Source organism: Ruditapes philippinarum, unplaced genomic scaffold, assembly GCF_026571515.1.
Source record: "Ruditapes philippinarum isolate M1 unplaced genomic scaffold, ASM2657151v2 ctg2351_1_1_1_1, whole genome shotgun sequence".
Classification (NCBI taxonomy): Eukaryota; Metazoa; Mollusca; class Bivalvia; order Venerida; family Veneridae; genus Ruditapes; species Ruditapes philippinarum.
In genome coordinates, this window is record NW_026854825.1 from 1 (window position 1) to 144,179 (window position 144,179).

Genomic DNA, 144,179 nt, shown 5'->3' on the forward strand with positions numbered 1-144,179 from the left:
TTTACATCAAAGTCAGTTGCAAGTAAATGAAGATTTTACATAATACCTGTACTAAGAAAATGTAATGAGAACTATTAATGAAAAAAAATACAACAAAAAAACAATCAACTTTATCATTTTTAAAATCATCTAAATGTTAAGTTTGTCAACATTCCTCTCAATCATTAAAATGACCTGATGCTTGCAACACAAATTGCAACACAAATTTGACAATAAATTTTCCAAGTGTATAGCCGTTGCAAGTGGTTTTATTCAAGTGAAAATACTCATAACTGTAAAATACCTGCATTTAATGACCTGAGGTTGAAATTTTGCGGCTGATTGTGTTGTGGTGGACAGACGAATAGTTAAAGCACACAGCTGTTCTAGAGGGGGTGGGGTAGCAAATAATATCAGTGGTTTGGTATTACCATCATACATTGTGTGAAATTTATGATACAGCCCTCTTCATTGTGAAAATTCTGAAATAGCCATAAATAAATTGTTAAAATTGTTAATTACAAATGTCATAATATTATAATGTTCATATCTTGTACCCTTCGGGAGGGGGGGGGGGGGGGAACACGAGTCTTTCAATTTCAATGCACTTGACAGTAATTCCAGCCCTTTTGAATAGACTTCTAATCAGAGGAAATGCATTGGGGGAGGGGAGGGGGCGTAATATCTTGAAATGTTTTGTTGTAAAACATTTTAATCATTCTTTTCTTACATCAGATCTAAGTTTTAGAATTCAAAATTAATTCTTGCCTACAATTTCATGTATGAAATATTTTGAATACAGTTAAACGCACATAATAGGAACAGCCACACAAATTAACATGTAGGGTTAATATTGAATTCATTTGGGTCAAACGATGAGTCAATATGGCAGAAAAGTGATGAATTTAAGACACGTTAGAACGTCATGCTTGTTTTTCATGACATGTCTCGGTCTAACCATTTCATTCTAGCTAAGATGAATATCCATATATTTGCCTGGTGTTAAGTTATAAGATTAAAAAGGTTTCTAGTCACTAGTAATTTACGATCACTTCAGTGATTTTTTTACAAACTCGTCATTGTGGGTCCTAGGACTCGCTGGGCTATGAATCTATGAGTCCCAAAATTTAGCCGACAAATCCTAGTTACAAGCTTAATATTGCTTTAGTGATATAAAAGGTATATTAACAATGGAATGAAGAAAAAATGAATTTTATTTCTACATTAATTACAATGCTTCTGATACTGAAATTATTTAAAACTGTCAAATAAATTTAATAAGTTTATTTCCATTTATTTATTTTGAGATTAATCAAAACTTCATTTTCCGTAACATTTTATGCTTATCTATAGTATAGCACATTATTATTTTTTATCTGTAGAAGATTTGCAGACATAACTTGAACACAATTTGGTATTTATTAACAAATTCCTGTCAGACAGGACTCCCTACTCAGAAAAAGTATGCATCCAAAAGATGCACATTATTTGAAACTTTGCATCCACAGCAAATTCAATGAGTCCTGGACTCAGGATGCAGAGGTAAAAAAATCACTGTCACTTATGATTTCTGAACTGAAAAACAAAAAACTTCCACTCACCGCACAAATTGTTTTATTTTCGTCTGCGCGTGCAAATGGCGTTTTTCATTTAAAGGGACGTAACCCCTGTTCGACGATATGCCCATAATGCGATACAGAGTGACTCTGACATGACTTGACATTCTTGATATCGATTAATATATTAAGAACAAGAAGGTTAGGAATCAATATATGCAAAACTATGCTTTAAATGATGTTATAGTGATCCTGACAGCATAATGTAAAATCGCCGTAAACTCCTTTATTTCAAGTTGAAGTTGGCATACAGCCGTTCTGGAAATAAAATCAGACTTATAGACTTTTTAGCACTGCAATCCGGATAGAGACCCTTGGAAGTTTGAAACCAAAAACATCCCTGTGTGGGGGAGTTGTATTTGGGTGAAAATTCTCCATCAAAAGTAAAATCTTTACATTGAATGATGGATTCTTGTGCATCTTTAACACATGCATAAGGCTTACATTTATCTACTTTTTTGTATTTTCTTCAATAAGATTGATAAAAATGCATAGACTTAAAAAAAATAAAACGTAGCTTTTCAGATTTCAACAAAATTGTTTATTCCGTATGATTTTTCATCGCGAGAACGTACGTAATCAGAGATTTTTTTTCCATATAAATGATGAACGCATCAAGATTATTATAACTTAATATAACTTTAAAATTTTATATACTGTCTATATTATATGAACGTATATTTGTATGGATTTAATCTTATTCATATATTTTGAATAAGAACGTATATCAATCAATTACCATATTCATCAGTGTGTCTATAGAAAGGTCAAGCAGCACTTGTTACCTTGATAATCCACCTTTTCACATTTATTGCCGAAGTTTTTTTCAACCCATTGCTCGTATCGTGTTTGCTTAATTAGCATAAGCAATCGTTAGTTCTTAGATTAACGAAATCGTATCAAGTTGAACGAACTTTTGACAGCGGGTGTATGTTTTTTTCAAGTTTTGTAAAGTACTTTTTTTCTCCTAATTTACATAAATCATAAGAAAGGGCTTTCGTTAAGAATTTGAACCTTTGACATTTTTATGCATGCATGACAGAGAGTATATATGTGATAAACAAGAAATGCGAAAAATCACGTGTCGTCACAAACCCACATTTAGAATACATGTCATAGATAGGTTTAATTGTCTTTACAGAAATAAATAATTACCCATGGAGACGAGCACATATAAATCTTACACCCAACCTTTAAAATTAGATGCAGATAACACATTTTCTATCTTAGGGAATGACTATATGTTCCGGTACTTATATGTTACAGGCCTCTACATTGGAACTGAGAAAAAGATTTAATCATACAAGGAACTGATCTACATCATGTTTCACTCAAAGAGGGAAATAAGGTGTGATTAAAGCGGCTTGCTTTCAGATGACTATTATAAGTCTTTAATTTTCATGAAAAACATAGTGATACTATGAATATATAAATACTCACAATGAATGTGAACATTTAATTGATTTAAAGCTGCATGCCCCCAGATGAGTAAAAATATTTCAAGAAAACTAAACTAGAGTTATTTTTTATTTCAATTTTGTTATTGGTATAACTTAGCGGACTAAAATGTATAGTATATAAATGCTGTTGTATATTAATGAAAAAACGATTATTCACTTACGTGCATTTTCTATATGCGAAAAAGGGATCGCCTGAATATTGCGATTGAATAAATAACTCATTACATTTCATTTTTATTTATTTTTTCATGCATGTTTAGTTTTTTTATGAGTATCAACGGGGGGCTTATCAAAGAAACCATTTAATCCGTAGATCTCCTGTTAAACGTGTTTACTTTTTTCCTTTTCATTAGTTTCGATTCCTTTTCGGTCTACTTTGACACGATTGGGTTCATTTACCGTTTCAAAAATTACATATTCATAAACTGATGACGCCAATTTAAAAACTCAATCATTAAAATGCTCCAATAGTGAATCGAACACTTTCAAAATATTTTTTGAACTGAAATATTTGTGGAAATACGTTACCGCAGCCATGTTCATGTTTATTTGAAAATTGTTGTTTATCTATGTTTTAAAAAAGAATAAGGGGAAAACTTTGATAGTGTAACTACAAATAAATTTAGAAATTTAGTTAAGTAAAAACGGTCTTAATAAAGTGTGCTGTGATTTTTTTTCTTATAAAAAGAAACAAACATTAAAAAAAAACAACATAAAGGATATTATTGTTCAATCGAAAAGGAATAAGTTGATAAGGGGTAAAGTGGCAAAAAGTAGGCCCACCGCGGATGGATACACAAGTGTTGTTAGTATGGATGATAAAGATGCTGACCACTTTACAAGGAGGCTGGAGAGTTCTCGGTATGTTAAACAGTCTCGAACATTTTTATTTTTATTGAAAAAGTGATAAATCAGGCTAAAAATAAAATGATGCACTACTTTTGATTATCACAAACTTAAAAAGCTTCTGGGATACTGAGGTGAGGGGGCTTGATTTTTTTTAGATTTCCATACCATTCAATGAATTTCTATATCAACAACTTATGTGCTAAGTTTCAGATATCATTCGCTCCGTTTTCCAGAATAATCATTAATAAAGTGAAAATAACAAAAAATGTAAAGCGTTTAAACTCAAATCGGGATGCAAATTACAGGGACTACAGATTTTTTTTTATATAATTCTGGATGAACTTCTCTATTGTTTTTTTTTTTTCATGTTTTTTTCTTTTATAAGTGATCCATTTGATATTATGTAAGGTTTTCAAATTTTATGTTTTTAAAACTTTTTATGTTTTAGGTTATCTAAATACATTGTATACATGTAAAATACTATTGTGTTCATCTTTAAAACGATATTATTTAAACAATAAAGCAATTATTTGTTGAAAAATTATTTTTTGAAATAACCACGCAAGTATATGCACACGTTGTCGTTGCGACAAAACGCAAACAAATACCCTGTATAGGCTCTATCTCGTTCTTTCATCAAGCCGCACCTAGAATCTAAATAAGTTATTTAATCAATTCATTTGCATTTAAGTATATAAATAAACAGTATTTTATATATAAATATTTATTTACATGATAACTACCACAAAAACGTCCACAACATAACTACCACAAAAACGTCTACCACATAACTACCACAAAAACGTCCACAGCAACAAATCTCCCAGTAATATTGGTTTATTGCACGTTCCAATATGTCTAATATATATACATGTAAAAGTGATACAAATAAAAAGAGCATTCTTTTTACTGCAGCTGTCCAGTCAGATATATGTTGGGATGGGATAAATGCCGCGGACTATAACGGAACCATTGCCACAACGACAAGTGGTGTGACGTGTCAGGCGTGGGCAGACGACACTCCACACTCGCACGTTTTCCACGGGAGCTCGTACTTTCCGTACGACGGAGATGACGTAGCGGCTTCAAATTTTTGCCGTGACCCAGACGGAATGTCCGGAACTCTTGGCCCTTACTGCCTAACGATGAACCCTAGCGTCAGATATGAATTTTGCACTATACCAATATGTTATAGTAAGTGAGGCATTTAAATATATGAATCATTTTGTAGAACACTATAAACATACGACGACCGAACTTCTCCCCAGTAGCGGATTAAACGAAAGACCGGTGGTGACTTTTCAATTTCTTGAGTTTTTGTGTTCATCTTCATGAATTCACAATTTCATCTTTATGAATTCACAATTTCAACATACATAATTATTGAAGTTAAAATTTCAACTTCATGATTTCAAGATTTAAACTTCAACATGAATTCATGAAGTTGAATCTATAAAGTTGAAATCGTGAATTCACGAAGCTGAAATCGTGAATTCCAAAACATGAATTCGCAAAGTTGAAATCGTGAATTCGTTAAGTTTAAATCCTGAATTCAAGAAGTTGAAATCTTGAATTCGTGAATTCCGTATGCTGAAAACGTGAATTCACGAAGTTAAAATTGTGAATTCACGAAGATGAAATCGGGAATTGTTTTGTAGTATTTAATTTTGCAGAGCTATTCGATTCTCGACAGCAGAGCGTTTGAAATGAAAACATAAAAACGATCATCTTTAAATGCAATGTTCGCATGAAATCTTGGTATTTTCTTTTAAAGATTTGCCGTGTTCTGGTGGTGACGTAATTGGACAAAATGATCCTTCCAGCTTCACTGCTAATATAGACGCATTTTCAGGTAATAAGTATGATTTTTTTCTCTCAAGAATACCTTTTAATTTGATCATTTGATAAATAAAGTAAATTGAAATGCTATGACTGGTGACTATAGTTGGAGCAAATAAAACCATTGAAATAATGCATAACACAGTTTTGTCTTAGTTTATAACCCACTCTACTCTGATTAAAACCACTTTTAGTACAGATTTTTAAAATTTTATAGAATGTATGCACAAGGTAACATATTATTGAATCACTTTAAAATACACTACGAAAAGAAATATCAAATATGCCGTTTATTTACAGCCTTCATGGAGCAATTCTTGCATTGTCTGGGTTTAACGCCGGTTTTAACACATTTTTGTCAAATGCCATTAGAATCAATTTCCGAGATCAATTTTTGTTACGGAGAACGTTTGAATCGCCCGTGGATCGAACCAGCGACTACCGGACTACTTATCCGGTGCTCATCCTAAAGAGCTAAGAGCAATCGCAACTTTTCGGCTCTTTCCGTCAGTCTTCGGATAAGGATTATAAATAATAGCCGAGGAGCTAAGAGTTCGGACAAATCATACTTATATTTCTGTTTGTGTTCAGCTTCTGAGTTACGCCGACAGATCTATATTCTTTTTTATTTTGGCATTATATTCCTTTCTGTTTGCAGACGTCAATTATTTACTCAAAGACGCTTCTTCAGCATATGCGTTTTCTTGTTGTGGAACCGTTCAGCAATGGCGATTTTATATTAAAAACCCGGGAACCATTCGTTTCCAAGTATGGCGGCTGGATAGTGGGACCGGAAATTATATTTTGAAGGGAGAAAACGTTCACACGTATGGAGCGGGTAAAAACTATTTATGCCTTCAAGAAAAATCTTAACATTCGATTTTCTGTAATAAATTAATTTAAAACTTTATTTTTGAAACTGGTCTTTGCTTCAAAACTGAGCAGACGACAAACTGCCTGAGTATACACAATATATTCCCGCTGTAAAAACCTTATTGTGTCATTACGATGTTTACCCGGTACTCAGACGGTTAAAAATCATCACATAATGTTAAGCAGGAGAAATAATTTTGCCAAAAAAATCACTGTTCTTTTCGTTCTATAATGAAATCTATAGATTCTATGTTACTGTTATTGACATCTTGGTCAACTTGATATCTTAGACTGTTAGTTGCCATATAAGTTAATTCCTTTTCAGAGGAACTCCTTTTAGGTCTAAAAGCCTAAAATACATAACATTTGAAGTTCTTATATAGATTACCTGGGCATATAAATAGAAAGATATGCAAATAACAAGTATGAAATTTACTCAAAAATAAGTTACAAATCCTATATCTGTGCTATTCTTGGCTCGAGTTTAGTTTAAAAAACAACCTGTCTTTGCAACGCTTTTCAATTTCATTTTTTTTCATTTTTCAAAATTATGATAATTATTCTCGAATTCTGAAAAACGGAATGAGCGAATGATCTGAAATTTCGCACGCAAGTTATTGGTCTAGACCGACATCAAATGGAATATTAATGTTGAAAAATCATTTCCAGTCCCGTAGTGCCATGAGTCCCTTTATTCGTTTTTTTTCTTTTCACTCTGGATAATTTCAGCTGAAAGTCCTGGAGAACATAGCAAGACTGTACCACAGAATGAAAGAATATCGGTCCAGGAAGGAGATTTGATTGGCTGGTAGGTATTTGTCACGTGATGAAAAATAATACCGGTATATAATTGCAATCTTTAAATCAGATCTAGCAAATAAGCAAATGGATAGAATTTAATACAATGGAATATTATCAACTGTAATACTGCACCAAAATGATAAGATTTTGCCACCAGTATAGAGCCAGGCCAGCCTTCACTGACAAAGCTTTATATTGCAGGATGATTAACTTTATTTCTAGTACCATTTCAATATGATGTCTATATAATTGATAATGAGCAGTGCCAAAGGGAAAACGTGTTTGTATTTGAGTTTATTTATACTCGCCACCGGTTGTCCATATGGGCGAATTTTTCAGAAGAGTATTAGTCATAATAGTTTTTTGGAGGATAGTGCAAGATACAGATACAGAAGGATGCCCCAATTCCAGAACCTTCTCTTGGTTCTTAAGCGTGCCAAGTATTTAAGCACTCATATACTGGAGCTCGATTTAAAGTCTCATCCGAAAGACTGATTAGCAATTAGGGAATCGAACCCACAATATGTGCTATGCAGACAGGTCAAAGAGAAATCTGGTCACGATATACGTCTGTACATGAAACAAGTAGTGACTTGATTGCTAGTCTAACTTATTGCAATTGCTCAAATCAAATAATTGTGTCATAAATAGCCTATTTAATGCTGCAGCTCATATCCATGGAGTTATATAACTTTCGAAATTAAATACAAATTGTGTATTTAGTTTTTACTTATAGGTTTCTTTGAATTTAAAATAATTCAGGTACAACTCCGGGGTGGGCATGGTATCGTTCAGCATTGGATCGACACTACAAGTAGCGCTCAAGTCCGGCACATCATCTGTTGGCGACTCCGTGGACTGGTCGGGGGCTTTCGTACTTTCAAACCGCGACTACGCTATTGCTGCGGATCTGGCACCAAGTAGGTTCCGGCGAAACATAAATAAAATGTATAATTTAATAACCGAAAAACTAAAACAATATTCACCCGTGTTTAATATAAGAATTACTATCTTTCATTTCTTTTTAATATAAACGTCCCAATTATCCAATGAAAATCGAGTTTCAAAGGTGCAGTATAATTATGATATAAAGATATATATGATTGATATTAGATACAGAAAAAAAAACCCTATGACCATTTGTGAACGCACTAATGATTCAAACAGATATAATTGCGAATGAAAATGCGCAGACCAAATTGATTACTTTATGCTATATGACTTTCTTTGGTTTATACAGAATTTATTTAAGTTGGATTGTATAGGATGTTATGAGCTTATAGACACACTTTCGAATCCGTCCCTGGAACCAACCAGGACTGAGTAATGAGAGTGCTTAAGGAAACAACGACTTGTCCCTGACAGAGTTTGAACCCATGCGGATAGCTGTCATTAGATTACTAGTCCGACTCGTTAACCATTCGGCCATACCGCCCTCATATTACTTCTTTTTGCAGGTGTCGCACCATACTTTGATGCTACCGTGACGTCAGTCTCCGTGTCGGTATCAGAAGGCGTCGGCAACACTGTACATACCCTAACGGTTACCGACGACGACGTTGACGACAGAAGTTCATTATCAGCCTTGCTTGTTACAAATACATATTTTGATCTCATCGGTTTAGGTATAATAATTAACATTTGATACGATGACGTCATTTTTATATATAATTTTACGATCTGAAACCTAAATAAATTTAATAAACATTATTGAAAACTCTTGTTTTTGTTTTCGTGAGCCAAAAAGGAAAGATTTGTAAATATTGCTTGCCGGATCGTTTTTTTTTTAAAAATCCTGTAAAATAGACATTATGAAATGGACACTTACTCGTTTTAAAATTTTAAATTATCTACACTATTTTGTGTTTGATCCTATTCATATTTGATTCCTATAGAAATAAACGAATTTTGCGTTGCGTTATATATTTATATATAAATTGCTTTCGATAGATATCGTCGTGAAAGCCAGTTTGGTCATAGGGACAGAAATATTAGAACTTAAAGTCACAGACCAGTGCTCACAGTACAGCCGATTTAATCTAACAGTTATTATCACCCCGCTGGTAAGCCTTTATGATGATATGATAATAACATTTATTTTATCTAACCCGATACTAACATTATTTTTGGCAGGATACTTATTTCAACTGGACCAAAACTCATATTTGTTTGGCAAGATACTCATTCCATTGGCCCTTAACTCATAGCAAATTGCCAAGAACACATTTCATATGGCTCTATGCCCATTTCATCTGATCTGACACTAAGCAGTGTATTATCACCGTGGTATTATAATAATAATTATATCATAATACTTATTTCGCGCGGCACGAAATTTACTTCATAAAACCCAAGACTTATTTTACTTTGCACGATACACATTTCATTGGCCCGATTTTAATTTGGCCTGCTACTTATTTCGCGATTTACTGCCATTTCATTTGGCCCGTTTCACATTCCATTTGGACTGGTCTTTATTTTGTTTTTGCCCGATACTTGTTTCATTTGGCCTGATTCTATTATCATTTTGATCGGATCTCGTTTCATTGGCCTAGCTGACCGCTTGCTTAAATTAGAAATCTTTAATACAACGGACTTCGCATTTGCAAACTCAAGTCCTGGACGAACAATTAAAGAAAGTACACAATATATTTGAAAAATGCTACTTTTACCGATAACCTTAGAAAAATTGGAAAAATTAAGGAAAAAATAGAGATAAAAATCTGTACTCATTTTTTACCATGCAGAAAATGGCTCAGAAACTGTTTAAAAACTTGCACCTAACCAAACAAAAACTACTTTTGTTTCATACTTACACATTCGTTAATAATGTCTAAACTTTGGAATCAAACGTTTGTAATCCTCTATAAAACAAAGTTGTTTTTTTTGTGTATCAGGAATAGAAAAACATTAAAATTTGCTTTTTCAGCCGATCGTCATTTCAAGCTTGCCTGTGACAGAAAGTGTTTCCGAATCTTCAGTTAACGAGACTTTAGTGCATACTTTGACCTTTAACCCTGTTGGCACGTATTTATGTTCACTGGATGCGTACGATCCAATTCGAGCAGAGGGCAACCCTTTCCTTGTACAGAACACTCCGTCTTCAGGTAAGCATACTATATATATGTATACCATATAACTGCCTTATTTTGAGCTCCTTTTTAACATATTGAATTATTTTTTATTGTAATCAAGCTAAAATAAAACGGCAAAAAAAAAATGTTATTTTTTTATTTCACAAAAGTTTCTTTTTATTTTTTATGTATTTTGTACTTTCCAAAATATAACTCATTGGCCATGTGCCTGAAATATCTTTTTTCTTCTGTTGCTTTGGCGTTATAGTGATTAAGAATTTTGTATTGAAGTCAAAATACTACTTTTTTACCTGTTGCTATACTGTTGTGACTTTGTGCTACTTTCTTCTAGTAACAAGCATCTAACATGTAACATGTTCTTAAACCATTATTTATACGTAATAAACTCATGTTTGCCCTTTCTAAAGAAGTAAAAATTCATTCGTTTCTGAGGCATAATGTGGTTTTAATGTAACCACTACTGGTGTCCTAGATAGAGAAAACAAGCTGTAGTTGAAGCTACAGTCCCGAGGTTTGGAGGCTCATACATAAACTATTTGGGTCCCCTCACAAACTTGCGCGTGCCATATTTTAGTCGAATGACATATTCGATAATAATAATAATAATAATTATAATGATAATAATAATAATAATATTAATGATAATAACAATAAATTAATAATAAAAATAAAGCTTTTGAAGGAAAAGAATAACCGTCTTTTTCTTACATAATGTACCTACATTATAAAATGTAAACTACATTTTCCACAATAAAAAGTATGAACTCAAACAATAACAGATTCATTTTTCAATTCAGATATTGGCGTGTACCTCAAAGCTGCGTCTAATATTAGCTACAACGTTGCCACGAGCTACAACGTAACAGTCACGTGCTCTAACGCTGAAGGAGCCAGCGACACCAACTACATTATCATCGACATCGACCCAAACAGTCAGCCAGTGTTTACAAGCTTCCAGAGTAAGTATAAAATAACATGTACATAGGAGTTTGAACGATTTGTATTGTGTTATCTAGTATTGCCATTTTATTCTATGATTTTGCAATTCATTAAACAAATTTAAAGAATCTGCATTATTCGATTCTAAATATAGCAATACGAAATCGAAACCCTATCGAAAAGAAGCAACTAACTTTTTTCCATTATTCCATCTGATTTCAACCACGTATAAAACACAAATCCGTTGACATGTAAACATTGTTGTTTTTATGCTGGAAAATGGCAATGGTGCAGAAATATACTGCCATTTAATTCCCAGTATTGAGAAATAAGTCCGCTTGCATTTAGTGTTAATTTAAGTATTTAATCAATACGATTCAATTCCATAATTATCCTTTATTTTTCAATTAAGTCATCCGGTAAAAACTTGTAGTCATACTTAGGGTATTTATATAGATGATCAATTTTTAAAAGGACCAGCAAAGTATCGAAAGGTCTGTTGTCCTCTGTTGTCCTGCCATAGTTTCCGCGAATGTCAAAGACATAACATTCACTATAGGACCGCTTAAAATTTTCATGTACTTGTAGAGGTGAAGAGACCCAAATAACTCTATTGTTTTGTTGTGACCTTAAATACAAAAGCAAGATGAAATGTGAATTGTTAAATTAAAGCACTAGTGTGAATACTAGTATATAATCCACCCCCAACTGCAAACATAGCATGGCTGGCGGGTCAAGTGAGGCATTTTCGTCCGAGGCATGGCTGTCGGGTAAAATTTGTGGTGGTTTGCGTTTGCTGAACATTTTGAATAGAAGAGGATTGTTCTGATTCACAGCTTGGATTTTACCATCTAGCTGCCTGTGTACCTTTGCCGAGGAATTGATAATCCAAAACTTATAGCACCCGCTATTCACCGGGTTGGTGCAGCCATTGTTACAATTCACAGGGACATTATTATACTGAGTTAGCTTAATTTGCATACCGCCATTTTGTTTTTCAGCGTCTCTGGCAATAGATTCGGTTACAACAAACATCAACGATATAGTGTATACGGCCACAGTAACAGACGCCGAAGGTGACCCTATAACAATGTCCTTACTTTGTGACCCTACAGGCTGTCCATTTACCATCAATAACAGTGAGTGTTTTGTTAGGCCTTCAGTTTTAATACAATTTAATTTGAGGACAGACAAGCATTTTCTTTCATATACAGTACTTAATGTGTATATACCTATACTCGTTTTACTTCTTGCAGTTCGAAAAGATAAGTTTCTTCAGTTTTAATACAATTTAATTTAAGACAAAATGTATGCTTTTTTATATACAGTACTTACTCGTCTAACAAAATTTCCCGTTGTGTTTTCTTCAGTTCTAAAAGATAAGTTTCGTTTTGGACGAGGTAAAAGATTTTCAAATCAATTCAATGAAAATATTAATTACAGAAAGCATCCAATCATTTTGGAAATAACGACACCAACAGGCATAGATCTGACAACAATTCTTTAATTTATTTAATTTTTAGATTTTAAGCAAAACAATCATTATTGTGACATGTCATCGAGACTTTTATGATACATCTTTAAACTTCTCGTTTTTATTTTTCAGATGGTGAAATTAGGATAACAAGTGATCCTAGCCTTGCCACACAAAACACGTATACATTCATTTTATCAGCAGACGACACTTTCAATACGGTGACGTCATCAAATGTTTCCGTCACGATTACAAGTAGGATTTTAAATATTTCAAATATATGTAATCAAAATTTCTATTCATTTCTTTGCAAAGAGGCATTGAATATTGAAAAAAAGCTCAGATTTTATAACTCACGCGTTACAGTAAGCAAATAAATAAATAAAAAACATTGAAAAACTTTAGCACCATATTGAACAAGTTATATATACAATGTACATGTATTAAAGAATAAATGACTAAAACTCGCTAACAAAGTCCTTTTTTCATTAAAAGGGTAAACATGATTTTCAGATATAAATGTGAAGCCCGTTATTACAAATTTGCCGGCTCCGATGCAGACAATAGCAGAGAACCAGGTTGCAGGGACGCTTGTTTTTCAAGTGTCACAGTCTGATGCCAATGGTGACACGCCCACATTTCTTGCGGCATTCAACAGTACGGCATGCGCCAGCATGTATGACATTAATGCTACCGGTAAGTTAAATAATCGACTCAACGAATAGAAAAGATTCCCAGAAATCTGAATTCGCAGTAAAAATATTTTGCACAATTATATTTTGTAGGAAAACATTTCAAGTGAATAGGTTCATTTGTTTATTACTTTACATGTTGTCGGATACTGTAAGCGGTGCGTGTATTTAATTAAAACTTATTTTCAACCGCCCGAAGACGTGTTATGACGTATTATGGGATGACGTTGTCCGTCCGTCCGTCTGTTTGTACGTCTACCCGTAGACAATTGATTTCCGCATCATAATTTTCCTTTTTAAGGATTTCGGTGATTGTGCTTATATTTCAAAACTCATATCTTGGCGGCCATCTTGGATTCCCGGTGATTGTAAAAGAGAGGATTTTTTTGCTTTCAAATGAGACTATTTATTCTTTTGGAAACGAATATTTGAAATAAATGGCCCCTATCTCTGGTACTATCATCACTACAATAAACTCATGATTAATAGAGTTATGTCCCTTTTTAAGCAATTGTTAAAAAAGAAATTATTGGTTTCGCCAGAATTCTTTTTAATGGACTTTAATAATTCTGTTTATATTTGGCATGCAAGTACATGTATTTTATATGATATCACAACGCAAGTAATGTTCGTTTATTCAATGCAATCAACTCATTTTTTTGGAAAATAATGCCCCCTTGTCAGTAAATTTTCTGTGAAATTATGCCCCTTTTTCAGTTAATTTTCTGTGAAATTATAGGTGTTTATAGAATAACTTAAAGGGGACTCCATAAGATGTGTTTATATTTGGCATGCAAATATTCGTATGTAATATCAAAACATAGATCAAGCAATCAACTAATTGCAACCTTGATTTAATTGATTGCTTTTAATCAAAATGAAATCAAGTATTATATTCTATTATCTTCTATTACAGTACAAATATAACAACTTGTTACCTATAGAAAAAACTACATTTTTCTTTAATATAACTTTTGATGGAAACAGTCAAAATCTGAGCCATTTACAACAATAAATTTGTAATCTTTCTTTAAGGCACATTTTTGTCCATGATTCCTTCTTGTAAAACTGCTATCGGGCGTATATTGCCTCGCCTCAGCGGAGCTCTTGAAATGGAAATATTCTTGTACATTTGTTTCGATAATCTCATAATTTTAGCTTTATTTACAGACTTTTTCTTAATCTTCAGACGGCAGAATAACAACGCTAGCGTCATTTGATTACGAGTCCGCTAGTGCTACGTCATGTTTGCTTACCGTTACAGTGTCTGATGGTGCAGCCACGTCGGACCCTGAAACGCTCATTATTGACGTAGAGAATGTGGATGAACCGCCAGTCTTTTCAAGTAATGCTTACGTCATCAATACAGAGGAAGTTGCGGTATGTTGAATCAATTTGTTACTTTTGTAATTTAAAACATATTATTCCCTATATTTCAGAATAACTACAATATTCAAGCCATTTTCTCAACAAATTTCTTCGCAAATGTTAACAGTACTTGCTTTTATTAGGCATTTCTTGTCACGAACATGTGAATTTGTTTTAACTTTATAGCCTCAAATAGTAGCTATGGCAACAGATCAAAGAATGAAACAATAGTTTCAAGTGTTGAACTAAGTCTAACTTGATGTTGTGGAGAATAAAAATTCCAGTTAATTTCTACTTATTTCATGAACGTCTTTTATTATATTAGAACTATATAGATGATATTAAATGAGTGTAAGTTCAGTAGTGAATTAATTGCACGAGTTGAATAAAATTATGTTTTGCGATCCTCAGGCGAGCATAATGTTATTTTAACCAGCGAGTTCAATAAATTCAGTAATGAACTAACACGAATTTAATATTCTATTTATCACATACCCAAAATAAAGACCGTGAGTCATTTTTCATTGACGCGCTTACATTTAGCTCGTCTTTACACTATGTTTGTATAACGCTAGTGGCGTCACGTCAAAATATATGCACGTCCATGCAATACCTTTTCTACGGAGTCGCAACGGGTGTGTCCTAAAAATACATTAACGTTTTTATCACATTCAGGATGGGACGCCACTGCCAGACGTCGGGATATCTGCTATTGACCCGGAAGGAACTGCAGTTTCTTTATCTCTAAATTGCTCTTACGTTGACATTGACAGCGCTTCCGGTATTGTAACTATGACAACGAACTATGACATAGATACATCAGCAACGAATCCCTACACGATTGCATGTATGATAACGGCCACAGACGCTACGAGTCAAACTTCAACGGCGACGCTTGACGTCATAGTTAGTGACGGCAACGATAACGCACCAGTGTTTAGTCAGAATATTTATACTTCATATATCATTCAAGGTAAAATAATAGACAAAAAATTATTGCACAATTTTATTTATTACTCAAAGACCAATAAAAAGCAGAGAAAAGAGAAACAAACGAATGCAAAAGCATAAAATTAATCAAATTGAATATTTTTGGTCCCACAACAGGTTAATAAGATAGTTATTAACTTAAAGTATTTTTTAATAAATGCACTTTAATAGTGATCTGCATATCAGCAGATTTGTAAAAAAAGTATCCAATAATAGAAAATGATTTTATCCTGTACCACATGCTAATAAGGAAGGACAGTTTGTAGGTGTCTGAAAAGTTTACACGGTATGGTTATAAAAAGACTCAATGCTACTTAATTAGACTTATATAGTTTAAACTTATTCAACTTATTTAAATAGTTTTAAAATCTTCATGTTTGCACTTAGATTAAATTTTGATACTTTAAAAACATCAGGTGTGTTCTTTACCAGGTCATGCGGGGTACAGTATCATTGAAACTGTCACAGCAACTGATGCTGACAAGACGTCACCTAACAACGTCATAACGTATTCAATGACGCCGGCTACAAGTTTTAGTATCGGTGGTTCAGGGGATATTCAGAACATAGTGAGTAAAGCTGTACATGTTTTCTAGAGGCATCAAACATGTAATGAAGACAACTTTGTATCCTGATATGGGACAAGTTTTGGTCCATTGAAAAACTTAAAATGTAAATGACGTCGTCTGACGTCAGATTTATTAAATGACGACAGTAAATGACGTCAGTTGTTCCAATTGAAGATTTAGGCAATCATCAAAGGTGCTAGTCGCATTGATTTGATATAAAATATGTTAGTCTATAACAATATAACAAAAATCTTTTTTTTTTCTCACTTTTTTACGTTTTTTTTATAAATTGATATTGTATTACATGAATAACAACATTAAACATATTTTAGGTCAAATCAATGCGCCAAGCTCTTTTGGGTAATAATTGGTAATGCAGTCAGATAATTAATTTTTGTAATTGTAATATTTGTAAAATTCTTAAAAAGAATAATTCTTGCATAATTGTCTTCATTTCTCTTAAAGGTTGATCTATCAGGTGTTCCCGCAGGGACGACATATCCTTTAACGGTAACAGCCACGGACGGCGGAACTCCTCCCCAGTCAAGTACCTCTGTAGTTGTTATTTCTGTCCTATCGACTGCTCTGACAACAACAACTGCCACAACAACGGCAACCGGGTCTTCCGGTAGCAACGGATTCTTCTCGGATACCGGAAATATAGTGTTTCTCGCACTGGCTATATTCACGGCACTGCTGATGTCAGTTCTTGTTACTTTGCTTCTTTGGCGATATTGCTGCTCGCAATGGTACTCTGGTAAAAGGTGTGTTCTTTGTTTAATTTACTTTTTGTTTTGATTTTTTGTTTTGAGAAAAAAAACAACAACAAACAAACCAGAAGGTTGTCCTAATTTTAAAAAAGAAACTTCACTCCGACTAAGATTTTGCTGTTTTGAATAAAGTCTACATGGTTCAAGTAATCTCAAAGCTTTGTCTGTTTTGTATGCTAATGGAGAAACATTGGTTAAATTTTGAAAAAATGGTGTTAATACATATATTTTTATAGACATTTGTAATTTAAATTGTGCCCCTAAACTGTATCTAAACCAGATCTAAACTGCACCAGAAGCCCCTATTTTACATGCAGATTTCATTTCTCTTCGTTGGGGAGGACCCACAGACCCCGAAAATCACAGATGTTCTGTAAGCTAGCAAGATAGCTTCTTTACATAAAATAATTTATAAGTCTGTGCCAGGATTCGACCCAACAGCGGTGAGGAATGTAATGATTAGCAAAGAGTACCATAACGGTTTGATAATGACTGGTAAACTTAAGTTTATGTGAAAAGAGTTTATCTACGACCGAGAAAATTTAAATCGGTGTTTTCTGTTAAATATCCCTGAAATATAAACTATTAACTATATATATACAAAGATAGGTGACTAAGCAAAAAAAGGGAAGGAATTCGAAGCTGAAGTTTCTTTTTGAAAATGCATGTACAGTATGTCATTTACAATGTATTATGAAATTTATTTTCCAGATCTCGCGCCTCAAAAATCGGTCCAAAAGAAAATCACCAGCGAGGTACATCTTTATTCATTAATTCTAAATAATACTAGTACTTTTTTATTTTGACATCTTGCACACATAGATGTATTTTTTCACATTTTACACCTTTCTGTACAGTTCTTACATGGGATTTCCCCCGATTTGTTTGAGCAAGTTTTATGACAGCACACGATTTACCCCTTTACATGGGGTAAAGTAGATTTTTATTCTCTTTACAATTTCTTTCTCATGTTTTACCAGTAGAAATCTTTTAGAATCTAAAGAATGCACAGTTTTCTTTTTTATTTTTTTTTACCATTAATATTAGTTTGATTTCACAATAGCATAAAACTTACAATTAATTAACACGTGTTCTTTTTAAAGGTACATCAGAGAGTAGCGGCTATGATAAAACACCTATAAATGAAATATCGGATAATAGGAATAACAACAATTTACCGGTGGATTATCCGAGATACAAGGGAGACAATTATGTTATGACGCCAAGATGGCTTAAAAATCAAATGACAGTGTAATCAAATGATTGCGGCAGCAATTACCACTTACAAATACGGGTGAACTTATTTTTTTAAAATTTAAGCTATTTATAAATATATACGTGCCGATATATAAACATGTGATAAAATTTACTAAATTCAAGATGGCGTTCAAGATGGCGGCTGGAAAGGCGGGTCCGTCTTTCTAGATTGCGGAGGACTAGTAGCATTGTTAACTTGAATTGTACACTTTCAGTTTTGTCAAGGAATACATGTATTTATTATGTAAATTTTGTTTCATATTGAAATGTTATAACTGCACTAGTCTTTTTTAAACATTTTCTTTCTCAGTGGAATAATTATATCTATATTGTTCACCTTATTTTACAACAGTACTTCCTTTCACATTCACTTTTTGCACTTCAATCTTCAATAGAATGTACACCATTTTCTTTCATTATTTGTTATTAATTTTTAATTTACTTAAACAATTTTCTATGTTTGTACAAAATTTAGTAAAAGTGTTAAAAATAATTTACTTAATATTATAATTAAGTGATTTATCATATGTGTTTCTTAACCCGCCGAAAGTGATATACCTATTCTACCGATGTAAAGCCAGGTCAGCCCGCACGCCGTACAGACTGACCAGGCTCTACGTACGCTGTTGTTCCAATTTCATCTTTATCACCACTAAATTAAATATTAGAGACTTAAATTAAATTATAGCTCTGTATTAATAATGGACAATTTAAAAAAGGAAGTCGGACAAGTACATTTAAGAAAGTCAGCAGACTAAGGGTGAACTGTTGTGTGTAATTTATGAATATTGTTATGTTGTAAAGCTATTACCGGTGAAATATACTGTTTAACTTGTATCTAAATATTTTAATACTTGTAGAATCACATTTTGTTCATATTGTTGTTGTCATATCTGAAGTGCCTTAGCCCATTATTTCGCTGTAAAACGCTCTCTAAGAAATTATTGATGTGCTTTTTATAAAGTTGAGCGATGCATTTCTTCTTCTTTTTCTTCTTTTATTTTTAATTCAGTATTTTGGTAGATCTATGATTCTTTTGAATAAGATACAAACAAATATTAGACCGATTACAGACAGTTGGGTATAACTTAAATTGATGACAAATCGTTATTTTTGTTAATGTTCAATCATTTATTTACAACTTTGTTCTGAACGATTGATTTTATCAACCAACTCTTAAAACGACTGTTCAACCTATACTCTGGACACAATTTTACAGATTTTCAACGAAAACATAACGATGCCGGTACAAATGGCTCCTTCCGACCATTAAAAGAAGGCATAGTGAATCCAGTCGTACAACGGGAAGTGACGTCAAATCACGCGGCACCTGAAAGACTTTCTCCGATTGGTTGTGAAAGTAAGAATTCCGTTAAAAAGGCACCATCAATACCAAATCGAGAATCTGCTGTTCAGTCGATCAAACGGACAGCCTATCTGTCCGACTCGATTAATTCGCCAAGGTCTGTTAAAAAGGCAATTTCCGGTGACGATTTGGAAAATATTATATCAGAACGTAATAACCAGTTATCTGCAGTGCAGTCAATCAAGAGGACCAGTAACCTTTCGGAGACCTTTGACTCGCCAAGATCTGTTCCTTTTCAGAAAAACAACAACAGCAACGAAGACAACACCAATAACAACGTGACAACACAGCAACAATCTGCATTGGAATCAATTAAAAGGACAACTTTTATTTCCGATTCCGTGGACTCACCGAGATCTGTATCAAAACTTTCTTTTCATATGTAAAACCAGGCACATAATTTTATATGAAACACACAGTTATTTTCAAATTAAAATTGTGGCTTACTGCATACTTTTATCAGACGTGCATAATGTATATATTGTACTATACATAAGTAAAAAAGAAAGATTGAAGTATTTAATATACATACTGTACGTACTATACAAATGTTAATTAAAGACGAGTGAACGGGAGGGAGGGGGTATCGTCTATATTCTCGGTAAACAAAGGATTGAATGCGTTTGGAACACTTTTGACGAGTGTTGTAGTGTTTTCAAATGAAACGCGCAAAATTTTTAATCATTTCTATGAAATGGCACTTAGGAAATTGATTCATTATATATATATATTTCTGATTATTGTGATTTATTGATATGGCATCGAACAGCATCATAGTTTAGCATTGTATTGACGTCAAATTTTTAATTTTGTAAATAATCGGATGTGTTTCTCACATTCGCAAGTTCTTTAATAAAACATTATAATAATGCAGGCATCATTCATAACAAGGAAAATCATTTTCAAATTGATTTTAATCAATAATCTTTCTTTATATTATTTCAGGATACTGTAACATTTGTGTTTAATCAAATATATAGCAGCATATTTATATATGTCTGTGTCATTTTACGTTGCTTAATTTAAATCAACTTGTAGACCATCAAAAACAATATACATATATTTCAATGAAATTGAAGGGAATCTCAAATCAGAAGATTTGCTTTTAGACAGGGCGACTGGGAAGACACCCAGAAATGTACCAAAAAATCAAGTATCCAACGGCAAAACCGCAATTTTGCAACTTTTTATTTTTCACCTCTCAGCTGTTTACACCTAATCAAAGTTCTGATATTTTTCTTTCAATTAAATGTAAAACATCGTGTAATGTGTAGACAATATATTTTAGCAATGTTTTTATTTCAAATATGCCAATAATTTGCTGTAAAAATGTATACAAAATTTCCTTGAAACCAAGTGCACACTTTCTTTTGCAATTGAGTATATATCATTAATAAATCATCAAAATTAGCATAAAGTTTGTGATGACTGAAAAAAATTTCATACCATCAAACTAGAGATGGGGTAAAAAACAGAACAGCGAATCCAAACGCTATGTAAGAAATACATAGAGGATATTGAATGAGTGTAATTTAATACTAACTTTATTGAACGAGTTGAATAAAATCATATTATGCGAGCCTCTGGCGAGCATAATATTGTTTTATTCAACTCGTTCAATAAATTTAGTATTGAATCTACACGAATATAATATTCTTTTTATCACATATATAAAATAAAAACAGTGAACTGTTAAAATTAGTAAGTTTTAAATGACGCGCCCATAGTGTAACGCTAACATAGCGCGCTTTAACGCTATGTTTCTATATAGCGCAAATGACGTCACGTCAGTGTTATTACACTAGTGTAATATCGTTTTTATTAAATAACTTTATTACACTCATGCGCCGCGGTTTATGTAATAAATCGTATTTCCGGCCTATGTGTGATTATGATATAAGCTAGGTCTTTCAAAGAACGCTATCATGTCGATGTTTTCAACAAACAATGCTGACGTCAGCATTTTACGTTACGGAATTAACGTAAAATTTAAGACGTAAATTGCTTATGTGAATCTGAATGTAAAATATCTGTGTGCTAACATGAAGATGGCATAAAATATTCTGACATGCCTCTAAGATTTTGTAAATGATTTCATTAAAATAAACGTTTGACGTCACCTGAAATTTCATAGCCTGATTGTTGTTCACTCAAACCACGCACGCTTCTTTATTTGACAAATACCGCTTACTGTTAGGCAGAGTCCATCCGGTTAACGTTGGGACTGTGAATCAGGCGACTCGGGTTCGATTCCTGAACGGTACATGTCACTTTTGTTGTAACTGATCATAAAATCCTTTCTATGGTCATTCGCACTGTACCTCTGCTGAAGATACCAATTCCTTGCTAAAGTGAATGTAACTAGTACTGTTAATCTGCTTGACAGCCTGCCCAGGAACGATGCTGTGGCTGAACATGAACTTTACAATGGGCATAAAAACAAGAAAACATCTATAATTCTGTATTTCCTATATATTTGTCATTAGATCTTTGTTCAAAATACATTAATAATGTTCTAGATCACAAAACGTGATAAGACTATGTAAAAAAAATTAATATACATTAACATGTAAACTTGTTTAAACAAAACATTCACAATACAGGTACATTTGAGGTTCTATTAACTTATTACACAAAAATATGAGCTATGGAAAATTTATTAATGGAGTTTTATACATATTAATGTAACACTGGCTCAAAAAGAAATGGTATGATTAAATGATATGTGAAAAATGGGGATGTTTTTTACATGGACAATGAAGCTTTGATAGATATTCTAATAATTGTGGAATTTACAATGGAGTGAAATTTACAATGGTGCATTGATATACAAGTAATACATGGAGAATGAAGGCTTGAATGTAATATTTACAATGCTGTCCTTGAAATAATATTCATATCTAACATGTATATGAAACTGTAAATAAATAATGATATCAAATAAATATGCACCATTAGAAAATGATTGTAAAATATGTATATTTTATATTTACAAGTACATATATAAAACAATAAAGCTGACAAATATCTGTTTAAACACTGTTTTAAAGCAATCACAACACTGTGACACAACACAACTTAACACAACACAGTTACATGTTAATTGATTTGTCTACCTTTCATTTACTTTAGTTTCCCTCATAGTTAATGAACCACTATGACCTTTATCTAGAACTGCAAAATACAGTGTCAATTTATAGTTCGATTTCTCCCTCAGTCATGCACTCTTAAAGTTTTTAACAAGTGAAAGAACTATTCAGAATCAAATTCTTGTTGGTGTCTTTGATGTAAATAATGAAACTTTATGCTTCATATAGGTTAAAAACAAATCTTAACGTTAAAGCTGTTTAACATGAAGTATACATGTAGTTACAAATGTACAACTGTTTGTCTGAGGCTTTGGCTATCAAGGTCATGTGATCAAGGTTATGTGGATGGTCATGTGATCATGCAATTGCAATGATAGTATCTTTCATCACTGGTAATAAGATATTATATTTGTTCCAATTAAAGAGATTCGTAGAGTCTTTTATGATCATGTGACTTTAAATCTCCACTGCAGGTTTAAATCCTGCTTAGAAATCAGAAAAATCCTTCCATATGTGGGGGCTATCCAGCTAGCTTGCTGATGGTTGACAATTGACCTTGAGTAACAACTCACACCTAAAATAACACATGAGCGATATCTGGGGTCTCACCCAATTTGTAAAACACATGACCTTTAACAGTGACCCAACCTCCATAATAAAGAATTTGGGGAAAAGATGTACTAATTTGCAGAACTTGATGACACTCAGAATACAAACTAGATATTCTTGTAAACTCACCTCTTTTCAGTCTAAATAGGGTAATATTATAAAAAACTTTTATTCAAATTTTTTAACAATCTATATCATCATAGACTGACATAGAAATAAATATACATTAAATAATAAGATGTTAACATATTTCTTATTTTCCTCTGAAATGCAATAAATCTTTCAAATAAGGAATGAACCAAAATCATGTTTTAATATGGTACTAAAGTATTGCAAAAGTTTTATATTGCTAAAGTTGTTTCAACTTAAAAATTTAAAGAACATCCATATAATTATGCTGGATTTAAAAAAAAATATAAATCAATATAAAAGCAACACACAACAGTTTCCAAAATGGAATCAGTAATCTTTGACAAAAGGTCTAAAAGGGATTAAAATCCAATCTTGATTTATGAAAACTTGCATTGCAAATGATTTAATATCATAGAAAAATGTACATGTATCTAAAACCCTATTATTGCATCTTGTTCTATTAACACACACTGATTTCTTCAAAATAAAACAACAGTAACTAAAGTCAAGGAAAATAATTATGAAACCGCTATATTACAGAATATTTGAAATTTTCCAAATTAAATTACAAGGGAGACAATTCAATAATGCCATTAAAAACTATGTACCTCATGTGCTAGTTTATGAGGCTAGAATTTCACTCATAAAGCTCTCACAATGATGCTGTGTGAGATTTGAATTTCACTCACAAGGAGGTATGTTTATGAAGGTTTGATTATCAGTCATAAGGCTTTCAAATCAGGTTTGAATTTCATTCATGTGGCAATTAGAATGAAATCTATCACATTTGAGCTTCACTCATAACTTTATAAGGGTCTTAGAATAATATTTATCAGATTTGAACTTAACTCATGTGGCTCTTAGGATTTTTGTGAGGTTTAAACCTCAATCATGAGAATTGAAAAGTGATGCTTATTAGCCTTGAACTTAACTCATGAGAATCTCCGAATGACGTTTATTAGGTGGTCTGAACTTAACTCATATGAATATCTCAGAATGATGTTTATTAGGTTTGAACTTCAATCATAAGAATAATTTCTATGAGGTTATGAGAATCTCAGAATGTTGTTTATGATGTTTAAACTTCAATCATAAGCATCTTATAATGATGTTTATTAGGTTTATTCTTAAGTCATGAGAATCTCAGAACGATTCTTTTTATAGGTTTGGGTCTCATGCATTTGAATCTTACAATGGTGTTTATGAGACTTCTTGATTATGTAAGATTCTAAATATCTTTTTTCTTTTACTTACTACATGTGGTAATCATTGCCTCAAATAAAACAGATGTAAAAGTTTAAATATGCTTGTAAAACATTGCACAATAAATACCGCTGCACAAGTGAAATATAAGTACGTGCATGACGTAACTCGCCAAATATTCAGATAACAGAACAAAATCAAACAGACTGTACATTCATCATGGTCCGTCACTAAATTCATCATCAGTATCATCGTCTATTTCAAGCGCCTGAAGATCCGGACTATATGATCTGTGACCCGTGTGTGATCCCGAACTTGGCTGGGAACTTCTACGCAATCTATAATGGATAAAATAATATATAAGTATTAATTTTACTTAAAACTCATTTCACTTAAAGCCTAATTCTTTTATCTTGGGGAAATGATTGGTTGAAAAAGGTTTTATCGTAAGTGTATTAGATAATGTTGAAAAGAATTAACATTTGTTTCAATAATTTGGCAGTCTTATCTGATTTATTGATAATGTAAATGTATGAAACGGATGAAACCAACCTGCACAATGACTTATTCAAAGCAGGTATTACTGTATTATGCAGTGGCAACTGATAGAACTAAAAATTCAGATTATCAATATTATGATGTTATAAGTATACATTCTTGCAAGATACCCTTTGAGTTACATTTGTGTTAGTACTAAGTCAAATAATTTACAATATATTTTCATATTTATGAAGTATATTATTTTCACATAAAATAACTATGAGTATTCGATTGGTCTAATGTACAAGAGGTCAAAGTGGGCCATATATATCAATTAAGCAAATGGAAAATAAATTTACAAAGGGCAGCAGATAATACTACTAACTACAATGTATATCTAATTATGGGTGTTTTTTGGTCATAATTATTTTTTTTTTCCAAAAGGTATTACATGTACTTTTAGAGTTTCAGTCGCAGTAAAGTGAACTAATCATATGAAAGAAAGAGGCATGAATCAGAGCTTCCATTAAGTTCTAAAACTTGGAAGTCAAAGGCTGCAAAATTTTTAACATTGAAAGTCACAATTTATATGTAAAGAAGAAAAAGCAATATATTTTGGAAGTCATCAGCCAAAATCAAGCAGTAAATGATTCTCAAACTTCTCCTTACAAAAGCATTGACCAAATTTTGCAAAATAATTATAATTCTATTTTGTAACATGAACTTTCATAACTTGTAAGTAAAGACAAATGTAATAATATACCTGCTCTGTAGATGTTCAAGTTGTACCTGTAGATTCTCGGCTTGTTCCTGTAACTCATCATTAGTTCTCTGTACCTTCCGTACATTGTTTGCTTGTGTATCAACCTATAAAATATATTTATAAATATATCTCGCTTAAAGGCTTATTGAGTCAGTTGAAAACAATTCAACCAGAGGAAAATATGTCAAAATATCAAGACCTGTCAGTACAACAGCTTGCTTGACTCTTCTTGTTGCTTGATAGAGAAACAAGAACCTGGATAATACAAAAATTTTCTAAGTTAAAAAAAGGCCATAATTCTGTCAAAATCCATATAAGACTTAAGGAACTTTGACAGTGATCTCCTATTATTATGTGTAGTTTCAACTTATTCCTTTTAGTAGTTTTGGAGATACCAATTTGTACGCAAAAACTTAAAGTGTGGCGATGATGCTGAGACCTTGTTGAATACAATAGCTATCTTTAGTCTTTGAGTAGTTTGGCTAAAAATCGATATGAAATCTATTTTAAATAGGATTTTTCATGAAGTTTTGTCAAATACATCTGCAAGACTAGAATATCAAAACAACAACAACAATAAATACTTTTTTTGTGCCAATTAACTAGAATTCCAATCAAATGAAAGTTTCCAAAAGCTTTAATTATCAAGAATGACTTCAAAGCCTTTCAGAGCAGTACAAACATAGCAAAAGTCTGGTGAAGCAGGATATCCTATGTGCACTATTTTGGAGGCAATTATACACCTATATAGAACTTGGCACCTCCTGTATGATAATGAGCTAATGACATAAATTCTAAGCATCAAAGCAAAGTGTACCATGGGGCACTAGAAATTTTAATCCCAAAGATTATTTTAATAATACTTTATGTGCCAATAAAAAACCCAATCAGTCTAGCAATGATACCAAAATAGTAGAAGGTTGTGCAGTATGTGTTGTGATAATAATTTACCTCGTCTTCAGCTGTGGCAAGTTCACGTTTCAGCTCCTCTACTCTGGACCTTAGTTTTTTCACCTCCACTTCGAACTGGTCACAGCGACGCTTGCTATGCTCGAGGTCAGTCACACGCTCTTGTAACGTCTTCTTTAGTTTAGTGTGACCATGCTTCAAGTCAGCTAATTCCTAGTTTTTATAAAAAAATAATCCAAGTAAACACTCAGTGTTTGAAATAAAACATTTACTCCGTGCTACTGAATACTAATGTTCAGTTCAACAGAAATACAATTGAGAATAGTTATACAAGACTTTTATACAAAAACTTCAAAATGCTTAACAAAAAAATAAACTTGAATTTCTTTTGTCCACTTTAAGATAAAAATAAAAATCAGCAAAATCAGAAGCTTGTAACTAAACATTAATACTTTTGATGAATTTCATTTTTTTTTTTAATTTCTGTAATATACATCAGGGAGTCATTTACTCCTTAAATTTGGCTTGTGACTTCCAAAATGTCATTCTTATTTTTCTTTATCTATATAGTATGACTTCCAAATTTAGAGATTTTGTTGTCTCTGACTTCCAAATTTTGGAACTTAGCGGAAGCCCTGATACATGAGTAGTAATAATTGAAATATATTTTGAGGTGTAAAAATTGTATGATATTAGATGGAAACTTAAACTGCAAAGTCTTTGCCATCAGTATACAGCCAAATCAGCCTCCACATTACCTGTAAAGTCTTGATATACTCTGGTGGCTGATCAATAACAATACTTTCATTTTGTGATCCCTAAAACTACTAATGAACTGTTCATAATTCATAGCAAGGCAAATCCATTAGCTAAATGTAAATTTAGCAGTCTAAGGAGAAAAATAGAGTTTTGCAATATTATAATTATGTCTTAGTCATATACTTGGTACAAGATGAAGTATAATTGTATAATTTACTATAAACTCACTTTATTTTTCTCTGACACTTCCATCTGTAATGTTTTAATATCTTTATTAGTGACTGTGGAAGCATGAGTGCTTTTTCTCTCCAATTGTTCCTCAAGGTCGGATATCTGTGTATGTAATTTCTTATTGTCACGTTCTAGGGCCAGTTTCTCTGTCTCTAGTCGTTCTCTTTTACCCCATTCATCAGCGTTCTCTTTCTGAAGCCTCTCAAGCTGAATGGAAAATAATAACATCATGTTTTATAGCAACCATCGGATAATAATATCATGTTTAACAACAACCACCATATAATAATATCATGTTTTATAGCAACCACAAGAAAATAATATCATGTTTTATAGCAACCACCAGAAAATAATATCATGTTTTATACCACCCAACAGATAATAATATTATGTTTTATATATATCATGTTTTATAGCACCCAACGGATAATAATATCATGTTTTATAGCACCCATCAGCAAATAATATGTTTTATAGCAACCACCGTAAAATAATTTCATGTTTTACAGTTACCACTGGATAATAATGTTTCATAGCAACCACCAGAAAATAATATCATGTTTTATAGCAACCACCAGAAAATAATATCATGTTTTATAGCACCCACCAGAAAATAATATCATGTTTTATAGCAACCACCGGATAATAATATCATGTTTTATAGCACCCACCAGATAATATTATCATGTTTTATAGCAACCACCGGAAAATAATATCATGTTTTATAGCAACCACTGGATAATAATATCATGTTTTATAGCAACCACCAGATAATATTTTTATAGCACCCACCAGATAATATTATCATTTTTTTATAGCAACCACTGTAAAATAATCTCATGTTTTACAGTATCCACTGGATAATAATATGTTTTACAGCATCCACTGGAAAATAATATCATCATATTTTATAGCAACCACTGGAAAAATAATATTTTTTTTTTTTAATAGACCCACCGGGTTAAATAAATTGAATAGAAATTGAATTTTTTTTAATTTGGCAAGCTTCCCCCAAAAGAAAAAAATCTGTTTACGTTTTTCTATAAAACATGGGGCACATGAAAATTTCAACCACACTTTGTTCTTACCCCAAACCAACTGCCCTTCTTGTGCTTTTTTGCTATGTTTTTTCAAAAATTTCCCCCTAAAAAATCTTTTTTTCCAATTTAAAGCCTTAAAAAAAAAGTTTAAAATTAAATTTGAAGTTTTTTATTTTAAATTTCCAAAATTTTTTAAAATTTTCATATTGTTTTTTTAAATTTTTTCTGCAATTTTATGTTATCTTGTGCTAAAATTTGCCCTTATGCAGTTTCCTACTACATGTGTAATTCAGAAATCCCCCCATGAAAATTAATCTTCCATGTTGACCTTAAAGGCACATAAAGCCTAAGAAATGAATATGATTTTCCTATGAAGAGAGGTGGTGTTTGTACTTAACTCTCTGGATCATGGTAGTAAGCTATATTGAATTTACCAGAGCACAGTTGAGCCACTGCAATGTTCCTTGGCAAGCTGTCAAGCAGTTTACCAGTACTAGTTGTCTTCAATTAAAGGAAGGAACTGATAACTTCTGTACATGCCAGAGCAGAGGTACAGTGCCAATGACCGTAGAATTTAGGATTCTATGATCAATCAGGCGGTTGTGGAATATCAAAAATAATTAAGAGTCTTTCATTTCAGGCAAAAGCTGGCATTGTTGTGAGGACTTTGTGTCCTTTGGGGAACTCAAACCACCAATAGTGGGAATGCAAAAAAGAAAGGTTTTATACAAGTCATTAAAAGTGAATAAGTCTAAGAATAAGTTCTTGGGCCAAGAAGGCATAATTGAGATAACTAGAACTATCACTAAATGTGATTAATACCCCCAAAGACTGCTTTGGAAATAAGAAGTTAGTAGTAACAGAATACCTTGTAAAAGAATTGAAATAGAGTTATGGTTGTGGGCAAATAAAGAAAGTTGTGGTTCTTGTATACATGTTGCATTTCCTTTCAATGTGGTTGAAATTTTATTAAATTACTCTGTAATAAGTCCAGAAAGAGTTAAGCTTCTTGAGCACTGTACTTCCTCTCATTGCGCTTGACCATTGTATGAAGTTGCATTGAATTCTAAACATTAGTTTTCAAGTTATGCACTGGGCAAAAAAAAGTAACAAAGGGCAATAACTGTAATTAGTACAAACTGAGGTATGGTTCTTGTGCACTGCACTTCATCTCACTGCCCTTGACCATTGTATGAAGTTTCATTGAATTCCAACCATTAATTTTCAAGTTATGTACTGGACAATAAAAAGGAACAAAGGGCAAAAACTCTTAAATGAGTCAAGAAAGAGTTACGGTTTATGTGCACTGTGCTTCCTCTCAATTTACTTGACCATTGTATTTAATTGTATTGAATTCCAAGTAGTAGTTTTCAAGTTATGTCCAGACAAAAAAAAGCAATGGAAAAGTAACAAAGGGAAATAACTCTGTAATTACTTTAGATAGAGTTATGGTTCTTAAACAATGCACTTCCTCTTTTGTGCTTGAACACTGTATGAATTTGTTTTGAACTCCAACCAGTAGTTTTTAAGTTTTGCTCCGGACAAGGAAAAGTAACAAAGGGCAATAACTCTTTAATAAGTGAAGATAGAGTTATGGTTCTTGTGCATTGCACTTCCTCTCAATGTGCTTTATCATTGTATGAAGTTGTATTGAATTCCAACCATTAGTCTTCAAGTAATGCTCCGGACAAGGAAAATACAATGGACCGCTGGACCGACTGACCAGCGGGTGACTCCTATATACCCCCCAAACTTTGTTTCGGGGGTATAATGATCATTAATACTATGTTTGTAACACAAACCTCAAGTCTAAGTTCAGCTAGCCGCTTATCTACAGAACTCTTAGATGACTGTTCATCCTGAAGGTCATTAGACAGTCGACCTAACTCCTCCTCATGTAGGTCCTTCAACTTCCTCACCTGTAAAAACATTTTACTGTTATTTTAACCCTTACCATGCTAATCTCTAAAATGGACTTGCCCATCTTTCTATCTAGACAAAACTACTCATGGTTTTAGGAAATAAATTTTTCAATTAAGTACACTTTATTATAGTGAACAGTACAGACAAGATCAAATGGCACAGATCGTGATGTACTGGATAGTCTTGGTCTGCACTGTTCGCATGTGGAGAATCAGTTGCAATAAGCATGCTTAGAGTTAAACTTTAAAGTTTATTTGTAACAATAAATGCTTTTAAGCACTTTTAAAAGAATTTCAACATATTACAATATAGAGGAAATTGAATGAGTGTAGGTTTTATACTAAATTTATTGAACGAGTTGAATAAAATCATATTTTGCAAGCCTCTGGCGAGCATGATATTGTTTTATTCAGAGTTCAGGGCTCTCAGTAGGGTCAGAATTTCACGAGTCAAAGACTCTTTGGCCAAAATTTTCACGAGTCAAATCATTTTTTTCTAGTGTCATTTGACTACATGAATCATTTTTAAGTTACAAAAATTACTGTTATTGGAGTTATAAATGTCTATATATCACCCCCCCCCCCCCCCAAAAAAAAAAAAAACAACAACAAACTAGAACTGCCACTATCATGGCGTGAATACCCCCGCATACCACTTTGTCAGAATCAACAGTGGCCATTTAGAGCTCAAGGACAACCTCCCTGCCAAATCTGAGGTTACTAAGCCAGTGCATTGCTAAGTTATGTATTCTACATGCTTCAAATGTGAAAATGTCAAAATCAATACATTGCGGACAGGACATACTTTAGCAATTGAGAAAAAAAGCTTTTTTTGTCAAGATCCCTGTGACCTTGACCTTTGACCCAGTGACCTCAAAATCAATAGGGGTCACCTTATAGTCATGACTAACATCCATGCCAAATATGAAGACTGTCAGTCAAAGGAATCTAAAGTTATTGGGCAGACAAACTTTTTGAAGTCAAAGTCCCTGTGACCTTGACCTTTGACCTGGTGACCTCAAAATAAATAGGGGTCATCTACTAATCATGACTAACCTCAATGCCAAATATGAAGACTGTGGGTCAAAGGAATCTTAAGTTATTGGGCGGACAAGCTTTTTGAAGTCAAGGCCCCTGTGACCTTGACCTTTGACCTAGTGACCTCAAAATCAATAGGGGTCATCTACTAATCATGACTAACCTCCATGCCAAATATGAAGACTAAGGGTCAAAGGAATATTAAGTTATTGGGCGGACAAGCTTTTTGAAGTCAAGGCCCCTGTGACCTTGACCTTTGACCTAGTAACCTCAAAATCAATAGGGGTCATCTACTAATCATGACTAACCTCCATGCCAAATATGAAGACTGTGGGTCAAAGGAATCTTAAGTTATCGGGTGGACAAGCTTTTAGAAGTCAAGGCCCCTGTGACCTTGACCTTTGACCTAGTGACCTCAAAATCAATAGGGGTCATCTTCTAATCATGACTAACCTCCATGCCAAATATGAAGACTAAGGGTCAAAGGAATCTTAAGTTATTGGGCGGACAAGAAAAAACCGACGGACAGCCGGACGGACGGACGGCCGGACAAGCTGATTCCAGTATACCCCCCTTACAACTTTGTTGTGCGGGAGTATAAAAACAAACAAACAAATAAACAAAACAAAAATGACTTGCATCTTTACTGTGAAAGAATAAAAAAGCAGCAGCTTTTCTGATTAAATGTATAAAATATAAAAAAAATATTTTTACTGGTATGCTATATCATACTATATCATATTAATTTTAAATAACACAAGAGCTGTCTGTATGACAGCACGCTCGACTATTCTAAGTGCTTGATAGTAAAAGAGCATTGGTAATGTTAAATTTTTTAAGTTCACAAAAGGGCTAATTTTTTTTTATAAATTCATGTTATAGGCCTTAGAGAGAGTCTAATTATACAGTATTGGCTTGATTATTCGGAAGGTAATGTCACAAGGGTGTTTTATTGAGTATAATAATACTAATTAACTATGAATACATAAATTTGACAGAAAAAGGTACAAAGGCTTGTTATTAAGATGTTTTATCAAGTAAATCACTGCTTTATTATTATGAATGCATAAAATTGTCCCAAAAAAGGCACAAACCCTTCAGTAGTTATTGAGATAACAGCTTACAAGCAAAACTTTACCATGAATTTCTAAGTTGAAAAAGTGGAGAAAAAGCAGCCTAAATGCAAGATAGAATTATGGATCTTTGTTAGTGACCTACAATTATGACCCTTAATGCATATGTGAAGTTTTAAATAAATATCTTTAATAGTTATTGAGAAATGTAAAACTTGCATGTAAACATTAACCAAGAGACTAAGTAGAAAAGGGGATATGAATCAGCCTTAATGCAAGATAGAGTTATGGAACTTGGTCAGTGACATACAATTATGACCCTCCAATTATGACCCGAAGTGCATAAGTAAATATCTTTGAAGACCTTCAACCTTTAACCTTTAACCAAAATTTCTAAGTTTCAAAGGGGCAAATAATTCTGCAAATATTGCAGGCAGAGTTATGCAATTTTGCAAACTGATGTACATTGTTACTATAAAAAAGTATTTTAAATTTCAATTGAATATCTCAAACAGTAATTGAGATATTTGACTTTACAAAAAAACTTTAACCAAAATTTTTAAGTTCCAAAGGGGCATTATTCTGTCAATATTGTAGGCAGAGTTATCCAACTTGTCAATCTGATGAACCTCGTTATTATAAATAAGTATTGTAAATTTCAATTGAATATCTCAAGCAATAAGTGAGATATTTGACTTTACAAAAAACTTTAACCAAAATTTCTAAGTTAAAAAGGGGCATAATTCTGTCATTATTGTAGGCAGAGTTATGAAACTTGTCAATCTGATGTACCTTGTTACTATAAATAAGTATTATAAGTTTCAATTGAATATCTCAAGCAATAAGTGAGATATTTGACTTTACAAAAAACTTTAACCAAAATTTCTAAGTTAAAAAGGGGCATAATTCTGTCATTATTGTAGGCAGAGTTATCCAACTTGTCAATCTGATGTACCTTGTTACTATAAATAAGTATTGTAAGTTTCAATTGAATATCTCAAGTAATAAATGAGATATTTGACTTTACAAAAAACTTTAACCAACGCAGACGCCGACGCGGACGCCGACGCCGGGGCGACTACAATTGCTCTCATATTCTTCGAATAGTCGAGCTAAAAATGTACTAGGAATATTTAATGGAAAAAGAAATAAAAAATGTACAGGTACTCCAAGTAAATCAAAGACATATTATAAACCTTTAAAAGCAATCAATAATTGACACCTCAAGTTGTTGTGTGGAGCTATTTTTAGCGCTGTCAAATTGCAGCCACTGATTTCGCACTTCAGTGCACATGCTGTGTGTATAGCACTTTATACACGACTTATACAGCCTATTGACATTTTACTGAGTGTGATTTGAAGAGCTGTAGGATTTGATAGGTAATTAGAGGTGGATTTAAGGTAATTATTATTGCATAGCTTAAAATCCCATGTGGCAAATTGACTCTTGTGCAGATTTTATCACGTGTCAAATTTGTGCTTTTCCTGATTTTCACGAGTCAAAACCCAGATCCCCATGTTAATCGAGAGCCCTGAGAGTTCAATGAATTTAGTATTGAATCTACACAAATACAATTTCTATTTATCACATATTTAAAAAGAGACTGGTTTATAGTTAAAACAAGTCATTGGCGACGCCGGTGAGCGGCGTCGTCTTAAAGATCCTGTAACACATTTTTTTCATGGTTTTATTTCATAAATATGATGCTCAGATTAAGATTTGTCAATATTGTAAGTTCCAACAAGCATTATTTATAAAGATATTACCGAATTAAACATTTCATGTAAATAAAGGGAGGTAATTATAAATTTATTTTCAATAAATTTTAAGTCAAATTTTCCAATGAGAAAAGAATGCATGTAATTTATTGATTAAATATAATGTGCACAAATATTTGCAGTACTCATTTTACATATTCTTCGATGTTTGAAAATTGTTTTATTTGCATAATTATATACATATATAACTTTTTGCAAGTGTAGTATACATACAGTGACAATATCAATCAAAAAACATACAGGATCTTTAAATGGAATGCTTTTTATTTTTGCCTATGGAAGGAGCTGTTATTATTAGCAGTTAATTTCATGTTGAGTTAATTAGATTTATTTTGATTCGTAAAAATCATGTAAACAAATATGTTGTTATATTTGTATTTAATAACTTTATATAAAAAGCATGTGCATTGTGATATTATTTTCACGAAATTGCATGCTCAGTTTAACAGCTTGTCCCTTAGTTTTATTGACAATACTAAAACCCGGATTTCGAATATCGTTGTGGTCTACATTGATGCCGTAACCATTTCGTTCATTCATTTATATATTTTCAAAATTTTCTTACAAGAAGAAAGTTCACCTGCAAATGAGTATAAGGATAGGTAATGGACTGTTGTTAACGATTATCCTATTGATTTTATCCATATTACGTTGATCTGTTGCACAGAATGGTTGTTTTTACAAAGTGTACCAGTATCCGGATGTTGAAAGCTATCCGATTTTCTGCAATAACTGCTGTCACATGGTCATCTATTTTTTATGAATACTTTACCATTAATTTGCATGGCTTAATAAAACTGACTGAGCCTGCAACATTTCGTAATTTTAATGTTTAGGGTGTTCTTTTGGGTTTCAGGTTTTCAGTCTTTTAAGGGGAAGTAACTCATGTTTACTAAATTATTTGTTCTTTTCTGTCTACTCTATCTTTAGTATTACTTACTATTTTTTTTTCTATTTTTATAAAATTTACCAGTTGTAAGGTCATCAAAAGCAGAGAAGCCCTGATGAGTGAATATTGATATATATTTTTACTGGCTTGATATACCCTAGACCAGATTTTTCTAGTTTGTTCAGTTGGTACATACCTATAGGTATTCTGCTAGAGGCATTTTCTAATCACTATGTGAAATTATTATTTTCTATGTGTTTGTATATGAATTGTTACTAAAATAACCTTTGGTAAAAATGAAAAGTAGAATATTTAAGCTATACATATAGGTGCTCATTTTAAACACTTGATTACATTATATGCAGTTAGTTATACATTGTATAGTAAAGTCTAATGGAAGGTTAAAAGAGGGACAGTATTTGTTACTGTAAGAGATATGCATTTAATGTTTAGACACTAACACAACTTAATCTGTAACACATGATATAGACTATTTGAGATTTTTTTTTACTTTTATACTATACAATATCATGTATACATTATAGTTTTCTTTCTACAAGATTATGAATTCCTGTCAATAGGATGTTATATTTATTTTTAATGGAACCTGAGAATTATTAATGTAATGTGCATACAAGTGTATCATTGTATATGGATATAATGTGTATTTCTGTATTTAAAGACTTACAGTTATGATGGATGAGACTTGCATTTAAATTAATTAATGATAATACATATATTGATCAGTCTACAGGTTATAGTTGTTTATACCCAGTGTTAGCTGGCTAATAATAGTATCTATAACAGAGTTTATATATTCTACTAGATTTTGAATTCCATCCATTAGTACCAATGTTAATGTTAGGATTTCATATTTATTTAATAGAAACTGGGAATTATTAATGTTATGTGCATACATGTATATCTTAGTATATTGATATGATGAGACTTATAATATTTCTGAATTTAAAGAGTTACAGTTATGTCATTATTATTAAAGGGATGATACTTTCATTTAAAGTTATAAATGATAATACATGTATTGATTGAAAATGTCCTGAAACTTGGATCAAGCAATATAATTGATAAAGTCTCAAAAAATCATGTTTTGAATGGTTATTCTAATTTTTTTCTAACATGTGCATAGATTGAAAAGGACAGCTTCTGTCTTATCTATTTGTAATGGAGGGACACCGGTCTCAATTTCCAAGCTTCAGGTCTCCTGAGTCAACCCGACAACAGACTTTTCATAGAGTAGATTGTTACTTGCCCTTGAATAAATTTGTACACTTAATTTTATAGCAGGTGATTTTTGCCACATGAAAACCAACAAAGTACAAAAAAGTAACAAGGCGCCAGACACAAAGTGGTGTGTTTGTTGCATTTTCATGTTTTCGCCCAGTGCCCTTGATGCAAAATACAAATCAGCCTTCATAAAATTTCACAAAAATCATAGAAAAAGGGTTAGTTTTTTATCCGTACAAAAAATAGATATTGTACATGTATTAGCACAGTTATGTTCACTTTCAAATTGACCTGTTATAAATAATGGCACAACCAATAGTTTACTGTCTAAGCCCTTTTTAGTAAAAATAATTATACATAATATATAAATTGTTATTTTAATTTAGACTATGAGTATGTAAGGTTTTTATTTCTTATTTATTAATTAAGAATTAATTATCTGTTGATTTAAAAATCTAAATATCTGTCACGGTTTAGAACTGTTCACTATTTAGGCCAGAAAATGTGTAAGCGGCCAGATAGTTCAATCGCTTACAGCCGCGGTACATTATTCTGTGGGTCACAGGTTTGAGTTCTGGTCAAGCTGAAAAATTTCTCATCCAGTGACTGCATATAACCATGAGTTTAATTCACTATGCTCTGTAAACATCAGAAATTCAAGGACATAAACCAATAGAGTGGGGAAATATGTTGTGGTTTAGAACTATTTCATTATTAAAGAGAAAATGTGTAGCCGGCCGGATAGCTCAGTTGGTCTTCTGAAAGTCATGGGTTCGAGTCATGGTCAGGCAGTTTAAGTCAGGGTTTAGAAGTGGTTTTTCTCATTTAATAGATTGTACTTTATTTGAAATGGACAAAGGCAGTATTGCATGATACTTTTAGATCTACAAAGCATTTGATACAGTTGATCACACTATACTGCACATGAAGAAGTTATTTTTCTTCTTCTTCATGGAACTTGAAGTATCTGCCATATGTAATGACATTCTTACATGCTTCAAGTCTTATCTCTGATAGCAGCTGGTTGATGTGGCTGGTTCTCCTTCTACTACTGCTCTGAGTACCTATGGTGTCCCCCTGATGTTCATTTTAGGTCCTCTTTTATGTCTAATATATGTCAATGACATGTCTGCAACCTAAGCAATAAGCTTTTATTATATGCACAGGCACAAGTATCAGACATGGGAAGAAAAAATATGACAAGATTGATAAAAACGTGTGTTCATCTTAAAATTGTCACAAACCACAAAAACCTTTAAAAATATACTTTAAGTTAATAGTATATTTTTAAAGGGGGTCATTATTTACATTTTTTTTTTTTTTTGGTTTTTGACACTTTTAAGATGAACACAGTTTTTTTTATCAATCTGGTCATACTTTTTCTTCCCAGGTCCGATACTCGTGCATGTGATTATATGATGATGACAGGTATCCTTGTATTTGGTAAAATAAATAGTAAGATTAGTTAATTGACTATAAATTGTCTTTGCATCTTGGCAAGACAGAGTCTTTTCTTTTTGGTTTAAGTTTCAACTTAAACTGGGCCTATCCTCCAGGTCACATGAAATGGTACTTCTATCTTTTGTTAAGTATTTAGGTGCAAACCTGGATCAAATTCATTTGGCGTCGCCCTTTGATGCTTTGCATCAATGCTTTTCTTGTTTTTCATTGACCCACCCACACGCTAACATAAGCATGCTTTAACGCTATATTTATATATAGCGCAAATGATGTCATGTCAAAGTGTTATTACACCAGTGTAATATTGTTTTTATTACATGTCTTTATTACACTCCTCGGCCACTGTTTATGTGATAATATTCTGTAAAACATAGAAGTTAAAGCAAAAGCTATGATTATTTAACATGTAAGTAAAATAGTATTTCTTATACAGACAGTAGGATCCAACTACATTGTATACTGATAAGTGATTTGTTCACTTTATGTAGCAACTCACATAATCAGATTTATTGATTATAATGCAATTAAAAAAAGAAAATGTCTGTATGGCAACCTATTCATGCTTGAATCTTCGTGAAAAATTACTTAGTGCTATGTGTGTGACAAACTAATATACAAGCCATAGGCAAAAGCTTGTAAAATATGACTTTCAAACTTCTAAAAAAAAAGCTTTTTTAACCATAAACTGCCAAATTTGTTTGTAAGGAATTGTCATCATTTAAAATAAAATTTACAATACGAGGCCTTCAGGTAACTGTGTAAAAACCCAGTTGCCTATAGTAAAGTATCTGGTCTTCCTGGGTTGATGAAATCTGCAAGAAACAATTTTTGCTGCTGGGAAAGAGTTATTTTAATTCGATTAATTTACTCACCTGAACTTCTAGATCATGTTTAGTTTGATTCAATTCTTCATTTTTTGATTTCCAGCTGTGAATGTCATGTCTCAATGTCTCTATAGTTTTTGTCTGCTGAGTCTTCTCTCTGCATATGATAGATAAATCATTTGACTTTTGCCAAAAAAACATAAAAATTAATTTCATATTTAAGGTGAAACAAATATTTATTACATTTGCAGAAAAACAATAGAGGAGCTAATTGTCAATCTGAGTTGCTACAAAGTTGTTATTCATAAGACATACAAAGCTTAGTACTATAAAGTTGAATCGCAACCTTGACTTGCCTTCAAGACTTCAGTGTTTTTATTTTCTAATTTTTAAAAACCACCTATGGTTTTGCAATTGGTAAAATAAGCAACATGTGTCTAAATCTGGGGAAAAATATAAACTACATGTACAAGCTTTAATATGATAAGCCATATAAATGAACACATATTATAATTCTAAAAATATCTAGAGAAATTGAAATTCTTGTTACTTAATTTAGATCTTCGATTTTTTTAGAATTATCAACAATATTTATGTCAATTTATGATCTTAATTTTAGAAAATTGGTAACATACTCTCTTTCAACTATTATCGTCTTTTGAGACTCCTCCAATTTCAGTTGCAGCAGAGCAAGTTTATCTCCAGCCAACGACTCTGAACACTCTTGTAATTCAGCAACTTCAGTCTTAACACCAGTTGCTGATTTTTTATCAACTAGTATCTCTTCTGATTTGGAAGAACTTGGACTTACTAGATTAACCGGATCAGTCTGTACAGAGGTATTCTGTAGCTCACATTTTGATTGTACACTATCTAAACTATTACTTGAGGTAGTTTTGGACTCATCCGACAGCTCAACCTGTTTATCCATTAACTTACTCTTCTCAGAATCTTTACAAGTATTCACTAGACCTTCTCTTTCTCTTTTTAAACTGTTAATTTCTTTAATACACAAGTCAAGTTTGGCTCTAAGTTGTCTGTTTTCTTCTCTCGACTTATTTCTCTCATTTCGTACTTTACTCCATTTTTCCCGCCAGTTAGAGGTACAATCGGACCACCAGCGCATCGTCTTCTCCATCTGTGAGGCTCTCGCCCTTATCTCTTCAAGTTCTCTTTGTTGCAGCTCTAGCTTATCTTCAAGGTCACTATTGACATTGTGTTGCTGGGCAGCAACTGGCACATGATTTGATTCCATTGCAGGTAATGGAGATGGTGCTATCGGGAACTGAGGTCCAGGGGTAGCTCTTAGGTTAAACACATCCCCCTTTGGTACAGCCCCTTGAACTGGCTTTTGACTTGTCATTGCGATCTGAATAATTATTTCAAAAAGTTTTTCACAAACTTTCAGGAATCCTTTTTACCGCAACATCTACACAAATGTTCTAGAAAATAAAAAATAAAATGTTATGTTAGTTACATACATGAAATTATTCATCTCCTTTCATAACATTTACATCAAGCAATACAAAATGAAATAATTAGATTTCAATAATGTTACCAAGACTTGTCTTAAAAAATGTTGTTTTGTAGGATAATAGATGCAGAATGGAAAAAATGTTGTTTGACAGATGTATACTTAATAGAGCATTGAAAATAAGTCCTGATATTAATTACCTGATTCTAAAGTCAATCTACTACTTTAGAATATTAAATCCCATTAAAGGTGCTTTACCTGTAACTATGAGTCTATGACAATGGTGATATGTATATATTCTTGTAAGTAGAAAAACATTTTTTGTTTTCAAAAGGTTACAGTATGATTTTACAACTGGAGAGTATTTTATACATGTAAATTTATACTTAACATATGCATTATAACTAAACATTATAACATTTAGTAGTCTAAAATATTAGACATATGTAGGCTTTTACGAAAGTTTTTTTATGGGCAAACATATTGATAGATCCCTACTCTGACCTTTCATTTGAATAACAATAGATTTAACCAGAAACATTGACAACCATGTGCTATTTTGTTCACAAATATGTTCAGGGTGTTCACTAGCCATGAAATCCTGAGGGTCATTTTGACCAAGTTTTACCGACTACAAGGGGAAAACCCCCATGATTTTAACAAAATCTGACCCTCCAGTTAAAATCCTGAGGGTCAAATCAGGCCTTTTCGAAATTTGAAGGGTTAAAGAGTCATTTCAAGGGTCAAATGGACACCCTGATGTTGTAGTTAAATTCTTTTTGTATCTACTAATCTGTTAATTAGAATAAGACAGGTCAGCAATCAATGCATTACATGTAAATGAGATAAATGAAAGACACATATTAAAATAGAAATTTTAATAAAAGTCTAAAACTAATGTTTTTTTTAATCAATTGATAATCATAAATTTTGTACAATTGCATGCACAACCACCCCTTAACAATCTCAAACATACAAAACCAACATAATGGGTTTGCGACCAGCATGGATCCAGAGCAGCCTGCGCATCTGTGCAGTCTGATCAGGATCCATGCTTTGCTATCAGTTTCTCTACTTGTAATAGTTTGTAAGCAAACAGCATGGATCCTGATCAGACTGTGTGGATGCGCATGCTGGTCTGGATCCATGCTGGTCGTAAACCCATTATGTTGGTTTTGTCGTGACGCAGCTCAATTTTATCTAAAATGAAAATTAACAACAGTTCACCACTGCCTAACCTACCATGTTTGTGGTGTAGGCAGTTTACAGTTTGATTTCAGGTTTTTCAAACAGAATATATATTAATTAAGGCTGCCATTGCTTTAGCATAATCTTCCTGATGAAGAACCAGATAGGTTCCAAACCGACAGATCTCTATTAAAATTTTGTTCACATTTATCCGGTGTTGACATGCGGTTTCTTTGTATTCTTCCTTTTTATCTAGCAAAAATTTTGTTTAAAAAAAAACAAAACATATTTCTTCTTTTATGATTACTGATTTAAATGTGTAACCATTCAGATAACTTTTGTCTATGTCATTGTGGTAAAATGAAACAAAAGTAATGTCATTTAAGATTAAAAATTTAACTTAAAAAAAAAATTTAAACATAATTTTCAGATGTGACAGTTTTAAACTTTAATAATTTCTTTCACAGGTAAGTTCATGAACAACTAGGTTTCAAATCATTTTTATGCTGATTTAAATGTTAAAAGAAAAATCTTGCAGAAAGTGCTACATAGGGAATTTTACGAATCAGATTTATACGACTTTGCGTTCTCCAGAAGTAAAACTGTAAAAGTATCGCCAAGCAAATTCTTACCCAAGTTACCTTGGGACTAAACAAGGTTTTATTTTTAACCGAGACAAGATAAATGAGAGTGTTACATTATTCATCGCAACATTAATAATAATTAATGCATAAATAATAATGCCTTAAAATTGGCCGTCACATGACCTATGTCTGGCCTTTGAAAGAATATGTTTTTGTTTTCTTGTTTTATCTAGTAGAAAACACACAGAAATTACAGCTGATAACAATTATTTCTATTTTTTTCTTATTGACCTTTTCGAAAACCTAGCTAAATACTGTTTTCCGGTATGTTGCGGATTTAGCTCTGGGATCAATTACACCAAATGAAGTACTTAACACAGTTACATGATATTTCTATTTTTCTATCATTATTATACCAAGGTTGAAAAAATTGATGTTTTTGAAAATTATCAATATTCTTTTAATATCTATTGCAAATTTTTGAAAAAAATAAATTGTTTATAATGAAAATCAATAAAATTTAAACAGACGTTGTGGAATCTTCCATAATTAAATAAGGTTATTTTCTGCGTAAACTTGTGTATTTAGTTTATTTTTTGTATGGAGTTATTCATACAATGATATTCAATTATTTTCTTATAGAGAAATAACTGTTTTATTTCAATTCTATTTTTAAAAAGGCCGAAAACGTCGAGTTCGCTATTACACTCCATTAGGTGAATTCCCCAGAGCTATGTACAGAAAGTACCGGAAAACGGCATTTAGGTAGGTTTTCAAATTCGTGAATTATTTCTCGCCGTTAGGTAGGTTTTCGAATTCGTGAAATATTTCTTAGTGATTTATAACAGTGGCAAATTTTCAACTTCATAAAAATCATTGGGGTGTTCTGTGTAAATATGGAAGCAGTGCATGAAATACTGTATGGCACCTTTAAAACAAAATATGAAATAAATATGGACAATTATGTTAGTCGACTTCCCCATGCATTGACTTTGCCTAATTTCATATTACTAATGACAAATATTTACTAATATCGATCACAGGTGCTAGTGGCATTGATTTGACCTAAAATGTGTTTGACCTTGTTATTTATACAATAAAATATCAATATATTAAAAAAAAAAATTAAAAAAAATAATTTTTTTTTACTGTTATATTATTATAGACAAGGTATGCAACATTCAGGTACGAAAATTATGGGTACGCCGGTTATCTGTGTTAAAATTTTTCACCTGGCGGTAATATCGTCGGATTTCTGCATGGAATCAATGCACAATATATTTTTCTATTACAATTTACTATTTACAGATCCCCAATTAACCGCTAGTTAATGTTTTAAAGCCCGAAAGTAAGAAATCACCCAGGTCCGAAAGATGAGACCGTCATGACATGTACATTGTAAGCTGGTATTTACGCTTGAAATACATCAACAAAGAGATCAAACGGGTCGAACTCACATGCAAACAGCTGGATTTTACATACTTTTAAATGGTTATATCCTCCACGAGTGGCACTAAGTCCTATGTGCCCGTATTTTAAGAAAAATTCTACATGTATAAGGTAATTCCTAAATCGGAAGTGTTCTCCCGCAACACGTGCTTGGTTCCCTGTTCCGCTCTTTGTCAATGTAGGTGAAACGGAAGCCGGAGAATACTTCCGGTAGGAATTACCTTCTAAAAATATCGTCTACATGTAGGATATTTCTTTAAATACAGGCTCATAGGACTAAGTTCGACTCGTGGAGGATAAAACCATTTAAAAGTATGTAAAATCCAGTTGTTTGCATGTGTGTTCGACCCGTTTGATCTCATTGTTGATGTATTTCAAGCGTAAATACCAGGTTACAATGTACATGTCATGACGGTCTCATCTTTCGGACCTGGGTGATTTCTTACTTTCGGGCTTTAAAACATTAACTAGCGGTTAATTGGGGATCTGTAAATAGTAAATTGTAATAGAAAAATATATTGTGCATTGATTCCATGCAGAAATCCGACGATATTACCGCCAGGTGAAAAATTTTAACACAGATAACCGGCGTACCCATAATTTTCGTACCTGAATGTTGCATACCTTGTCTATAATAATATAACAGTAAAAAAAAATTTTTTTTTTTAATTTTTTTTTTTTAATATATTGATATTTTATTGTATAAATAACAAGGTCAAACACATTTTAGGTCAAATCAATGCCACTAGCACCTGTGATATCGATACATAATTTTCTTTTTTTTCTATATTCAATCCTTTAACCTTACCAGTTTTAACAAACTTTAATTGCTTTAAGATAACTAATATTGGTTAAAAGATAGAGAAAAAACGTGTACAAGGGACAGGAACATGTCACAAACACGCATATGATAAGAGTGAAATGAGAAATTTTTATAAAATAATTTGCATCGCGGAATTGTATTACAATGGCTTTCTGAATTATATTCAACTCAATGATAAGTATTTAACAGCTGATCAAAATGTTTAATTGAAAAATACCAAAAATTACACATACAGCAAATAAATTAAACGATCATTTGATGGCAAACTGCACAAAAATAATGTAAAATTTTGTTTACTTTTTCGTTTCCTCCATCTTGCATCTCTAAATCCCGTAATTGATCCCGAAATGTACCGTGCAACTGAATGAGTCATCTTCTATTGGTATTTTAGATATTATTTTATTATATTAAATTTTTGTTCTTTACAATCACATAAAATTTAGGGTTTCATAATAAAATTGGCCAATAAAAATGCTTTATGCATCAGAAGCTTTTATGACTAATGAGAACTGGTTCTACTCACAGACACTTAATTGGGGTTTGGAGCTCAAAACGCCTTTAAAATCCAAATAAAATGCATATTTGCACAGATATACATACACTATTCAACTCCATGATATTTGTCAATCCCAGCACATGTACTGATCATATATATCAAAAAAACTTAATATAAGCCGTTTTGAAAAAATGTCATATTTCAACATCTATAATAGTATAGATGTTGAAATATGATTTTTTTTCAAAACGGCTTATATTAAGTTTTTTTATATATATGATCAGTACATGTGCTGGGATTGACAAATACAATGTATGCATTTTATTTGGATTTTAAAGGCGTTTTGAGCTCCAAACTCCAATTAAGTGTCTGTGGTTCTTCTATTAAACTACATACACTGTGAATCAAAGTCTAGCAAAGTCAGTTCAAAAGATGTTTAAAAATTGTAGTGCGGGTACTAGTGGAATATTTAGCGTAATATATGCGGCAGTCACTTTTAAAATCGATAACAGTTTAAAAATTAAACTTGTCTTCTGTTTCGTCACCTTCATCAGGAATATAATGTAAGTAGTATAATTTACTCTAATGTACTTTGCTTTAATTTATATTTTAATATTATAAACATTTTAATGTCAAGTCATTTGTTATAATATATTAAGCCCAGTCTTCAGTATTGTGCCATTTCTATATACTTGTAAAGTCTCATTGAGGACGTCTTTTCATGTCGTCGATCTGTAGCCTATATTCTTCGTTAGTGATGGAAGTCGACAATAATATCCAAGGCATCAAGTTGCAAACAAAAACGACTCTTACATTTTATCGATCACTGTGCTAAATTTTAAAGTCTTAAGCAGGACTTGCATTGCCGTCAATCCTTTTCTCTCCTTCTCTCTCTTTTACAGAGGCAGCGTTATGTTTTTATGCTGAATATAAAAAATGTCTTCAATAATCATAGAACTTTGAAAAATAACTGACCTTGCTAGACTTTGCTTGATTTTTCGTGACTTTGCATGCAGTGTTTAGTAGGATCGATATGTTCCAAGATGATACAGGTATGTTGCATGTGCACTTTAAACTCATTAATTGCGGCAAACAGTCCCCGCGAACTGCTTTCAGAACTTATTTAGGTATGTCTGAAATTCATTAAACCATAAATGGTTCTTGCAAAAATGAGTACTTCATTAACTGTGATGGTGATTATGGAATTTGATATGCTAGATTTTGGTATGTCCGAATGATGTTACATAATAATAATATAAGTTGTCAAGGAAAGATGTTTTTTTTTCACTTAATCTAACTAGGTATAGGAACGCACCGACAGTTTAAAGAAGTGATTTAAAAACAAAACCACCCAAATATGTTCATAGAAAAACTTATATAAATCATAGATAATCGATCACAATGAAATATACACGATAGGAGTAGCAAGAAAGCATATCGGCAACGTTACGTCGACTATAGTCAAATAAATACCTTGAATACACTTCAAATACCCCGTACGTGTAATATCAAATACGTGCATGTAGTCACCATATATAGTCACTGTAATGAACTCCTTTCCCCAAGAAAGTAGCAGAGCTATATGTTTATGACAAATTGACCTATAAATTAATAGCGTATGCTGACCGACATGAATATTATACAATGATAAATTTAACAAGTATATAACGACGGCTAGCATATTTTATATATATAGTCTTCTGCGAACATTACGTGCATAATTATTATTTTCAATATCGAACTTATTGGCTTTGTATTTTTGTTAGATATCGTGACTTTACTACATAATCATGATAATTATCAAATATGACTTAATTAATCCTTTTTTTATTATTATTGTGATGTAAAGGTCTTACAGATGTTATGTAGTGTATGAATGTTTCAATGACATTGTATCATTTTTTGTATTTATTTTAAATTGCTTCAGTTGAATTATTGACAACATAAGCATTATTGACAGTGTTAAATAAATATATCAAAAGACAAAGAATAGTGTCCCTTAAGAATAAGGCTCCCACGTTTACAATTTTTTGTAAACGTTTACACGATTGCTAAGAACCGAAACGATACCGTTTAAACGGTGGTACTTCTTTGTACTATACTACACCATGTATTCAAGTCTCCAAATGATGACTTACTTTTTATTTACAAATAATTTAATGTTCAGAACTCATCACGACTGAGTCCACACACATTTTCTGCATTGTATCCTCATTAAACATCAAAGGATAATCAACTTTACCAATGTATTATGTCACGATTAGTGCACGGTAATGCTGTGTGGAGGGTTGTAAATACCTATTTTCCGTATTTTACTTTGGAATAAACCAATTACAATTGATAGAATTCATGATTACAGGCAATGATTAAGATATTTTGTAAGACAATATGCTCATTTCGATTAAACGGTAAGAATTATCGTAAACGTTTTCGGCTGAAAATCGAAACGAATCCGTTTAAACGCGTAACCGTGGGGGCCTTACTTAAGAACGACATAAAAAGGGTTAAAAATTGAAAAAAATTACAGGCCCGGTTTGTTTGAGCCTGTTCATGAACGGAAGTGGTTTATGCAAGCTACCATCCTTCTTCCAAGCACCCGCTTATGATAATGGTTAAGATAATGGTATTTAGATTTTGAAACATTCGTAGAGATGATTATTGAACCTTCAATGTGACACGTATTATCATTCCATGAAAGAAAACGTATGTTCCCGAAGTAAAAGAATACGAGTCTCTAAAGGAGAAAACAATGGACGAAACTAAATAATTAGAATTTTGTGAGGGGACCAGAAATCAAAAAAAGTCTGCATATCACAGACAGACACCAACCATCAAATAATAGTAGGCAGCATATCCTTAAGATAAATAACCATTATTCAATAAAATTATTAGGAATAATAGAACCCTCCATTTAGAATTAACGAAATTTATTTCATAAGAAAACTAAGAATTCGACAAACTCAACAATTATGTCGACAATATACGAATGCATTTGGTGCGGGGTATTTGTTGGCTTATTGTATATTATGACGCCTGTTTGAATATGGCTTTAGTTTTTGACATTTTAAATATGAACATGATTACGTTGTACATACGCACGCATTCACGCACACGTACGCACATACACACACAACTAGAAACTGTACATTTTTCTTCATCCTTATGTACCATATATATTGACCATCTCCTGATAGTTGTTTTGGCGATTTTGAGGTTGCACAATTGTACAATTATGTTAAAAGCTAAGATAACAACATTTAACAACACAATTTGAACATTTTATTTAAAATTAAAACATTCTGAATATAGTTATAGATTATCAACACTCACATATCTAAACATGTTAATATAAAGTTTTTCAAATGAATCCAAACTTTTTAAATTTGATATGTTTACTGCATATTTTCTAGTTACAACATATATTGCGCGGGGAAAACAATTACGAACTGCTGTTATAAATAACCATTGTTTTGTAAATTTGCCCTTTGTATACGTGTATAAAATACACAGAAAAAAATGGAACCACATGCTTATGAGATCAAAATGCTGTCAATTTTAGACATTTCATGACAAAAATATAAAGGAAATAAAGTATATATTAAATACAAAGTAAAAAAATTGTCCTTTTATTTTCTAAAGAATCGTAATTGCGCCTCAATTGGAGCATCGATCGTTTGATAAAAAAGAATCTTTTAATTTATGTTAACAGCTATTTTTTATGTTATTATCACAATTAATTAATAGGTTAACTTTTATTTGCATATACGAGAAAGAGATAAAGCTATACCAATATATAAGTATAACAAAAATTAAAAAAAATATCAACATAACATTATAAAATTCCAAAAGTTAACAAAAATTTAAAAACATAACATTATAAAATTCTATTAATTACATAGAGAGAAGCAATGGATATGGTATGCTTATCAATTTTTTTAAAAATATAAGAACCAAATTGAACTATCGTCTATAAAATATTTCATAAAAGGTCTTATGGTTTTATTCTAAGTGTCTCATTTAGCAAGTCTTTTTTATATTAAACAGATTATCACAAATAATTGCACCGGTATAGAGTCACAACAATATTCCAGTAGTTGGTCCAGGATTTGTATTTTTAAAACTTTCATTAATCATTAAATGTTGTTTTAAATACATTCTTCAGTAAACCAGTCACGTTGAAAATATAAATACATTGTTGAATAGGTACACCATTCCTCAAATTGGATCAGAAACACTTTATATAAAAGTAATGCAACTCATTTGAGCAAAAATATCGCTATGGCACATCATCAGTGAACTAAAGAATATTTCAATTAGTAACAGAAATATGCAAATTTAATGCATTAGAAAAAAAAAATCCTCATGAGCTTGGGGTCGACCTCGCGACTACGAGCTAACAAATAAAATAACAAAATTCCAAACACCTAAACCAAAGAATCGAGTCCCTGGAGACATTAATTTTGATGATCCTCATTATGTGCTTTTCATTTAATAAGAAATGAATGATTGACATCTTGAAAAAGTTAAGACATTTATATGTATGGTAGTCACACTTGAACGCTGTAACTACATGGAAGAGTTAAAAAGTACTGGGGAATGTCTTGGCACTAAAATGTATGGCACTTCAACTTTAGACATGACAAAATAATAGTCAAAACCAGCAGCACTTTGGAAAATTAAACTGCACACCTTGTGCTCTCTCTGTAAGTTTTCGTAAACCATCAACAAGTCGAAATGAAAAATATTTTTGTGTATCTCCCTCAATTGGTGTAATTGTGCGTCCATGTAAAACGCCAACAGCTTTCACAACATACACTTCATTCTCATCTGGGGCGCAAATCATCGACCCGCTGTCACCGGCCTCTGCAAAGACATTTTCTTCGTCTTCATCATAATTTTCGATGAGAAAAACATAATGGGTCTCATCTGTACTTAGAACGCTATAATCATCAGAAGAGACTAGACCCTTTGTTAACTGAGAAGTAGCACCGTGTTTGTAGACATAAATACCAGCTAGATCCTGCGTTGTGTCTGCAGCTATTATACCTGGCTTCGACATGCAATCATCATCTTTCAGATGTATTGAACATCTGCTTTGAACAGAATCAATGACTCGTACTGCAGCAAAATCAATGAGCGGTTTTGTTGAAGTTCCCGGGGAAACGATCATGTGTGGAACACATTTTGCAAATTCACGCCGACTATCGGAACCATCGTAAATGAAAACATCACAGTCTGCTTCCGCTTTCACAACATGTGCACATGTTAAGCCATACAACCTTTGATCACTCCCCTCTACAAAACCGGCTAATGTACCTGTGCGCGTCTCGCATTCTATGCGTTCTCCATGCTCGTGAAAAGAATGGTCTGCTAACATTTCTAGCTTTAACTCTAATGCTCGTACAGAAAATGGACAGGACATGTTATTCTTCCGGAGCATGTCTCGAATGAGCGATTCTACCCTCTCGACAGCGCTTTTTTCATTCACGTGAATTTCAAAATGACCATATATTGTACCAACACCATAAACTTCTTTTATACTGTAATAAATCATGGGAATATTTTTAATAAACTTTGGTTGATTTGAAATGATAAAAATATTTTTTTACAGTTTTTTCAACACATATTCTTAAAGCAGCTTTGACAATTTGACATTGACATTATCTTTATTCATAAGATTTTATACTTCCTTATCATGGTCAATTTACTAAATTATACAAAAAATATACATATAAAACATAAAGAAATATAAATAAAGAAGCTTAGTTTATATTTTATATTAGTTTGCTTTGCGTAGATAAAAAAAGATTACCTGAGTATTTCCTTTCGAAGACTATTAACAACCTTTTTACTAACAATGGCTGCTTGTTGTCTTTCTTTTATCTTTTCAATATCTACCTTGGTTTTTTTAAAACAACTGCTTATCTCAAACAGAAGTTTTCTCAATGTGGACGCAAACTGACGCACGCCCCGTTCAATATCTGTCACGAAGTCGAGAAGATCAGCTTGTATTAAAGAGAGCACATGAGGATATGCAACTGACTGAAGATGGTCGCATGACGATACTGCGGTAAAATACCACAGTCTGTTCACGTAGCGCACTAAACGTTCTGAGAACATTTCGATACACCTCTGTTCAAAGTTATGTCCGATCAGAATATTGTTACATAGTTGCAATATGATATTGTGTCTTTCAGACAAAGTTAAGACAACACAGCATTTGACAATTAAGGCAAGTTTTTCTGTTAGTCTGTTATCATTTTTGATATTTTCCCATAGCCATTTATCAGTAACATCTTGTGGCCGCAGAGTTAATTCACTCATCTTGACCTCAATACTGTCTTCAACTTTGCGAGACTTTTCGTGTAGCATGTTTTCGGTTGCTTCCTTGCCATACACTGGAATCCCTTGGAGAAACGATTTTACTGCAGTTCGGATCATATCATCTTCTAAGAGGGGCTTATGTGTGTTGCATAGTTTTTTGCCAGCTGTGTACTTCTGTAGTTCGGATTCAACAGTCACGAGGTTCTGAACTACCATTTCTTCTAGGTATAACGATATCTTGTCACCAATTCTATCATCAGATTTTCTTCTGATAATGATGTGAGTCGTTTTCAAGCAGTCTACGAAAACTTCATCCAGCCTGCTTCTAAACACATTTTCATCGCTTTGCGTGAATGCTTGGTTTGAGCGACACAAGAAGAAATATTCATGTGGTTCTTTCATGTTTCCAAATCCTTTCCACAGAAGCTTGATATCCTATAAAATATAGTCCAACATATTCACTTACCAATAAAGTAGAGACTTTAATTGTATTGGTTTGAGTTCATTTTAATGTTTAATGAAAATTATTTAAAAAAAAAAACTAAAACAAAAACAAAACAAAAAACAAAACAGAACAAAAAAACAACAAAAAAAACAAACAAACAGGAAACCCAACAAAAGTTGAAGTGAAGCATATCAAAAATATAGTTATTTGTTGTGCTCTGTGCAAACAAACTTATCATACAGAGTATGTCATGAATATCAATTAATATTGAAAAAAAGAAAGAAATGAAATTCAGAATCAAATGCAATGCAATATTATACAAAAATCGAATGCTGCAAAGAAATTCAGTGTTATATTGAATCGAATGCATTAAAAAATACTTATTTCACTTATGAAAGGCAAGCTCGTGTTTTATAATGATATAAATTTGACATGGTAAAGGTACTACAACAAAATAATTCTTACCTCCAGACCTTTGTCATTTAGACTTTCGACAACGGCATTGCATATAACTATAATAGTTTTAGGGTTATTTTTGAATGCTTCGCTTTGACCTTCTTTAGAAGTAGAGGCAGAAGTGTCATCTGATGACTTGGTAGCTTTCTTTCCGGAAGCACTAAATGTCCGGACACAGTCTTTGTGTGGATTAACTGGAGCAATTGTGTCATGTTTGATATCTGTTCTGTTACCAGCAGTTGAAGTTGACAGCACTTTGAACAAGTGGGGCTGTGTTGCTACAAAGTTTGCTGGGTCAAGGTCCTCTTTACCAACGACCTTTATTGTTAGGCCATTTTCTATACAATTTAGTGGTGCATCGACATGTTTTATAGAAAACGTCTTTCGATTTTTATCTGCAAAATAGTTTATCAATAGTATCAATTACGTTTACGTTTATTTAATCCTTTAATGTATACAATTATATATATATCAAGGAACTGAATGAAAATTATACAGCAGTAATAAGCTAGCAAGATGATTTCAATAGGGTAAAACTATATCCATTGTGTAATCAAAGAGTCGCTGGCTCGGTCCTCGGGTGCCGAAATATCTCCGTGATAATTGAATCTAGTTGTCATCTTCCTCCCAGACACTTGTAGTCGGTCACTTGCGGAGAAATTCACAACTACTGCCGAGTCATGCCAAAAAATGTGTTGAAATCGACATAAGAACCAGGTAGATAAAAATACACATTAAGCATTGCTGCTTGCAAATGTAACAACAGTGTTTTATCGATACAGTCATGTATATGCGCTCAATCACTCAAATTTTCGACCCTCTTCAAAACATAATTATTTCAATAATTATAAAGAGCAATGGTACCCGCAAAATAACTTTTCTGCCGATAATAGTCATCTCAGTTGAATATATAAATTAAAACGATGGAAATTTCTAAAAGAATACCCTTTGCTAGATATTGTACATAGATATACTTTGTAAATTGTTCTTTTTTTTTGCTTACTTGCTTATGAATGATTTCTGATTTATAACCATTTGTATATCTCCAAATTGAAATTAAAGTTGTTTCTTGTTTTTTTAACAAATCTTGAATGCTATTAATATAAGGCTCTGGAAGTGCTATGCTTACTCAATTTAATACAGTTTTAATTGCAAATATAACCTACTGAATATAGTGTCAATTATATCTTACATACAGATTATTATACATGTCTTTTTGTACATTATACAATACTAAAACTATCATATTGACAACGCTGTCTATATCTATAAATGGACCAGTTTTATCAGTGAGATGAAGTAAGTACAACAATCTGCCTTCCTGTTAACAATCAAGATACAACTGTGTAAATTTTGACCTATTTTGTGCAAATTTTTTCTATGAAAAATGTATCTAGTACAATATTTAATACGTTGATGGTTGAGGTCAAAATGTATATTAATCTGTAAATATCTTTTGCATCAACATATTATGTATTTACTACATATGTGGGTATATATATATTTACTTTTGATAAAACCTTAGATTAAGTAAACATGTCATATGAAAACTTACATATTATCAAAAAGCTGTATAATATCTTTTTTCCAGTTTTAAAAAAGACAAATGTTATGATACTAATTAACAGTTTAGGCAAACGTTATTCTCACTATACATTGATACCCTTGCAGTTTTGTTTTCTATACCGAAATATTGCTGATCAACAAGTACGAACATTACACAATCATTTTATGAATTCAATATCAACAACCGTACCAACGAAACTGATCCACCAAGGTAGAACATACAAAGTAAAATTTAGTAGAAGCCTTAATTAGCTTTATTAGAAACACTGTATGTATGGAAATTGTAAAAACTTAATATTCTATGGAACACTTCTCAGATGTTTCAGTATGTTTAAGAGAAGTCAGGTTCATTTCTGGGTGGGTGGTGTACGAATACCAGAACTAAAAGTAGCAGGGTGACTCATAGCTTGTTGCAGGGGAATTTATGTGATTTATCATGAAACCTCTGTTCTTTGTTCGTTGTAAACGAATAAAAATGGAATCTATATTTCCAGACTGATAATATAAACACTACAAATACTTGCTGCAAAAAACGATAAAAATATTACAAACAAATATAAGTTATAACTTAATAAAAATATTTACGTTAGTAGACACGCGCATGTCAAGATTCGCTTTTGTTTTCATATTAAAATACAATAAATGTATATGTTTTCTCACTTCCGGGTTGGTAGTCTCCAATGTAAAGTTTATAAAGGAAAAAAACCTGTACATCTTAAGTCCATACGTAACATGTATATGCCTTTGATAATAATCAATTTCAAGTATGCAGATGATTCATCTTGCCCTTGATCCAACAAAATTTACACAAAAAACCAAGGTAATAGATAAAAGCTAAAGTTGGTTATTTCGTACTGTCGGGCCTCAATCTGACACGGACAGTTTGGATATTTAAAGTTGAAGACATTAAATAATTCAAGAAGGTAAGTGGAACCCAGAGTTAAGTCTGAAATGTGACTGAATTACTAAAGAACATACGAAATCTGTCTAGACTGACATCTCCATCACTCTTTAAAAAAATCTAAGTACTGCATGAGATTTTTACTATATGTACTGTATTTTTTATAAAAGTTTATCCCTTTGCTTCAGGCATGCTCTAGAATCATAAGACAAAAAATATCATATAAATACCTGCGAATTTCTTATACTTTTCCTTTATATCATGATATCTTTTGCTGAAGAAATGAACTCTAGGGTATACTTCCAGAGATGGTATCAAGTGGTGGTATTCTTTGTTAACACTCATCTAAATAGGGAGAAAAGAACTAATTTAACAAAGAGAAATTAACTACAATTTGCATTTGCATAGAAAAAGAATGAAATATTATGGATTAACTTTAATATACGTACCTGATTGGATTGTAATAATTTGAAAAGTATAAATTTATAGCTTGCAAGAATAATGCATATGAACATAGTCGAAGTATACTTAAAAATTGGTGCAAACTTGTTGTTGTTTCATTCGCTGCATATCATACACTAAATTAAGCCATTAAAATGCGATATATTGTTGATAAAAGGGTTGAGCGAACTTAAATAATAACGACAATAATGAATTATAACTTACAAATACAGTTTAAAATGACCTGTCGTTTTATTCAATTATGAAATATGGTTAGAACAATTTCATTTTTCTTTCAAGACTTGCATACCAATGCGCATGAGATAATGACGTAATCATGTCAAATGTAACACAGAAAATGTTTTATTATTTCTTAATTGTTCATTTTGTGTGATCCTATGCATATCATGTTAAAAGCATTTTAAATGTTCTTAAGTTTTTCAAAATCTTGAAAATTCGATTGTAAGAAGTAAATTTTATGCATTTCTTTTTTTTTGTTGCTACGTCTATCTATTTATATACAGTGCAGACCTACGTAGGCTTGTTCTAGATTTTAAATAGGTCTACTATTTAACAATGTAGAAACCCGATATAACTACTTTTAGATCGAATACCGAATATTATAACATGGTTAAAAGTTACCTTCAAAAATAACTATCATTTTGATATCACCTAAACAAGTATGTCTAACTCACTTATTATTTTAAATAATATTTTTAAACAGAAAACAATATCGGAAAAAAGAAATCCGAAATCCCATGTGTCTATTTTAAGAATGATATAGTTAATAGTACGGATACGTTTATTTTGCGTAACAGCGGAACGGTAGTTCGCGACTATATCTATTAAACCGTTTTAGTATTGCACAAATGATGGAAAAATTTTTGGACGAATATTGAAACTGTTGAAATTAAAATAAAACGACTTCATTATTAACGTAAAAAATAATATCCATCGTTGGAACTGTCCACTGACAATTTTGGAGATATCAAGATTAAAATTGAAAGTTGAAAGCCAACACTATACATAGGCCCTGGTCAGACTGCATGGAAATACAGGATGATATGACTCTATACTGATTACTACCAGTTTCATGACAGTATAAGGGCAAAATTACCACCCAATCCTCTATAACATTTTTTAGAACTTCAAAACTGATTTTGCAAGATGTTTCAATAACTTATAAGTGAAATCTAAAGTGTGTAAACTGCAGTTTACAAAACTTGTGTAAGTTTTTTAAAGAATATTCCACAATAATGTATGTAAGGTAAATGTTAGAGCGAATGACATATGCACTAAATTATTGATAAACGGTTAAAACCAACTTAAAATAGCAACAAACTATTTTGTTCCGAACATTTTACATTGTTTATGCGTAGTACAAAGCCATTCGCCCAGTTGTAAAAGCACAGGTAATGACTCATGTACAAGATAACCGAATTGTCAACACCTAAAGAACCTTTCACGAACCTGTTCAAAGAAATACACATCGGTTTCAGCACCAGCATAGGTCTGGAGAACCATTTTTGTTTCCATAACTATGATAAAGACACAAAAATTAACCGACAAGCAATTTTCATAAACATCTGCTTTTGTTCCTAACTCATTAAAGGTTATACAGCGGGAACAAATCGCCTTCGCTTTAAATCCCTTCTTCAAACTGAAACAAACCATTGCCGATGGTGTGCCAAATCGCGCAGGTTCTTTGCTTACTTCATTCTTATGATTTAAGGGACATTTATTTACATTTTGTTTCTGACATTGACCATCAAGTTCCTCGACCTGATGCCTACGAGAATTATGATTATAAATTAATTTAGTAACTGTGTTGTTTGAACGATCATTATAGGTTCATAAATATATAAAAAATCAAATAATATATTTTCGTATTTCCAGTGTTTTTAGAGGTTTTTTAGTGCGAATTACAGTACCACTTCAATGCACTGATTTTAACAAGCCATGTTTTTCTTTTACTGCTGACAAACTCTCATTTTTCCAGAACCTTTCTGTCCAAATTAAACTGGTTATTTAATTCCCAACCTTACTTCATTGTAGCACTGTTTCACCTTTCATTCGTCATTGTGGTCCACTGAATTTTGTTTAAAAGTTCACCAATTATTTTGATGTTCAATGCAGTCAACAGACTGTGCCATATTTTCAACATCAAAAGCTATAAGAATTCAACTGAATGATTGTTTACTTACTTTTACGTTATCTTTTTATTTAATGCGTAATTAAATGGGCCAGCAGAAAAAATCCTTATCTGTCATGTATTATATACAAATGTACTTTTAAACACACTTTGAAAGAGAGTGGACATGGGAAAGTTGTTAATAATTTTATTTTTGTTTATAAATGTGGCTCATTGGGCTAAAGGAATAGAAACACAAATTAGCGAGAAGAGATTTGTTGTCGAAGTGGGAGGTAGGGAAGTCAATGACGACATTAGCTTTAAAAATAACACTTAATAGTTTAATTCAGAAGTTAATTGGCAAATGTTGTTTTCTTCAAGCCTAATCCACCGGTACAAACAAACTTTTACCATTATAGCTTCACATTGAATCGCCGTAACAGTTGTACTCCCGGATAAGCGTGGAGAACATCAAATATTCTTAATTCCCAAGTCTATTAATTATAACTGTTTTTCTAAACCTTGTTTTAAGTGCTAAAGGAAATTATACATGTACATAAATTATAAGATCTGTACTTTTGTCAAAATGATTATATGTATGCATACATTTTTTGTATACATACACATTTTAATACTGTATTGCGTCTTTACGTCTAACCACAAAAGCTGTCTACCAACTTAAATCATACAACCGTTTATGTATCGTTTTTGTTTAGTGAAGAATTAGTAACCATATGTCATCAGAGTTCATGCAATTTCTTGAATTTCCCCGGCAACCACATTGTTTGTTTATTAAATCAAAGTTTACATATTAAAAACAAATATTTAAGTAAAGCCAATTTATAGTTTCAGTATGTGTAGACAAGATACCAAATTGCGCAGCATACACTGTCACCATATGTTTAGAGATTCAATTCAGGCTTTGGGCTGTTGACGTCTGCGCAAAATTCTGTAACTTTTGTAGTACGTATGTCATCTATGTTTATAAGCACACTTCTATGTTTATAAGCACACTTTTTAAGCAGGAATTTATAAGTATAACCGATTTTCCTTGACATATAATATATGCCCGGAATGTAATACAGAATAAGAAAAAAGCAAAGTAACGTCTCAACTATATATGTATGGTTAAACTAAGATCTTATCTACCTTATTACAGTTGAAACAAAAAGACTTTTTCACCAAGCTTTTCTTCTTCAAAATGTTGTGAAGGCATCATGTTAACACTGTATTCTTCATCAGCGTGTTTGTTATGAAGCATTGTAAGTTTGCTTTAAATAAATCACTGATATTTTTATATATAGCTATATCTGCCTCACCCGGACCTGTTACAAGAAGCAGCGGGACAAGAAACATTGGACCTGCAAGTTTGGAGTCATTTGACGGTATATTTAATTTATCACAATTGTAAAAAATATTTTCACTTCGTCTGTAAAAAAATTGTCATATTCTCATGCAACTTATTCTGGGTATTTATAATGAAAAGACAGAAAGGATACGAATGATTTAAAAATTGATTTTTTCATTCATTTTAAGTATTTTGGGACTTTTGCCATTACTTTACCATGCAGCTATCAATTTTTCATGACAATTTGCATACTAACTACTGCTATATGCTAATACAATATGTCTTTTATTTCCCATAGTGGTAATTGTAATTAGAAAAAAGAGATTAAATGTCAATATCTACTTAGTAATGCAGTCTTGATTTTATTTTGATCTAATACAGGATGTTAATACGTCTTTTGAAACCGTTGCTTTATGTATTAGATTATCAACAAATCGTCAGTAAATAAATATACTATAATTGTATATATCGAAGGCTTGCCAGGGTGTTTCTACAAGAATCAGATTTATCAAGAAGGGGCCTCATGGAACGATGGCTGCAACTACTCATGTCGCTGCCTTGATGGAATGTCTCGTCTGTACCATTGTAAAAGCTCTGTAAGCCTACATATCTGTTTCTTCAAATAAGATATATCTATACGAACAATAACGGTAGAACAAATTACCGAAATATGCCAAGATAAAGGCTGATACATGTACACCGTATTCAAGAAATGGTATTTTTACTGATTAAGAAAAGATTTTAAGTCTTTGACTTGAAAAACAGATCAAAAGGGACGAGAACGTACTATTTTCACCAGGGAATTAAGCGTAACGTTGTTGTCGCAACGATTTTTCACCTATTTCGTTTCTTATCCTTTTTTTTGATGTGTTCATGCCAACATAAATAGTATCATAAAATGGTTTTGATTGTCAGACATCTCACAAAGCCACTATTCACCCGCCCTAAAGTTTTGAATACATTATTTTCCAGATATGCACAGCCGTAAACACCGAAGCTTTGTCCCATGGAAGCTCCAGTTCAGGGAAAATATTTTTGCACGACATATTGGCAAGAAAAAATTAACAACAACTTTCCCTCTTAAGACTGAATTGAAGTTAATGTGATATATTACATTCTTTGACTTTCAGAATATTATAATGCTTGTGAAATAAAACATTCATTGAAATTGTTTAAAAAATCATGAATGAAGCACCTTTTAGAAGTCAAGTGTAATGGTTAAAAGAAAAAGGCCAATCTTTTTTTCAAGAAAGTGTGCCTGAAGTGTGCATCGCCATGATAAATAGTATTATTTTGTTTCAATATACATAGACACCATAAGAAAAAAACTCATTACTTAAGCATCCATTACAATAAGAATACGTAAGTTTATAACTTCCAGTAAAAAGTAGTAAGTTGTTGTTGTTGTTTTATTTAAAAGCACACATGTGTGCTTGTTGCACACACTATATGATATAAGTAAGATACGAAGCTGATCGCGAAATGAGGCACATGCGTATTTGAAAAACAATTTAATACACCTAGATATTCATCGTCACTGGAAAATAGAAACATAGTTTGTGCAAAGGTATTCACCATCATTTTTACACAACAGAGGGGCACATTGATAAAGTCTGATGCATCTAAAGATATATATTCTACTTCTTTAATATACAATAAAGTCCCTGAATTTGCACACAGACAAAACATTAAGACTTGAAGAGCAACAGAGCTGGAGCGTCTAAATAGATTGAGAAAGAAATACATACATATGTAGTATACAAAGTCTGTGAAATTTGCAACCCTGTATCAAAAGTCGATTGAAATTCTCAGGAAATGCGAAACAGAGATTCGGCAAAATAAAGGAGCCTTAAATTGGTTTTACTTTGAATTGTATTTGGAAGAGTTTGTTAAGAATTTAAGGGATATAAAAAGACCAAACAAAGAAAACAACAACAACGACAACAAATGACCTACAAACAGTATAGAGCTCAGTCAGTCTGTTCGGTGGCAAAAGCTGACCAGAGGGCGATGTAATCTAATTATGGTAAAATTATGCCTTTCTTAACTGATCCTTTCAATTACACAACCGAACCTATTGTTTACCCCAAGTTGTTTAATATTACAGATATACATGTATAATGATAAATTGTCTTAATGACATTTTTAGGATTCATGAAATTTAGATGTAAGTGTTGTATTGCTTTTAAAATTATATATCTTAACTAATCTATAGTAGATCGGTTATTGTTTGAAATCACACTACAACTGATAATAATGATTTAATTAAATAGTTTTACATGTTTCTGTGTCGTCTAAGTTTTAAAGTTGTATATATGAATTTAATTTTGCCTTTATATGAGAAAGTTTGTGATAATGTACTTTCATAATTCAGAAACTATAAAAATTATTTAATGAAACTTCTAGATATGCATCGAGTGAGGAGGTAACTAGACGTAGTTCGTGACAATAATATGTTAGTGGTCTCCCTTTTGTACATGTTAATATAGTATTGATACCATAGCGTATATAATTCAATTAAGATGATAACGTTAGCAAGGGATTATTAAATGGTCTAAACGAAATTATCTACAGCGTATATATCCTATCTAAAATTTAAACAAAATTCCTATTATTCTGCGTACGTAGTTTGTTCTAAAATAAGTTACAGTTGGGAAAACCAATTCTATTTATAACTACAATAAGCTGGTTTCCCTATTTCATTTGAATAAACGTAATATACATTTATACAGAGTCTAATTCGAGACATTATATATTCATCAGCGTTGTAGAACGATATAAACAAAAAACCCTTATATATTTACTCAAAAATGTTTCTTTCAGCGTAGCTTATCTTAAAATAGTTTTAATCTACCTACATTTATAAACAACAGAATAGTCAGTGAATATTCATGAATATTCGCCTTTAAATAAAATAAACCAGCACGGAATCAAAGGCAATATTTTAATTTCTGTTTAAGAAAAAAGTTTACACTTCTTCAAAGTAATGTGAAAACAGAACAAATATTTCAAAAGACAAAGATATTCAATACAGTAAGTACGAGTATATTTAAAGAAAAGTTTTCAAATCGCCTCCTTGATCTGCGTAGACCAATTCTTCGTGAGGTGTCTATACCTCATATCTTTCCTATTTGATTTCGAGAATTTGTTTATCTATTGACCTCCACTGCATAGCAACGTGTACACATGTACAATGAAAACAGAGAAAAACAACAGGTATTACTTATATTTATTTCTACAGAAAATGAGGGGAAAAAAAACATTCCAAAAGTACAGACTGAGCAAGTTTAGCATTCCTCTATTATAGTATTAAGTATCTTCACTAAATGTGTTTTATCAATGTGTTGAGATGAAATATGTTATCCCCATTCATAAATATCTGCCTATATATCTGCCTTTCTTAACTTCACTATCATTTCAACTTCTTTTATTCTTCTTTGTGAGTATACTCCGTTTAAAGGTTAAAACAGTGTTTAAGTTCGATTGAAAAATATCAGAGGAAAACGATTTTGTACATTATATATATAAACCGACATTATGCCCAGACGAGTGTTGAGATGAAATTCAAAATACCTTTACATTTTGTTATATTTGTTTTCAATGTCGTCATGAACGTCACCTGAATAAAAAACAACCACTATGAACTACACAAAAATCTAAAAACTTTCTTTCGAATTTATCGGTATTAATGTTTAATTTATAAAAAGAGTGGGACATTCTTTTTATATTAAAGGCTGTTTAAATATTTCATACTAAACATTTGTCATTATCAATTATTGTTCAGTCGCCATTATAATAGTCAATATTCTCAAATACATAACTAATCTATCTCAGTTTGACAGTGAAAGAATGAGCATGATGTCACTTAAGTGTTATGATATTATAAATGTTGGTATTGATTGAGATTATCATATATGAAATGTATACATGTATAAACATGGATTGAAAAGAAATGGTAATGATTAAGGTCAAAAGCAACATTACAATAATATATTTTTATAAAATGAGATCCTCATCTCGTACATGAAATGTATGTATAATAATGCAACGAAAAAATGTAATGATAAAGGTTCCAAACTTGTATACTTTTTATCAAAATGAAATCCTCATATATGAAATGTATGTATAAAATGCAACGACAAAATGTAATGATAAAGGTCAAAAGCAACATTACAAAAATGTGCATGTTAATAAAATGTAAGAGTAGTTATTTTCATTGCTTAATACTGATAAAATGTTAAAACATTATACATAATATTATATAATATTTTTTCAAGCATTTTATCAGACAAGGAATCAACCGTTTTGTGATGATAAATGATAAATATTAACGAAACATATTGTTAAAACAATATAACATATATAGCATCCTTTGGCGATAGTAGTGATGCTTTTTGTCGATTATGTTCACTATTTAAGTTTAATCTAAATACTGTGCATGTGCAAATCACAATACTGCAAATTGTTATATAATATTGTAGTAGTAATAAATAGCGTACGTTAAAACAGCGACATTTTTCTAAATGACACACTTCAAACAGCTTTTGCAAATAGTATTGCAGTATGTATAAGAAACTCATCCTATCTGTTACAGTAGGTTTTATTGTGAAAAAAAAATCTACTGAAAACTGAAGATTTTGATTCATTTCGATGTCAGATATACAGCATATTCACGAAAAACAAATTATTTTATGCTTTACAACTAAATAAAGTATCACAGCTTACTTTAGGAACATGACACCAGACTGATCACGGCTGTGCGAAAGTTTCGAGAAAAAGATAATTTGAAAGACATCAGTGATTACAGTTTCAATGAAGTAATAAAGTTTGAATGAAAAAATTATCCGTGAGAAAAAATAAAACAGTTAATTTTTACATACAATCAATTTAGTCATTATTATTGAAAGGTACACAAAAGCAGCTACGCTCACGCTTGATTTCATTTCGCAGAATAAAACCCAAGGTTTTTCTGATAAGCATACAATTAAAACAGTTTATCTACATGATTTCAGAAATGTAACCATAATGTCTGTGTTAATACGATCTTAGTGCGACCACAACAGTATATATTTCAGAAATCTAACTTGTGGATTTGCTTCAGCATCTGAAAGCCGACGTTCAATTTGAAAGACAAACATTTCAAACTTTCATCACCCTCAATCTTTAAGTCCCCAGCAAACAACATTGACAGCGCTTTATGCCTAATATCAGTATGAGTCGATTCAATTAAGCAAATAATTGACCCACTATCTCCCCTCTTCGAAAATACCTCATCAGAAGTGCCTCTGTTTGTGACAGTTGTCCGACTGCTTTCAAGATTTCGGACATAAACTATGGTATTTCTAGGCACAACATTTCCGTGCGCGGTTTCATCAGTGTTAAGACCGCAACATTGCATATCTTCTAGCGCTTTTATATTTGCACCATTCAAATGTATACGGTTATCTTCACGTGCATAAATTGTTACAGTTGGTGTGCATTGATCATTACTCTCAGCTGTTATGATTGCTGATTCTTGAAAACTAATATCGTCTGGTGTGTTTTCACCATGGTTATATGGCAATCTGACCGTTTTGGCTATTTCTGGCATTTTTTCGTCAAAGGCATCTCTGTCATTTGACATAATTTGGTCTTCACGATCTGGTAAGGATGATTGGGTTTGAGGCGATGATTGATCATTTATACAAGTAATAGGGTCAAACGTTTCCTGAAAGTCAGCTGGAAGGTCAGGTTGAATGTCTATCATAATCAAATAATCTTCAGTTTCCACTTCAAATATACTGTAGTCAACTGAAACGATAAATCCTTTAGTGAAACCACTTGCTGCTCCATACTTAAAAGCAGGGATTCCAACAATCATTTTCGGGTACTCGTCAGAAACAGTGGCCATAGTTATACACTCATTACATTCCTTCAACGTTTGTTTGCATAGCTCTTGTGACTTCGGAATCACTTCCAAAGCAGCAATATCTACATGTTTAAGTTCACTATTTTGACGATTTATTACTTTTGGAGAGGAACTGAATGGACATGGGCCATCTTTATCTATGAACGTTTTTTCACCAACGACGTGGGCACATGTTAGACCATGGACTTTTCCATCCTTTGATATTATAAATCCACCAAGTGTCCCGAATTTCCCTTTATCTCGTTGAAATAGACGATCCCCTGGTTCAAAGGAAAGACCCATTTCCTTATGTTTCTTTTCAATGTACCTCATTACAAACTGCTCCTTAAAATCATGTTTGTGCATCTGTAAAGATATGTCTGACCTCAATTGTTTTAATTTGTTTGATAGTTTTTCTTGTGGTAAATCTGCCAGTGATGTGAGATGAATATCGTCAGTTTCAGCGACAATTGCATTGTTTTCATCTTGTTTGACATCATCACTTTTGCTTACCAAAACTGCATCTTTATCCACATGAATCTCTAGCTGGCCATAAACGGTACCTAGGCCATAAACCCCTTTTAGACTGAAAACAAAATTAATAAAAGTGCATATTCTGTTTGTCGAATAGTACAGGCAAATGTTTTCTTTCAGACTTATTTTTTATTTGAAAGATTCGGTATGTTGTTACCTCACTTAAGTGAAATTTTATATATGTATAATATTATGCTTCTAAAACAATTTTCAAACATCGAAGAATATGTAAATTATGTACTGCAAATATTTGTCAATATTATATGTAATCATAAAAATATATGCATTCGTTTCTTATTGAAAGATTTGACTTAGACTTTATGGAAAATAAATTTCTAATTACCTCCCTTTATTAACATGAAATGTAAATTTCGGTAATATCTATACAAATAATGCTTTTTGGAACTTACAATATTGATAGATTTTCATTTGAGCACATTCTTATGATATAAAACCATAAAAATGTGTTACAGGATCTTTAAGGATTTAAATGAAGCTATCAATTATATGCTACGGAAAACATAGGAATGATGATATGATTGACACATGTTTAAACATCTGGTAATGGAGAAATCACTCAATGAGCAATGAACTTAAATGCCTATTATGCATCAGAAATTCTTTTATTTCTCAAAAGATTCTCATCTTTTGTCCTGTATAGTTTTCAAACAGTTACTCATTATCAAATTATCTGAACCATCCTTTGCTTCTGTCTGTTACCTCTTGTTAATTAGTATATTTATAATGATTTAGCGTTTTGCATAGAAGTCAAAGTACTTCTTTGCTAACATTTTATTTCTTATGTGGCAAATAATTTCACAATCAGCACTACTTCCTTCAAGCGATTAACATATAGCATGTTCTTAATCCTTTATTTAAACATTATGAAACTCATGTTCGCCCTTTCTAAAGAAGGAAAGATTAATTCATTTCTGAGGCATAATGTGCCTGTTAAGCTAATAAGTAAAAAGTGAAGTCTCAATTCGATTTATTCTGTTCATCAGAGATAATGAAAAGTGAAGCATCTGTCACGCCCCCCATAGTACCGGTTCAAGTGTTACTCAATCTTCAACATAATAAAAAGAATCGATGATGCCAAAGAACCAGAAAAAAATATCAAGATTTTAGTTAAGTAAAACTTTATTTATTCCAGAATGCACTAGAAATTAATATAGAATGAATGCTTCTCAATGATGGTCCGGGCAACGTCAAAAGTTATATTAAATTGTATGCCTCAGAGATGCGCCTTATAACAAAGATTTTGTGTACTTATGACTACATTTGTATGCATAGTATATAGTATACAAATGTTCTTAATTAATCTTAAATCTTATAATTTAAGTTTTCTAAGAGTGTTATACTTACTTTAATAAATCTTGCCTAAGTTCTTTAGGTATTGATTGCTGTTGCTCAGCAAATGACACTAAATTTGCAACATTTAGTTGTTTCAAATATCCATGAGCTTCAAACGCCATTTTTCGAATGATAGTTGATAGCTTTTGCATTGATTGGAGCTTTTTCTCAACATTTGCTGTGACAGGCTCTACGTCTGATTTAAAAGCATAATAAAGAAAATCAAACTTTTTTGTCTTTTTTGAGTATACGGTACCATCGAGTAATGCTTCATACACATACTCAACCAATGATCTAATATGATGTTGCGTGTTTTTTGAGATTGCGTTTGATAGTGCTTCTTCTAATTGCACTTCATACAGTAGACCGTTACAAATCCATACTTGCAGACCATATTTCCTTGCAAAAAGGTTGACAACAGAACAGCGAGCCACATGACACAAAGACTTCAGAAGACGATCATATATCTCGGTGCACGCCTTTTCCTTTTCATCTGTATTTATTGTAACTTCAACATAAGCTCTTGCATTTCGCAAGAAGTCTTTTAGAGAACAAACAACCGATTCTGTCTCAAACACATGAATAGGTTCCAAACAAACGTCAACGTTTATTGGTTCAAATCGTTTCAGATGGTAATATATATTAATGAATCCACTAGCAAGATATTTTTCCAGTGTATCAGAAATAGTTGTTTTCAGGTCGCAGGCAATTGGGTTAATAAAAATACTATCTTGCTCATTGAAATACTTTTCCAAATCACCATAAAGTGCAGCAAAAACAGAATCTTGAAATCTAGTGATATCTTCATTTGTTAAAACTCTGGTCGTAGCACAGCAGATGTACACAAAGATCTTACGCTCTGCCTTTTTGGCATCAAAGGTTAAAGCTTTGAATTTGGATCTTATTTCCTAGAATTAAACAGAAAAAACAAATCACTTGACTTTACTTTGTTGTGAAAATAATATACTTTGTACATATGCATGATTGTATGAAAATAAGGAACCTTTTACCAAGTTTAACTACTAAGAAGAATTTTACAATTTTTAATAAAATAATCGTATTCGACAAAATTAAATTGTATCGCTAGATATACCTGAAAGTATCTCTCAGTTAAATGTTCTAGGTCTATATGAAGTATGACAATTCCAAGTCTATGTACAGGGGAATCTGGTAACTTCGAAACAGGATTGAATACGAGATCATCTTTATCTATGTCCCTCTTCCCGATCACTGATAGTTTAAGCCCACCTTCGAATTCATGTTTTGTTTGTTCAATTTCTCTCATCAACTTGTCATCATGGAAACATTTTGGTAGGGCACCTGGATGATACAGAAATACTAGGACTGATATAAACATAATAGGAGAGGGAAGTACCTCGAAAAGTATTAATAAAAACAAACAAACAAACAAACAATAAATAAATACAATGAAAAAATAGATACATAAATAAGTTGAAAAGTGTGACTTGGTTGGATTAAATATCTTCTTTTTTATTTCTTGGGGTGGGGGTGTATACGCCAGAGGTCATATGGAGACTTTACTGGTTGAGGAAGACCTTACATTCTTAAATGAGGGATTTATCTTTATAAATTCATGTACATATGACATATAGGATAATATGCTTAAAGTATGATGATCTTTCAACTTGAATGTTGTTATACAAATCATAACATAAAATGTTCAATTATGCATGATTTTAGGAAAAACCATCGTCGGATACCCACGGTTGATTTACATGTAACATGACATAACATGTAATCAGTATTAATGGTTAGGCCGTGGATAAAAACTTAAATACGTGTATAATATTGGCCCAAATTATTCTTACCTGTCACTCTGGTGAATCTTGGTACGAGATCTTTATACCGCCGATGAAAGTGGTATACACGAGGGTACACATCGAAATTACCGAACACGTGAACGTACTCCTGTATAGGTATTAAGACACTCATCTTATGAAACACATTCTTTATCAAACTGAAACATCAAACGAAACATCACGTTTATCGAAATGTTTGCTTTGATCTAAAAATAAAACAGTAGTGCAGACTTAAAGGTTATACTTCTATTTCAACAATCTTATGTACTGTTTAATCTTGTATCATTTTGAATATTTAATTAAATGACATTATCTCCTAATTATCATTAATCAGTTAATTTAGTTTTCTATCTAAAAACAATAAAAAATGCAATATCTTACCTCTTTAGAAATCATAGTTTGGAAATCCCAATATCTATATATAGATCATTCATTTTTTACTGTAAGCGAAAGTCTGGATATTACACCAAAGTACGTTGTGTACACCGGTTTTACTGTCAATATTTGAGAGACCGGTGTGTATACAATGCACCAAAGTAAACCAATCTGTTAGTTAAATGATTTGTTTAGTTATAGTTTATTTTGTGTCTTTGATTTAAACATTTTCTTCAATTTAAAATTTAAACTTTTAATGGACATCTTTAGGTAAAATAAACATGTAGTATAATTGCTACATTATAAACCATACAATGTACATTTACTATAAATGCTGTTAGGGCCAGGTTATTTAATCGTTCTTACAAAAGAATGATATATAGCCCGTATATTCAGCTGTAAGCGTGCTTAAAGTTTGAACATGACAAACAATTCTATTTGATTTATGTATTTATTATAAGTCAGTCTGTTCATAAGAGATAAGAGGAAGTGAAGTATCTCTCACGCCCCTAGCACATATGCTTCAATTATTGAAAATAAAACATGTTTAAGACGTCATCTTTTGTTGTATCTGTACATTTATGTGCCTATTGTTTGATGAAATAATTTGTAAATGCTGAATAAAAAGCGTTTGAAAGAAATATACAAAAAGAGATAACTTACCGGAGAGAAATGTATTTTTCATATAATTATATTCACAGGGCATCTCTCGAGTTTGGCTATGTTTTCGTATGCTCGTATTTTGGGCTGTATCTTACGATGTTGAATTCCCCCTCTGTTTGTTTTGTTACAACCTCGTGATATTCTAAATATCGGCGATTTTGACTGTGTTTTGTCCATTTTCACCAACTCTAAGTCAACGATGTTCCTGGCCTGTTCTTCATGCAAAATGCAAGCCGAGCGTGTAAAGTAACGTATCTAGAAGCATTTGTGGCGTTTCTGTTTCCAGAATGCGTTTATTCCACAGTTCATTCTCATGTTCTTCACTTATAATAGCAGTGTTTCTCCGTTGCATACCAAGCCCTTGTTTGGATAGCTGCTTCATTTTTGCATCAAAAATACGCCTAAGTCCATCAAAAGCGGCATCATCTAGAAAGTTGATAAATCTACCTTGCTATCGAAGATGGTGTTGTATGAAGTACCCCAGTGTCTCGTTCAGCACTTCGCTACTCATATTTATGAGATTGTTGTTTGGCACAAAAGAGTCTGTGTTTTTATTTCTGTTCTTCTGCCATAAGTCAAACATGTTAACTGCCCATTTTGATTTCTTTTCTGTCTTACTAGACAATCCACTTTTGACAAGGTTGTCTAAATCACTTTGTTTCAGTGGCACTGGAAACCTTGCTGGCTCATTTTGTTCGATGAGCTGAGTTGCTTTCAAAAGTTCTTCGTCCGAAATGTCTGAAAATAGGTCGCTTTTCAAATCAAACGACGGCTGGAGCTCTGTTCTTTGCTTATTGTCAGCCGATTCTACCATGTCTAATACTTCACTTAAAATAAAATCGGATTCTATAGGGCTCAAACATCCGTTTTCTTTAGACTGTGTTATTAAAATACTATCATCTGAAACAGACATTATGGCTGCTTATAATTTCTAATCGTTTTTTTTTCTTTCTTTCTTTTTTAAATTCAGAACAACTTAATGATGGCAACTTTGTGTTACTTATGAATATTGTCACAACATGTGAGAGAATAAACAAATTTCGTCGCTTTGCGCCTCGATCTGTTCATTCTCTCACATAATGGACAGTTTTTGGAGTTTCTCCATAACATAAAAATGTATGAATCAATAATTCTGACAAAAAAAAAAAAAAAAAAAAAAGACGAACAACCCCTCCCCCAGAAACAGCAGCAACAACAAAAAAAAAAAAAAAAAAAAAAAAAAGAAAACCACAAAAAACAAACAAAAAAAAAAAAAAAACCCCCCCCAAAAAAAAACAACAACAACAACAACAAAAAAACAACAACAAGAAACAACATTGCATTTGTGAAAAATGCTATGCTATCGCATTAATATAACACTAAATAGTAATGTAGGAACAGATTTTTTGTTTCTTTACAATAAATTATTGAAGATTGCCATAATGCATAGTTCACTGACCAATTTAATTCTTATTATCAGATAAGTGGTAAATAAAACATCAGAGTTGGAATCTATATTTATACAGTTGAGTCTAGTGAATTTAGTGGTGAAGGTCATATTTAACATGGCCAAAATTCCATAACTGTACATTAAAGGACAACACAGTTAGACACTTTGTCAAAATCTAGGCCAGCTGATATCAAAGTTCATTTTACATCTTAATCTGTGCACATGGTTCAAATTTCATAGCTGCACATAAAAGGACAAGAAAGTAGGTCACATCATCAAAATCTAGGTAACCTGATATCAAATGTTTTATTTTGAAACTAAAACTGTGCACATAGTCCTAATTTTATGGCTGCACATCAAACTACAAGAAAGTAGGTCACTTGGGCAAGGCAAAATTTTGACCCAAGGGTTTAATTTAAAAAAATCTTTATACAGGTCCACCAAACAACATTTCATGACCTGTGGTTGATATTATAAAGCACACATCAAAGCTCTAAGCCTTAAACCTTCAGACAAGAAGATTTTTTAACATTTTATTATATGTACATGGTGAAAATCAATGACCCCAGGGCTATAATTTAAACAATCTTGGTAAAGGTTCACTACACAAAGTCTCATGCCAAATATCTAACCGCAAGCCTTTGTCAATTCAACCAGTTTTTACTATATACATATAAGAAAAACTATCGCCTCTGGGGCAGGGCAAATTAAACACTAGGGGCAAAAATTAAACCACTTTGGTAGAGGACCCATAGATGATATTATAAAATATCAACGCACTTGTACCTTTCAGACAAGAAGATTTTTTAATGTTTTACTATATGTACAAAGTGACTGAAAATCAATGACCCCGGAGACGGGCCAATTTTGAACACAGACCTATAATTTGAACAATCTTAGTAGAGATTCACTACACAATGTTTCATGAAAAATATCTAACCTCTAGCCGCTGTCAATTTCGAGAAGATGATTTTTAATTTCTATATCCCCGAAAGAATTTCGGGCATATTATGTTAAACCCCCTGGCGTCCGTCCGTCCGTTAGCAATTTGGTTTCCAGAGCATCACTTAAGTTCATTTTAGCCCACAATATTCAAACTTCATAGGATGATTGTCCATATTGGGTAGAAGACCCCTATTGATTTTGGGGTCACAAGGTCAAAGGTCAAGGTCACTATTACCTTAAAACTGAAAACAGTTTCTGGAGCATAACTTAAGTTCCATTCGGCCTATAATATTTAAACTTCATAGGATGATTGTCCATATTGGGTAGAAGACCTCTGTTGATTTTGGGATCACAAGGTCAAAGGTCAAGATCACTATTACCTTAAAACTGAAAACACTTTCCGCTCAATTACTTAAGTGTTAATCAACCTATAGCTGTAAAATTTTATAGGATGAACAGCCAAGTCCAATGCATGACCCCTATAGATTTTAGGGTCATAAGGTCAAAGGTCAGGGTCACAATGATCTTTACAATGAAAATAGTGGTTTCTGGAGCATAACTTAAGTTCCATTTGGCCCACAGTGTTCAAACTTCATAGGATGATTGTCAATATTGGGTAGAAGACCCCTATTGATTTTGGGGTCACAAGGTCAAAGGTCAATATCAAATGACCTTAATATTGTTAACAGTTTTACAACTGTCAAACTTCATAGGATGATCACTTATATTGAGTACATTAATTATGTGCCCTAAAAATTTTCTTATATTATGTTATACCCCTGGCGTCTTTCGTCCATCCGTTGTTGCTTTTTTACTTATCAAGATAACAACTTCATGGTGGTGCTTTGGAAACAGCAACTGTATATATATATATATATGAAGGCGGTAATACTTTATTTAATTCCCATGTCTTACAAATGCTTCATCCTTACGAAAAAAAACACAACAACAGTACACTTTCGGGCATATAATGCTCCGCCTAGAGGTGCTCCTGTTGACTATATACATATAAGGGAAGCCTATGACCCCCGGGGGCGGGGCTAATTTTGATGCTAGAGACAAAATTTGAACAACATCGGTAGAGTACCTATAGATGATATCATATACCAACTATCAAAGCTCTAAGCCGTGTACATTCAGACAAGAAGGTATTTTATGGTTTTACTATATGTAAATATTGTGAAAATCCATGACCCCCGGGGCGGGGCGAGTTTTGACCCAAAGGCTATCATTGAACAATCTTGGTAGAGGTCTACCAGACAAGGTCTGAATGCAAAATATCTATGTTACAGGCCTTGTGGGTCTTTAAAAGAAGATCTTTAATATTTAAACTTATTATTTCTTTTGGTTGCCATGGCAACCAGATTTCTGCATGGATTAAATTCTTTGAACAACTCTGGAAGCCCTTTACCCAAGTATCAATCCTGCAAAGTTTGGTTGAAATTGGACAAGTGGTTTTACACAAGAATTTTTTTTACGTTCACTATATTATCTATATCACACACACACGCACGCACGCAGACGAATCGCTATATACCCCGAATCGCAGATGCTGCGGTGGCATAAAACAACAACAAAAAACAATAACAAAAAAAAAATAACCATAGGCTTAAGTTTAACGTTTTGATTAAGAAATGGCCAGTCTTTAAAAACAAATGCCGAAAAGCCTTGAGAATAAATTAATTATTTACTGCATCCCTTCCGTCTTTTACATTTTTTTTGAGGATTCTCATTTAATGGTGCATTCTTTATGAAAAAAAAGGTGCGTAGTTTTAAAAAAGCATTTAACTGAATATCATCTTTTTACATTGGTATTCTAGAATGGGAACATTGTTCTCTTGTCCGCTGTCGTTTTAAACCGTCTTGTATCGTATAAACGTATAACTGCAAGAACCACACATGACTCTCAGAAAAGTTGACAGCATATGAGTGTTTGGTAATTATGATGCTCATTTATTGGAGTCATCGCCCCTGATTAAGACGGACATGTTTATTGTTACCAATTTAGATGATGAAGACGCCAACAACCGTTCATAACGAAAAAAAAATCATAACTACAGTATCCGTGTGTATGAAAATCCCGATGACCATTGTCAATTACAGATTCAAACTTGCATTATCATAATAAACATTTACATAAGTCTCAATATTAAAAAATCTTATCATCACATCTTAATGAGAAAGAATATAACAGACTGCTTAAAATATTCAGATTATATTTATTTGTATCAAATATATGTTTTCATATCCATTTCTATAATAAAGAAGAGATAATAACATGTGATATTTGTGTATATTAAAATTTTATGCACTCCATATCGTTTGTTTTGTATGTGGCGTGTGTATTATTTTGTGAATAAGGTACTATGTTTCAACTTTTATCAAAAGTACCTTTATTTTGCGTGCTTGCTTTTAAAAAAGGAAGCCAGTATTAAGTTACTAAGAAGGTTCACCTTTTAAACAGATATAGTGATTAAGACAACATAAAAAAATTGCACGGAAAGTTTTACTTTTAGTATCAAACAAAAAACGTTACTTGAATGTGAATCAGTTGAACAGAAAGGAAATTGTTGATAACGAAACAGTTTAATAACATCAGTGGAGTCCCATTAAATTAAAGATAAACAGTGCTTGACTTGCATTTATAATGGTTACTGTGCTACAAAGCAAAACAAAAACAAAAAAAAAAAAAAAAAAAAAAAAAAAAAAAAAAAACAACGAACCCCCCCCCCCCCCCACACAAAAAAAACCCAAAAAGAAATGAGAATGTATCGACAGGATACGACTTTATACAAACTAAATGTATGCATGGAAGAACTCGTCTCTAAAGCCATTCAATCATGATATTGGACATGTCATGCAATCTATTACATGCGGAAATTATTGGTTAAAAGTACATCAGTAGTAGCATTAACTTAATGAGATAAAAATAATGATATGAAATTTAGTGAAATGAGAATGTATCGACAGGATACGACTTTATACAAACTAAATGTATGCATGGAAGAACTCCTCTCTAAAGTCATTCAATAATGATATTGTAAATGTCATACAATCTATCAATTTCATGCGGAAATTATTGGTTAAAAGTACATCAGCAGTAGCATTAATTTAATGAGATAAAAATAATGATATGAAATTTTAGTGCTGAGTAAAGTATTTACCATATGAAAACATTAATGTCATGCTTATATGGTTTGAACAAATAAAAGAATCCGGTTAGTTGATATCCAAAACGATACTATGGCATAAGAGTTCACATAAAAGGCAGCAGCGTTTCTGTAAAAGATAATTTTATATTTTACAATCAATCTGATGGGAAATGAAGTTGTAAATTTCCTGCAGCATTCAGACTATCAATACCTTCACGCAACAAAAACGACGTGCAATAGTTGTAATCTGTAAACCCAAATTCACCTTCAGCAAGCATGGATACTGCTGTAACATGTTGGGCACCTACATCAGACATACAGATTATTGACCCACTATCTCCTTCGCAAGCATAACTGTTGTCTTCACAACCCGGCATTGTTTCTATAAGCAACAGCTGATGTGTTACATCCCTATTCGCTCTGCTGTAGTCTGAAGAACACACTAGTCCGTCTGTGAACTGCGAACCAGCCCCGTGTTTGTACACCCTTCGATCACTTTCAATAAGTTCTTGAGCGAAACCCATATACAGCTCTGTCCTCATATAGTTTCCGTCTTCGTCTTTTAAATTTGTTCTGCAACGCATTTTATCTTTTTCATGTATCACTTTTACCGCAGCAATATCAATTAATGTGCCACGTTCTGGGGGGATTTTTGTCTCTGGTTGGCTAACTGCAAAAACACGCCTATTTCCATCGAATACATTATGAATCGCATCATGTTCTGCATGGACAACATGTGCACATGTAAGTACATATATTTCACCGTCTTCATTTCGGACAAGCCCACCAAGAGTGCCCCGAAATCTAAAATCATCTGTAGGACATTCGCATCCAATACTTGTACCCGTGTCTAAACAGAATGGTTGGGGCTTCTTCAGAACGATATCTACTCTGTATGGTTTGAGGAATTTGAACTTCTGGATTATTTCACAAATCTGCTCCTTTATTTCTTTCATCTTCTGGATACTAAGGTTCTCTAAATGAATTTCGACTCTGCCATAAATTGTTCCGATTCCATACACACCGTCAACTCTGCAATAATCAAATAGTCAAATATTGATTGGATGTTGTGATTTAGTATGGTTTATTATAATGAGCAATAAAATGTTACAAATCAGTTTTGGCAAAATGTCTTGGCTTCAACGAATAAACATAAGGACTTATTTAGCACGATTGTGTTTACATTTTCCAAATAAATATTTTTACTTTAAAACAGCATTCGTGTGTGAAATAAGAACATACCCAAAAATTGCTTCCTTTAGTTCTCGGGGAATTTCCGTCTGACTGGGTATCAAATCATAACCGTGTTTCATTTTTGAGCTTTTTATGTAGCCATCGATCTCAAACAACATTTTCCTCATAGTGACTGCAAGACGTCTTGTAGAATTCAGATGATCTTCGAAAGTTTGGAACTCACCCTTGATATCATCTCGTACAACGTATGCAATGAAAGCAAAATTTTTGCCAGGAAAATAATAATGCTTGTGTCCGGCCTTTGTAGCATTCAGCATATCCTTGCACGGGGTTTCCATCTTTGATAAGTGATATCGTGCGTTTCTTGAAACACTTTCTTTCATTTTGTCGTCAAACTCGAACTGATGGGCAAGTTTGTTGCACTCATCTTGTGATAAGCAATATTTGCCAGCCAGCGGTGCCATAACAGCACATCTGATGACTTCCATAAATCTTGTAAGCGTAATTTCAATGAATGACATCTGATCATTATTAGACTCAAGCATATCGACAAACCCTAAACCGTTCTTCAAAAAACCTTGCATTGCGGTTATAAGCTGATCTGATTCAATTATGTCGAATTCACTTGCATCGAAATATCTATCACCAATGATGTCAAGTAGATGTATCATCAATCCATTGAAGCCTTCCATTAATTCTCTCTCTATGATATCAGATATTCTTCTACTTATCTCCGAACTATCTTTCACGTCAACTATCATGATGTTTTCATCATCTGTGCTAATGTCGGGTGTTTCTTTTTGTGCTAACAACTTGATTTTTTCACAAAAAGATCTTTTACGTTTGCTTTCGATACCTTTTGTAGCACCATTTGTTTCGCAGACAACAAGCGGTCCAAGAACAGATGACCGGAAGCTCTTAGCTTGTGATTCCAAATATTTGAAAGTGTCTTGTACTTTCTGCAATTGAAGAAGATCAGATACATTATAAACCACCTTCACCATGCAATACCTTTACATTGATAAATTATCAATTTATAAGCATTAAAGTTGAAAATAGAGAAGGTTTTGAAAATATAAGGAAATTTTGGATTTCAAGGTTTTTTTTCAATTACTAACATTTTAACGCGTTTCACAATGAATCATTTAAGTGTTTAAACGTTAGACATCCAACATTTTGTTACAAGAGGTTCACTTTGCTTATTCATTGGAGCATGAAATGCTTGACTATAACATATTAAAGCAGAATGCCTGCAGTTTTAAGCTTCAGTTTCTTGAACATTTTTGAAACTGTTTTTACAAATGAAATATTGTGAAGAGAACAAATAAAGTCAATTCACATTGGAAGCGGCACTTGCAATACATAAATTATACATCAATAAAAAGAAAGTCAAAATATGCAATATAACCTTTATTGCGTTAGTCACGCAGTAGAAATGATATTATGGTGATATATAAGTCTACTGCATGATCAGCTCTTACATGCTTATAACATGTAACTTATAATTTGAATTTTGAATCTTTTAACGTTTCTTAAAATATTTTTTCTCAAGTTTGATTTTTTTTAAATTTGTTTGTTCATCTGTAGGCACGCATCTTTTAAAAACAACACCATTGATAAAGCGTCCTATTAATTAATTAATTAATTAATTAACGAGGACTTAAGTAAAATGCTCTACACAGAAACAACTATCACATTAAATATCAATCAATCACCTGCAAACTTCCATCTGTAAAGTCTTTGATCTTTTCATAACAAATAACAACCGTAAACTGATTCTTCTGCTGTAGGTCTGAGCTTAACTTTATCGGAGAAACAGTGGAACCTCGTGCACGATCACCTTTTAATGATTGAGTGGAAATGACCAATTTTTCGGCATTTACATTCTCACGCCCTATGACAACCAGTCGAAGATCATTTTCTATCTTGCATGATCTATCCGTTATGTTCTCGTTCAATTTTGGTGAATATGGCCATTTACCTGAAAACAATATCCTTCATGTCACAAAGATTTTGTTGTTATCTGTTAAGTTTTATTGCATAGTTAACAATTAACTTAAGAATGACTTTTTCAAACAGGTCTTTTTTAAAATGTCAACAATTATAAAGTGTGTTTACCAAATGCAATATGAGACAGTCATATACATGTATTATTCTAAAAAGCATATATAACTTATTGAAAATAAAAAGCCTTTCGCAAAAATAACAATTCATTACAAAAGTTATGCAGACACTCTCTGTCTGGCAATAGGCGAAGATAGCTAAGTTTACACTTAGAGTATCAAGACAATGATACTGTAGGCAAAACCGTATCATACACTTTGACTGTAAAATGTGAGGTTTCATGTAAACTTTTTTAAAAGTTTTAACTGAAATATAAATGTGTTTGCTTCAAATTCTACCGAATTTTATCTTGTCACACAATATGCTCCAAACACATTATAACATTAATATCCTAAACAAAAAACTAATATTTTTGAGCATCTAAAGTAAGATTTTTATTCTTAAACTGAAGTACATATTTGGTAGCAAAAGGAACAATAAAATATGAAGACTATTTCCATTTGTACGTATAAAAGTCTGACCGTGAATAAACAGAAGCCTAAAATGAAAAGAATCAATTTTTTAGTAACAAATTTAAAAGAAACAATTCATACTTGTTACTTTCTGTAATCTTGCGTGGACGTCCTTGAATCGCTTTTGGTAGTGATGTGCCCGAGGATATGCCTTCCACGAGCTCAGCTCGTGCGAATATGCGCCTATCATCCTAAAATCCAAACATTAAAATAATTTATATCAACCTTAATTATAATTATAATAACTTACAATGTCAGATAAAGGATCCGATCAATTTATTAAAAATTTTCAAAGAGATAAGCCAGTCTCTTCACATGTAGTACCATCATAAACCTCTATCTTACGACATCGACGACTGACGACGACGACAACCCCTATGACATCATCACCATCAACGATAACAACAGCAACAACAGAAACCATTACTCTATCAACACCCCTACCCACTTCACTGCAACGACTGCAAGTTGGAAATCTCTTTGCGATACCAAGATATTTTCATACTGTCTCAATAAGGACATTTGTATAACGAAAAGACATAGACATAGGTTAAGACACAGGAATAAGATATTTAAATATTCATTTGTTCGTCTAAAGCTTTATTAATTGAGAAAATATCTATGATGGTAAATTGTTGAAATCGAAAGTACATTTTTTTCAAACATTTCGTATTTTTTAAAATTAGGATTATTACCGTGTCCATTACCTCCATGCTATTCTATATAATCGACGTGCAAAAAGCAGGTATCAATGATCATCAACAATTTAGAATATTTTAACATAATGCAAACGAAAAAAAATCGGTCCACTTTGGCCTCCGTAACTATTTACATTTAGTATGTAGTTTCGTTTCTTTAATTCACATTTTTCTATTGTCATTAACCTATCAATTACATTTAATAATGTTTGCAAACAGATACTTAATTGTTGTGAAATGTGTATTAATTAGAAAATCTAATATGATAATAAGCACTTACCTTTCACTCGTTAGGTGGGAAACCAGATACTATTTTTAGAATTGTCTTGCTAAAAATAGTGACGCGCCGTATTATCCGTAGTACGCAGTAGATAGACGTTTTGTCGGCAGATTTTTATTGATTCGATATTCAATAAGTGTTTGTGCTAAAGATAAAGGTTATAAAATCACGGCGGGTAGTCGATCACAACGGGTAGTCGGTGTGTCCTGGAAAAGGAAAACTCCACTAAAATCGCACAAAAACACTAAACATCGTATTAAAATATAGCCAATAACAATATGAATGACTTGCAATTGGTCATTTCAAAATCCTAAAGAACAGCTTTTACACTACAACGGGTTGTGACGGTAGCACGATATCATCCCTTTTCAAGATAACTTTTTTTACCTTTTACTCATTTCAATATTGATTTATTTGAATAATCAAATAATTTTACACGTGAAAGTTAAGAATTACAACATCGGTTCTTTTATGGTAGCTGTTATGGTGCATGTAAACTTTTTCGTAGGGTGATGCGAAAAATAGAATGTCGAATATACACATATAGAACCCATGAGAACTACCCGCCACAAATACGAAATCGCAAGGAAAAAATGCGGAATTTAACACATTGCTTTTCTTACACTGGCATCGTGGAAGACACAAGACCAGTAGAAACTATGTCCTGGATTTGGTGCTCTCGATATTCTTCTTTTATCCCATCAAAGAAAGTCACACTTGATCATGATATTCTTTAAATAAGTATCCGGAATTCTCTCACCGTTGTTAGTTTGACATTTGAAATGTACATGATTTAAATGCAGCACAATGTTGATATTTTGTACATCGTCCGTCTGTTCGTGTATCATTCATTGTTTATCTGATTATAGGAACCTCAGGAAGATTAATTAATGGCACAGAATTGAATATGTAGAAGAACCATTTGTCTAATGTGTCAAATTATTCTATTACCAAGATATAAAGTTTGTAAACTTATGTACACGCTATATTTATTGAAAAATAGAAAAGCACACATTTATCTCAATTCTTATTTTTTTAAAGGGACAACTTTGTTTCTTTTTGTAACATTATCAATTCCCTGAGCACATATTTAAAACAGACGTTCTATAACAAAAGATAATACTTTATTTCTTTGTCGTGGCAATTACATGGGTGTGAGTATTGGCACAGTTGATATAAAATCATCAACTTCTAATTATGATGTTTTTTTACAAGTATGACACCTAAACAATTTATGTTATCTCTTACACTGATACAGTTTAGTTCTCCAGAACCCGAGCATAAAATGTTTACAAGGTTTACTAAAGTCTCGGTTTATTGCAAAAGACATGCATAATCTAAATATTAAAGGAAGAAAATGTTGCAATTTGATGCGAGACAATATACCTTGGTGTGTTACTGGAATTCAAAATATCTTTGCCTAAATAGAATGATACACAGACTAACGGCTGCAGATATTGCTTATTGCCAACAAGGACGGTGAAACTTTCTTATCAATAGTTCATTACTATTGATTTAAATCAAACTTTCATTGATTAGTGAACATTGTCTATCAAGTTGATAAGAAGAATTGAACTCTTACTTATTTAACAGTTGATTAATTCGGTGTCAATTGCTTTGCAGAAATGAATTAAAAATAAGATTGTTCATGCTTCAATAAATGTTTATCTATAGAGCTGATTTCTAGAACATTATAATTTATATAAAAAGCAATTTGGTAACCATGGAAGTCATCCGGACAGCATAGCTTTAAGGATAAAGCTAGTTTTATGTGTTATTTCTTCTTTGAATTCAAACGGACAAAAAAAGAGAAAAACAGAATCTCTGAAAAAAGCCCAACACAGCAAAATGAAAATTTTGGCAGATTCAGTTTGATTGAGCCTACTTTTGGACGGTACTGGAATGTGCGAATAACCGTCCACGCCCCCCTAGCACCGGCTTAAGCAGAATTCAACGTTTAAACTAGAAAATGGTGAAATTTAAGTCGTGAAATAATAAACAAGGCACGCATATAGTTTTAACTTTATGTGAATGAGATAAACATAACAAACATAAGGTTATGTTAAATATGATGTGTATATCTTCGTTGTCTTTGAAATATTAAACTTTTCATATAGTTAATTTACCTGCTACTTTTTGTGAACATGTTGTATATTAATCTTTTATAAAAATTCAAAAGAAATAATGACCATCGTCACAAATCGTTAATTGTGATATTCATAACTATTTCACAAGATACATGTATTGTGCTTAACAGTACCATGGACATAGTTTATCATATTTGCATAATCAAAGGGCTGCAAGCTCTGTGGTATTTTCTGATCTTTGCAATCTAAATCGTACTGTATATCTGTATTTGTTTTCCTGTATAAGTTTATTTTTGGCGTCCTCGGCGCGGCGCCTCTTTTGGAGTGAGAAAGGGCGACAGCAAACTTCTCTAGCCTTTTAGTCGGACATAATAAAAGCCGTTCATTCAGACCAGTATGAGGGTGCTTGATTACCTGCGGTCTGGAGACCACAGGGTATTGGTACGCATTTAACTTTTAAGGCATGGAGGAGCACGTGACCTGTTTTAGGTACATGGAGGAGCATGTGATCTGTAAATCGTACATGATTGGTTAATTGACCTTTTCGGAAACCTGGATAAATACCGTTTGCTGGTACGTTACGGATAATCCTCTAGGGAATAAGACACCTAATTAAGAACAAAAAACTATTACGTGATATTTTCTATAATTATGTTACCGTTTAAGGTGGAAAAACTTGAATGATGTGTTTGAAAAATTATCAATGTTTCTTTAATATGTATCTCAAAAATGTTACAAACAATAAATTGTTTATACTGAAAATCTACAAAATTAAAATATTCGTAGTGGCATCTGCCATAAATATAATACTTGTGTGTTTACTTTATTTTTTTTTTTTTGCTCGGAATTATCATAAAATGGTAGGCCTATTTAATTATTTTCTTAAAAAAGAATGTTTTATGTTCGATCTTCTCCGGTCATCAACGGTCACCAGTTTTCCAAAGACCTTCTTCTATATTAATCGATTACTGTCAAATATATTCCTGATACAAACGTTTATTTATCCTCGCCCCCCCCCCCTGAAAAATAGTTAATTGAAATATATTTTTATCATTAAAAACGTTGCCCCGCAGGAAACCATTTTACTTGTTATTAATTAAAAATGCAATGTCGCGATATATACAATGAATAGCGAACTGGAGAATTTCGCAATGCAAACATTTTCAAATGAAATAACCTTTTTCCGTCAATAAATTGCGCTCTTCGGGTATTTTTATTTATCATTTTGTAGTACACAGTGGGTTATTATGGTTCATGTATCCGAAAGCTGAATAGAATGATGAGTTGGTGACCTATATATTCCAAAAATCTATTTATAGAGGGATGTTATTCCTATCGGTAATTCCCGGTCTCTCCTGGTCTATTTTTGACCGGAATTTTACTAGTGACCGGCGAATAGTACCACACGTTTATTGTCCGGTCTCTCCCGGTTTTCGAGTAGATGTTTGATATCGTTACAGAACAGAACAAATATTTACAGTTATATAAGTTTTTTTTTCAAAATGAATGTTTGTCACTTAGTTTGGGTTTACAATAATTAATAAACACAGATCAACTCTCAAATTTATTGATTATTATTATACATAAACATACAATTCGAAAAAAAAAACCAACAACAACAATAACATGTTTTATAAAACATGATAAAACACTGATTACGTTTGTATCAGATAAAAAACAATAAATATGTACAATAATTGAGAGAAAAAAGGTACATTTTTATGGTATTAATATGACACTATCAACTTTGAAACATTTTATTTAATTTGTTATTCGTGTTTAGTAAAGATACCGAGGAATTATTCAAAGTTACAAATTAGATTTTATGAATTATTCAATTGATTGATAATTTAAAAAATGATAAAGAAAAATACAAATGTACATGTAAATGTTTTAAGAATAAACAATATTATATATTAAAAGTTTAACCATAATTTACTGACTTTTTCCAGTTAAGTTTTTACTTAATATAATCGTCGGTCAATATGACAATTGAATTTTTAAAAATAGTAGTAAACGTAAAAACTCAGTATTTAAATAGCACATAAAACACACAAAAAAGAAAGAAAACAATTTTCATAAAATCTGTATTTTTTTTATTACAATTATTGTATAATAAACAATTATGCTCAACATGATCAACATGGTAATGTAACCAGTGTCATATTGTTTAGTAAAGTGTGAACAGATACCTTTAGGGGGTCTTCGCTAATAGCGATAACATAATAAGGGACAGGTGTGGTGTTGATCATGCATTACACATATGGATTATAAATGATTGTATACATGTATATCCGTTGCTAAAAAAATCATTTATGTTCATTTTTTATGATAGCCACACTTTATCCTTGCATATCGTGCCTATTTCCAACAAAGACACTAAAAAAAGAATTAAAAAAAAGTGTTGACTCGACTGGGATTTGAACTCCAGACCTCTCACACGTGAAACGAGCGCGTTACCCCTGCACCACGGAGAAGTTATGACAACAGTGGCTGATTAAAATCAAGTGATTCGTAACTTATAATTTCCATTGCATTTCGGGTTAGGGTAATTTCGAGGTATTTTGTTCAGGGTAAACCTGTTGTTTAAAATTGAAGTAAATAATTTAGCAAAAATCTTCTCGCCCAAACAGTCCAACATGTAGAAACTATATATTCAACAACTCGACAGTCAGATTTATTTGTGTAGTATTCGGTCATCGATATCGCTAAAAATAGCATTTTCATTGATAAAAATCATATTCACCCGCGTAATTTGTGAGTGTGCATTTATTGACAATTTTATAAGCCAACGCTACTTTTAAAGTTTGAATGTGTAGTAATTTGTTGGACACTTGTAACAAAAAAATGTTCTTTTTTTTAAATTGCTGGTTTTTAAGCAGTTTTGAGTGAGAACTACATTGCGTTGTTAGGACTGTTGGGAAATATTGTGTTAGACCGTGGATGTTAGCTATGTATTTATCTGATCTTGCGATCAGAAAATACAAAAAAGGTTATGTACTATTTAAAAAGTGTGCATATTGACCAAGATTGAGGCTTGCTTAAGTTGTTAAATATACATACACGTTATTTACCCACTTTTTTCGGCTCCTTTAACTATTTCGGCTTTACGGAATGGACCAATAGATAGTTACATAAAATATTCAGTAGTAAATATTTGATAATCATAGAATATTTTTCAAGGTTTTTTGACGACAAATAAAAATGACACGGAAACGTCCAAATTTATGTTTAATAATCAAATTAGTCTATTTAATTCCTAACTACGATGATATTCTAAATGTTGTCATTTCTTATACGTGATGATTATGAAAATGTTATTATCACACACGTTATGTAGATTTCCTGAATACAAAACTGTATTTTGTATCTAGAAGAAACAATTTTATTGTTCCATCAGTTAATCCCTGTCGGCATCGAAAGTTCTACTCCATTTGAATGTTGTTTGAAAACTTGAAAAGCAGTGCTCAAAAGGAACGATAGACACAGCGATGAATCCAATCCTTCTACATTGAATCGTCCAGCACTCGTCATAGTTACAGCCTCAATGATTTTATCGTCCCCCTCGAATGTAGAAATACAGTTGATTGACCCACTGTCTCCCTCCTTCGCATAAAATTCACCGTCACAAGACTTAGTGTCAATAAGCACTATGTAGCTTTTGGAATCTTGCCCATCAAACATGCTATAGTCAGAAGAGCAAACGATACCTTCGGTAAAGCCTGTCATTGCACCATACTTGTAAACGTATTTTCCGACAAGATCACTTGGACAAGCTGTAGATAGTTTTGATGTTCTTAAAATACCATCATCATCTTTTAGTAGTTGCATACACCTCTGGCGTACATCATCACATACTGATATTGCAGCGAAGTCAATCCATGAGAGCTTTGTGCTACCAAAACGTACAGTCATCTCCGGTGAGCTCTTTCCAAACATATGCTGTTGGAAAGAATCATCTTTAATATAGACGTCATGCTCACCTGCTGAACCCTGAACAACATGTGCGCATGTCAATCCAAACAACTGGTTATCATCATTACTTGCAAACCCTCCCAATGTCCCTTTTCGGAAATTACCTGTGTCTGGTGAAATACTTTCAAGTGTATTCCCGGTTTCACACTGCCACATAACTAAATCTACAGGCTCTTTTAATACTTCTCTCAACCGATATGGTCGGTGAATGTTCATATTTCTGAAAACCTCTGTAATACCATTCTTTACATCGTTAAGACGTGTCTCTGTTGTTTTCTTTAAATGGATTTCAAACTCACCATATACGGTTCCAACTCCAAACACCCCATCAAGTCTGGAAAAGGATTAAGGAACCAGCTTGTTAAGTAAATGATATTCAGCAAATGATAATATTCAATACAAAAACACACCCAAACTGTGAGAAAATCATACGCTGGACTGTTTTACTTTTCCAAATTATTTACATATCGTTTAAAAGATATTTAAAATACAAAAAATTTAGAAACCAATATTGCTTTACATATTAATGTTACTAAGAGTGTTGAATAAGAATTCAATGCCTCGAGTCAAGGCAACATTACAAAAAGATATCTAAAAAGGAAATAAGTTCTATCTAAAGTAAAGAACTAGAAGGAGAATTAAGTATGATACTAACGTTAACAGTTTTTTTCTTAATTCTGCCGGAATGGGTGTTGTTTCAGTATGTTTTCGTGAGATATCGCCTTCTCGGACAATTGATTGTTTGATATAACCTCTTATCTCAAACAACATCTTTTTCATAATAGTTACGCCATGCTGGACAGAAACCAGTTCTTTTTCAAAAAGTGCTGTTTGTTCCTTGATATCATCCTTTAATGGGTGTGCGATGAACAGAAACTTTCTGATAGGAAAAATGTACTGTTTATGTTTAATTTCTGCTTTTGAGCAAAACTCCTCAATTTTTTTGAGATGGTACCGGGTATTTCTTGAAATACTGCTTTTCAATTTCTGTTCCAGGTTCAATTCATGGGCTAGCAAGTGGCATGCATCTTGAGGCAAGCTATATTTGAGAGATACAATGGCAACGATAGAGCAACGTATCACCTTGACCAGAGAGTCTAAGACGATTTCAATAAAGTCATCGTCCTTGTGCATGTCCCTATCATCGATGATCCCCCAAACATTCCTTAGAAACCCCCGTACAGCACAGACGAATTGTTCATTCTCTAATGTGTCAATATATTTCAAATTTGGACCTGATCTCTCTGTCGCAACCTGGCTCAAATGGTCTTCAATTTTCATGAATTTGGTTACAAGTTTTGATTCTATTAAAAGAGATATTTTGCTGCCGAGCAATCCGACATTTGGCCCTAAGATAATTCTGTCTGAAGATACTTCAATACCGTACAGTTTTCTAATTTCAAAGATCATTTCATTGCAAAATAGTCTCACTTCTTCATCAGATTTGGGTGCGTTTGTTTTACAAACAAGGAAAAGGTTTTCTACTAAATCAAGTTTTGCTCTATTTGAAGACGCCATGAAGTGACCGAGAGTATCAACAACATCCTGAAATAATATATTTCTGTAAACATATTGTGCTAGAGTATGTTATTTTTTGAAAACAAAATTTCAATAACACTGAAGGAGAAATCGTTCGTAAGTTTAAGTTTATATATCTTGATACCGAGTTGCTTCTTCTCTTATACCTAGTCATTGATATTTTCCACAGAAACAACTTTATTGCCATATTACTTAACCTAATACATACAGAAAGTAAACATGTTGTCTAAAAGTGTAGCAGTTAATCACTTTGCGTATTGAAAATTGCTATCCACTATTCATCTATTTCATCTTTGGATGACACTAGATTACTTGCCCATAATAGTCCTTTGAAAAGTTCTAATATACCGACAAGATAATGTATTCAACAATTTAAAGAGAAAGTTACCTGAAGCCTCTGTGTACCATCGTCTTTTGTATAACACACTGCTACCGTCATTGCAGCATGTCCTCTTTCTGACAACTGAGAATTGATCGACTGCCGTCTAAATGGTTCATCTGTTACTATGATATCATTTTTATTTAAATCGTCCTGTCCAATGACAAGTATTTGCAGGGCTGTCTCAAGGTTTGCACACAATTCTCCGAGCTCATTCTCCAGTTTTAAACTTCTAAACAGATCTGGATATGGTGATTTATCTGGAAATAGTACATTGACAATGTTTTAGAAAAAGTGAATGCTTGAATATTTACTTTCTAGTGAGCATTTAAATAGAAAATATTTTCGCATAAAATGTAACAATCAACACTCATTAAAGAATATTCTTTGTACGTAAATAAATAAAAAGTACATATTAGACACATGCAGACATGATTTACAGACGCAACATCATATAACGTTACCTGTCAATAATTGAAGAAATAAAATCTTTGACATACTTGTAAGGTTTTTGAATCTTTTGCACACGTCCCTGAAACGTTTCTGGAAATACTGAACACGTGGATAACATTCCCAAGTGTTCACAACATGAGAATACTCCGAGATCTGTTGGGCCATCTGTGACAAACAGTAACGAAATGCATTATGATAATGCATAATGTTAAAATTTAACAGAAATGTTAAATGTCAGCTAAATATTATTATATTCTGGTGTAAAATATTTGAGTTGTTTTTATTGCTTGTAATTAAATAAAAAGATAATTTGAGAATGTCAACACTTGTCAGAGAGAAACCAGTCATAACATGAGAAGGCCTTGGAAGAAAAAGATAATTATTACTTTTATTAGTTTAGAGGCAAAGCCAAAATCAGAATCTCATCAATTTCATTTATATTTGTTGCGAAATATTTTCGTTAAATATATTGACTTTGGTGTAGATTATCATTTTCATAACAATATGGGCCATATACATTATAATAGATGTATATCTGTAATGATTATAATATCAAATATGCTGGTTATATAATAATCATAATAAACATGTACTGCAATATATATTAATAATGTAACTTACAGTTAAAATTGATTCTTTTCGTTGAAATTGTACACATGATTATTTGATCTTTTAATTTAGATGAATGCTTTATGGCCTCGCGCCAACGTGGTATCCCTCGGTAAAGAAACGAGGCCATTTTGAAATTAAATAAATTTTGAATAAATTTACTCGAAATTAATGATCAGATGATCAACAGACTATCAAAAGAAAAAAAAACTAGCTCTGAAATGATACATTCAACCTGCAAATATCACTGTCGAAAAACATTTTTTGTGAAAGATGGTACCACCTTGAGAGAGTGAGTTACTTTAGTCTAAAGAGAGATTACTCCGAACAGAAAATTTTAAACGTAAAGATTACCTGTTGTTATATTTATCTCGAAAGTCATAGTTAATCAAATCTATAAATGAACCAAAAGATTAAAAAGAATAGTCTTTCATATAATCATCTCAGGTTCAGAATTAATGACTTCAATTCTATGTTAACAATTATAATTGTTGTAGTTTAGATAAAATTATTATATGGTTATAAATGTGTATAAGGTACATACCTTTCATAAATCTTTGCAAAGTTGATAACCCATTTACAAACGATATTGATAGCTGTGCCTTGATAAACAATATCCATATGCCGTACTAAAATATCGGATTTTTTTTTATTTATTTGACGCTTCAATTTAAGACCATATTTATTTTCAGAGTCGGTTAACCGTTTTGTTAAAGCGACAATATGCACATCTAAGTGTAAATGGTCAGTAAACCGGTTCGTATTAAAATAATATGATTGTTTTTCCATAATTATGTTCAATTATCCTTGAGACCAAAAGAAATTTCTATAAATACTGTTCAGAATGTACCGGTAACGCTCAATTCTAAAACAAATCTAGTAGGGTAGTTCTTTTATAATGCAGATATATAGCCTTTAAAATGTTTTCATTTTCAATTATTGGTCGATCACCATCATAATAGCCAAAGTTTAAAATTTGTACTACAAATTTAACACAACTTGACGGTGAAAAACTGAGCATTATGTTATTTTTAAAGTTTATTTCTTAGAGACGGCACACTACAACGACATTCACTTCAATAGCATACTCATAATTAATATGTGAGCATTTCTAAACAGGTTATAATATCTAAACAAATTAAAGTTATGCCCCAATGCTGACTGTTTGCCCTTGTTTACCCTTCTGCTTATATCAATATCTGAAAGAATGGTAAAAAATATTTATTTTTAACTTAAAATACTTCTTTATTTGTGAAGTATTATTTTAGGTTGTACTTTTATTTCTTTCCATAAAAACATTCAATTTGAGTACTTTTCTGTAAAGATTAATTCATTTAAATACTTATATCATGATCAAGGCAAGTGTAGGTAAGCCTAAATTCATTTTTTACATTATTATTTTTGTATCACATTGTCCAGAGTATAGAATGTTGATTGTAATGTCCATCGACAAAGTTTGCTAAAACCTACGATTATAATCCTGTCAAACAGGCAGAAAATACTAAAAATCACAACGCTTGTCACCCTGACGTACCAAGCAACAGAAGGCAGTACAAGATTTCGAATTGGCAAAGGTCAAATTTACAAATATATAAGAGACAGTTTTGAAATTGGTGTGGATATTTAAGCTTCTAAATATTCAAAGTTGCTATATTTCAAATTTCAGTGGCTAGTATTGTGTTTAAGTTATTAAGTAAAATTGATTTGATTGCTGTTTGACCCATTTATTTCAAGAGAGAGAATATATGATTCATGGAGCTAGCTCAGGAATCAGCTTTTCAATGAAGACAAAATAGTGAAAAAAGGGGTGCATATCTCCTCGTTTTGATTTTATTTTCATATTGGGCATTGTTTAAGAAGGAAAAAATACAATGTAGCATGTGATTGTAGTTATTGACGTTGATGCATTTGTCATATAATTCGCTATTTTTGTCATTAATTTTCGCGACAAAAACAATGGAAAACATAGGTTTATGTGCCAGAGACATGTATTGTCCAACAATGTTGACCTGGCACTTCATTAATTTCCGTAAAGGTCAGGTAATAAAAAGTGGTATCTAACGAATATATCGATATCTTTGTTAACTTCACACGTCAATGAGTTGTGGTGTATTGGTATAGATGCCTGACTATTGATCTGAAGTTCTCTGGTTCGATACCTTACCAACTCTACGTTGTGAGGACATGCATTTTCTTTATTACATTTTCAAATTTACTTGCAAGAATTAATTTCAAATCGTTTTACTTCATCTGGTTTTTAGAATACATTTTAAGTAGTGGTTTTTCATACATTTTTTTTTCGTTACATTATCTTTAATTAATAAAAAGGACAGCACGGTCATAATACAAATTAAAATACTACACAGATAGAATACACAACCACAAATCAAAACGTTTTACACGAGTTAAGAGAGAAATGGCAATTTTAAATCAGAAAAGAAAAAATATAAAAGTGGCTGAACCAGGATGATTCAAACCTACGAGTGTACGTTTATATATTCTTGAAGTGAAAGCCCTTAACGACTGTGCTCAGAGGGATTTGTAATTTAGACCATTTAACAACTGGTTATATATACATTCATATCGATTTACAAATAGTAACGTTTACGGAATTTACCAACTATGGGGTCAAATGCAAGAGTACCAGGTCAATGTTGTTGAAAATATTATTAATTGTTCGCTGTGATATATTTAATATGTTTATGTTAATTAAGAAATGCGTTTATTTTAGATGTGTGCTTACAGACTTGTTAGGTTTCGATTGTGACGCATTCAATTGTTTGCCGAGGAGCCTTGAAAACTGTGTATTGCCCCCGCATATAACAAAAGAAATTGGTTGATATTACCGGATTTTTTCATCGTATCGTCCTTGCTAACTACGACAACTTACAGGCATTTCATTACACTCGAATCGCTTGTTCAAGAGTTATTTTGGAAAGAAGCCAAAAAAGTTGTATTACCACATAATAAATTTTGTTTTGGTTGATCTGAACTATTTAAGAAAGGGTCACAATTCAATTCACTGTTATGAATGTATCTGTTCCTCTGCCAATTGTATAGCAAAATTGATTTCTTTTATGATTATGCATGATATCGATTACGGGTAAATGATACGGTTCAGTAATGATTGACAATGAAATACAAATTTATTATGAAAATACAAATGTAGTACATTATGCTCATTGATTGTCAATAGTATCACTGGTAATATAATATCTTACAATCGATTTAAATGGCAGATAATTCTAAAATGTTAACAAAAATTATTATTTTAAACAAATAAGAAAAAACTAAGTATAGAAAACCAAACTTAACATTACAAAGGAATAATAATATATTGCCTTAAAGTTAAAATCGTATATGTCTCGTGTTACATAAACATAATTATAGATTTTACTGCATTTTATATACATATGACTTTATACCTAAAACTGTTACTACTATCACCCTTAAGCACTTTCAATCAAATGAATTCTAGAAAAAAATCACATATTTTTTGTGAAGAGTAGTTGAACCAGTGCCGCAGTCACAGTTGAATTTACAGCGAGGAGGAACAATTCAAGGGGGTCCGTGGGCATGTATTCCCCACGCGTTTTTTTTTTCTAGAATGTCTCTGGTTTTGATCATTTCTCAAAATAATGTTCTGTAGAAAAATATTTCATTTGGGCGTTTTTTTTATGCATAAAACGACTGGGCGTCGTCTTTGTCATTTATCTAAAATTATCGGCGCCCATTTTGGTCATGTATCATACATAACACAATTGAGTATTCAGCGGCATATTTTCATGCTGTTTGTCCTTACCTTTTGGTCCTCCCAAATTTCTGCGATAGTAAAGCATCCATCGGGTGACTACCAAAGCATCTGTCTTTAAAACTATCAACACTTTTTTTAAGCCATCCCTCCCGATCTTGGTCACGACAATCAATCTTTTCATTTTCAGTATTTGGGATATTTTCAACGCGACCTGCCGTTTGCCTTCACTGGGACGTGTACGACTCAAGAGGTTGTCGGTTAAGTTCAGAAGTTGTTTATAGAAAAAGTGGCGCTTTGCTTCAATAATCAAATGATTACAATGCAATGCAAACCTGCTTTTGAGAGTACAACACAGCAACATATTCATGTTGCTAGTTAAGTTTAATTTATTACTCACTACTTACAACAGTATTAGGTAAAATTTCTAAATACAATCACACACATACAAATGGATTAATAAAATAAATACGACAGAAACAGTCTTTCATACTAACAATTTCCCCGCCATTCGAATAATAATACCCAAGTACCTCAATATCATAGTATTAAGAATGTTCTGATATAAGAGCATTACATATAATACGTCAATTGGCAGTAACTAGTGACTTTTGGAAATCAATTTGTTTTAACGTTTGAACGTTTTATCTGTCTGACTCTAAACAAATAATTTAAGTTGTATTCTTTCATCATTGATTGCAGACGTTTTATCAGAGATGATGTATCCGGAACCGATTCTTGTAAATGAACTTCAATTACATCATATATTGTTCCTATACCATAAACGCCCTCAATTCTGCAACAAAAACCAAAGAACATATATTAAATAGCTAAAGCGTATGAGGAACAAGGTAACAATTGAATTTATTTACAGAATAATAAATTTCAAATAATATTTCTAAGTTATATTTCGGTATATTGATAATAAACGAACCTACATTTTTAACATGTAAGTCTTTTAATTGATATTGAAATACTTTGAAAAATAAAATTTGCCAAGATGCGATTTAAAAATATAAACTATTAAACTTTTTAACCATTGTTGCAAGACAAATATAATTACAATTTTTTAGGACATAACACTTATTTTGCTTACTTTAGAACACTACGTCGCAAACTGTCAGGAATCCTTATACTTGGTTGTTTCGGTGAAAAATCAAAATGTTCCACGCTAGTTTGTTTCAAATATCCATCTATTTCATATTCCATTTTACACATTACAGTTTGAATTCTTTTCATGGAGTTTATTTCCATCTCTGTTGTGGACGATACACTCTCGAAATCCCTTTGTAAAGACGTCACTATAATTTTCAAACGATTTGATGAGCCAAAGTATCTACTCAAATATTTTAAGTGATGATCATTTACAACTTTATTACATATGCGCTCCAGGTAACCTATAATAAAGCGTGTTCTATCTGACATTGATTCAACTAGTTTGCTTTCAAATTTATCAACCTTGCAAATTCTTGTACAAAACCAGGTTGGTAAAGCGTGCTTAAATGCAAAGAAACTTATGAGAGAACATCTGACGTGACGAGCCAAATAATGAGTCAGTGAAGAAGGATTCTCATCACTTTGCTCAATTTGGAAGTCTAGCAATAAAACAGGATTTTGAAGAATACAAGAAAGAACATTATTCAAAGTCACGAAAGATGCATCCGATATGCTTAAAGTTTGCCTGGTTTGCTTATCTTTTTTTACAAAGAACCCAAGAAATATTCGAATTCTGACAAAAGCTTCAATAATCCATTGTTCGTATATATCAGAAACCCGTTGTTTAATGTTCATTTCTTTTGATGAAATGATGACATTTTCTGATGCTAGTTCGTAGCCAAGCAGCGACTTCATTTTCCGTATAATATTTTCGCGACATTTTGTTATTTCTTTATCAGTGGTCTCGAGGTTTACTTTACATGCCAGAATTAGCAAATTCAATGGAAAAGATTCGTAAAATCTAGTAGATTTGAAATGTTTTACTGTCTGTTCTAACTCCTGCAAGAAATAGATTAACTGATAAGTTTAACATTGAATGTGAAAGAGAAAGAAACATTTTTATCATAAGACAAATTTATGGATCAAGAAATGATTGTAAATTTAAAAAATCATTGAAAACGTTTTCAGTGATTAAATATGATAAATACTGATGTTTATTTAATTAAATCAATAAAAAGTAAAGGATATAAAGAATATGTTGCAAACAATATTAAACGTTTAAAAAAATCTTTATGTTTTTTTTCCAAATAAATAATTTTAAGCCCTTTTGTACTTTTCATGTTGTCTTTAACCTTTTCCCTTATATAAGCGTGTTTCGACGGCTTTTTGCCCACCCCCCCCCCCTTTTTGAGGCCTCAAACAGTGAAAAAATGCCCTATTTAGGCCCCAAACACTGTTTTTCGTTTGAGAAATGTTGTTAAAAAAAGTGACCACTTTTTCGGCGCCGTCCCCCATCCAAATGTTACATCAGGGGGTTGCCAGAAGGGGGATGTGCCCCCTTCTGTTTGGGGGGTTTGAAGGGGGGGGGCGGAGTCCCCCTCATCGCCAAGAAAATTTTGGACATGTGACAGGCTAAAAATGGCCTCAGGTCGATCTTAGGGTAACTAGTAACCGACGCTGAAAAGCCTTTTACTCTATCTTAATTCATTGAGAAGTTGCAGCACTTTGAAATCAGTTTTGATGGAAAAAAAACAATGCAAAATAGTGATTTTTGGCAATTTTGAGACGTCCCCCCGTTGCCATGGTAACAGGAAATTTACGATTGAGCATGCTGTTACAGAGGCTATGGTCTAGTCAACATTTGTGCCAAGTTTCATCAGTATTGAAGCATTTTTCATAGTTTCATAGCAGTTTGAACTTGTTACAGGAGGCTTTTCAATGAAAACGGCCATTTTTCGCAATATGCTCATGGGGTAAAAGGTTAATTAAAAAAGTAAAAAATGTCAAAAAACAACAATTTTTCACCAAAATTAGGTGTTAGGGCACGTGTTAACATGGAAAAACTAGTTTTATGGTAATTCCAAGGTTTTTCATCATTTTTTTGTTAATTAAAAAAATAAAAAATGTCAAAAAATAACAATTTTTCACCAAAATTAGGTGTTAGGGCATGTGTTAACATGGAATAACTAATTTTATGGTAATTCAAAGGTTTTTCATCATTTTTTGTTAACCTTTTCCCTTATATAAGCGTGTTTCGACGGCTTTTTGCTCCCCCCCCCCCTTTTTTGAGGCCTCAAACAGTGAAAAAATGCCCTATTTAGGCCCAAACACTGTTTTTCGTTTGGTTTGAGAAATGTTGTTAAAAAAAGTGACCACTTTTTCGGCGCCGTCCCCCATCCAAATGTTACATCAGGGGGTTGCCAGAAGGGGGATGTGCCCCCTTCTGTTTGGGGGGTTTGAAGGGGGGGCGGAGTCCCCCTCATCGCCAAGAAAATTTTGGACATGTGACAGGCTAAAAATGGCCTCAGGTCGATCTTAGGGTAACTAGTAACCGACGCTGAAAAACCTTTTACTCTATCTCAATTCATTGAGAAGTTGCAGCACTTTGAAATCAGTTTTGATGGAAAAAACAATGCAAAATAGTGATTTTGAGCAATTTTGAGACGTCCCCCCGTTGCCATTGTAACAGGAAATTTACGATTGAGCATGCTGTTACAGAGGCTATGGTCTAGTCAACATTTGTGCCAAGTTTCATCAGCATTGAAGCATTTTTCATAGTTTCATAGCAGTTTGAACTTGTTACAGGAGGCTTTTCAATGAAAAAGGCCATTTTTCGCAATATGCTCATGGGGTAAAAGGTTAATAAGACTCTAAGCTTTATTTTCAAACAACAAGGACGGCAGACGTAAAACATACACGTTGAAAAATCTTATAGAAAAATGAAATACCTCATAGTGGTCACCCTCTGCTGACACCAACTCAAAGTAACATACAACAATGCTCGGAGAAGGAGGGCCAGTTTCATCAGTTTTCTTTACTGTTAAAGGTGTTTTCGTATTTATCGATATAAACAGTTCATCTTCAAATACATCGCGCTTTCCAATTACGATTATGTTAAAATAATTCTTTTTCTGCAGCACATCGTTCACATGTTTTGGTACTGACAGAAGATCATCATCATGCACATCATCGGGAAGCTTTCCTGTAGGAAGAAATAGATATTTTGATCCGAAAATCCAACACACAATTACAAAAAGCACCAAAAAACCCCAAGCAATTATCATAGTATTGCAAGCAATCCATAAGTCCCCTACCGGTTAGAACCCCAGCAACATTCTGATGGGCCATTGGCCATTCAATTTTACCAGTGAATGAATGACATGAATGAACTTAAATCTTTTGAGTTCTACGTTTCCCTGCCTAGGAAGGAAATTATGTTGATACAAACTTGTCATATTATTACGATGTTACAATTTTAAAGTAAATCCTATAAGGAATGAAGAAGTTGGAGTAAAAAATACCAATTTCTCGAAAATAATCTAAGTTCAAGGGGGACATAATTCTGGAAATAGTCTTGCCAGAGTATTTAACCTTCTCAAAACTGTTGAATGATAAAAGGAAAGTTATTTAACATATATATGAAGTTTGAGGTAGATACATTAGCAAATAAAGAAGTTATTTAAAACAGACAACATATTTTTCATAAAAAATCTAAGTTCAAGGGAGGTAATACTGATAATTTTTGTGCTAGAGTTGTAAACCTTGTCACATATGATGTGGTTGATGACCAGAAACTTATATTTAAAGTTTGAAGTAAACACCTTAAGAAATAAAGAACTTATAGTGAAAAAACTGAAAAATTTCAATCAGAAATCTTGAAATTCAGGCTATTTGCTGCCATAGCAACCAGAATTTTCAACATAGGAAGAAAAGAAAAAGATGTGCATAATCTCCAGACTGCCATCTACCCATATTTCAAGTTTCATAAAAAATATTTTAGTATACATTGAGTTATCACTGGATCCAGTTAATGTGTAAAATTTGCCATATTTTCAGACTATTTGTTGCCATAGCAACCAGAATTTTTAACATAGGAAGAAAAAAAGATGTGCATAATCTCCAGACTGCCATCTACCCATATTTCATGTTTCATGAAAATATTTTTAGTATACTTTGAGTTATCACTGGATCCAGTTTATGTGTTAAATTTGCAATATTTTCAGACTATTTGTTGCCATAGCAACCAGAATTTTCAACATAGGAAGAAAAGAAAAAGATGTACATAATCTCCAGACTGCCATCTACCCATATTTCAAGTTTCATAAAAATATTTTTAGTACTTTTGCGTTTTATTGGATCCAGTTTATGTGTTAAATTTGTCATATTTTCAGACTATTTGTTGCCATAGCAACCAGAATTTTCAACATAGGAACAAAAGAAAAAGACGTGCATAATCTCCATACTGCCATCTATTCATATATCATTTAGAGGTAATTAATTAACTTATATCACTGGAAAAATAGCACTGCATATTAAAAAGGTACAATTTATAAACTGCATATGAATTTCTCGACTTGAAAATTGCTTACTCACCCGATACAAGTTTTGGTTATAAAAATCTAGAACAAAATACGCGGATACATTTTGACGAGTACAATACCCTAGCTAGTGCAGACTCCCCTCAGAATTGTATGCTATGATTTATAATCTTACAAACTTTTTGCAAAAGATAAAATAAAGGAATCCTTGTCATAATTTAAATTCAAGTTTTTAAAATTCATACAAATTTTACACTAATAATTTGTCATAATCTGATAATAAATTTATTTTTTTCCGCTTATCCCCGGAAATCTATGTCATGTTCATAAATATTCAAAGGTTATCACAGAAACTCTAGCTATATCTAGGGTACATAAATTGTGAGCTACCAGTTGATATATACCTCGTAAAACTTAAGTAGCCTTAAATTATACATTCATTGATTTACGTAGACTTAAGAAATATGGTTTATGATCGAGACTGGCATACTGTAAACACTAAGCACTGTGTGTATAGATGTATTTTTAAATTTTATAGATGTCGTGCAATCCTTGACGTTCATTATGATTGACCATTCTATTGAAGAACTTCATTGCATTATTTTTGGTGAATATACGATGTGATGCAAGTCACTTCATTTTCATATTCGCTATTTGGCGCTTGGATTCGATGTGGTCACAATTTATCAATTTTAAATGACACGATTTTCTTGTATCCGATTATCTGTTCAGATACAATTATAATTATATGTTTATGCCAGGCAATAAGTTCTTATATGATGTGTGGCGCTTAGATGAGAGTTTGTTTCAAATGACCCGATATGTTACGATCCGATAATCCGTTCAGATACCATCATATGCTTTTCAGTAGGATTATCCAGGTCGTGTTCACAATTCCTCACGAGCAAACACGATCATCGAGTTCACGTGACCCGATTTGAAATGGTCGTATTAAACAGGCAACACTATGATATGTTTATCACGAGATGATGAGTAATGTTGCTAAAGCAACTATCTCTCTCACAATCAGGATTGAGAACAAGATTTGTGCAACGAGTATTTATATAACCCGACTGACCATTTAAGGTAATTGGACTTTGTAACAGTTTTAGATGTGACATAAACATAGCGTGCGATTCGTTCAAAATTGACACGCTTTGTTATGATACAATCCGATACGATGATCACAACTAAAAATAACGGTCTTGATCGTAAGATGATGAGTTTAAACCATTAAAAATCTTTGAAACACACAATAAAGCCAGACAATAATAATGCTAGACAAAATAAAAAAGAAAAAAAAAGATAAAGATTTGATAAGATGTCTAAGACAAGTCCGCTACTAGAAGGTTTTAATCGTTGTGCAAATATATAGTGATAGTCAGTTACAATGTTGCCTTACACGCTACACTCCTTTCCTTTGTATTAGCAGCGTCTTTTTGATATATACCCTCGATTAAGTTTGGTGCCAAAAAAATCCAAAATAAAACCATATCATTGACCCGGCAGTGCGAGTAAAAACAAAAAAAAACACAAAAAAAAAACAAAAAAAAAAAACAACAACACTGAAACAATTATAAGCATTATTTGTACAACTGTATAATATATAAATACTTACCTAAAACGTTACTAAATCTTCTGAAGAAATCTATGAATCTACCGCGGAAGTAATACACACGTGGATATACGTCAAACGTTTCAACGTAATGCGAATACAAACTGATTTTAGAACTCATCTGGAAAAGAAACAATTATGAACTAGTTAGTAGCATTTACACCATAACAATAAAACGTTAAAATTTATACATGTCATATTCTATCAATGAGGTAATCGCATTGTTAACACCTTTTTTTTGAAATTGTTAATTGTTTAATACAATTGTATATATTTTATCAGTTAAATGAATTATGTCATGAGAAAAATATTCTACTCTTTAAACTTATCTGACAGTTGTCTCTTTATATTTCCACAAAAATATTATCCTGTGAAATTTAAAGTCGAGTATTAAATTTGACATCTGCTGTGATGTAGTCTAAAATATTACTGAACTTGTTTTTGTTTTTAATTCTATTTTTTTGTACTAGTCTTTTTTAATTCGTAATTTCAAAAGTATCTTACTGTGATTTATTGTGACTTCTTATCACTAGACTTAAAGTCGTAATTAGATTTTTTTTTCTATGAGATTTTTAATGTTATACTCATGACAATAATTATTTGATATTCTTTATTTTACCCCGGTCTCAGAACCGTGGAAACGCAAATATTAGCTGGGGAAATGAGCCGCGTTTTTGATCTCTGTCTGTCCAAGCACTTACTCGCAATGCGGTGGCATATAGCGGGTATTTCCCATATCCAGGAGCTACAGGGCGGAACCGTGGATGTTAAAGTATATTTAATCCTCTGGGAAAAAGGGTATTTAAGGTTACAATTGACTGGACTATATTTTATGACTTTCATAAAACTTTAAATCAGTGTTTGACATAATATTTTAATTATTTCTCCTCTCCCTATTTTCTTTATTTCATTCAGCCCCAGTTTCAGAATAACTTCTCTATTAGTTTAAACATTAAAGGACAATATCTGAACTAAAACACTAACAGCCAAGACTAATCACACGTTTATAATTTAATTGCATTTTAACATAATAGATGCTATTAGTAACATTCACAACTATCTTTTTTTTTCACAGCACCACTGCTAAAGTCATGGTTCTGTTGAATTTGTATAACTGCATTTTAGACGCAAATATAGAATCCTGTGGATGGGTGGAGTTGGGGGGGGGGGGATTCAGATATTTGGCTATAAAAATATGCGACGAAAATATTTTAGATGGAAATAAATTTTATGTTTAAACGGTAAGTGTTACAATATTACCTCTTAAATAGCTTAAAATATACCCTGAATAGCATCATTCGTGTATAAATGTAAAGTAAAAGTTTCAAGGAGATGATAGCATTTAATAAAACTGCATGTTGTGAATTCTGATATTTTCCGGGTAAATATACTTCTAAACGTGTATCTTAGGATAAACCTATCATTCTGAATTTCATTATGTACCATTATATACCATAATATATGCAGGGTCGATATTTCTCTATGGGAGGTCACCCACTCTCTATTAAGGAAAAAAGCTTAGTTTTTTCTATTTTACTATTTTATTTTCATTTTAAACTTAAGCACACACTGTCAAAATTTTATGTATCTGTCCCTTCCAAGAGCTCCTGCAATTAACCTGGAAAGTTGCCATATTTGGAGCCTTTATAGTATGGGTCTAGTTGAACCCAGTACCACCCCCAAAACCCACAGTCATCCAGCCCACCAAAAGGGGGTTGGGTGGATAACAGAGCTTAATAATTGAAAAATACATGTCAAGGACATCACAGCAAATTTAAGAACAAACTAGAACTATCACTGAAGGTGATTTATACCCGCCAGTAACTTTGACATTTTGAAAAATTAGTACTCTGAAGAAAAATTTCAACTCAACCTAATACCTATAGTAACAGTGATTTTTTTCACTGTATTTTACAGCGGAATAAAGGCTGTTTCCCCTAGCCTAAAATAGGTATATTTTCGCTTAAAAATGCATAAATTTTCCCCTAAAATGCCTCGTGCTCTTCCATAGTAAACTGAATCAGCTAGAACCTATAAATAGCCTGTCCTATGTATCATGCATGTAAAATTGAATTGAAATTATTTTTTTTCCATAAAATGTGTTAGTAAATTCCATTTTCAGTTGTTGAAAATTGATTTCAGGTTTCCCTCTTTTCTGATTTATTGCACTATATTTTCCCCTTTAGAAAACCACAGGTTGTTTTGAAAATTGAAAAAAAAATCACTGAGTAAATGAAGTATCAACTGTGTACAAAGAATTGTTTCAATTAATTGTAATCCTAACCAAGATCTTTATATAAACTTGCTATACACAAAGTTTGATTACAATATCTTATTCCTAACTCTAGTTTTGTCCGGAAACCATTTTTTTTATATTTTGTAACTGTGACCTTGACCCATGGTTGTCCAAATGCAATACCAATCGGGGTGTTCACATGAGCTTGCTATACACCAAGTTTGATTACAATATCTCATTCCTAACGCTAGGAAACCATTTTTCTATTTTTAGTAATGGTGACCTTCAGCTTGATCCCAGGGGTCAAACTGCAATACCAATCGAATCGGGGTCTCCACATAAGCTTTCTATGCACCAAGTTTGATTACAATATCTCATTCTTAACTCTAGAACATTGTCCGGAAACTATTTTTTCTATATTTAGAAACGGTGACCTTGACCCCAGGGGGTCCAAATGCAATACCAACTGGGGTCTTCACATTAGCTTGCTATACACAAAATTTTCTTTAAAAATCTCATTCCTTACTTGAGTTATCGGCCGGAAATCATTTTCTATTTTTAGTAACGGTGACCTTGACCCCAGGGGGTCCAAATGCAATACAAACCTGGGTCTTCACATAAGCTTGCTATACACTAAGTTTGATTACAATATCTAATCCCTAACTCTAGTTATTGTCAGGAAACCATTTTCTATTTTTAGTAACGATGACCTTGACCTTGACTCCAGTGGGTCAAAAGTGTAATTCCAACCGGGATTTCAACATAAGCCTGCTATTTACCAAGTTTGATTACAATATCATTCCTAACTCTAGTTATTGTCCGGAAACCATTTTCCTATTTTTAGTAACGGTGACCTTGACCCCGGGTGTTGATATTAGCTTGCTATACACCAAATTTAATTACAATATCTCATTCTTAACTCTAGTTATTGTCCGGAAACCATTTTTTCTATTTTTAGTAACGGTGACCATGACCTCGGGGGGGGGGGGGTCCAAATGCAATACTTTTTTTTTTTGGTTTTACGTCACATCGACGCAATATGGGTCATATCGCGACGTTCCAGCTTTACTTGTGGAGAAGACCTCAGGTGCCCTTCCGTGCATTATTTCAGGCACGAACGGGCACCTTCAGGAGTAGAACCACTGACGTTCCGTAAGCTAGCCGGATAGCTTCCTCACATGAGAGAATTCAAAGTCCCTGTCGGGATTCGAACCCACAGCGGTGAGGGGCAAGTGGTTTGAAGTCGATGACCTTAACCACTCGGCCACGGACGCCAGCCAGGGTTTCCACATGAGGTTGCTATTTACAATACCTCATTCCAAACTCTAGTCCGGAAACCATGAAATGGACCGACCGACGGCCGACCGACCGACCGACAAGCTGACTCCTATAATTATACCCCCCCCTAAACTTCGTTTGTTGGGATATATAACTATAATTTGTTACGTTTGGTGATTAATTAATTGTCTCGTTCAAATAGCATTTATAAGCAAGAACTGCATATAGAATTTTATTTAGACACATAAACAAATATATCAGCCAAATTTTTAATTCTAAATCGCGAAATGAATATATTGCATGCAAAATATTAAATGTCTAAAAATAGGCTCAATTCACACATTGACACTCGATCTTTTTTGTCAAGTTCACCAGTGACTCTAACTTACATTATTTTGAAATTTTAGTATAATTAAATATGATTTGGTAATCGAAAATGAACGAACCTGGTTAAAATAATATGTTCCATCACCGAAATAAAGCTTTTTATATATGGGGAAATTTTCATTAGATTTAAAATTAGTAACAAGTGGGAAACTCCATTTCTTTTTATAGCACAAATAAAAATAGATATGTTTATAAATATAAACAAATAATTGGAATTTGGAATTCCAAAGTTATAAATAACTCTATATGTTGCGATAAAATCGATCGGTTTTGACTCATATCAGTGGAAGATTTTTAAGCTAACACAAAGGCACAAACAAACATTGTTAATTTGTGAATATAATTACGGGCACGGGAAGTTATATATAATTAGTCCGACAGTCAAATGCGGTAATGACCTCGCATTGTACTGACGATATTTGAGACCGGTGCGTGTATACAATGATGACCTTGTGCTGAAGGACGTTTATACCTGTTTTGATCAAAGTTCAGAAATTTCAATGACTGTTATACATTATGACATAGCATTAATTCATTACACGTTTAGATATACTAAGGAGTTCATAAAAACAGAACTATCCAATTGTTATCATATGAACCGTAAATTTTCAAACAGTAGTTCTAAATACACATAAATAAAATCAAAGGGCTGCAAGCTCTGTGATATTTTCTGATCTTTGCAATCTAGATCTTATTGTATATCTGTATGTATTTTCCTGTAAAAGTTATTGTTATATACTATAATTCATCTAACTGGGCTATATACTATAATTCATCTAACTGGGCACCGAGATGCAGCGACTGCGTTTAGATTTTTTACTATGTATAACAGTTTAAGTATGATACATACGGAATTTTGCATGGCTAGAGTTGCATCAAAAAAATCATTTACGTTCATTTTCTATGACAGCCACACTTTATATTTGCATATCGTGGCTACTTCTTTAAAAAAGACACTTAAAAAATAGGATTCTTGACAGGAATTTGAACCCAGGACGTCTCACACCCTAAACGAGCGCGTTACCCCTGCACCACGGAGAGGTTTTACGAAGAAGCCAAAATAAGATCATATACGTAACTCTTAATTTAGAATCTCCATTTCGGGTTTGTACTCCTTATTAATTTTGAGCTATTTTGTTCATGATAAACCTGTTTTTTAACACTGATGTAAATAGTTAAGCGAAAATCTTCTCGCCAAAACAGTCCGACATGTATATATTCCACTACTCGACAGTCAGATGTATTTGTGTTATGTACAACTACGCTCTGCAGTACTCGGTCATCGACATAGCTAAAATAGCATTCATTGATGAAAATGATATTCATCCGCGTAATTTGTGATTCTGCGTTTATTGACATTTCTATAAGCCAACGCTACGTTTAAACTTTGAATGCATTGTAATTTGTTGGTTAATTGTAACAAAATAAAAATATTTCTTTCTTTTACATCCCTAGTTTTAAGCTGTTTTGAGAACTACTTGTTGTTAGGTTTGACGTGAAAATTCTGCGTGATAGCATTGAATTTCCTGATCTACGATCAGAAAATACATAAAAAACTCTGCTTCTTCATAAATGGTATAATTTTAGCACGGTTAAGCCACTATTTTCTAGAGGGGCGACAGTCGGTAGACGGTGACAACCGATCAGGCAGACGTCCGTCCGTAATGCCGGCACATGTGACGATGGTTGTCCAATTTATTCGTGCACTGGTGGAATATGTTACATGTAGGTTGCCTAAGAACAATAAACACTACAAAATAAAACATTCCTGTATTGACAGTAAAACAAAATATGGCATAAAAAGCATATGCCACTCTACAAGCAACACAAATTAATACAATCACAATAATGAACTAACCCAATATTTTGTCGTGCGCCGGTATTACATTACTAAGGTAACTATATAACGATTCGTTTTCACGACACACCGTTTACATTGCTTTTTCTTTTGTTTTCTTATTTGAGATAGATTTCCCCTTCAAGTGATAAATAATTCATGTTTTTTATCAATAACTCTCACGACAATAACGCATTGGACGAATTTTTTGGACAATTCTCGTATTTATATACATATATAATATTTCATTAAAGTGTGGATCTTTAAAAGAAATGGTAGTTTGATAGAAATTTCATCCTAACCTGGCAAACGTCATCGATTCAGTATTCTTTGTGTACTCAAAACTGCCCTCTTTCAAACAGAAAGCTGAACCTGGACAACTTCGCAAAACATGTTGTACACTGGGTATTAACATGCATTTCTTAATATACTTTTGTAATGTTCTAAGTATGTGACATGTTTATCATTGATGTTTATATAATTTATTAAGACGATATTTTAAAGTATAATTATAATTAAACATTTTATATTTTATACAAAATTATTTAAGTTCAATTGTGTTCGAAGCTACAAGCTTATTGAAACACTCTTTAAGTGTTGCAAGAGTGTCTGTTTCGTTTCGAAAGATAATTGCACACGTTCGTATAATAGTTCCTCATGCATTGAGTTGACCATACATGTATATCCTTTTGGTTTCACCGTGGTTTAAATCAGAAGACGCTGTACATTGATATAAATGACCACGTTTTTCTAATATACAACTTACTATAATAGTGTTATTGTGTTCATTCTAACATTATATTCTTTTTCTGCTTGTCATGTACGTACTATTTATTTCTCGAACCTATTTAACGTACTGATTATTTAAATTGCTTCATAATTGTATGTGAATTTATACATTTTTATGTCTGATAAATTTATAGAAAAATTTTGACTCTAAAATTACTCAAATCAGTTGTTTTTTTCCTTAAATTATATGATGTTCTTAAACTGCAGAGTCTCGTATTTTATTTATGTTTGTTACCTCGTGTCATGTTGATACGAATAAGTGGATTTTAGTTGTCTTCAATTTTCAGTATTGCTGATTTAAAAAGTCGTTACAAAACATTTAAAATATGAATTTTTGCCCGAACTTTATTTCGATATGAGAATGGAGTTTCTTTTGATTTATAGATAAACAGTGATTCTAAACATTTCCACAATTCGAAGACCTATAAAAATTGTAATGTAGAATGAAATTAAAAATCCTTCCATGCATGAGAAAGTTACAAATCAGAAAGAAATGTATGTTAATTAAACTGAAATTGTGAAAATGTGAACCTTAAAACTGTAAGTGTGGCCTTGACCTTTGACATAGAGACATGGGTCTTAGACATGACATATCACCAAGACGTGGTGGACATTTGCCACGTTATTGTCAAACCAAGTTTTGTAAAAAAATCAATTCATGACAGAGATACGGTCTGGACAGGATTGTTGTGTAAGTGATGTACCTTCAACATCTAATTAATTGTGACCTTGACCGTTTATGTAGTTTCGCGGGTCTTGGACGCGATACGTCGTCTTGATGTGGTAGACATTTATGCCAAATTATTTTAATTAACTCTATTTGTGAGAATGTGAACCTTCAACCTGTAAGTTTGACCTTGACCTTTGAGGCAGGCACATGGTTCTTTGACGCTACACATCGTCTTCATGTAGTAGACATTTGTGTATTTTAAAATCCCTCAATACTCGACAAATTTTCAGTCCAGATAGACAAACGGACGACGCGATTTTCATAAGTCGCGCCCCGAGGGCATAAACGATTATATATGTTTATATCGGACAATACAAAAACTTTAATCAGGGTGTATCCATGAATAAAATACATGTACATAAAATGTCCGTATGAAAACCAGTTTGAAAGATTACATTCAACGAGGAAATCGGTACAAGTGCTTGTCAAGTTAAGAGTTATAGATAAGAGATCATAAAGTTATGCGACAAGACAATAAATCGCGCGATAATTTGACTACACTTCTAAGTTAACTTTCTCGTAACACACGTGTTCGTGTATTCCAAATTTATTTATCTACAAAAATTTCTATCCAACGGACAAACCAATTAATTACCTTTTCTTGGCCTTGGCCCCATAGCCTCCCGACTTTTAATCAGGGAGATAAAAAACCCTTTCAAAATATTGATATTTTAGAATCAATTGTCAAATGTATGATTAAGAAATAAAAATTAAAAATAAGCATAAGCTTTTTTTTATATAAATTTTATCGGTTTAATTCATATTCAACACATATTTCTATCGAAAGCGTCGTCAGACACCGTTTACATTAAAATTAGTTCATGGTATTAATTATAGATATTTCAATTTAGAGACAGTCTCCCACTTTGAGTACAAACTATTCTCTGCAACTGACACGTCTTAACATGCACATATCATTGTTGAATACATTCCGAGGAAAAAAAACAATCCTTTTTTTAAACTTTTTTACAAATGAAAAATAACACGCAACGCAACCATGCATTCCTTCATTTATTCATCTTTAACATATTTCATACAAACAAAGTTATGTATAAAGCAAAGAAAGAAAACATGCTAATTTCTGTTATGAATGACACCAACAAAGATAATATACTTATGGCACCCTTTAAGCTTTCACAGTTGGTTGGAGACCTAAATGCGTTTAACTCATATTTCATGCTCGAAATAATCACCTTCCCTCTGCGTGGAATGGACATGACATATCCCTAGTAGGATTCAAGCCTCCAGCGCTGAATGAAGTACTAAGCGATCTGTTTTTCTCGACCAAGAAACTTCCCCACCCCATCTGCCGTTTTCTTTGCAAACATAATTAAGTATCTAGATTTCAAATACAAAATCATTTCTTATCAAGAATCATGAATATGTGCAAACCAATGTGTATTGACCTTGATCCACAAACACTAATTTTGCATATAAAATAGAATTTCAAACGAATATAAAGCTCTTAACGGATGACATATGAAAATACATATAAAGCATGACGCAATCGCTCTTCTCATTCCCGGAAATAATACTATAATACTTCATTTATTGTGTGTCAATATGGATATCAAGACATGAAAAAGAAACATTCTTGAAAACATCATCTGCAGACATATGCATAGAACAATATATCATAAGTAAAAATTATGAATTAATAGTTAAAGTTCATTAAGCAAAATGAACATGTATAAGTGAAAAAGGTTGTATTCATTTATTTCAATAATTTTCCCTTGAAAAATACGATATCTAATTGGTTATGTTTTCTTTCTCTCGCAATTTTATTCACATACTCATACTTCTTCAAATTACAGAATAAGAAAAAATAAAAATATAAATGTACGCTTAAGTTAATGATAATACATGTTATATTAAGGCAAACATTACAAAGACTTATCATTTGCAACAGTTATAACAATTCATCAATATTACTTGTCGTAAACTTTAGAAAAGGTAAGAATCTATAATATGCTATAATTGTCAAATTATATAAAACTGATTTAAAATCAGTAAAGAATGACAATCTCAAATCATTAAAATGTGATTAAATGATCACGAAGTAAGATAATCTACAATTTATCAGTGATAAAATGATTACGAAATAATTCTATCATGTAAAAATATAAACATTCATAAAGCATCGTCCTATAAGTGAAACAAACTTTAACACAAGTCATTTTAAAATTGGTATCATGTACATGTAAAACATTTTTATTCTCATGCAGCTGTGTAACAGAAAATATTCTAATCAAACATTGGGAAACAAAATCATACAAAAAGTCTCCATGATGATACTTTAAAATATAAATATTAGACCATGAGAATGACACATAGGACAGAGATAAAAATATCAAAAGTAAACACTGGTTAAATACTATTAACATTTTGTAAGTAAAATGAACTCGGTAGAATAAAAACAATAGAAACATTTATTTACATCTATTTATAATAGTCGTGTCAGGTACGCTTTTATTCAACAGTTTTACTAACATCGAATCACATAAGTATTATTTTTCTGATTTGGTAATAAGTAACACCGACGATCAATCAAACAAACAAACAAACAAACAAACAATTCACTTTATAAAATCAATTCAATGAATACAATTAATTAAACATGAAAGAAATGAAGACAGCAAAACAATTAACATGGAATTCCAACGATATACTTCTTTCACATCGATGCTCATATTTACACGTGCATGAATTTCTTCCAAAAATGTCAATGTATCATTATTCGTAATATGTGTCATAAATTGCAATCATTTACTCATTATTGAATTGTTTTATCAGTACATTTGCCGTCCGCTGTATTCAGACGGAACATGTAACTGTATCCCAGATGGTGTATTTCTAAGTACTTCTAAACCTGTTCCCAAATGGAATGAAAATGAATGTTCTTCTTCTTGGTCTTGAAGTCTTAATTCTCCGGCACTCAGCATAGACACAACCTGAATTGTCCTTTTTTCTAAATACGGCATGCAATTTACAGAGCCGCTATCTCCTCGCATTGCGTATTCAACAGTACTGATATCTGGTAAAGGGTCAATCAATATTATATATGCATTTGGCATATACCCAATACGGTAGTTTGCAGAGCAAATGATGCCTTTAGTTAAGTCTGTAGCAGCACCGTATTTAAATACGTATTTTGACTCTAGGTCAGCAATACTTTCAGTTGAAAGAACGGCATTCTTTAACATACCGTCGTCATCCTTAAGGTATTTGGTACACATTGGGACAACTGAATCAAAAACCTTGACAGCAGCTAAGTCAACAAGACGAGTTGGGAGACTGCCAGTCAGAACTGTTCGGTCAGGAGAGCTTGTACCTAACAACGTTCTATTCCCAGTACCATCAGGTATGTACACTTCGTGATCCTTTCCATCAGAAACATTTACGACATGTCCACATGTCAGAGCAAATAATTCGTTATTGGTGCCGTCTGCAAACATTCCTAGGGTACCTGACTGATATCTATTGGGATCACTTGGTGTCTGTGTTTCTAACGCTATTCCATGCTCTACTTGACCTCCTGCTAGCGGTGTTGCTTTCTTTATAACTCGTCGGATGCGAATTGGATGTCTTATTCTATAATCAATTATAAGAGCCTTTACCAATTGTTCAGCCGTCTCGTTTTCGACATGGATTTCCCACTCACCAAATATTCGTCCCATACCATACACACCTTCAATTCTAAAACATATATTTCACAACATATAAAATTACTAGGTATCATATCTAAGTCAATACACTAGAATTTCAAATCGACAAAAATGTTTTTTTTTTCTTTTTTCTACGATGTCTAGTTCAGGGATTATATACAGGTTTTTAGAGTAATCTTATTCTTAACAATTGAAGATATAATAAACTAGTTCAATTGGCTGAAGTAAAACTAATTCTAAAACAATTGCGATAGTTCTTGTTATACATTAGAATAACAATAAAAGTAGAAGATAATCAAAGAACTAGTATACATAATATGCATATATTAATTGAGAAAACCATTAAGGATGCGATACAAATATTCGGATTTATTTCAAAGTACTTACGCAAATAACTCTTTCCTCAGTTCCTCGGACCTTTCTGTTTTGCATTCTGGGATACTCAAGTCTTCTTGTATGAATGGGGACAATTTAATATTCCCTTTAATTTCAAAGATCATCTTCTTCATAACAATAACATTTTTTTGCAAAGCTGCAAGATGTTTCTCGAAGTTTAGGACTGCACTTTTGATGTCGTCGCGTAGCGGGTAAGCAACGAACAAAAAGTCTCTACTTGGAAAACTGTACCATTTGTTACCTTGCTTTATAGCTTCCTCTAAATCGCAAGAATGCTTTTCCACTTTACTGAGATGGTAACGTGTGTTTCTTGAAATATTTTCTTTCATTTTTTCGTCCAGCATCAATTCAAACGCAACCTGATTACAGACGTCTTGTGTAAGATCAAACTTCATTGACAGAGGTTCCAGGATAGCACATCTAATAACGCGTACTATATTTTTTAAAAGAACATCTTCAAACTTCAAAGACTTGCTTCTGCTGTCCGCTAATATGTCAACAAAGCCCATCCCGTTTTTCAAAAATCCCTGTAGTGCGTTTATTAATTTATCTGACTCTACAACATCTACTTTCTCCATCAAAAAATTGCTCACACCTTTAATAAAACCCTCTAAATGTGCTTTCATGGTGCACAATCCGTCAATAACCTTTGCTTCAAGTATACCTGAAATTTTAGTGCTTATTGTCTGTTTCTCTTTAGAAAATAGTATCTGACCGAGTTGAAGTTCTAACTGAAATTTTTCTTTGACATCATTTTGTACCCTTTGTTGAAATGAATCCAATTTCGATTGATCGCAAGTGGTCTTCGGCTGACAAAGGATGAGTATTGAGTCTGGAGATACCGTCATTTTCTTCAGATGTTTAGACGTGAACTCCTTTACTATGTCTAGAACTTTCTGAAATATTGAGGAAATTCAATTTTGATGCATAAAAGTTTTAATACGTTAGATATTGCCTTTGCGTTCCGTTTTCCCTCTTTCATAATTGCGTCAGCATTTTCAAAAGGAAAGGAATTTATTTAAATTCAGAAACGAATTTTGGTTATTTATTATAAAAATTACAAATGGCCGAATGAGTTATTTAATGAAGTACTATTTGACACTTTATGCATGGTTACAACTTTCTGTAATTGACGTTTGTTCCAAAAATAAACAACACAATTATAATACGTTCGATGCATTATTCTCACACTTTCATTTAATCCTAAAGAAAAATAACACTAGCAGAAAAAAATGTTTTATGACGAGTTATTATAGCGTTGGTTCTTTATAGCGGGGGTCACGCTTGACTTTATCTTATTTCTAAAGTTAAGCACGCCAGGCGAAGTAAGGAGTACTCCTTCATTTTTTTGTTAACAATTAAAATTAATAATTCATAAGTTTAAAGTAACAAGAATAAATCGCCATGTCAGTTTTGACATAAGCGTCTTTTCTCCAAGAATGCAAAACATTCATTAACTACAACTTGCATTTGTTATTTAATGATTCTCGGAAAGATATAAACTCTTTGATGTATTTCTTTTTAATAATTATCAACTTTTTAGACATTGGATTGAAAGAATGCAGTGTGCTGCAGTGGTACCCTATCAGATAATGTTTGCTTTTACGTACAAAGTGTGATTACAGGGCGGAGCGAGAAGCCATTTGGCGTCTGGTAAGCTGGTCCAATATACGAATTGGCAAGTAAACAAAGTATCTTTAAAAAGATACTCGAAAGAGGTAAAACTGCTTTTATTTGCACAGGTTATTTCGGAGATTTGTTATAGCATTTAATGATTGCATCTAGGAAACACTGCAAGATATGTTTCTAAAAGATAAGTGTACCTTACACTGACGTATTCATGTACACATTAATATATGCTTTTATTTCATGCTTTCCAGTGTTTTATTATAATATATCAGATGATTATATTCTGATAAACCACTAGTGAAATTTATAAAATATAATTTTCACTGTAGCCGGACTATATCAGAATGCGGATGAAAAAAAAATCATAACTAAATGGATTAACAGGCAGAAATAGACGCCGTCATGCGTTAATTTTGCTTCTTTAGGAAAAGAAAGTCGATGTCACCTTACATCATGTTAAAAACGTAACAAAATTAGAGAAATTTAACAGAACTATATTTCAAAATTGATGATGTGACGTCATGATGTGATGACGTCACATAGGAGAATGCGCGACGTTACGCGGCAAAATCAGTAAAAAAAATACTTAAAATCACTTAAAAAGCATGAAATAAAAAGAAAATTCATTTGTTTTACATGTAAGATTGAAATATATTTCATTCGTGAACACCAGCTATTATATTTTCACTCGTGGCTACGCCACTCGTGAAAATATTGCATCTGGTGTTCACTCAGTGAAATTATATTTCAATCTTACATGCAAAACAAACAAATATCCTCTCTATAATATGAAATTAGGTGCTACATATGACACGGAAAGCATATGATTTAATAACCAGAGTAAGAATTGTATATATATAAACTTGTATATATATAAACCAGATCTTTCTTTGACTTCGTAGATAATGAATAAATGCAGGTATTTTGTAGATTTAATAGATATGAATGAATTGATGCTGTTCATAATATCATCAAACTTTTCCGATTGTTTCCGAATATCATGTCAGCCATTGTTTTTATTAGTCTCTAATCAGAATTGTTGTTTCTTACATTGTTAAAACGTGGTTATTAAGCAAAATGGATATTAAAAAACTACTTTTATATTAATCATCGTAACTTAAGTTCTTATGATTATAATTCATTTACTGATTTTCTACATCTATCGGAAGTGTAGTTTTGTACAGAAGACTGCCGCGTCTTCTGGCAACAGTCTGAAGCATCATTAAATGTTGCAAAATGTTTTAATGGGAGAAAGCCATCACATTTCACAGATTTAAAATATCCGAAAAAATTAAACTAGAAAGTTATTTCAGAAACTCCTGTAGATAAATTGATTTAGACATGTATACGTTTCAGAAAAATCCTTTATATTATTTTACATTGTACTTATTTTAGAATGGCCAATAGGAGTCATTATTTTTCAGTTTGTAATTTTAAAATGACCAATGAAAATCCTGCTTATATTCAGTTCTTCCCTGTAAATTTTACCGGAAGTCAAACCCTTCTCTGACAGACTTCGTGCTCAACATACCGAACAAGTAAAGAGCGGTACGATAGATTGAAAATAAGATGTCATTATGGTAAAAATCAAAGAGCTTCGAGCTCTGTGGTGTTTTCTGATCTTTGCAATCTAAATTGTACTTTACATCTGTATGTATTTTCCTGTATAAGTTTATATTGAAATACTATAATTCAGCTTGCAACCGAGTTGCAGCGACTGCGTTTAGATTTTTCTGCTAAAATAGTTTGAGTTCGATACATTTATGTTCATTTTTTATGACAGCCACACATTATCAATAATTAAGAAAGAATGTTAAAATCGCTAAAAGGACCCACATAAAAAATTAGTTGCCACGACTGAGATTTGAACTCCAGACTTCTCAAATTGTAAAATCGCGTGTAACCCCCGGGGCACAGTGATGTTAAATGAAATCAGTCAGAATAAACACATACTATTCAAAATTTAGAATTTCAATTCATGGTTTGTATTTCCTATTAATTTCTAGGTATACCTGTTGTTTAACACTGATGCTAATGATTTAGCGGAAATCTTTTCGCCCAAACAGTCCGACATATATATATATAATTATTTCACTACTCGACAATCAGATTTAATTGTGTAATACGCGCAGAAGTCTTCGGTAATGGACAACGCTAAAATGGCATTTTATTTACGTGGATTAAAAAAAATCGTCGACTGCCCTAAATTCGTCCCTGTTCTAGAGTCAACCTCCTTGCTTTATTTTTCAGAAAGTCTAAATAACAAATGTTCATTTAGGGGCGTTTAATTCCGATCACAATAATCCGAAGCTTTACGGAAATAGCCGAGCAATGCTCATTGATTGCAATGATATTCATCCGCGTAATGTTTTGTGTGCATTTATTGACAATTCTATAAGCCAAATCAACTTTTAAACTTTGAAGCGTTGTAATTTGTTAGATACTTGTAACAAAATAAAAATATTTCTTCCATTTACGTCGCTAGTTTAAAGCTGTTTTGAGAACTACTTATTGTTAGGTTTGTTTGTCTCCATCTTAATGTGTTGGAATTAGATTTGGCACGTAAAATTATGAGTATTTAGATTACACTAAGTGTTATCTTGAGTTGAAATGATAAAACCATCTCCAAGGTCGGTTAAACTTTGTCATGTGTAACACTTGAACTAATTTTGGGTTTAATCTAAATCAAATATGACTAAAGTTCAGATCTACTTATATCTTCCATGAAGATCTGATGACCACCGTATATGTGTTTCGCCTTCTTTATTATTCGGATTTCCCGAAAAAGCTATTTTTATGCCCCGGTCGGGTCACATATTCACGGATAATGCCACGGAAGAGCTACGGTCTAATCGTTCACGGATTACTACGGAAATGTGAAATTCCGTAGTCCGCTACGGTTCCAGTACGGACACACAACGGTATGAGTACGGATTTACCATAATCTCCCCGGAGATATACGAATTGTTACGGACCGACACGGTTTGATACGGAGCGACACGAATCAGGACGGACGTACTACGGTTACACTACGGTCTGCTACGGTATAAGCACGGGTTAGTACGAATAAGTACGGTCTGATACGGAGAAGAACGAATTGATACGGAGAAGAACGAATTACCACGGATCTATACGGACCTAATACATCCGTCTACAACCTCTTGCATGCTCATTTTCAAAATGCCTCACAAGAAAACAACACCTAGAAAACGAATTGCACAGTTCAATGATTTTGGCGGAGAGGATTCGGCCTAATCGCGTCCGACCCCCTGAGACACATCTGGTCCGATTAAAGTGAATTTCGTGAAGGACGCTGGGTCCTTAAAAAGTTAGGAAATGAGAACCTCATACTAAACATGAAGGGGTCTTCATAAAAACCCATCTCTAGTCCACCATCACGTCTGTCTTCTCTTACCTGATTAGATATGGACTAGTAATAATTAATGAAAAATGTTGATCAATACTGCTCCTCTTTTAATTTTAATAATTATCGTGAATGTTTATGTTTTAAAAATATGTAAAAAGCTTGTTAATTAATCTTATTATCACTCAAGGGCCAGCGTCCGAGGCTTATGCGACACCTCGTTTTATGTACATATTTATCCAATTTCACGATCCAATGCTTGTAAAATATCTAACATTACAATGTTATTCTATTACTTATGAATTCTAGTACGATATAATTAATATATTTTGACCTCTATGCATGTCATCAAGCAGCCCGACCACTGCCTCCGCATTCTGAGCCATTTCAATATAAAGTTGCAGCCAGTTAATGGCAATTATTATTTATTGAATGTTCTCGCAAAAATGTCTGTTTTTAACAAGAAGGTAGTATTTATACCCTTGAAAAAGTACATGATACTTAATTCATCCGTACTAAACAGTAGTGGTCCGTTCAATTCCGTACTGTTTCGTGTTGCAACGCAATAAACCGTAAAAGACCGTGCTAATCCCTGCCTCTCCGTGGTACAACGTATTACGATCGTGGCTTTCCGTGACAATGCCGTATTTATCCGTATTAAAACCGTAGCTTATACGTAGGTAACCGTACAAATACGTAGTTCTCCGTACCAAACCGTGGAAATCCTTGACAAGTTAGTGGACTACGAATCAGTACGGACTAGTACGGTTTTCGTACGGACCAGTACGTATCAGTACGGTTTAATACGGACTAGCAGGGATACGCTACGGTTGATTTTTCCGTAGCAAATTTTTGTGCATGTTCAAAAATTGTCAAGGATTGCTACGGATATTCAAGGACTACTACGAATGATTACGGTTACAATACGGAGAGCTACTGACCAGTACGGGTAGCTACGGACGATGCCGGAATTAATCCGTGGCTCTTCCGTGGGCGTATTCCGTGAATATGTGACCGGGGTATTAGCCATGCAATCAAACCGGGTTTTACAGACAGGCATTAGAAGAAGTATCAAATACCGTTATATTTGGAAGTTAAACAAATTGTTAATTTTTGTCAGAAAGAAAATGTTTGAAGTAATTTTTAACAAATCAACTTGAAATAATAGAGTTATTTTTTCACAGGCAAGATTGTTTTGCCAGTTTACCTGTCGGCTATATGGACAACGTCATGTTTATTCTCGAAATTGTGAAAATTACCAACTTATTATTGGTTTTCCAAGTATAAAAATTAGAAACCGCATCACTTTCAAAATAATGAAAGCTAATCAATGATTGGTTGTTTGAAATACCACGAGAAGGTGACCTATGGGTGGATGTCAGATCCTAATGCATAGCGTTATTTAGGAGCAAATTTTAATCAGATTGATCTAATTCAACTTTAATGCAATCCATCTCAGTTTAAGCCTAGTCTATGACTTTGGTTCTATAAATAGGCATATAGTTATATGCAATTAGCCCTTAGTGTTAAAATACAATAGTTATATACCTTCAATCCCTTTTCATCAATATCCTTTATACTAATGTGCAGCAAAACTACGGTAAATCCATGCCCTTTGACTGCTGCCTTTCCGATCTTTTTCCCCCAGAAAGATTTCTTTACGCTCTCTGACGGACGCGGTTCCTCTGAGGCTATAACCAAATCGTCTTTGTCAATATTGTTTTTCCCGATGACATATACGCCCAGTGGCTTTTCAAGCATGTCTTTCAAATGATGCGTCCTATCAACTACCTCGCTTTTCGGCTTGAATACGATAGGATATGCACCGTTATCTATAAGAAAAAATCTGCGTTAGTTATTTAATTACATTGTAGATAGGAAAAGCAAAACGAATATATTTAATAAGGGATAAGAATCTGAAGTTTAGAAAAATGTAGCGTTATGAACTGAAAAGATGATAATAATCTTCATCATCTAAATACGCTCTTCATCATTGTTAAATAAAGCAAATATTCGTCTTTAAGTTAACAAATTAAAAAGTCTAAAAGATTTTGGACGAAATGTCAATAACACGAGCTCACAAAATTTAAGGTAAGTTAAAACTTACCGATAACATTTGTAAATCGTTTGTGTACATCTTTGAATCGTCTTTCGAAAAAGTAAACCCTTGGATAAACCCACGTGTCAAAAACATTTTCGAATTTTGAAATAGCCATTGTTCTGAAAAAAGAGCAGGGAAATTTAAGAACTTAAAACAATTGTAAAACTATATTTCACGTTTGCACAAACAGTGTAGAGTGTTGTATTTCAATAAGGAAATAATATCTGGATTCTGAGTGCATTGTGGTGTAATATATTGTATGAAAATGCACGGTTTGGAGTTCAGATGGGTAGTTATATAATCACAAGGAGGTCATACCATGCGTGCAAATCCTCAAAATTGTGATACCGCTTACATTTTATCAACCGGTATTTTGAACAAAAACGAGTCATGTAAAGCAATCAGAATAGATTTGAGTGCAAAGAACATGTCCTTACTTCTAGTTTTAATATTACAAATGCCTTGACACAAGTCTTTCCTTTCTCGTCAGTATTTCACGTTGAATGCGATTTTGATTCTGGATACTGCGTACACCCGGCGTTGAAATGTTACAGAAATTGAGAAATTAAACTGAAACCATAAAGCATTCAAATTGAAGTTAAAATTCAATAGTTTCACAGTGTTAGACTATAGGCAATGCTAATTAGCGATTAAACTATCGATAAAATCAACAGTTTCGCATAACACAGTTTTGTAAATATCACAAATACAGGAAAGAACTTGAAACATGCGCACATAAACATAGTTTATAATATACCTATAAATGAAATATTGAGAAATATTGATGAAATAAATGCGTATTTTCATTTTCCATATTTTAACTGTAAAACTATTTTTCTCTACAGTGAAGCATATTTTCCGTATTTTCACTGGTGTTTTGTCGGACTACTTTCTTCTAAATTCAGCCAATACACACAATACAATTTAAGGGAAAGTCTTTCAAATTGTGTTGTACAAAAATGTATAGTAGACACACTATTCATGTATTTTTAGATGCAGGATTTCTTTTCATATTGTGGTATGAAAGTTATCATTTTTCACTCGTGGCTACCATTAATGAAATATTTACTTTCATACAACTCGATGAAAAAAGATCCTATATTTATAGATATTTTTTAACTTTGTATCATCTCTATATATACTGACATCCAAATCGAGACATTCGAAAAATATGCCATGTATGGCAAAAGAAACAAATCGAGAGAAAAAAAAAACAAACAAAAAAAACAACAACAACAACAAAAAGCACCCAGCAAACACCTGACGTTGTTTCAACGTTGGATCTAAGTTGGATTTATGTCGCGACGTCAAAATCCTTAATACAACGTTGAAACAACGTTGTATTTACGACGTCGTATCAACGTGTTGGAATTACGTCGATAGGACGTCGGATTTCAATGAAATCTAACATAGTAGTCTTGATTGAGTAACTTCCCTTTGTTCTGATTTATAAACCCGATAGGTGGCTCTTATTTCAGTTCAAGATAATCATTCGAATTTTGTTATTCATTTTTTTTTCTTCACATCCATTGTATTTTTAAAATATTTTTTTGTCATACTAGACAATAGAAAGGAACAATGTTAGTATTTCAAATTAATTGAAAACATAATGGAAACTTGATGAATTTCAAAACGAGGCTACAACAACAACTTGTTTTTTTTTAAATTCAAACAAAGACAAAGGACATTATAGACATCATAGAAGACAACTGGCATAATAAAAAGTAAGTGCTATATTTTAAGGTAGATTATTATTAAACTTACTGCATGCTAGTCCAACTAATTAGACTTGTCAAAGAGACACCGAGATAATTTTGGACGGGCGCTGTCTTTTTCCAAGTAAGAAAAAAAAAGTCTGTAAAATGGCTGATGACAATTAGCTAATAACAATGTATATATTTGTATACATGAAAAACAGTCGACAGAAAAAAACATTTGGACATAAAAGAATGATGAGGACATCAAATTTAGGTAATATATGGATTTTGATTTTGTTATTTACTATAATTTCTGTTTTGTCCAAATTAACTGTTAATCAAAAGTAAAATAATTACGTGAAATGTCTTATGATTGAATTTGCACCTTTACATGTTACTGTTTTGCAAATTACATATATTTGAAGTTATAGTTTTTGAGTGTTCTACATCATCAATCGACATGTTTCTTATTTATGATATGCTAGGGTAATCTATGGGTAATAATATTGAAATTTAATATTATTGATATAAGACCATTTTAGTTGCTATGTACACCTATTTATTTCTTTTTTGCAGTTTCAAGGGGAAAAGACAAGTTGAACCTCAAAAAAAGTTTTTACATGATTATTTGACACAGTGTCTTCGTAGATGAAAATAATCAGGATCCAGTGGTGAACGTTTAGTATATCAGAAATATTCACATGGAGGGGTATATCTCCAAATTTAATATTTTTAAGTTAGTTTTGGAAGAAAAAAGATAAAAAAAATCACCTACTTTCTTTAAAAGTGAATATTATTGTTTTGTGTGTTACATTTAATTTTGACAGAAAGGAATATTTTCCCTCACTTATCCGATTTTGTTACCGATGAAATCAACTGCAAATGAAAGGTTTATTTTCCATGAATTCCATTTTCTATGAGTTTTTAAAAGAAAACCTTTTTAAGCATGTTGTAAACTTTAATTGACATATGTTGTAATAGATAATAGTAGTTAATGTATACTGTAGACCTTTAAATGAAAATGATTTGTTGACTGTTATTTGTTATAATTTTGGATTACACAATGTGTATTATTGTATTGACTGAAAGAGGTCTGATAAATGTTGAACAATTTTGAAAAGACATGTAGCTCTTACTTTTTTTTTAAATTTTAATAGTTTATATACATTTTATAAATATCAAACACTATTTTATTATCACTATAAATGATTAAAAGTAAGTCCTTTTTTGATGTTATGCATATATGTTGGAAATATATATTTACTGTATAGTAAGTTTTACATGAATAGTTTGTTTAATTGTTTTTATGATTACTTTCTTGAATAATAAAATCACTTCTCGAGTATAGAAAGTTTTGTATTTTCTCCTATTTGGGAATTATTTAAAGAAAACGGGTCAGATTCATGTTGGGAATTGGTTGGAATTACGTTGGAAACTAGTTGGTATTACGTCAGTAACTGGTTGGAATCATGTTGGAAACTGGTTGGATTCACGTTGGGAATAGGTTGGAAAGTAGTTGTATATACGTTACATATCGGTTGGATTTATGTCATTTTATGACGTTGGATTGACGACGGATTCTGACGTCTAAAAAACTTTCATATACAACTAAATTCCAACGTCTATCCAACGTCGGACTCTAACGTCTGAGCAACGTTGAAACAACGTCATGTGTTTGCTGGGCAACAACAAAACAACCTTTTATGTAAACTTAAAAATCAATGGAATATGTACACGTACATTTTTTTTTACGGATGCCGAAAATAAGTTCGGTCACATACTTGAGAATTGCGAGTGCGTCGTTGTGTTAAAACCAATCTCGTTAAGAATCTTATCATAACTTACGCTAGCGAAGAGTAACGGAGCGAAAACGATCGCTGATCTGATGTTAAAAATTCACGTTTCCGGCTTTCTTTGTCGATGACAGTACCGCTCCTAACTAATTTAGTAAAAGACGAACTTTATTTTATATTTGGGATCCCAACGTTACGTCTGATTATCGATCGCGAGATCAATTCAATGTAAATCTGACTAAAGATTAATCTTACATTTACAATTAAATTAACGTGACACAATTATTGTAAAGAAAATATACAAAAATAAATGAAAGTAATCTTTAAATTCGTGCAAATGATGAGATGAAAAAACAAACTAAACTTACCAGGGCTATCTTCTATACATACATGTCCTGGTTTAAACACACCCCGCAGTCTAAATTTAGAAACGTCTGGGGGAAACCAAGTCTATATTTAACTAAATCTAGCTCTACACTTACTGATTATTTTTCAAAATAATATTTGTTTGGTCATTTTCAAATAACATAAAACAACTAAAGCGCAGACGACAAACTGTGATATCAAGCTTTTAATTAAAATAACTATTAACCCATTTTAAATATTCAAAATCCTTTGGGTTTCCAAAATGTCAAGGGATAAAACACATTTTATTGTATATATGTAGTGTGGCTATGTTTAACTCCCTTTATGTACTATCTGGCCATTCGTTAGACTACACGTCTTTTTACCTACCCTTCGTTTTACTTAACGACTAATAGAGAATTTCACATACTTATATAATATGATAGAAACTAAAGGTATGGCTTTTTAGCAAATTTTTAGGTTAAAATTATGAGCTTTCGCTTCTCTCACTTCAGTTCATTGTAAATATATCGTCATTTTGATGCTATAGATATTATATCAATTCCAGCCTTCCTTTATAATCATTATCAATAAATTGATTTATTTTTGTGCCTCTTACAATCCGGACATTTCAACTGGTCAAATTTAAATTCAGAAACATAAATACACAGAGATCAGTCTAAAATATTATCAAATGTATAAAAAAAATCGTAACATAAGTATATATAATTAATCAAGGATAGATGCATGGTTATTCAAAACTGACTTGTTTTTTATCTTCATTTCACAGTTTTGTGTATATATATAATTATCCGATCAATTTATATTTTCCATTCACCCATGAATATACATGTTTTGATGAATTTAAATTGAACGCGACTGATTGACTGAATCATAGTTCGGATATAATTTGGATATTATTTGCCGGACAATTAGTTGGAACCGTCCTGAATCATCAACATTCGACAAGGAAAATACATTTTTCAAAAGTTACATAGATAACATGGTGGCTGATTTCTGCCATGTCGTTACTTCGTTCTGTCGTGGTTGAAGGGGCGACAACACGTAAGAACGTTATAACGACAAAAATATAAATTCTCGTTTTGTCGAACGTACTGTTTTTTGTGTTTTTTTATCGTTTTGTTGTTCTTCAAACGCAACATCACGACAAAACGAAAATATGAAAGTGCCGGTACGAAATTTTAATGCGACAACACGGAGATAAAAATATGGTATTGACGCCCGATATTCGGCGTGTTGGCGCCCTATATTTGGCGTTATCTCGTTCTGACACCTTTGCATAACACGAGAGAACGAAGAAATGTTAACATTAATTTTCTTCTTTCTTTCGTGGTGTCGCATCTGTTGAATGCAAATGCGACAGAACGCTATTCGTTATTTCGTGTTGTCGCCACTTCAAAAGCGACAGAACGAAGTAACGACATGGAAGAAATCAACCACCAGATGTAAATTATTTCTTAAATCTTGAATATTTGTTGTTGATTTTTAATCGTGATTCCTTTTTCTTAAGTTTGATTTTCCGGAACTATTTTTACTCATCTGGAGGCATGCAATTTTAAAACAAACTAGGAAATAAAGATACGACTTTTTTTATTTGAATTTCATATACAATATTTTACCCTTTTTCATATACAACGTATGTCATTCAGTGATTTACAGATATTTTCAAGTTCATAACAATTTTCATCATTACAATAATGCTATATTTGTCCATACTACATACCATACTTCAGATAACCCAGTATTTTCTTCATACCGAATCAATTTTTTTATGCCGAATAAAGATCTCTTCCTTTTGACAAAACTGTTGAACAGTTCTAATTTTGTCAAAAGATAACCATAAGTTGTTGAGATATTCCTTAACCAACTCAAGACACGTATGTATTTTTATGACATTTATATAATTATGTTATTATTTGTTGAAAGAAAATAGTGTTGTAAAGTTTGTGAAATTGTCCCAATAATTAAATCCTGGATAATTTCATATTTAAATATTCCTGATACGAAGGGTATCGGGTTTTTGCTTAAAGAAGTTAAAAAATATAACTGTTACCATATACATCAATATGTATTTAACCATAATTGTGCATGAACGTAATAAGTCTTAAATAATATAAAAAAGAAAACTTTAATAAAAAAGTGACACACGAAAATAATTCTAACAAGAGCACCATATCCTGTGTACACGCTCGTCTGCAAAGGGCAATGACTTTCAATTACCAAATTTGACATGTTAAAATGGGCCATGAGTCCATATGAATTTTAGAATTATTCTCCTTGTCTGACAATCACAAATGTCATGACCAGCAAGAGTTCCAATTTTTATGTTGATAACTTTTAACATGTTTGAATAATGGGCTACATTTAAGGTTTTGGAGGACAACGACAACTACGATGGAGCGATTCTGATAGCTGGACTTTTTTTCTTTTAAACAGACGAGCTAAAATAAAAATGATATTAGAAATAATTGACAGTATATGGTACTCAGTGTGAAATAAAACAGAATTGGTAAACAAGATTGGCTTTTCAAGTCTAATAAATTACTCAAATAAAAAAAAAGAAAGGTACCATTGTAATTTATTTCCAAGAGCACATGCTTTCCTAAATAAATAAGCTAAATTGAAATGATTCAAGTTATATGATATTCCAGTTTTGTCCGTACAATTTAAGAAATCTAGCTTAATCATATGTAAAAATCATGCTGGAAAAAATGTTAATTTTTATTTTAACATGTATTGTTCATGTAATAAATATAAATCAATCATGAGTAAGCTTGCCAGCTTAGTACAATAATCATCGAAATTACAATCAAGAACTCAGGACTAGAACCATCAACACAGAACAAAATTCTTTCCACAGTGTTCCCTTAGTGTGTCCAGAACTTCTTTCATATTAATTGATATACATTTTTTGCTTTCAGAACCAGATTCCGACGGGTCCTTGAGTATTAAATCGCCGGCGGTAACCATGGAAACCAGTTCGATTTCGTTTGTCTGAAGATTTCTCCTGCATACGACTGCCCCACTATCGCCGTGTGTTGCAAATACTTGAGAATTATAACTAGGTTTACTAGACAGAGGTTGACTTAAAATTTCATTTGTATTTCTTGCATCACCCAACTCACTGTCATGAATATCTTGACCGTTTTGTTGCTCCGGTCTAGGTAAAAATACAAAACTTCTTGAACTTTTCTCTAATGACATAACATCGTCTATTGAACTTGCTGCCGCTTGTCCGACACATGTTAAATCTGATATATCAAAGACATTGCTTGTGTCAGATCCGGAAATGTCCAGTGTATTAATTATATCTTGGGAAATCTGAATATCGTCTTCGGGTTTAGGAGGCGAAGGCAATTCAACTAAACCGAGTAATATATCTTCTTGGGTAACTGGTGCGGAAGATTCAATTAAACTAGGTAACATGTCTTCTTGGGTAACAGGCGAGGAAGATTCAATTAAACCGGGTAAATTGTATTCTTGGGTAAGAGGCGGGGACGATCCAATCGATTCTTGTGTAAGAGTCCGCGATTGATCATTTTTCATTGCAGTAAATAAACCTTTTGAAACGATTGGCAATGGCTCGACAAGAACTACATGATTAGGTAAGGTAAAACTGAAATAACTGTTTGAAGCTATAATTCCTCGACTACAACCAGTTGATGCACCATATTTAAACACGTAACTACCAACAAGGTCCCTAGACTGCTCAGTAGCTATTCTGCCAATTTTGTTGTTACCAAATTCATCTTGGAAATAAAAGCTGCACATGTTTAGATTGTCTTGAGAAACCTTTATTGCAGCAATGTCTGCAAATGGTATATTACTCTCATTAACGTTTAATGTCATTGCAGAACTGCTGTAACCAAACAAATGATTTTGAGTTCGAATGTACACTTCGTGCCACTTTTTATCATGAGGATGAACAACATGTGCACAAGTCACTGCATATATTATGTTCTCGGAGTCTTTGATAAAGCACGCTAAAGTCCCTTCTCTAATACTTTCCTCGTCATCTGGAAATGGACTAAGGAGCTTTTGTCCCGATTCGTTGAACTCTCTTGCAACTGCTTGAGTGGTATCATCGACTGTTTGACCTGACTCATTAAGGTCAAAGTCTTGAAATGTTTCATCGACTGTTTGTCCTGACTCATTAAAGTCCATGTCTTTTGCAAATGCTTTAGGGGTTTCCTCGATAGTTTTGATGGTGTACGCATACAGAAATCGGTGACGCTTCAATATTTCTGAGATACTACTTTTTACGTTTGGAATAACATTGGCTAGAAGATCAGTTTTAAGATGTATCTCCAGTTGCCCGTATAGGATACCCATACCGTATACTCCTTCAGTTCTAGAGAAAAGAAAACAGTCAATACATTAGGTTTATTCATTATTAGAAAGAACTAATATTTCTTGTCAATATGACATAAAAAATAAAAAGAAAAATGTCTTTGTAAATTGCTTACAACATGAAATGTTTCTGTAAAAAGAAATCTTACAGAGATGTCGAGCAACGTAAACCTTTGAATAATCCTCTATCAAAAATGTGTGTTTAAAATAAAGAAATTAATTGAAAACAATATGATTTCTGAATAGTGAAGGACAATGCTTTTAACAACACTGCAATGACTGAAATAGCAGTCTGCAATCTTAGACAACAAACTTACCCCATTATCTCTGTTCTAAGGATATCAGGAATGTCATTTGATGTAAGATCCCGTGGTCCTATTTCTATGATCTCAATGTCTACTATCGTTTGCTTGAGGTAGCCTTTAAGCTCAAAAATCATTTTCTTCATTACTATCGTTAATTGGTTCATTGCAGCCAGTTTCTTTTCTGCTGACATCACAGGTTCAGCTAAGTCTTTACGAAGAAGATGCAAAATGAAATCATAATTGATGCATTTGCTAGTTCCGGTTTCCTCAACATATTTGCCTTCAGTTTTCAGTTTGGCCAGCTCTAGCGCATTATCACATGGCTTCATCAAATGATGACGCGTAATACTTGTGATTGATTTCTGTAGATCTTTTTCGAAAGATATTTCTTCAAGCAGTCCATGACATATCCAATCTGGAATGTTTTGCTTTGATGCCATAGGTGATACTGCGGCACACATTATTCGATTACTCAGAGCTTTAATAGCCTGTTCTAAATTCGCATCATTGTCATCATTCTCAGCAACTGCTTTTGAGTCATTCAAGTGATGACCATTGCGTAGGAGATCAAGAATAGCACATGTTACAGTCTCTGATTTTAGAATATCTGAGTTTTCTAGATCAATCTTCTTGTCTGTTCTTAAAAATGTTTGAAGAAATGAAAACACTTCAAGAAATCCATCCATAATTTGTTTTTCTAGTGATTTTGAAATCGATGACGAAAGCCCACTAACATTTTCTCCAATGAGAATTTGATCTGGCAGCAAGCACGTATCGATTGCTTTTGGTACTAAATCAAGAATATCTTTACGAAACGAGTCTGTTTCTGCGTCCGGCAAACTAAATTTTGTTTTGCAAACAATGAAGGTGTCTGATATAAATGAAACTCTGTTCAGAAGCGTAGTTGATAGGTAATTCAAGACTGATGGAATATCCTGAAAGTGAAAACAAATACTCTTTTAAGTTTTTATGACCTTTGTGAATATGTTGATGAAAATATAGGATATCTATATACAATCTTCAGGAATTACTCGTTTGTTTGTACATTTGTTTACGGAGATGACAAGTATGTTTTTCACATATGAATACATACTGCACTGGACAGAGGACAACAGTAGATAAGAGCTCCAGAGAACTTGAAGGCACAGGATAAAACTACGGAAATTCTTTTCTCTTTTACTTTACATTAGTCTGCATGAGGAATTATGATGGAAACTAGAAATGTGTCATCATGCCACGGATGCCCCCGCATGCAGCCAAAATTTCAAATGTTATAATATTTGGTTCCAAATTTGTTTGCACAAATTATTTTTTTTCATTCTATGTTCAAAGCCCTTAAAACTTTTCAATGTTAACACAAACCATTTTTATACAATGTTCAAGGCACTGAAATTATTCAGTCTAAATAGCATATTGCATATTTGTAGCCAAAATAATGGCTATATACATTTCCACAAAAGTATGAGTGCTGAAACTGAAAGTTCAAAATTTTTCCAACATTCAGGAAAGTTTGTCCAAAATCATTGAAAACAACGACCAAATTCCAACTTAAACTGCTTATTCCTAAGATGTATTTATATCATTTTCAAATTGAAAGGGACATAACTCTGCCAAAAAATCATCGAACCATGACCAAATTCCAACTTGACCTGCGCATCCCTTTGACATATCCATATGTCAATTTTGAGTTGAATATGTAACACTGTTGGGTTGATAATGAACAGAAACTGTAAATTTCATATCATTTTCAAAGTGAAAGGGGCATTACTCTGCCAAAAATCATTGAACCATGACCAAATTTGAACTTGGCCTGCGCATTTCAAAAATATATCCATATGTCAAATTTGAGTTGAATGTGTAATACTGTTGGGGAGATAATAAACGGAAACTGAAAATTTCATATTATTTTCAAAGTGAAAGGGGCATAACTCTGCCAAAAATCATCGAACCATGACCAAATTTGAACTTGACCTGCGCATTCCTTTGACATATCCATATGTTAAATTTGAGTTGAATGTGTAATACTGTTGGGGAGATAATAAACGGAAACTGAAAATTGCATATTATTTTCAAAGTAAAAGGGGCATAACTCTGCCAAAAATCATCAAACCATGACCAAATTCGACCTTGACCTGTATTTTTTCATGACATATCCATATGTCAAGTTTGAGTTGAATGTGTTGTACCATTGGGGAGATAATGAACGGAAACTGAAAATTTCATGTTATTTTCAAAGTGAAAGGGGCATAACTCTGCCAAAAATCATCAAACCATGACCAAATTTGAACTTGACCTGCGCATTCCTTTGAGGTATCCATATGTTAAGTTTGAGTTGAATGTGTTGTACCATTGGGGAGTTAATAAACGGAAACTGAAAATTTCATATTATTTTCAAAGTAAAAGGGGCATAACTCTGCCAAAAATCATCGAACCATGACCGATTTCGAACTTGACCTGTATTTTTTCATGACATATCTATATGTCAAATTTGAGTTCAATATGTGCAACGGTTATTAAGATAATGAACGGAAACTGATGATGACGGAAGGACGGAATGACGGAATGACGGAACAGGGTAACACTATATGCCCTTGCCATTATACGGCGGGGGCATAATAAATTGTCAAATCGTCCCTTTAATATTTATCTTCGCTCTGATGAAAATAATACAGCTAGAAATGAAGTGCTTACATGTTTGCTTGACCTATATAGTAGATAATAACAGTATGTCATTACCTAACAGTATGGCATTACCAGTAACAATATTATAACAAGAGGGCCATGATGGCCCAGAGTCGCTCGCCAGAAACAACTGCTTTTCAGTGTTGGAAATTATCCATTGTCAATATTTTCTGATATCTAATTTGAGCCAATCAAATTAATATGAGCAAACTTGATAAAAGACTACCTAATAATGCTACACAGTTTGGTGACCATCTTATCAATTATTTCAGTAGGAAATGATGTTCAAAGGTTTTTCTATTTTTGGCTTTAGTGGCCCCTAAAAGGGGCCAGTCAAATTAATATGACAGTCAAATTAATATGAGCAAATTTGATAAAAGCGCACCTAAGAATGCTACAGAGTTTGGTGATCATCCATCAACTAATTCTGTAGAAATAGACGTTTAAAGGTATTTCTATTTCTAGCTTTAGCTGCCCCTAAAAGAGGCTGATCAAATTAATATGAGCAAACTTGACATAAGACTACCAAAGAATGCTTCAGACAAAGTTTGGTGATCATCCATCAATTAGTTCTGTAGAAGAAGACGTTTAAAGGGTTTTCTATTTTTAGCCCTAGAGACCCCTGAAAGGGGCCAATCAAATTATTATGAGCAAATTTGATAAAAGGCTATCTAAGAATGCTACAGACAAAGTTTGGTGATCATCCATTCATACGTTCTGTAGCAATAGACGTTTAAAGGTATTTCTGTTTTTAGCTTTAGCTGCCCCTTAAGGGGGCCGATCAAATTAATATGAGCAAACTTGACATAAGACTACCCAAGAATGCTACAGACAAAGTTTGGTGATCATCCATCAATTAGTTCTGTAGAAGAAGACGTTTAAAGGGTTTTCTATTTTTAGCCCTAGAGACCCCTAAAAGGGGCCAATCAAATTAATATGATCAAATTTGATAAAAGACTACCTAAGAATGCTACAGACAAAGTTTGGTGAGCATCCATCAATTAGTTCTGCAAAAATAGACGTTTAAAGGTATTTCTATTTTGAGCTTTAGCTGCCCCTAAAAGGGGCCAATCACGATAATATGAGCAAACTTGATAAAAGACTACCCAAGAATGCTACAGACAAAGTTTGGTGATTATCCATCAATTAAAGGTATTTCTATTTCTAGCTTTAGCTGCCCCTAAAAGAGGCTGATCAAATTAATATGAGCAAACTTGACATAAGACTACCAAAGAATGCTTCAGACAAAGTTTGGTGATCATCCATCAATTAGTTCTGTAGAAGAAGACGTTTAAAGGGTTTTCTATTTTTAGCCCTAGAGACCCCTGAAAGGGGCCAATCAAATTATTATGAGCAAACTTGATAAAAGGCTATCTAAGAATGCTACAGACAAAGTTTGGTGATCATCCATTCATACGTTCTGTAGCAATAGACGTTTAAAGGTATTTCTGTTTTTAGCTTTAGCTGCCCCTTAAGGGGGCCGATCAAATTAATATGAGCAAACTTGACATAAGACTACCCAAGAATGCTACAGACAAAGTTTGGTGATCATCCATCAATTAGTTCTGTAGAAGAAGACGTTTAAAGGGTTTTCTATTTTTAGCCCTAGAGACCCCTAAAAGGGGCCAATCAAATTAATATGATCAAATTTGATAAAAGACTACCTAAGAATGCTACAGACAAAGTTTGGTGAGCATCCATCAATTAGTTCTGCAAAAATAGACGTTTAAAGGTATTTCTATTTTGAGCTTTAGCTGCCCCTAAAAGGGGCCAATCACGATAATATGAGCAAACTTGATAAAAGACTACCTAAGAATGCTACAGACAAAGTTTGGTGATTATCCATCAATTATTTCTGTAAAAGAAGACGTTTAAAGGGTTTTCTATTTTTAGCCCTAGAGACCCCTAAAAGGGTCCAATCAAATTAATATGAGCAAATTTGATAAAAGACTACCCAAGAATGCTACAGACAAAGTTTGGTGATCATCCATCAATTAGTTCTCTAGATATAGATGCTTAAATGTATTTCTATTTTTAGCTTTAGCGGCCCCTAAAAGGGGCCAATCAAATTAATATGAGCAAACTTGATAAAAGACTACCCAAGAATGATACAGACAAAGTTTGGTGATCATCTATCAATTAGTTCTGTAGAAGAAGACGTTTAAAGGGTTTTCTATATTTAGCCCTAGAGACCCCTAAAAGGGGCCAGTCACATTAATATGAGCAAATTTGATAAAAGACTACACAAGAATGCTACAGACAAAGTTTAATGATCATCCATAAATTAGTTCTGTAGAAATAGACGTTTAAAGGTATTTCTATTTTTAGCTTTAGCGGCCCCATAAAAGGGCCAATCAAATTAATATGAGCAAACTTGAAAAAAAAGACTACCCAAGAATGATACAGACAAAGTTTGGTGATCATCCATCCATTAGTCCTGTAGAAGAAAATTTCTAAAGGTTTTTCTATTTTTAGCCCTAGAGACCCATAAAAGGGACCAATCCAATTAATATGAGCAAACTTGATAAAAGACTACCCAAGAATGCCACAGACAAAGTTTGGTGATCATCCATCAATTAGTTCTGTAGTAGAAGATGTTTAAAGGTTTTTCTATTTTTAGCTTTGTTGACCCCTAAAAGGGGCCAATTGAAATGACATGAGCAAATTGAAGTGTGACTGTCACAAGGATGCTACAGACCAAATTTGAAGTAAATCTGCCCAGTAGTTTCAGAGAAGAAGACGATTGTTGACGCATGACGACGGACGACGGAGTATCCCCCTTTGATACTAATAGCTCACCCTGAGCCTTCGGCTCTGGTGAGCTAATAAAATGTGTATGTACATTTACTGGAACACTATTTAAAAGGTTAAGTGAAGCATGAACGAGCAGCAAGTAGAACTACTGACATTCCATTAGCTAGCGGGAAAGCTTCCATAACATGAAAAGATCCAATGATCCATGATGGATTCGAACTCATAGAGGTGAGGGGCAAGTGGTTTGAAGTCAATGACCTTAACAACTTTTACAGTTCACTTAACATGTTGTAAAAGCAATATATTTCACCCATATAAAATGAGCGTTTATGTTGTGATAAAGTCCAGTAAGATATGTGAATAATTATACTATAACAAGTCTGAACAACTCCTAAGATCACAGGCACCTCCCAGTGGCCCCCAAAAAATTTAACAGACCAGGCCGTTCAATCGGTCTCAATATCACTATTATGCCCTCAATGCAATAAACTATTATATAAAATCTTTCTTTTATTACCTTTAGAGTCGCTTCATATAGGTCCTTTTCTTTGACATAACAAACACAGACATGGATCTCCTCAGTGGCGGTATAAGGCAGGTCGAGGTATCTGCTCAGAACCTCAGGTGAAACTGTTAGCAGGCTCGGTGACAAATCTTCTTCACCTAATACCATCACGTGTAGTTTGTTCTGAAGTGTTTGAATTAGTTTCTCTCGCGAAGCAGCAGATGGTGCTTTCATATGAAATCTCTCAGGAAGCGCTTCTACAAAAAAGAAAAAAGCTTTCCGCATGATAAAAGCTCGAGTACCAAACTATCAGAATTTTTACGTGGGTACATTACCCATTTCACTATATGATTAATATTATTTCGCGAAACGTTTTATTAAAGTTTCATTATCCTACAACAATTCTAGTTACATTTGTACATGTCAACTGGACGACAGAAACGTCCATTTCATAAAATAATTACTACGTTATGTAATTATATAATTATGTATATATAAAAACCAATCTTATATCAAACTGCAATTAATTTACAAGTTAAATATTGTGTATTACATAGAAATATAATACGTTGTTCCTGTTATGTAACTTATTAAATGCGGAGGCCTTGTGGTTAAGGTGTTTGCCTCTCAACCGGTGGATCATGGGTTCGACCCTTTCAGGCCACGACATGTTTCTTCATTATATGACACCAGTACTGGTTGGCTCCAGGACTCAGACATGATTAATGTAAGTTGCAAGAACTTGTTTTGCAATCGAGCTTGAGTGGATTCAATCAATAATTCAATTGTTTAAATCAATTTAATGTCGACAAGTGTGATTATAATGACTATATTGATAAAATGTTGAAGATGAAGATGATGATTCTTATAATGATAATGCCATAGATTACAGATGATTTATAATGATGATAATGATAAGGATGGCGGTGGTATATGAAGCTGCTTTTGCTACTGTTGTTGATGATGATGTTGGTGATGCTGATGGATGTGGTTGTGATAATGAATGTGGTGTAATGATTGTGATTCATGATAATGAAAAGATCACCGATGACTTGTGATAATGATAATGATTAAAATGATGATTATTGTTGTAATGATGCCAGACGTTGTTAACGGTTATGTTTATTGATGATGATGATGGTGATGATGATGATAACTTTATGTGACTCTATGGTGATAAACATGTCGACAATAATACATGATCATGAGTGTTATTTTTTCGACAATTGTTCTCATTTAAATGTTTAAAGTGTTCCGGTAACTTAACATAAGAGTAGATTTCAATTTCATATACTTTTAATGACTCAATTTCCTGAAAGACTTATTATCCTACTCGAAAGACGTTTAAAGGTTTTAAACGGGGATTTTTTTTGAATATGTTAAAATAGAAAAGAATAGAAAAACCGTTTTAAGTAAGTTTCAGTTGGCGAATCCTGAGTTAAAAACTTATTCAAACATTTTATCTATAAATAATTGATCACTGCATTTATTTAGCATGAATTAGAAATCAGTTAATATTTCCATAATAATTTTAATAATAATGGTGATAATAACGAGATGATGATTGAAATAAAAGATTTAAACAAAAGTAGTAAATACTTACTCATTACTCTCTCGAATCGTTGGTTGAAGTCTAGATACCGGCTTCTGAAGTAGTTTACTCGCGGGTATAACTCCCATGTTGGAAAAACATGCGGGTGTTCTGCCGCATCCATCTGTTGAAAAGGAAATGAATTTTGACAGATTGACAAAATAAGCATAAATTTCCCCGGTGGTGAAACTTTATTTACACTGAAAGCGAATCACACTCTTGTACTTGATGAATTTAAAGTTGTATTGTAAATATTCACTCAAATATAATAATTATGAAATAAACCAAATTAACCGTCACAATTTCAAAGTAATAAAAATCATTCCTTCATTTTAACCATTCTGATATAAACACCTCCTGTATTAAGTAATGATAATTTAAGAAATTAATAAAAATAACAAGCTGAAAACGCCTAGCTTAGTTTTGATTTTATTTATTTATATTATTTATTATCCTTTTTCTTTTACAAAATTATGTTGTTTCTATTACCGGTGAAACCTATCTTAAAATCCACTACCTTACCATTCCAATTTGTTGATGTCTTTGATTTTTCTCGTATCTAGCAATTATAAGGCGAGGCGTTAGATGTTTGACCCTTCCTTATTTAAAAGTACGTAGTTTTACGCATAAAAATATCTAAAATATTTCAAAATATTTCACAAGTGGTGTAAAAATAGATTAATTTACGCAGAATTTTGAATACAAAGATTGAAAGAACAAGCGAAGAACAACAAATACCGTAAATATTGATCTCAATGCAATTTACTATAGAAACAACAATAAATTCAGTAGAATTTCTATATAAATTAGCTGTTAAAACCAGGGGACTATCATTATATCATAATTAATGTATATGAACAGACATTTTTATTATTTAATGAAATAATAATATGCATGACTAATAACTTATCATCGGTTACCCACGGTATAAATTCCGTACATACTACATTATATTATTATTTAATGAATGAAATGATATATGCATGACTAATAACTTATCATCGTCGGCTACCGGTATACATTCCGTACATACTAGATTAATGTAGTATGTACGTACCGACGATGATAACTTACTAGCTTTTGTTTAATGCCAAAATATAATTTATGTATACTGCAGTTTGTTATAAATAGACTACACCAACTTATCTATACTACGTGAAAAAAAAAAGATTTATCATATAATTAAACTGTAGCATAGTTACATGAGATATAAAGAAAGTAAAAATGACTAAAATGATACCTTTACATTCCATTCTCTATGTCATCGCATAATAAATATGCTCAGTCACAATCACACGATACAGTAAAATCTATTTATAGCTCATTTCGGGATCCCATACATGTATGAACTATCGGAGTATTGATTACGCTATAGGAAAACCGTCCAGGTAATCGATTTTGATTCATTTTTTTCAGTTTCTAGCATAGAAAAATATCAAGTTTCAGATTTATTGGCATGCAGTCTAAGTCTGTTAACTATATAATAATACAGATTGGTTAACAAGTCAGCCAATTTAAATTTGTATTAAACTGTAAACACGGAGATGTTTCAATAGTTCAATATTATGCACTAATTGGTTGATGACTTATTACGTAAATTTTAAATGGATTTAAAATAATTTAACAGGAATATCCTGATTTAACTTAAAGGTGAATTGTTTATAATTAAAATTTATAATTTTAGCTAACCAGTACTGGAGCCATGTAAGCAAACATTGTTGTATCCTCAGTATAGTTTTTTTTGACACGGCACTTCGTTGGCTTGAGGTTCAAGTCACGGCACTTTGTTAGCTTGAAGCTATCTTTTCACTACGTATGGCACAGAAGTCACATTTGTAGGTTTTTAATTAGTGTTGTTCGCACCATAGGTGTTCGGCGCGTTGATTTGTCACAATCCCCGCACCCCCCCCCCCGTCCCCTCACCCCCACACCCATTCTACAGTCCTCCTACCTCTCAAAACCATTAAAAATACAGTATTTTTCATTTGAAACATGTTTTAATATTTGGTTTATGCTTTTAATTCAATTACTTTCATTTCCCACAAAAAATAAAAAATTGATACATATATATTTAGTTAGCTACAGAAATATTCAGTCAAAAAATACGACGTTTCAGAAGTTTTACTTGTTTTTTTATTTAACGTTAACCTGTCAAACTATTTTTAAGTATTTAACTGACTTGTCAAACAAACATAAACCGACAAACATAAACATTATTCAGGATGCACATTAAAAGTCTTAACCTCATGAACGCTGTTTTTCCTTTTCAAAATAATGACAAATTCGTAATTTGTACTCTTACAGGCTACTACTCTGAACCAATTTCCCAAAAAATGTTTAATTGTCTAAATTCACCATTATTTTACAACATAGTTCCTGTTTTCGTGTAACAGGTGTATTTCAACTCATTATTCCTTGTTTCACAAGGTAACAGATATGTAACTTTTTTTTTTATTTTTCATCCAAAGTTTAATAATTCCATGGTTCCATTAAAGATCCTGTAACACAATTTTTTCATGGTTTTATTTCATAAATATGATGCTCAAATTAAGATTTGTCAATACTGTATGTTCAAATAAGCATTATTTACAAAAATATTACCTAATTTAACATTTCATGTAAATAAAGGGAGGTAATTTGAAAATTTATTTTCTATAAATTCTAAGTCAAATTTTCCAATTGCGTGTAATTTATTGATTAAATATGATGTGCACAAATATTTGTAGTACACATTTTACATATTCTTTGATGTTTGAAAATTGTTTTATTTGCATAATTATATACATATATAATTTTTTGCAAGTGTGGTTTAAACATTTGCATTTTATTTGGGCTCTTTCAGTGATTTACTGAATTCCAATCAAATAGGTCACCACTTTGCTCATTCAGTGAATTACTGAATTCCAATCAAATAGGTCACCACTTTAGATTATAACATACTTTAAGGGCTTGCCCGGGGTCCGTACTCGACAGCGAACTGCTTTATGTGCCCTTACGGGCGGATGGACCCTCATTAAGCATTAACTACATACGTTTACACACAGTAACAATATCAATCACAAAACATACAGGATCTTTAAATGATCAAGAGATATTAAAATGTTATACAGCAATTATTGGTACCGTACAACACTTTATTTCAAGAGAAAATTAATAAGCATACATCCAGATAAGTATAAATTATTTTATGAACAGTTTAAACAAGTATAAATAGTAAATAGTTATCAAAATACTAACAATCAATGACACTTTGCATATTGTATGCAAAACATGACAGTATCAGCTATTTTATCAAATTGAAAACGTTCCTTCCTTATTTCTTACCTTTGTTTGCATATTTAACATAACTAAGTACTTTGAAATTGTAGTTTTAAATTATTTCTGTACATGGATAATTAACAAGTACATCAGCACAGCTGATCAAGATAATTTGTACACATGTCAGTAAATATTATGAAGAAGAAGAAGAAGAATCTTTATTTTGCAAATTAACTCTCAAAAGAGTCATGTACAAGCATTCATAATATATACAATAACATGTATGCATAAGTAAATAAATAATTACATAGCAAGATGACGTGACTGCAAGTATTTCTTTTCTTTCATAATTATAATGGTTACCATTGATTATATATTTAATTTACAAGTTATTTACTTTTTGAGAGATTCTACATTCAAATATATAATAATAAGAAATACTTCGTGTATGTTTTAGGCTTGCAATCACGGGAGAGACATTGTCAGCATCTATTACATAGTATACTTTCAATTCTCTTCTATACACTGGTCTTTGTATTACATTTACTAATCTAAGCTATATGGTTTTGATTTATTGCAATAGAAATATGGCACAAAATATCGGAATTATACAAACAAAACAAAACAAATGTTACTTCTAAACTATACTTTGAACACATATAATGCTTCAAACTTGATACAAGTAAGACCAGTGTATGATTTTGAAACTTACAAATTTATAGCCTTTATAATCATCGTGTTACTTAACCTATTATACATATAATACACAAAGAATTGCAATGTATCAATAATACATCTATATACAATTATATGACAGCTAATATTCGTACATTACACACATAGAAGTACAATACAATGTGTCAATTAACTTCTATGTACGTTTGCATGGGGCTTGATATTCGATTCGCATAAAACATATATATAAAACTTTAAACTAAACATTTTTGTATCTTACACGAGAATTGTTTGTAACTGTTGTCTAATATGGAAGGCATGGTATATAAACATAGCTAAATTTCTAATATCATGTACATTATCGCTTGTAACCAACTGAACAAATTTAAACATGCTAGGAAACCTCCAGTAATATTTCTTTAAAAATCTTGTTCGGAGTTCCTGATAAATAGGACATATAATGACAAAATGGAACTCGTCCTCTAACTGATTACATGCTACACAGACTCTATCATTTAAAGGTACACTGTGGGGTTTTCTCCATCTACCCACCTCTATTTCTAGACGATGAGAAGACATTCTTAAGCGTGACATAGCTATTCTATACTTTTTAATATCAAACTATATCTAAATATCTACTAAAACTGAAATCATTAAAAGTGTGGTAAAATAGTGCTCTGGAAGAATTACTAATTCGAGCATTTAAATCCTGTTTCATGTGTCTCTAACTCTCTGGTTAAATACATTAAGAAAAATTTTACCATGCGTAACTCCTTGGTTTTGCCATACATTGTTAAAACCTAATCTAGACAATAATGATCTTACGTTCGAAACCCAATTTATTTTCCTACTATTATTTTCACAATCTGCTTTTAATAGTAAATATGCATGTTTAGTATACTTGTTGTCTTCTGACATACACAATTTCACCAATATCTGATTATTGAACCTAATCTGTAAACTTCTAGATTAAATCTGCCCAGTTCAGTATATACAAAAATCATTTTGAGTAGGTATCTTAACACCAATTAACGTTTTTACAGAAATGCAAAAATGTTCGTTCTACCTGTATACCTTTGTAAAAGCCCCAGACTTCTGAGGAATAACACAAAATTGGTAAAATCAACTTATCAAAAAAGTTCTAAATGGTGTTTTACAGAAAAGATCTGTGAATTTATATACATATTTATTCATTTGTATATTGCTTTTAAAGCTTGTCCTGATAACATTACATCGTGTTCTCTAAATGAACCACCTGTGGTAAACAATGTTCCTAAGTATTTAAATTTTGAACAATTCGATAAGACTGTCTTTGTACAAAAATTCTAAATTTCGAGGCAACAATCCACTTTTTCTAAATACCATTACTTTTGTCTTATCAACATTTACTGTAAGCTTCCATCTATCACAATATTCAGATAAGATGTTCAAGCATGTTTGTAAACCTTCAGCCGTTTTAGAGAAAATAGTTATATCGTCCGCATACAGTAATAAACATATCTTAAAAATACCAGTATCTATGCCCTCGACTCCTTTAGCTAAAAAACACATCTTCAAGATCATTCAGATACATGCTAAATAAAAATGGGGACAGGCTCTCACCTTGTCTTACTCCTAAATTACAAGTAAAAGCTTCACTAATATAATCAAAATGTTTAACTCTTTGGAAATGCCTTCATACATGCTCTGTATAACTTTGAGAATATTACCAGTCACTCCGTATTTTATTAATTTGTACCAAAGTACATCTCTAACTACGAAATCAAAAGCTTTTTTTTAATCAACAAAAGCTTACATATAGCTTTTCATTTTTGTTCAAACAATGTGAAATAAGAGCATTTAAAATAAAAACATTATCAACAGTACCCCATATTTTTCGAAAACCTGCCTGGGCTCTACATAAACACCATAGGATTCAGCCCAGTCATCTAATCTAGTATTCAATATTCTAGTAAATAATTTTCCGAGAGAACTTAACAATGTAACACCTCTATAGTTCGATGGTTGATCAACATCACCCCCTTTATGTATTGGTACTATATAACCTTCACTCCATACATTCGGAAATGTCCTAATTTCAAACAAGCATTGAACAATTTATGCAAATATTGGTAACAGATCATCAACTCCATGAATAAATAATTCGTTCACATACAAAATCAGGTCCAGCCGCTTTATTGCCCTTCAATTGTTTAATAGCTCTATATATTTCATCAACAGTTATATCTATGTTCAATTCATCAAAAATATCTTGTATATTATCATTCAAGAAATTCTCATTGAAACGTAAAACATCTTCATCAGCTTGGTAAAAAACATCTTCAGGATTATTTATAGCTTTAAAATAGTCAACAAAGATATCTAATTTAGGTTGTTTAGGGTCATTGTTACAAACGGTATCTTTCAGCATTTGCCAATATAGCCTTGCATTTTTAACTCTTGCATTTAACAGTTTATCAGTGTTTTCTCTTCGAGATGAATATTTTTTGCTTCTAATAAGTTTTTTATATTTTTGCCTAGCCTCACACAAAATTATTAAATTTTCATCAGATTCATTATATTTAAATCTGTTTTGACAGACATAAAAATCATTTTTTGCAGTTTTACATTCTACGTCATACCATGCATTTTCATTTGTCTGCTTTTTTTCGTTTCAAAACGTTTCTGCCAAATAAAGGTGAACAAACAGTATGCATGACCTGAGAGAAAGAGTTAAGACTACTATCTATACAAGAAGAAGTATCATTATTTTCTAACTCCGTTACAAGCCTGTTAATAGATTCAACAAAAGTTTCAGACTGAAGACTTTCTTTATAAATATTTAACTTAGATTTATTCCATTTGTATTTAAATGACACTTTATCTGCATATGTGCTCTCCTCAGCACTCAAATTATTTACATTATTCATCCCTTCAAAAGAGAAATTTACAGTACAATGATCTGATAATATATTAGGTAATCCAACATAAAACTTACTGAAATGTTTCATAACAGATGTATTACAAATAAACATAATCTAATAAACTCCTCGCTGATTGTCCGTTATATGTACACACGCCAATTTCGCCACATATTCTACCGTTCATTATGCGCAGGCCACTAGCTTTACAAAAATCAATTAAAAGACGCCCATTTCTATTAACGCCGGTATCGGTTGTCAACCTATCCATATATACATCAGTTATATAATCATCAGGCAATAATTCAAAAAATACCGATCAACATCATCATGTTCTACAAAATCTTTTTAAAGACCCAACTCGACTGTTCATGTCTCCAAGCACGAGAAAATTGCAATTATCACCAAACTCATGTGACAGCTTTGACATTTCACTCATAATTCTATCAAAAACCGGGATTTCTATTAAATGTTCTCTACTACTTCCCTGAGGTAAAAACATAACATAAGCAAATAAAACAAGTCATTATCAGATTCAAAAGATTGCGTGAAAATTTAAGCCATAAAATATCATCCCGTCTGTTTTATGTAGTTCTACGTAATTAATATATTTCTGTTTAATATAGCAACATATACCACCAGAGTCTCTTTTTGCATTAATATTTCTTCTTTTCTATGTACAGAAAATAGTTTTAAACCCAGGTTTTTCCAAATTAATTAAACAATTTGCCCATGTCTCTACAATAAATATGAAATCATTTGAGTTGAAAATGTCGACTAAATCTTGTTGTTCAAGTTTATTAACGTTTTTAGTCACTAATCCCTGAATATTTAGTAGCACAAAGTTCAATGAACTAACATGTCTCTCCCCGTGGTCCTAAGTTGAAGATCGTTCTTTAACACTGGTACGCGCTGCACTATTACTCTGTGATTCTTTCGTAAGTGGGGGAAAATCCCCATGAAATGACGAGCTTGAATGGTTAAGAGACGCATGATTCGCTCTTGTAGGGGAACCCTTCACGGCGGCGGCATCGTTCTCAGGGGTTACAGGATCAACGGGAATATCACTATAAACAGATTTGCTATAGTTAGCGTGAGGCCGTGGGTTAATTGTTGGTTCATAGTAAATTGGGGGTCCATTGTTAACCGAGTAATCATGTTTTTCTGGATGTTTATGGGATATGCCAATTTCATGCGGAGCGGTGGCATCATGCGTGACGGATGTTGTACAATTAGGCGTGTCAGCCCTGTCGTCTATCACTGTAGATTGTAAGTAAATATCTTTCTTGGCAAACAAGTCATTTATAATGTCAATTCGGTTTCTGTTCAGTACAGCGTGCCAGTCAGGAAATTCATCACGCACTACTTTACCCTTGACAATCAACTTTGCCGGATACGCTATTTTACATTTCTCCGAGTGCTCATAGTTTGACTTCATGTATTTGTATAGACGATTTCTGGCAATAGCAATCTCTTTAGGGTAGTCCCTATCGATCCCGTAACGGGATCCAGATAACCAATTGACTCTTTTCATTATCAAATCAGTGTCCGGATAATCCCGAAAACACGCAATAATAGGTCTACGCGTTACTCCATCTTGACCTCGCACTGTCCGACCCAATGACCCGAGACGGTGGACTCGTTGAATATACATTCTCTCGAGATCAATGTCAAGCCAGTCAGACAAAAACTCCGTTAACACTTCAAGGCAATTCTCATTTCGCATGTCCGCTAATCCGTAGAAAATTAAATTGTTCCTCCGGCTACGGGCATTATCGTCAATACTGTGGTATAATTGGAGTTTTGTAAACTCTAAATGAAGGTTAAGCCGTCTTTCAACTTGGTCAAGCTGAGATGTTGTTCTGGTCAAATTCGAGGACAAATTTTGTAAATTCGAGTCTATATCGTCAAGTTTTCCCAGTTGTTGAAATATTCGCAATAATTTATCGTCCGAATTAAGCGAAGAAAATGGTCTATTTGCTCGGGTGTTATGGGATCCCGATTGTCCATTTTGCCCAATTGGTGTCTGATCGCAATTCGCCCATTGTTGTTGAAACTCACTAAACCTATTATGTACCGGTACGTTATATGTATGTGATAAAGGTGTACTAGTTCTCGTCTCCATCATATAAACATTATATCATATGCACATTATATCATATAACAGCAACGCACTAACCATTTAATTCTATAGAGTTTTTAATCAAATCTGATTTAGCGCCAAAATGTTATGCTATAACCAAGAAACACAATAAATCCCGTTTTCTATATCACAATATATATATCAACCAGCACAACCAGCACAGTTACTATATTTCCAGTCAGATTGTCATCAAAATTATCAAAAACAATTTCCATATATCACCATAAATCCGATTTTAAATTATTTTCTTTCACTTTAAATTTTCATGTCAGCCATCTTGCTACGCATGCGCATATATTTCTTTGAAATTGTAGTTTTAAATTATTTCTGTACATGGATAATTAACAAGTACATCAGCACAGCTGATCAAGATAATTTGTACACATGTCAGTAAATATTATGTATATGCTTGTTTGCTGTGTTATTAAATAAATTATAAATGAATGATGTGTCTATGTACACAATTACATTAAAAAAATTATAACAAAAAAAAGTAATTAAAAAAAAACATGAGAACCACAAAGGTATGGCTATACAAAAATGTAAATTTGTCTGAATAATCAAAAATAATCTTTCAATAAGGGTAGACATTCAATTAAGAAACTTGTCTGAAAAAATGTTTTAACTTAATTATCATTATGATACTAAATGTATATGACCCCCAAGGTGGAAGCATTTTTCACCCTCAGTGCATGATTCATAAAACTTTTATAGAGATCTAATAAAGATACAGACCGGACAAGAGAACTGCTAACAGACAGACGGGCGGACGGACGGACGACCAGGTCAAGTGCATAACAGTGCACCCTAAATTTGTTCAGTCATATAAAAATAAATAAAAAAAGGATAAAAAAGAGAATGCGAATTCTGAGATTCTACATAATTAATTCAGTCACCCTCTTCGACCCCTACAACCCAAGGTTCCGGTTCAACTTCTGTTTTTAGTATATA

General features: G+C 32.5%; 13 protein-coding genes across 20 annotated transcripts in view; 3 read left to right on the forward strand and 10 right to left on the reverse strand.

Moving 5' to 3' along the window:
• Positions 1 to 3,566: 3,566 nt before the first annotated feature.
• Positions 3,567 to 19,326, forward strand: LOC132741193 (protocadherin Fat 4-like). The gene is made up of 19 exons (XM_060729308.1): positions 3,567 to 3,916; positions 4,820 to 5,098; positions 5,679 to 5,756; positions 6,402 to 6,581; positions 7,346 to 7,424; positions 8,180 to 8,337; positions 8,875 to 9,042; positions 9,368 to 9,480; positions 10,347 to 10,524; positions 11,310 to 11,471; positions 12,453 to 12,590; positions 13,058 to 13,180; positions 13,439 to 13,621; positions 14,807 to 14,997; positions 15,661 to 15,958; positions 16,408 to 16,544; positions 17,010 to 17,308; positions 18,026 to 18,069; positions 18,418 to 19,326. Exons 1-19 carry the CDS (start codon positions 3,844 to 3,846, stop codon positions 18,567 to 18,569), a joined length of 3,033 nt encoding a protein of 1,010 aa, XP_060585291.1. The 5' UTR covers positions 3,567 to 3,843; the 3' UTR covers positions 18,570 to 19,326.
• On the forward strand, positions 18,695 to 20,323 carry LOC132741192 (uncharacterized). Its single transcript, XM_060729307.1, has 2 exons — positions 18,695 to 18,725; positions 19,791 to 20,323. Exons 1-2 carry the CDS (start codon positions 18,695 to 18,697, stop codon positions 20,321 to 20,323), a joined length of 564 nt encoding a protein of 187 aa, XP_060585290.1.
• Positions 20,324 to 22,391: 2,068 nt separating this feature from the next.
• On the reverse strand, positions 22,392 to 45,255 carry LOC132741196 (coiled-coil domain-containing protein 102A-like). Of its 2 annotated transcripts, none has more exons than XM_060729311.1 (8): positions 45,199 to 45,255; positions 40,019 to 40,825; positions 39,432 to 39,540; positions 30,955 to 31,071; positions 28,110 to 28,319; positions 27,165 to 27,335; positions 26,214 to 26,317; positions 22,392 to 25,308 (listed from the first exon to the last, which is right to left on the reverse strand). In XM_060729311.1, exons 2-8 carry the CDS (start codon positions 40,744 to 40,746, stop codon positions 25,188 to 25,190), a joined length of 1,560 nt encoding a protein of 519 aa, XP_060585294.1. In that variant the 5' UTR covers positions 40,747 to 40,825; positions 45,199 to 45,255; the 3' UTR covers positions 22,392 to 25,187. The 2 variants fall into 2 exon arrangements, with proteins under 2 accessions (XP_060585294.1, XP_060585295.1); XM_060729312.1 differs by having other exon boundaries at positions 45,135 to 45,227.
• A 3,398-nt stretch (positions 45,256 to 48,653) lies between these two features.
• LOC132741199 (uncharacterized) lies at positions 48,654 to 56,325 on the reverse strand. Its single transcript, XM_060729314.1, has 5 exons — positions 56,173 to 56,325; positions 55,320 to 55,434; positions 52,632 to 53,017; positions 51,210 to 52,156; positions 48,654 to 50,937 (listed from the first exon to the last, which is right to left on the reverse strand). The coding sequence occupies exons 2-5, from the start codon at positions 55,432 to 55,434 to the stop codon at positions 50,049 to 50,051; spliced, it is 2,337 nt and encodes a 778-aa protein (XP_060585297.1). The 5' UTR covers positions 56,173 to 56,325; the 3' UTR covers positions 48,654 to 50,048.
• A 1,473-nt stretch (positions 56,326 to 57,798) lies between these two features.
• LOC132741200 (uncharacterized) lies at positions 57,799 to 60,177 on the forward strand. The gene is made up of 5 exons (XM_060729315.1): positions 57,799 to 57,954; positions 58,508 to 58,624; positions 58,966 to 59,046; positions 59,484 to 59,605; positions 59,982 to 60,177. The coding sequence occupies exons 1-5, from the start codon at positions 57,849 to 57,851 to the stop codon at positions 60,072 to 60,074; spliced, it is 519 nt and encodes a 172-aa protein (XP_060585298.1). The 5' UTR covers positions 57,799 to 57,848; the 3' UTR covers positions 60,075 to 60,177.
• Positions 60,178 to 62,226: 2,049 nt separating this feature from the next.
• Positions 62,227 to 69,141, reverse strand: LOC132741197 (uncharacterized). The gene is made up of 5 exons (XM_060729313.1): positions 68,985 to 69,141; positions 68,613 to 68,761; positions 67,877 to 68,103; positions 66,796 to 67,691; positions 62,227 to 65,482 (listed from the first exon to the last, which is right to left on the reverse strand). Exons 2-5 carry the CDS (start codon positions 68,734 to 68,736, stop codon positions 64,081 to 64,083), a joined length of 2,649 nt encoding a protein of 882 aa, XP_060585296.1. The 5' UTR covers positions 68,737 to 68,761; positions 68,985 to 69,141; the 3' UTR covers positions 62,227 to 64,080.
• Positions 69,142 to 70,092: 951 nt separating this feature from the next.
• On the reverse strand, positions 70,093 to 70,554 carry LOC132741195 (uncharacterized). The gene has a single exon (XM_060729310.1). It carries the CDS (start codon positions 70,552 to 70,554, stop codon positions 70,093 to 70,095), a length of 462 nt encoding a protein of 153 aa, XP_060585293.1.
• A 4,555-nt stretch (positions 70,555 to 75,109) lies between these two features.
• Positions 75,110 to 79,959, reverse strand: LOC132741202 (uncharacterized). The gene is made up of 5 exons (XM_060729321.1): positions 79,916 to 79,959; positions 79,019 to 79,127; positions 78,077 to 78,342; positions 76,410 to 77,320; positions 75,110 to 76,199 (listed from the first exon to the last, which is right to left on the reverse strand). Exons 2-5 carry the CDS (start codon positions 79,125 to 79,127, stop codon positions 75,323 to 75,325), a joined length of 2,163 nt encoding a protein of 720 aa, XP_060585304.1. The 5' UTR covers positions 79,916 to 79,959; the 3' UTR covers positions 75,110 to 75,322.
• A 5,032-nt stretch (positions 79,960 to 84,991) lies between these two features.
• On the reverse strand, positions 84,992 to 89,572 carry LOC132741201 (uncharacterized). Of its 4 annotated transcripts, none has more exons than XM_060729319.1 (5): positions 89,502 to 89,572; positions 88,396 to 88,513; positions 87,905 to 88,155; positions 86,633 to 87,522; positions 84,992 to 86,311 (listed from the first exon to the last, which is right to left on the reverse strand). In XM_060729319.1, the coding sequence occupies exons 2-5, from the start codon at positions 88,511 to 88,513 to the stop codon at positions 85,399 to 85,401; spliced, it is 2,172 nt and encodes a 723-aa protein (XP_060585302.1). In that variant the 5' UTR covers positions 89,502 to 89,572; the 3' UTR covers positions 84,992 to 85,398. The 4 variants fall into 4 exon arrangements, with proteins under 4 accessions (XP_060585302.1, XP_060585299.1, XP_060585303.1 ...); XM_060729316.1 differs by lacking the exon at positions 89,502 to 89,572 and adding an exon at positions 89,312 to 89,448; XM_060729320.1 differs by lacking the exon at positions 89,502 to 89,572 and adding an exon at positions 89,193 to 89,259.
• A 3,046-nt stretch (positions 89,573 to 92,618) lies between these two features.
• LOC132741203 (uncharacterized) lies at positions 92,619 to 103,868 on the reverse strand. Its single transcript, XM_060729322.1, has 5 exons — positions 103,758 to 103,868; positions 99,801 to 99,918; positions 96,593 to 96,846; positions 93,805 to 94,703; positions 92,619 to 93,504 (listed from the first exon to the last, which is right to left on the reverse strand). Exons 2-5 carry the CDS (start codon positions 99,916 to 99,918, stop codon positions 93,327 to 93,329), a joined length of 1,449 nt encoding a protein of 482 aa, XP_060585305.1. The 5' UTR covers positions 103,758 to 103,868; the 3' UTR covers positions 92,619 to 93,326.
• Positions 103,869 to 108,051: 4,183 nt separating this feature from the next.
• On the reverse strand, positions 108,052 to 122,210 carry LOC132741204 (uncharacterized). 3 transcript variants are annotated; one of them, XM_060729323.1, is made up of 6 exons: positions 122,068 to 122,208; positions 118,647 to 118,779; positions 118,216 to 118,328; positions 117,657 to 117,940; positions 111,107 to 112,011; positions 108,052 to 110,750 (listed from the first exon to the last, which is right to left on the reverse strand). In XM_060729323.1, exons 3-6 carry the CDS (start codon positions 118,322 to 118,324, stop codon positions 109,844 to 109,846), a joined length of 2,205 nt encoding a protein of 734 aa, XP_060585306.1. In that variant the 5' UTR covers positions 118,325 to 118,328; positions 118,647 to 118,779; positions 122,068 to 122,208; the 3' UTR covers positions 108,052 to 109,843. The 3 variants fall into 3 exon arrangements, with proteins under 3 accessions (XP_060585306.1, XP_060585307.1, XP_060585308.1); XM_060729324.1 differs by lacking the exon at positions 122,068 to 122,208 and adding an exon at positions 121,752 to 121,895; XM_060729325.1 differs by lacking the exon at positions 118,647 to 118,779 and having other exon boundaries at positions 122,068 to 122,210.
• A 1,428-nt stretch (positions 122,211 to 123,638) lies between these two features.
• On the reverse strand, positions 123,639 to 135,596 carry LOC132741206 (uncharacterized). 2 transcript variants are annotated; one of them, XM_060729327.1, is made up of 5 exons: positions 135,493 to 135,596; positions 134,265 to 134,376; positions 132,674 to 132,918; positions 126,733 to 127,655; positions 123,639 to 126,416 (listed from the first exon to the last, which is right to left on the reverse strand). In XM_060729327.1, the coding sequence occupies exons 2-5, from the start codon at positions 134,374 to 134,376 to the stop codon at positions 124,898 to 124,900; spliced, it is 2,799 nt and encodes a 932-aa protein (XP_060585310.1). In that variant the 5' UTR covers positions 135,493 to 135,596; the 3' UTR covers positions 123,639 to 124,897. The 2 variants fall into 2 exon arrangements, with proteins under 2 accessions (XP_060585310.1, XP_060585309.1); XM_060729326.1 differs by lacking the exon at positions 135,493 to 135,596 and adding an exon at positions 134,775 to 134,904.
• An 8,463-nt stretch (positions 135,597 to 144,059) lies between these two features.
• Positions 144,060 to 144,179, reverse strand: part of LOC132741207 (F-box/LRR-repeat protein 8-like) — a 3,070-nt gene continuing 2,950 nt past the window's right edge. Inside the window, exon 2 of the mRNA XM_060729328.1 lies at positions 144,060 to 144,179. This exon is cut by the window's right edge and continues 1,130 nt beyond it. Coding sequence (XP_060585311.1) covers positions 144,117 to 144,179 — 63 coding nt within the window. The 3' untranslated portion in view covers positions 144,060 to 144,116.

Coding starts and splice junctions, on each gene's coding strand:
- LOC132741199 (XM_060729314.1), bottom strand. CDS start 55,434: ATGAGTGTTAACAAAGAATACCACCACTTGATACCATCTCTGGAAGTA. Junction 53,018..55,319: donor AAAGTATAAGAAATTCGCAG/GTATTTATATGA, acceptor ACTATTTTGCAG/ATAAAAATCGAAAGACGTTT. Junction 50,938..51,209: donor CTTCGAAAGGAAATACTCAG/GTAATCTTTTTT, acceptor GATTTATTACAG/TATAAAAGAAGTTTATGGTG.
- LOC132741193 (XM_060729308.1), top strand. CDS start 3,844: ATGGATACACAAGTGTTGTTAGTATGGATGATAAAGATGCTGACCACT. Junction 14,998..15,660: donor TCAATACAGAGGAAGTTGCG/GTATGTTGAATC, acceptor TATCACATTCAG/GATGGGACGCCACTGCCAGA. Junction 15,959..16,407: donor TACTTCATATATCATTCAAG/GTAAAATAATAG, acceptor GTTCTTTACCAG/GTCATGCGGGGTACAGTATC.
- LOC132741196 (XM_060729311.1), bottom strand. CDS start 40,746: ATGACAAGTCAAAAGCCAGTTCAAGGGGCTGTACCAAAGGGGGATGTG. Junction 39,541..40,018: donor ACGATAATAGTTGAAAGAGA/GTATGTTACCAA, acceptor TATCATATGCAG/AGAGAAGACTCAGCAGACAA. Junction 31,072..39,431: donor AACATGATCTAGAAGTTCAG/GTGAGTAAATTA, acceptor ATGTTTTTACAG/GTGAGGAAGTTGAAGGACCT.
- LOC132741192 (XM_060729307.1), top strand. CDS start 18,695: ATGGCGTTCAAGATGGCGGCTGGAAAGGCGG. Junction 18,726..19,790: donor GATGGCGGCTGGAAAGGCGG/GTCCGTCTTTCT, acceptor ACAATTTTACAG/ATTTTCAACGAAAACATAAC.
- LOC132741197 (XM_060729313.1), bottom strand. CDS start 68,736: ATGAGTGTCTTAATACCTATACAGGAGTACGTTCACGTGTTCGGTAAT. Junction 68,104..68,612: donor AAGATTCACCAGAGTGACAG/GTAAGAATAATT, acceptor TGTATCATCCAG/GTGCCCTACCAAAATGTTTC. Junction 67,692..67,876: donor TAACTGAGAGATACTTTCAG/GTATATCTAGCG, acceptor GTTTAATTCTAG/GAAATAAGATCCAAATTCAA.
- LOC132741202 (XM_060729321.1), bottom strand. CDS start 79,127: ATGATAGGCGCATATTCGCACGAGCTGAGCTCGTGGAAGGCATATCCT. Junction 78,343..79,018: donor AAGATTACAGAAAGTAACAA/GTATGAATTGTT, acceptor TATTGTTTTCAG/GTAAATGGCCATATTCACCA. Junction 76,200..76,409: donor CTAAAGGAAGCAATTTTTGG/GTATGTTCTTAT, acceptor TGATTATTGCAG/AGTTGACGGTGTGTATGGAA.
- LOC132741200 (XM_060729315.1), top strand. CDS start 57,849: ATGGGAAAGTTGTTAATAATTTTATTTTTGTTTATAAATGTGGCTCAT. Junction 58,625..58,965: donor AAAATTCTGTAACTTTTGTA/GTACGTATGTCA, acceptor TTTTATATATAG/CTATATCTGCCTCACCCGGA. Junction 59,606..59,981: donor TGTACCATTGTAAAAGCTCT/GTAAGCCTACAT, acceptor ATTATTTTCCAG/ATATGCACAGCCGTAAACAC.
- LOC132741201 (XM_060729319.1), bottom strand. CDS start 88,513: ATGGCCCAACAGATCTCGGAGTATTCTCATGTTGTGAACACTTGGGAA. Junction 88,156..88,395: donor AAGATTCAAAAACCTTACAA/GTATGTCAAAGA, acceptor TACTATTTCCAG/ATAAATCACCATATCCAGAT. Junction 86,312..86,632: donor TTAAGAAAAAAACTGTTAAC/GTTAGTATCATA, acceptor ATCCTTTTCCAG/ACTTGATGGGGTGTTTGGAG.
- LOC132741206 (XM_060729326.1), bottom strand. Junction 132,919..134,264: donor ACGATTCGAGAGAGTAATGA/GTAAGTATTTAC, acceptor TCTTTTTTGTAG/AAGCGCTTCCTGAGAGATTT. Junction 126,417..126,732: donor CTTAGAACAGAGATAATGGG/GTAAGTTTGTTG, acceptor TCTTTTCTCTAG/AACTGAAGGAGTATACGGTA.
- LOC132741204 (XM_060729325.1), bottom strand. CDS start 118,324: ATGGCTATTTCAAAATTCGAAAATGTTTTTGACACGTGGGTTTATCCA. Junction 117,941..118,215: donor ACGATTTACAAATGTTATCG/GTAAGTTTTAAC, acceptor TTTTTCTTATAG/ATAACGGTGCATATCCTATC. Junction 110,751..111,106: donor CTGAGGAAAGAGTTATTTGC/GTAAGTACTTTG, acceptor TATATGTTTTAG/AATTGAAGGTGTGTATGGTA.
- LOC132741203 (XM_060729322.1), bottom strand. CDS start 99,918: ATGAGTTCTAAAATCAGTTTGTATTCGCATTACGTTGAAACGTTTGAC. Junction 96,847..99,800: donor AAGATTTAGTAACGTTTTAG/GTAAGTATTTAT, acceptor TTCTTCCTACAG/GAAAGCTTCCCGATGATGTG. Junction 93,505..93,804: donor TTGCGACGTAGTGTTCTAAA/GTAAGCAAAATA, acceptor TTTTTGTTGCAG/AATTGAGGGCGTTTATGGTA.
- LOC132741195 (XM_060729310.1), bottom strand. CDS start 70,554: ATGTCTGTTTCAGATGATAGTATTTTAATAACACAGTCTAAAGAAAAC.